Source organism: Ailuropoda melanoleuca, chromosome 12 (genome assembly GCF_002007445.2).
Source record: "Ailuropoda melanoleuca isolate Jingjing chromosome 12, ASM200744v2, whole genome shotgun sequence".
NCBI lineage: Eukaryota > Metazoa > Chordata > Mammalia > Carnivora > Ursidae > Ailuropoda > Ailuropoda melanoleuca.
This window is the reverse complement of record NC_048229.1, coordinates 1-122641: the sequence shown is the minus strand read 5'-3', so window position 1 is coordinate 122641 and position 122641 is coordinate 1. Positions and strand designations below refer to the sequence as shown.

Below are 122641 nucleotides of genomic sequence, written 5' to 3'. Positions count from 1 at the left end.
CCAGCCCTCACTTCCAGGGCCGGCACGTCTCTGTCCTTNTGGCACGTCTCTATCCTTTGTGTTTCTAACACCGCCAGCTGCCCCTGCGCGCTCCCGAGCTCCGTTTCAGTGTGGTTCTTGCACTCTGGAACTCCGGTTTTCAGTCTGGTCGCGTGCGTTCCCCGGCTCACGGTCTCAGTCTGCTCTCTCGTGGGTGCTGGTCTGTGAGTCCGCCTGCTCCCCAGTGCAGTTGGCTACTGCTTCCCGGCGCCTGAACGCGGTGGCTCCCTCCCCCTTCCGTTTATCTTCCGATATCTGTGCGTGGTTTCATGGTTCCCCGCTTTGTACCTCAATACTCGGTGCTGGAGATGTTCATTTGTAGAGTTCCAGATGTATCTTCGCGTCTCAGGCTGATTCCGTGGATGTTCAGGATGGTCTGGTACCTATCCAGCTCGACCCAGGGGACCAGCTGAAAAAGGGGACCCCTACTCCTCCACCATCTTAACTCCTCTCTCAGGATTCTCACACTTTTAGATACACACAATACGTTGCTTGTTTTTCACTTAAGGGGCGTCTGGGTGGCTCAATTGCCAAGCGTCTGCCTTCGGCTCAGGGCGTGATCCCAGCATTCTGGAATCAAGCCCCACATCAGGCTACCAGGCTGGAAGCCTGCCTCTTCCTCTCCCCAGGTTCTCTCTCTCTCTTTTTTTTTTTTTTAAAAAAGGATTTATCCATGCATTTGAGAGAGAGAGAGTGTGCAAGCAGGGGGGAGGGGCAGAGGGAGAAGGAGAGTCCCAAGCAGACTCTGCACAAAGTACTGAGCCTAATCCAGGGTTCGATCTCATGACCCAAGATCATGACTTGAGCTGAAATGAAGAGTTGGTCACTCAACCAGCTGAGCCACCCGGGTGTCCCTAGTTTCTCATTGTTTTAAAAATCTTTTGCCTTGACCAAGTCTCTCTTGCTACTATACTTTCTCTCATATTCAAACTTGTCTATATTCAGTCTTTACTTACTGGTCCTTTATTGATTACTAACCTCATGCCATCCTCAACATTATTATTTCCAACTAAGGTCAACAATACTCCTCACGTTGCTCTATGATACATTCACTTTTTAAGACTCCATCGAATTTGACCTCTAAGTAGTATTTAAAAGAACCAACTTTATCTTCCTTCTTGAGACACTAGATGTCTTGGTTTGGCAAGGCTTGTCTTTATGTTTCTCCTCTTATCTACTAAGATGCCTTTTTAAAGCCTACCTTTAAATACAGCAGGTCTTCATGGTCAGTGGTAGACATTGTCTTTTTCCACCATCCATTTTCCCTATGCAATCTCAGTCACCTTCATAAGACCTACTCTGGTCCATCTACTGATGTTGCTAAGGTTGCATCTCCATCCTAGACAGTTCCTCAGGTCCCGAACTGCAACGTCCCAGCCAGTTTGTATGGATGCTTCACAACTCCATAAAGGTATCACGACTAAAACTGCACCTACTGCCTCTGTCTTCTGTCATAGGTTCCTCTTTCTATGTTTTGTTTCTTGTTTTGATGACTGTTTCCTTTGCTGTGCAGAAACTTTTTATCTTGATGAAGTCCCACAAGTTCATTTTTTCTTTTGTTTCTCTTGCCTTTGGAGATGTGTCATGAAAGAAGATGCTGTGACCAATGTCGAAGAGGTTGCAGCCTATGTTCTCCTCTAGGATTTGGATGGATTCCTGTTTCACATCAAATAATAAATTAGAGCTAAGCTGCTCAGTATCTGTAAGACCAAGTAGCAAAATCTCCAGGGCTGCTTTCAGCAACTGAAACTGCTAACTTCCCCTCTCTGAAAACTCTCTGGATTTCTAATACTCAAATACTGGGATTTCCCTGCTTCTCTGATCACTTGGCTTTGGTGACCTTGGATCCATCGTTATTTCTAGCCTAAGGACAAAAGTTCTGTCAACATTCTTCTTTCATTCCTCCCTTTTCTGTATTCCTATCCAAATACATGCATCTAACCCTAAAATACTTAACTCTACATACCTCTTTGGTTTTTTTCTTTTTAAAAAAACAAGGTTACTGTGTAGACTATAAGCATGTGCTTTTTAACGTCAATAAGCTTACTTTTCTCACATAAAAATATCCAGATACAAGCAGTACAGTTCTGGTACAGCTATTTAAAGAGGTCCCTGAGGAGCCAGGATCTCCTTCTATACCACCCTTAGGCCATGGGTGTCATTCTTATGGCCACCGATGGCTCCTTCAGCTCTAGGAGTGAAAATCTCAAAGAGAAAAGAATGGGAAGGCAGAAAGGTAAAGTACAAAAAGGCAAAGAGAAAAAAACCAGATAGGTCTGTTTCCAAGTGAGACTATTTTTGATTAATCAGGAATGAGGATTATGGCTACACTTGGCTGCAAGGAGACTGAGAGGAGTTTTGTAACTGGACATATTGCTATTGTGAGCTAAGACAGGATTGTCAGTAGGGAAGGATGAGCTGTATGTCTGACTGCCTACTAACAATACCGGCCACAACAGGCCAGAAGGCAACTCCCAAGAAAATACCAGTAAAGTAATATCATATACCCCAGATACTCTAAACATAATGTAATTAATTTAGAAATCAATAATAGCAAGGGTGTCTGGGGGGCTCAGCCGGTCGGGCATCTGACTCTTGATTTTGGCTTGGGCTGTGATCTTGGGGTTGAGGGTCGAGACCTGCACTGGGCTCCACACTCAGCAGGGAGTCTGCTTGGGATTCTTTCTCTCCCTCTCCCCCTGCCCACCCCCACTTAAAATGAATGTCTTCTTAATTTTAATTTTTCTTTTTTTTTATTATGTTAGTCACCATACTAACCATCATTAGCTTTTGATGTAGTGTTCCATGATTCATTATTTGCATATAACATGCAGTGCTCCATGCAATACGTGCCCTCCTTAATACCCATCACTGGGCTAGCCCATCCCCCCCCGAAGCCCTCAGTTTGTTTCCCAGAGTCTATAATCTCTCGTGGTTCATTCCCCCCCTCTGTTTCCCCCCCTTCGTTTTCCCTTCCTTCTCCTAACGATCTCCCTGCTATTTCTTAATGTTCCACAAATGAGTGAAATCATAAGATAATTGTCTTTCTCTGCTTGACTTATTTCACTTAGCATAATCTCCTGCAGTCCCATCCATGTCGATGCAAATGCTGGGTAATCATTCTTTCTGATGGCTGAGTAATATTCCATTGTATATATGGACCACGCCTTTATCCATTCATCTGTTGAAGGGCATCTCGGCTCCTTCCATGTTTGGCTATTGTGGACAATGCTGCTATGAACATTGGGGTGCATATGTCCTTCTTTTCACTACATCTGTACCTTTGGGGTAAATACCCAGTAGTGCAGTGGCTGGGTCATAGGGTAGCTCTATTTTTAACTTTTTGAGGAACCACCATACTGTTTTCCAAAGTGTCTGTACCAACTTGTATTCCCACCAACAGTGTAAGAGGGTTCCCCTTTCTCCACATCCTTTCCAACATTTGTTGTTTCTTGCCTTGTCCATTTTTGCCATTCTAACTGGCGGAAGGTATCTCAGTGTGGTTTTGATTTGAATTTCCCAGATGACTAATGATTTTGAACATTTTTTCATGTGTCTCTTAGCCATTTGTATGTCTTCATTGGAAAAGTGTCTGTTCATATCTTCCTGCCCACTTTTTCATTTGATTATTTGTTTGTTTTTTTTTTAAAGATTTTATTTATTTATTCGACAGAGATAGAGACAGCCCGCGAGAGAGGGAACACAAGCAGGGGGAGTGGGAGAGGAAGCAGCAGGCTCATAGCGGAGGAGCCTGATGTGCGGCTCGATCCCATAACGCCGGGATCACGCCCTGAGCCAAAGGCAGACGCTTAACCGCTGTGCCACCCAGGCGCCGCTGATTATTTGTTTCTTGTGTATTGAGTTTGAGAAGTTCTTTATAGATCTTGAATACCAGCCTTTTATCTGTAGTTTCATTTGCAAATATCTTCTCCCATTCTGTGGGTTGCCTCTTTGTTTTGATGACTGTTTCCTTTGCTGTGCAGAAACTTTTTACCTTGATGAAGTCCCACAAGTTCATTTTTTCTTTTGTTTCTCTTGCCTTTGGAGATGTGTCATGAAAGAAGATGCTGTGACCAATGTCGAAGAAGTTGCGCCTATGTTCTCCTCTATGATTTGGATGGATTCCTGTTTCACATCGAGGTCTTTCATCCATTTGGAGTTTATCTTTGTGTATGGTGAGAGAATGGTCGAGTTTCATTCTCCTGTATATAGCTGTCCAATTTTCCCAGCACCATTTATTGAAGAGACTGTCTTTTCCATTGGATGTTTTTTCCTGCTTTGTCAAAGACTAGTTGCCCAAAGAGCCGACGGTCCATTTCTGGGGTCTCTATTCTGTTCCATTGGTCTATGTGTCTGTTTTTGTGCCAGTACCATGCTGTCTTGGTGATCACAGCTTTGTAGTATAGCTTGAAATCAGACAACGTGATGCCCCCAGATTTTTCTTTTTCAACATTTCCTTGGCGACTTGGGGTCTTTTCTGCTTCCACACAAATTTAAGGTTTGTTTGTTCCACCAAAAATGGCATTGGTATTTTGATTGGGATGGCGCTGAAGGTGTAGATTGCTCTGGGTAACATAGACATTTTAACTATGTTCATTCTTCCAATCCATGAGCATGGAATGTTTTTCCATCTTTTTGTGTCTTCTTCAATGTCTTTCATCAGTGTTCTGTACTTTCTAGAATATAGATCTTTACCTCTTTGGTTAGGTTTATTCCTAGATATCTTATGGTTTTTGGTGCTATTGTAAATGGAATTGATTCCCTGATTTCTCTTTCTTCAGTCTCATTGTTAGTGTATAGAAATGCAACTGATTTCTGCGCATTGATTTTGTATCTCGCCACATTACTGAATTGCTGTATGAGTTCTAATAATTTGGGGGTGGAGTCTTTTGGGTTTTCAACATAAAGTATCATGTCATCTCCGAAGAGAGAGAGAGTTTGACTTCTTCTTTGCCAATTTGAATACCTTTTATTCTTTTTTGTTGTCGGATTGCTGTTGCTAGGACTTCTAGTACTATGTTGAACAATAATGGCGAGAGTGGGCATCCTTGTCATGTTCCTGATCTTAAGGGAAAGGCTCTCAGCTTTTCCCCATTGAGAATGATATTCGCTGTGGGCTTTTCATAGATGGTTTTTATGAAATTGAGGAATGTACCTTCTATCCCTACACTCTGAAGGGTTTTAATCAGGAAAGGATGCTATATTTTGTCAAATGCTTTTTCAGCATCAAGTGACAGGACCATATGATTCTTGTCTCTTCTCTTATTAATGTGTTCTATCACACTGATTGATTTGCGAATGTTGAGCCACCTTGCATCCCAGGGATGAATCCCACGTGGTCATAATGGATAATCCTTTTAATGCACTGTTGGATCCTATTAGCTAGGATCTTGTTGAGAATTTTGACATCCATGTTCATCAGGGATATCGGTCTGTAATTCTCCTTTTTGGTGGGGTCTTTGCCTGGTTTGGGGATCAAGGTAATGCTGGACTCATAGAACGAGTTTGGTTGTTTTCCTTCTGCTTCTATTTTTTGAAACAGCTTCAGGAGAATAGGTAATATTTCTTCTTTGAATGTTTGGTAGAATTCCCCAGGGAATCCATCAGGCCCTGGAGTCTTGTTTTTCGGGAGATTTTTGATCACTGCTTCAATCTCGTTACTGCATATTGGCCTATTTAAGTTGTCAATCTCTTCGTTTCAGTCTCTGTAGTTTATAGGTTTCCAGGAAGGCGTCCATTTCTTCCAGGCTGCTTAATTTATTGGCATATAGTTGTTGATAACAGTTTCTAATGATTGTTTCTATTTCCTTGGTGTTAGTCAAGATCTCTCCCCTTTCATTCATCATTTTATTAATTTGGGTCCTTTCTCTTTTCTTTCAGATAAGTCTGGCCATTGGTTTATCGATCTTATGAATTCTTTCAAAGAACCAGCTTGTAGTTTTGTTGATCTGCTCTACTGTATTTTTGGTTTCTAATTCATTGATCTCTGCTCTAATCTTAATCAGTTGTCTTTTCGTGTGTGGCTTAGGCCTGTTCTTTTATTCCATCTCCAGCTGTTTAAGGTGTGAGTATAGGGACTGTATTTTAGATTTTTCTATTCTTTTGATTGAGGCTTCGATGGCTATGTATTTCCCCCTTAGGATCGACTTTGCAGTATCCCATAGGTTTTGGACTGACGTGTTTTCATTCTCATTGGTTTCCATGAGTTGCTTAAGTTCTTCTTTAATTTCCTGGTTTACCCAAGCATTCTTAAGCAGGATGGTCCTTAGCTTCCAAGTGTTTGAGTTTCTTCCAAATTTTTTCTTGTGATTGAGTTCCAGTTTCAAAGCATTGTGGTCTGAGAATATGCAGGGAATCATCTCAATCTTTTGGTATCAGTTGAGACCTGTTTTGTGATCCAGTATAGGGTCTATTCTGTAGAAAGTTCCATGTGCGTTTGAAAAGAATGAGTATTCTGTTGTTTTAGGGTGGAGTGTTCTGTATATATCTATGAGGTCCATCTGGTCCAGTGTGTCATTCAAAGCTCTTGTTTCTTTGTTGATTTTCTGCTTAGATGATCTGTCTATTGCTGAGAGTGGAGTGTTGAGGTCCCCTACTATTAACATATTATTATCTATATGTCTTTATTTTGGTTAACAGTTAGCTTATGTAGTTGGCTGCTCCCCTGTTGGGGGCATAGATATTTATAATTTTTAGATCCCCAGCTTTCTTTTGAGGTCCGTTGGCATGAAAAAGTGTTCATCCCTTCACATTCAGTCTGGATTCACTTTAGGTTCAAAGTGAGTCTCCTGTAGACAACATATGGGTGGGTTATATCTTTATCCAATCTGCAACCCTGTGGCATTTTATGGGAGCATTTAGGCCATTCACATTGAGAGTGATTTTTGAGAGATATTATTTCAATGTCATCATGCTGCCTGTGAAGTCCTTGTTTCTACAAATTGTTTCTGTAAATTTGTTCTGTATCACTCTTGGGGTCTTTCTACTTTTATAGAATCCCCCTTAATACTTCTTGTAGGGTTGGCTTGCTGGTCACATATTCTTTCAGTTTCTGCCGGTCTTGAAGCTCCTTGTTTCTCCATCCATTCTGAATGAGAGCCTTGCTGGATACAGTATCCTTGGCTGCATGTTCTTCTCATTTAGTACCCTGAAGATGTCTTTCCAGCCCTTTCTGGCTTGCCAGGTCTCACATTATTCTGATGTTCCTCCCTCTGTGGGTGAGGATTCTCTTCCCCCTCACCACTTTCAAGATTGTTTCCTTGGATCTAAGATTTGTGAATTGTACTATTATATGTTGTGGTGTTAGTCTGTTCTCATTGATCTTGGAAGGGGTCCTCTCTGCCTCTTGGACACGAATGCTTGTTTCCTTCCCTAGATTATGGAAGTTCTCAGCTACAATTTGCTCAGAAATCTCTTCTAGACCTCTCTCTTTCTCCACCCCCTGGGGGATCCTGATAATTCTGACATTGGAATGTTTCATTGAGTCAGTAATCTCCTGCAGTTCATTTTCTTGAAACTGGATTCTTTTTTCCCATGCTACCTCTTTTTCCTTCTTTTCTATCATCTTATCCTCTAACTCACTAATTTATTCTTCTGCCTCGTTTACCCTGGCCGTCAGAGCATCCAGTTTAGACTGCATTTCATTCATAGCATTTTTAAGTTCCACCAGATTTGTTCTCATTTCAGCCCTTAGAGTTTCTATACTTTCGTTAATATTTTTCTCAAGCCTACACATCATCTTGATACTTGTTACTCTGAAACCCATTTCTGACATCTTGGATATATCCATATCCATTAGTTCTGTGGCAGAGGCCACAGCCTCTGTTTCTTTCCTTTGTTGGGGGTTCCTCCTTGTCATTCTGATGAGGTGTGGTTGCGGGGATGTACAGAGCCCAAATTATTGACCAGGGCCCAAGCAAGGTGCACCTGTTTTACAGGGACCTTAGGGATATGGGCTTCTTGTTCTTTCAGCCTGCCTTCTGGGGGAGGGGCCTGCCACGCTGATATGCAGGCAACCCTGTTTGGGGGGAATTGATTGTCCTCTGTGGAGGGGGGGATGGGTTCAGTGAGAACCGGTTTTTGGGGGCTTTTGTTCTCTGGCAGATTTCCCTGGCAGCTTTCTGTGTCTCTTCTGAGAGTCATAGCAGCAGTGACTGTATCCAAACCTCTGTCTCAGAACAGAGAGATCACAGTCTGCTTTTCACTGAGCTCTCCAGGCCACACTGACTCCGTTTCTGTCAGTGCTGCTAAAAACCCACAGTATCCTAGGTTGTGCGCCCCACAGCTGCTCTTCCAGTCCTTGCTCCCAGGGCTGGGCACGTCTCTGCCCTTTGTGCTTCTAAAACCACCAGCCACTCCCGGTTCACACGCATGCTCCCGAGTTCCAGGTTTCAGTCTGGGGGATGGTGTCCTAAACATCTTTCTCTGCTGCTCCTGCTGGTCTGCAAGTCCAGCCCACTCCCCAGCATGGGAGGCTTCTGCCTTCCCAGCACGTGAGCACAGAGGCTCCCTCCCGGTTCCATTTATCTTCCTATAGCTGCCCGCAGACTCTCGGCTCCCACTTCATACCTCAAGAACAAGCACCAGAGATGTTCTGTTTGTAGAGATCCCGATGTATCTTCTTACATCTCAGGCTGATTTCGTGGGTGCTCAGGATGGTCTGGTAGATATCCAGCTGGATTCAGGGGAATGGTTGAAACAGGGTCCCCTACTCCTCTGCCATCTTTCCCTGCCCCTCAGCTGAATGGCTTTTTTAAAAAAGAAAATCAGTAAGAAAATAACTGCAAACTTTTAACTATAAAACATAGAATTCTAAACAGCTATAGACTCGTTAAGTCATAAATTTTGTACAACATTTAGAATGAAAATAAACAGACCAAAATGTGTTACATTGTTAAAGAGGTATTTAGAGGACTATAGTATTAAATGCTTATTTTGGATGATAAAGCCAGAAATAATGAGTTGGAGTCCACCTTAAGACAATGAATAAAGCAATTCCACATTCATAACATTTATGGAGTTTCTCTCCCAGTATAAGCTCTTTTGTGTTTAATAAGTGAAGAACTCCAACTGAAGGCTTTTTCACATTGAATACATTCATACGGTTTTTCTCGTGTGAGTTCTCACATATCTCCTAAGGGAAGAGGAAACACTGAAGGTTTTCCTACATTCCTTACATGGATAGGGTTTCTCTTCAGCATGAGTTCTCACATGCATTCTAAGGGATGAGAGACCACTAAAAACTTTCCCACAGTCATTACATTTGTAGAGATTCTCTCGAGTGTGTATTTTCTTGTGAACTTTAAGGTGTGAGCTTGTAGTAAAGGTTTTTCCACAGTCACTGCAGTCACAGAGTTTCTTCATAGTGTGTATTCTCTTGTGCACTATTAGGTAAGAACCAAAGGATTACACTCATAAGGTTTTTCTCCAGTGTGAGTTCTTACATGAATCTTCAGAGATTTATTTTTTTTTAAAGATTTTATTTATTTATTTGACAGAGACAGCCAACGAGAGAGGGAACACAAGCAGGGGGAGTGGGAGAGGATGAAGCAGGTTCCCAGCAGAGGAGCCTGATGTGGGGCTCGATCCCCTAACGCTGGGATCACGCCCTGAGCCAAAGGCAGATGCTTAACGACTGCACCACCCAGGTGCCCCCAGAGATGTTTTTTGAGTGAAAGCTTTTCCACATTGATTACATTTGTAGCGTTTCTCACCAGTGTGAGTTCTTACATGTCTCCTTTGGGTTGAGGAATTGTTGGAGACTTTCCCACATTCTTTGCATTAATATTGTTTTTTGCCCACATGACTTTTCTTGTGCCAAATAAGATTACAAAGTCTTTTGAAGGCTTTCCCACATTGATTACATTTATGATATCCTCTCCATTAGGAGTTTGCTCCTGTTGCCTGTGGGATGGATGAATGATGACAATGTCTTGGTTTTATTACCTTCATAATTCTCCACCATATGAAAATTGTTATATAAAGGAAGCATATTATTATGTTTGAAGTGTATAACATGTTTGAAGCATGCATATTTTTCTGCTGAATTTTTTCAAGATGCCACAGATCTCTATCATATTTATGACTTTCACAGAACTTCCCACTTACAGTTTCTCTTTTAATTGTTTACGACTGAATAATGTTTCAAACTCTCAATATTTATTTATTTATTTTTAAATTTTTATTTATTTGACAGAGACAGAGACAGCCAGCGAGAGAGGGAACACAAGCAGGGGGAGTGGGAGAGGAAGAAGCAGGCTCCCAGCAGAGGAGCCTGATGTGGGGCTCGATCCCATAACGCCAGGATCACGCCCTGAGCTGAAGGCAGACGCTTAACCGCCGTGCCACCCAGGCGCCCCTCAAACTCTCAATATTTAAGTAACATTTATGGCAATGTTTACTGGTTGAAACTCTCTTTGAAAAAAACGTGTTTTGATCCAAGTTCAGAGTTTTTCTCTAATTCATGATGGTCATAGAATCTCTCCCGAGAGGTTGTTTTCTTTCGGGTCACTTTCCTCAAATTTCTCTCTGGGATTTTGTGCTGTTTTCTGACCTTATGGCATTCCTGGTCTTCACTTAATGTGGAGGACCAATTGCCCATTATGAATCTTATCATTTTTACTCCATTGGATGATTTTTCCCTACAAATATCTGTTTAGGAGTTGATTCTTTGGTTTTAAGTTGAATCTCCCAGTCCGGATAGGTGCCTTGGAGAATTCTCCTTTTCATAGTTCTTATCTCTTCTTAAGCCAATGGGGAGATCACAGTAGGCTTCCATAATTGATACTCCACTGAGGTAAGACTCATATAGTTTTCCAATATCACATCTCTGCAAATTCTTCTCTGACCAGAATCAAGCATCATCCACTCCTCCTGGGTAAACTCCACAGCCACATCTTTAAAGGTCACTGGTACCTGTAACCAGGTTTGTGGAAATCCAGCCACCACCCTTTCTTCCTCATTATTTCTCATGTATAAACAGGCAGAATCCTGTGTTGGCAGAGCCCATATGAGGGATAGGTTAATGGCTGCCATCTTGAGAGTCTGAAAGTGATATCTGCCTGCACAATAAGGTACAGAGATCAGGATATTTCTTTTCTTGGCTCTCTGATCCTATCAGGGCATGCATGCATTTATTTCACTGGGTGTCCTCCCTGTAGCCAAAGAGGCAAGTTCAGGTAAATGAAGAAAGGTGGAAATAGGGCCCCACTGTTAACAAGGAAAAAGAAAAATTGTAGACTCTTCCCACTTCTCCCACCAAGGATTGGCCTGCTTAAAATCTTTACAGGGATTTGTAGTCACATACAATATTGTCATCCTTGGCCCCCTTTTAGAACTGTCATCTTGGTTATTTATACTAGCTTCTCCTGGAGACTAGTGTTTAGCACTGTGTGAAAGGAGCATGCATTATTAAAAGAAAAAGCTAAAGAGAACCAGTTCAAAGAGGCATGGTTGATTAAATTTTGTGTGTACTCTGAAACTTTTTAAGTTAACTTTTGGAATGGGATAATAATTTTCCTGTGAAACATAATTATTCTACATATGCTTACTTTCCTATACATAACTTCGTGTTTACCTGAATAACCTCATACATGATTAAGAGCACTGAGGATTCAGCTGGTACTCAGGAATTTTACTGGAGTTGTTAAAGGTAGATATGTGACTTTGAAACATTCATTTGATTACCTCCAATTCAATCTCTCTCCCCAGAGTCCATGTTTCCTCATGATAATTTATTCTGTCTAGAACTTGAATGGGATCAACAAAGATGCATGATCTATGATCCAAACTTTGAGAGTGAGGCCTTAATGTTAATAAGATGACATAGTACTTTCCTATACATTTTTAACAAAGGCTTTAAAATAAATATTAAAAAGATACAGTATGACTACAAAAATATGAATGCTTAGAGACTTTGGATCACAAGAAATCATGCAATAATTTGTTATGCTAATTTTTTTTACAGGTGTTACTTCTTGAAGATGAGATGATATCCTTCAAATGTGAGCCCTCTATCTCAATGCTACAATAGAGTTCAGTTTTAATGGACAAAATCACAGAATCGGAAATTTTATTTATACAAATATCTTTTGACAGGTAGAGTCTATGTTCTTTTTTTTTTTTTTTAAGTTTTTATTTATTAACAGAGAGACAGCCAGCAAGAGAGGGAACACAGGCAGGGGGAGTGGGAGACAAAGAAGGAGGCTCCCAGTGGAGGAGCCTGATGTGGGGTTCGAAACCAGGACTCTGGGATCATGCCCTGAGCCGAAGTCAGACGCTTAACGACTGAGCCACCCAGGCGTCCCAGATTCTATGTTCTTAAGCCACAAGTGTATATAAGTCTGTAGCTTTGGTGTAAACCGTACAGAAGTAGATTTCCATCTGATTTGTTCATTGCTGTATTCCAATTACCTAGAACATTCCTAGCACATGGTAGACACTCAACAAATATTTATCAAATAAGCTGAGTGAGTCCATGGCAATTAAGGTTTTGTGAAGGAGCCCCGCCCCCACCCATACCCTTCTTTCAGAAGGAAAAAAAATTAGAAAGTTATGCTTCCTCTTCAAAAAGGAACTTACTTTATCTTCTGGTTAAAGCTTCCTAAGCTAAGAATTGTATTCTGGACTTGTTCCTCAACTCCCCACGTTTTATTTCTTTCCTAGTTACAGAACTAATTAGAAAAACGAAACACTTTAGGGACAAACAGGAAAAAGTATCTGAATAAATGGAGGGATTCATCATGATCATGAATGGAAAGATTCAAAATTATAAAGATTTCAATTTTTCTCTACCTAGAATTGCATTGGATTTTCATTAATCTATTCAATAGGGATTTTGAAATGACAATTTGATTTTAAGGTTTTATAGGAAAATGAAAGTACATGAATAACAAGGCAATTATTAAAATAGTGTGTATTTACCCTACTATATTTAAAAATGCATTATAAATCTCTAGTAACTTGGGGTGCCTGGGTGGCTTAGTTGGTTAAGCATCTGCCTTTGGCTAATGTTGTGATCCCAGGGTCCTGGGATCGAGCCCTACATCAAGCTCCCTGCTCAGTGAAGAGCCTGCTTCTCCCTCTACCTGCCACTCCTCCTGCTTGTGCTGTCAAATGAATAAAACTCTTAAAAAAATCTCTAGTAACTCAAACAGATGATAATGGGGCAATAATAAAAAGTAAAAAAACTTCAGAAGCAGATTGATGTGTAGCTAGACATTTAATATATGATAAAGGCAGCACTATGAATCAGTGGGGGGAAAGGATGGAGTAGTTATTAAATGGTGTCAAGACAGCTGACGACTATCTGTTTGGGGCCAGAAGACCGCAGAATTTCTTCAAAGTGCTAAAGGAAAACAGATTCAACCTAGAATTCCAATGGTGTCCTAAAAAGTGAGAAAAACACTGGTATATTTCAAAGTGACAGCAGCATCCTCAAAGATGCTCATAAGAGAAATGCAAGTTGAAACAAGATTGGGATATAATTTCTCTAAGGCACACCTTAAATTAAAAGAAACCTAAAACTTCATGAAACTTATTTAGACCATGAGTCAAATAAAATTAAAAGAAAAACCACACACACACTTATGAAATAACAGGAAAAAAAATTGTTTTAAGATTTTATTTATTTATTTGACAGAGGGAGACAGCCAGCGAGAGAGGGAACACAGGCAGGGGGAGTGGGAGAGGGAGAAGCAGGCTCCCAGCGGAGGAGCCTGATGTGGGGCTTGATCCCAGAATGCCGGGATCATGCCCTGAGCCAAAGGCAAACGCTTGACAACTGAGCCACCCAGGCACCCCTGAAATTAGAGATAATTTTGAACACTGCCTATACATTTGATATTAGAGAAGTACTGCTAATTCTGTAGATGTAATAATAATATATTTTTTATGATTTTTAAAGGAGTTATAATTGGATACAGATTTTGAAATATTTACAATATATCGTGTAAAAGATCTGCTTCAAAACAGTGATATATAAGGGGTGTCTGTTATACTTTTTTGTGTTTTGGAATTTTCATAATATAAGTCTAAAAATCATCAGAGAGATATTTCATTCATAAAACATTAATAGGAATGTATGGCTGATTTTTTTTTACATATAAAATCACAAAATAAATGGTCTTAGGAAATTTAAAAGTATAATAACAAAAAATTAAAAAAGTTAAAAGATTTAAAGATAAAGCTGAAGAACTCTTCCAGAAAGCAGAACTCCCAAAAGAGATATGCAAAGAGAGGGAAAAGGTAAGAAAATTATATGATCAATTTCAAAGGTTCAACACCAGATTATTCAGAGTTCCAGAAAGAAAAAACAGAAGAGAGAATCAAACAAATACAGGAGAAATTCCTTAAAATAGTGAAATATGTAAGCACTGACCCATCAAAATGGGCAATTGTTTTTTTAAAAATTCTATTTATTTATTTGAGAGAGAGAGAGAGAGCATGGGGGGCGCATCGTGAGATGGAGAAGCAGGCAGCCCAGTGCACGGCTCCATCCCAGGACCCTGAGATCATGACCTGAGTGGAAGGCAGACGCTTAACTGACTGAGCCACCCAGGCATCCCAAAACGGGCAATTTCTTAAAAGACTGGAACTAAGCATATCAACATGAAAGTTTTGAATACCAAAAATAAACTGATGAATCTAAACGTGCCAAGAGATGATAAACAGGTTACATACAAAAGAACAGGAACAGGTGTAGGATAGGACTTTTCAATGGTAACACTGCTTCATTTCTATCTAGCTTTGCCCACTTTTAAAATTCTGAGGGAAGTTAAGTTCTTCCATGGACCGCCTAAGAGCAGCGCTGTAAGAAGCAACCACCTCTTCTCTTCCTCTCTGCCATCTGCTCAGCAGCCACAAGGCAGCAACCATGTGCAAATTCATTTCCATCCAGGCTGGTGTTCAGATTGGCAATGCCTGCTGGGAGCTCTACTGCCTGGAACAGGGCATCCAGCCCAATGGTCAGATGCCAATTAACAAGACTACTGGGGGAGGAGATAACTCCTTCAACACCTTCTGCAGTGAGACAGCTGCTGGCACACATGGGTGCACGGCAGTGTTTGTAGATGTGGAATCCACAGTCACTGATGAAGTTCACACTGGTACCTAACACCAGCTTTTCCACCCTGAGCAGCTCATCACTGGGAGGGAAGATGCTGCCAATTACTGTGCTGGAGGTTACCACACCATCACAGGGAGATCAATGACCTTGTCTCCGACTTAAGCTCAAAAAAGAAAAAATGGCTACAATTATAGCAATGATTTTAAAATATCACTAAAAAGCCGTGATTTTTTAAATCTCCAAAAAATCACTATAGAAGATTAGTATGAACAACTTTATGCCACGAAACTTGAAAATTCACAGGTGAACAATTTTCTATAAACTTTAAGTGTCGAAATTGACTCAGTAAGAACTACAAAACTTAAACCCATCAACAACCATTAAAAAAAAAAAGAAAGAAAAAGAAGAAAAAGAATCAGAAGGCAAATATCTACGCCTGGAGATTTTGAGCCCAAAACTTACAATGGAAAAACTACTTTACAGAATAGGAGGGAAAAAAATCCGAGGCTTCCCAAATTATTCACGAGACTTGTGAAATCTTTTTATGGTACAACAGACAGTATTGCAAAGATAGCATAGAGGCCGCTTTTAGGTGAAGAGGCTGGAATGATGGAATGTGGACAGGCCCTACAGCGATCCCCTTGGCTGAACACACACCTGCCTATCTGGAGACCCACCTCAAAATACGTACAACCCGGTAGTTACCAAAAAAGCAAAATGCCATACATCTCCATACGTTCTCACCTTCTCTCTTAAAAAAACAGCCCCATCCACTGCCTTGCTGCAGACGGCCTCTCCTCTGCTGTCCAGCCGCCTCCCCTCCCACCCCTGCGGTGGGTTCAATAAACGTCTATCGCCTTTGATCCGCCTGGGGAAATTCTTTTCACCGCCAGGGCCACCCGCTTCCACCCCGTCGTGGCCCCACATAGGCGGGCCCCCCAGACAGTACAAGGGAAGAAGATTAAAATGCAATTTTATTTCTGAACACCAAAAAAGCCCTAAGTAAAATATTAACAACTTGAATAGGACTGTGTACTAAAGTAATAAAATAGCATCACATTCAGAACATTTGCAAGAATTACTGACAAGCAAAAAAAGTGTTCCTATAATGTAACAGCTGATGAACTCTCTCGTACCCACTGTATTTTGAAGCAGATATGGGGATGCTCTATTATTTGTAAACATTTCATAATTTATCTCTGTAGTGTTTTTACCCATTTTTTTTATAGTAAGCTCTACGCCCAACGTGGGGCTTGAACTACCCCCCCCCCGCCCCCGCATCAAGAGTTGCGTGCTGTGTGGACTGAGCCAGCCAGGCGCCCCAGAATTTATCTCTGAAAAAAACCTCTTAAAAAATCAAAACCAGGATATAGTCACACCCACAAATTACCAGGAATTGCTTAATATCAGATATATACGGAGTGTTCAAACTTTTTTGTATCTCATTAGACTTTACAAGCAATTTCTTTGACTTACGGTCCAAATAAGGTTCACATAATTTCAAGCCCTATTAATTCCGGGCTTGCCTTAGAGAACGGAGATCTCGTTACTGTGGGGCAGCGCAGGCATGCACGAAGGGATTAACACGGATCCCGGGAAAGCCCCGCACGAAGGACCGGCCGCTGCGGGAAGCCCACCACCGACTGCCAGCAGCGCTCACCGAGGCGGCCCCTCCCCGTTCGGCCCCCGCCCCCTCCCGGCCGGCCGCAGGGCCAGGCCTGGCTGCCCGCGAGGCCCGGGTGGGCACTGAGCACCGGAGCGACCGCTCTCCACGCCCCCGCTCACGGGCCCCGTCTCCTCTACACGCTCCCGCGCGCTCACCTGTCCACGGGGTACCTGCCTCTCGGCGTCGCAACCACCGGGCCGCCGCGGGCGGGGAGAGGAGAGCGCGCGCTGGGCAGGCGGCGGTCGGCGGCATCCGGAGCCCCCCAATCGGAAGGAGGAAAGCAGCACCCACAATTCCCGCGCTCAGCCGCCCCAAGATCCGAGGGGCGGGGACTACATTTCCCAGGAGGCCCCGCGCCGTCCAGGCCCGCCCCGCGGAGGGATTCTGGGCTCGCGCCCCGGCTGCTCTTCTAGGCGGAGAGGCCGCGGCGCGTGCGTACGTAGACGGGGGTGGGGCGGGAGAAGCATGTGTGGGGCGGGCTCGGGCCGCGGCGTATGCGTGAAGGGACGTGGTGGGGGGCGGGCCGGGTCCGGGCCGCGGCGCGTGCGTGGAGGGACGTGAGTTGGGGGGCGTGTGGGGCGGGCCGGGGCCGCTGCGCGAACGTGAGGGGACGCGGGCTTGAGGGGACGCAGGGTGGGCGTGTGTGGGACGGGTCGGGGCCGCGGCGCGTGCGTGAGGGGACGCGGGCGGGCCGGCCGGGGGTGAGGAGGCCCGGGCCGAGAGCCGGGCCGCCGCCGGGACGGACTCTGCGCACGCCGGTGGCCGCGGCGCGCCTGCTCGCGGAGGCCCGGCTCGTCCTTGATTTGCCGTTGCTGCTGCCATTGTGACGGATCCCCTCCCCCTGCGCGCCTGCTGGGTGCTCGCTGCAGGTACACACGCGCGCCGGGGGGGTGTGTTCGCTGGGTCGTCCGTCCCGCGGCCCTGGGCTGGCTAGCCTGGTCGTTGCAGGCGGGCGCGAGCCCCTCGGTGAGAAGCGCTTTCTCCTGGTGTGGTGTGGTGTTCAGCCCGTGCGTGAACGACGGTCTCGCCGTGGCCTTCACGCACGCGGTCCTGTTGGGCCGGAGCCGTGGCGACACCGAGGGTTTGCGTGCGCTCCGTGGGGATGCGGTGCGGGCCGGTCTGAGCCAGACGCTCGGTGATTCAGGAGGAGGGTGCCCTCCTGCTGTCCTGCCTCCGCGGCGAGCGCTCGCTGCCCGTGGCTCCTGTAGCCTCTGCGGAGCGGGGTCGTGCTCCTTTGGTTGGAGTAGGACGTTTTCTAGCAGCGGCAGCCTTGCGTTCCCCGGCCGAGCCGGCGTGGCGCCCTGCGCGAGCGGGTCTGTCCGCCGACGGCCGGCGGCGGCGGGAGAAGGGGCCGAGCGGCTTCGCTTTCTCGGTGTCGTCTGAAACTACGAAGTAAAGAACCCTCTTTCCTTGTTGACGTTAGATGGACGCTTACTTTCCTCAGCGTCTCTGGTCCTATCAGTATTTTCAGTGTCTAAGGGCCGGCCAGTTGGTGTGGGTCTTTGCCAGAAACATTCTTACCCCCGTGTCTCAGCTCCCACCTCCGTGAGCCTCAGCATGTGTGTTTAAAGCGGATAGATGAGCGGGAGGTGGGAATGTGTCTAACCTAGTTTTATTTTTCAGAGACCCCTCAAGTGTAATGTGGTGTTGTTTTCCCTTGACACGAGCGTTGTCAGGCTAATCCCGTGATCCGTATCATCTGGTACCTGGTACGGTGTCACAGGTAAGGCTCCCGGCGACTCACGTGGAGCCCGCCCAAAGTCTGTGGAGAAGGTGAAGCGTTTCGGTTCTGTCCCTCAGGGGCAGAGTATCTTGTTCTTTACGAAGCAGGGAAAGGGAGGACATGTCCTCCAGAAGGCTCGCCGAGAAACGTGTCGGGGTGGCGATGTGGGCTGTACTGCACTGTCCAGAGAGCAAACAGCACAACGCCGCCGCCGCCCTTTTTGAGCCATCTCAGCGCTGCACTAACTTTTCTCTCTGACCCAAGTCCTGTGCGTCATCAGAGCTGTCTCCTTCTTGCAAAGCCTCCTGCACAGTGGCTTTCACACATTCCTGCCTGTTCTCGAAGATTGTTCCCTTGTTCTCTCATTTCTTCTCTCAACACACGTTTCCTGAGCTCTTAGCATGTGCCCGCCACAGGGCCGGGATTTGAGATTCAGATAAATCACAGAAGGAAGTCTTTTTTTCAGTATTTCATATTAACATTGTCTCCACATTCCCCTTAGGACAACACAGTATTGACATAGATACAAAGCAAACTTCTGGAAAAGAGACTGCAAAATTACTCTTATTAATTCATTAACTATACCCCCCCCCCACGTGGAAGAGATTCAGTTAACATCAATGAGTTTTTAGTGAAGTGACTGGAAAGGAAATAATGTAAGTGAACAGATTGTGTTACTGTCCTCAGTAACAATCTAACGCATCTCTTTTTTTTTTTTTTTTAAAGATTTTATTTATTTATGACAGAGATAGAGACAGCCAGCGAGAGGGGGAACTCAGGCAGGGGAGTGGGAGAGGAAGAAGCAGGCTCATAGCAGAGGAGCCTGATGTGGGGCTCCATCCCAGAATGCCGGGATCACGCCCTGAGCCGAAGGCAGATGTTTAACCGCTGTGCCACCCAGGCGCCCCATAACGCATCTCTTTGTAGAAGAAAGTCTACTGACCACAGTAATAGAATACCTAATATTAATTTTAACTAGAAATATGCCTGAACTATATGAGAGAACTTTAAAACCTTACTAGGGGATAGAAGAAGAACGGATGAAAAGGAATGAGAACACTTCTGTTTTTGATTAAATTCAGTTGTCAAGGAAATATAAATGGATTGTTTTTCAAGAAGCCCCATGCACTGTGTTCTTTATGTCTTCATCTTAAAAATGTTATGGAAGTGGTTTGTTGCTTTTCAGAATTTGGTGAGAAAATGTTTCTGTTAAAGAGAAATACTAGAAATGATGGGTTTCCTTGCTTTACAGGACATAAATTCAAACACTGAAGGCTTAGTAACATAGTTTAAAAAACCTTTTAGGTTTTAAGAAGTTTTATTTTAAGGAAAAGGAAGTTTCATATTATAATACATGTTTTGCTTCCAATACTCTTTGACCAGCAGTACTCCTTGCATATCTCCTATCAGAGTTGTTGTCTCCTATCACATCAGCCTGTCTTACATCTTCTGACTACAAAGCAGGGTCAGGACTGGGTGTGGCATAGGTTGTATATGTATCTCTGATACAGTACGAACACCCAGAGCATCATTTTTGCCTCTTTCACACAATACCTCTCTGCTGTCTCATTCTTACCTTTTCTCATATTTCATTATGAAAACTTTTGAGCATACAGCTAAATTAAAAGAATACTCGTAAACCCCTCGCCTAGGCTCTGCCATTAACATTTTACTCTACTTATTTTAACATAGATCTATTTCTTTATCAGACCATCTTTTTTTGTGTGTGTATCGAGTAAATTGCGTACATCAATATACTTCTCCTAAATACTTGAAAGCGCATTTGTGTTATTAACTAGAATTCAGTATTTGTTTAGCTTTTTCTTTTGATGTAAAATTTATATAAAATGAAATGCACAAAATGAAAGTATACATTTGCTGAGTTTTTGCAGATGCATGGTCTTTGCCTTTTGTATTGTCAGTTATGTCTTTGCCATCTCTCCTGACCCCAGAATTCTAACTCTGTGGCTGCTGGGCCCTTTTGCTAATCATTCCTTGCCCTTTGCACATGCTAAATACTAATGAACTTAACTCAAAATCTAAAGAGATCCTGTTCTCTTTTATTAAGAAGCATATACTCCAGGGGCGTCTGGATGGCTCAGTCAGTTGAGCACCCAACTCTTGATTTCAGCTCAGGTCATGACCTCAGGGTCCTGGAATATAGCCCCAAGTCAGGCTCTACACTCAGAGAGGAGTCTGCTTGAGACTCTCTCTCCCTCTTCCTGTGCCCCTCTCCCTGCTTCCTGGTTTTTTCTAAAATAAATAAACAAATCTTAAAAAAAAAAAAAAAAAAAGAAAAGAAGCATATTCTTCATACACCTGAATGAAATGCTGTCCCTGACAAGGTCTTGCCTGTCTCCGGGCACTGGTGCCTAAGTACTGGGTCTTTAAATGGAGACTGGAGGGCAAACACCTTGGGAAACAGATACGTTATCTTTTTGGGTGCTCATTAAGTATTGGACAGATGCTAGGGGAACAAATACGAAGTTCAAAGCACTATGCTAGTCTTTTTCTGAAATTTAGAGTGAGATTATCCCAATTCTCAAGTGGTTCCTTATCTTACAAGGGAGGTGGACGATAAGTAGTGTGTTGAAGTGCTAGAAGCACGTACAAAGTGCTCCATGATTACTGGCCAGGGAACAGTTATTCTCCCTGGGACAACAGGAAGGCTTGTTAGAAAAGGTGGCATTTAAATGAGGCCCAGAGAGCGTGGGGAGAGTACAGCAGGAATTAAGGTTGAGATGTTGTCAAGGCTATGAAAGTAGATGGTTCTGAAGCATGTATACTCAGTGACTTGGTCGGAGCCGTGCTGCAGAACCCCTTATGCCCTGGATAGTCTCTTTCATAACCTCCTGGTTCATACTGGAAGCTTCTTGCAGCCCATCTCTGCCCTGGTGTTAGGCAGAATAATCACTCCCCAAAGAACCAGAACCTGTGGATATATTACAATATTATATGGCAAAAGGGACCTTGCAGATGTGATTCAACTAAAGACCTTAAGATGGGAAATGACCCTGGATTGTTTAGGTGGGCCCAGTATAATCACAGAGGTCCATCAGAGTGTAATAGAGAGGCAGAAGGTGAGCATCAGGGAAGATGTGACTATAGAAGAAAGGCTTAGAGAAAGGTGGTGTTACCAGCTTCCTGCCTTACAAGCCTCCAACTGATGCCTCCATCTGAGCTTCTGACTCCATCCCTTGCCCTCTTCTCTCCTCTGGCTCCCACCTGCTTGTCTGTTACTTCCTTCCTCTCAGTCTAGAGACACTCTCCAGTCCCCAGCACCTCTTGCAGCTATGCCCTTTCTCTTCTTATTTCACCTCCAAACTTTTATTTCCTTTTGTGGAATTTGTCTGCTGTTCCCAGTGGTATATTGAGACCAGTCTCCCCTAATCACTAGTGAACCCTTATCTAACCAATCCTGTACATTATGCTCCTTAACTTACCTGAACTCTTAAGTCTCCCTTCCTTGAAGTTCTCTCTTCTGGCTTTCAATACACCTCTCTTCCAGATCTCATTCTCTACTGGGTCTTTCTTTGCCTCCTTCATGGGCTTTTCTTTCTCTTCTGTTTCCTTCCTAAATGTTGATTTTCTCCATAATCTAATCTTGGTCTTACAGTTCCTTGTACTCTTCACATTATCTTTGGTTGACTTTACTGTCATGGTGTCATCTGATAATACCCTTAGCTAGCTTTATCAAATCTTACTGTTTCTTAGTGGGCTTTATGGGAATTATGTCATAGGGTTGTTGATAGGAATGTATGATCTCACTTAGACTCTTGTCCATCTGCCTACTTCACCTTTATCTCATATTGGAAGAACATAGTCACTCTCAAATCTGTGACAAAAGACCATCCCCTACCCCCCAAGTCTTGGAGAATATAGCTGAGTAGTTTGGATAGATAAAGATAGAACAGAAATATGGAAGGCAGATGATACAGCTGGGTAATCCTCACATATACATATGTCTCCTAAATGTCATTTCTCTGGCCCACTTTCTGAGTTTAAAACCAACCCCGTCAGGATGTGAGGACGATCTGGCTGCGACATCTGTCACCCCATTTATCACCAGGGTTTGTTCAGCTGATCTGGCCAGCTAGGTGGGTGTCCCCTTCCTCCTTCACGGCTCCATGTGTATCCCTCCAGAAGCTGCAGGTTCAGTCAAAGAGGACAACCTTCCCCAATAGAGGAGGGCCATTCTTTGCTCAAGGGTATACAAGAAGCTGTGCTCCCTGCTAGAACCTCCAGACAAGCTCTCAAGGTCCATTTGTAGGAGAACGTAGGGTAGTAAAGTTTCCAAGACTCCAGACACATCCAAATGAGGTGCCGCATGTGGCAGTCTGCCTTTCTTTAAAACCAAACCAAACCAAAACAGCCCAGTCTCATCAGTCCTCTAGTGCCTACTCCTGATACATTGTTGTCCTATCAGTCACCCAGGAAACTGGGAGTCATCTTTAACCCCTAAGCCATCTTCACATTCATATCCATTTGATTTCCAGGATATACCAATCTTTTCAAAGTCTACCTGCTCTGCATTTCCACCATTAACAGTCCTAATTTGTGTTCCTATCCTCTGGATTATGGTATTAGCCTCCTCCCTTGTTCCTTTCCTGCTGCTATATCTTCCTCCAGTCCATCACACCACTGCCCCAAATGCAGAGGAAGCATTTTTAAGGTGCAAATCTAGTATCATTTCTGGGCTTATAACATGTAGGAGAGAGTCTGAAAATGGCATTTTTCTGAAAATGGCTCTTTTGTCCTTTTGTGACCTAGGTCTGGTCATGTGCGTCTTTGGGCTCCCTTCTGGCTGTCCCTGCCCTTCGCAGTATGCACCAGCTGCAGTGAGCTCCCTGCCCTATACATCATTGATTTAGGCTCTGCCTTTGTTTACACAGGTCCCTACCCTCCTTTGTCTGCCTGATTAGCTCTAGGACCCAACCTTGAAACCACCAGATGGTGCTGTGTGCTGTTTTCTGTGCTCCATGCTGTTTTCAGAGCAGTAATCATAGTGGACTCTAGGTGTCCATTTTCAGTGTCTTCAGCTGGACTCAGCTGCTTGATGTCAGAAATAAATACTTTTTTTTTTTTAAGATTTTATTTATTTATTCGACAGAGATAGAGACAGCCAGCGAGAGAGGGAACACAAGTAGGGGGAGTGAGAGGGAACACAAGTAGGGGGAGTGGGAGAGGAAGAAGCAGGCTCATAGCAGAGAAGCCTGATGTGGGGCTCGATCCCATAACGCCGGGATCACGCCCTGAGCGAAGGCAGACGCTTAACCGCTGTGCCACCCAGGCGCCCCAGAAATACATACTTTATTCATGTTTTTATCTCCTGGGCCTTGTACAGAGCCAGGTACATAGTAAGTGTCCACTAATTATTTGTTAAAATGACAGAAGAAGATCTAAATCTATAACATCAAGATAATAATCAACTTACCAGCTGTTTCCCTAAACACAAATAAAACTCATCCCAGTATCCCCCCCATGGCAGTGGCAGTTGTTACTTTAGAGAAATCCGTTTGACCAGTTGAACAGAAAGATTCTTTGTGTATCTGGTGACTGATAAAAGAATCTGATTATTACAGGGCGCCTGGGTGGCTCAGTCAGTTAAGCATCCAACTGTTGGTTTCAGCTTAGGTCACGATCTCAGGGTCTCGGGATTGAACTCCACATCGGGCTCTGCACTCCGTGTGGAGTCTGCTGGAGATTATCTCCCTCCTCTTCTCCCTCTGCTCCTCTCCTGCTTGTGCATGCATGCGTGCTTTCTCTCTAAAACAAATAAATAAAACCTTTAAAAAAAAAGAATTTGATTATCCCTAAGAAGTGGTAGGATTTAATTAACTGATTAGTTCAAATAGATTTGAATGGTTGCGTAGATTAGATAATGGCTTAGATCAGTGATTCTCAAACTTGGCTGCACATTTGAGTCACCCAGGCAACTATTTAAAAGAAACAAAAGCCTGGTGCATCCCCATAAAATTAAGTCAGAAACTCTCAAAGAAGGATGGTATGGGACCCAAGTGTCATAATTTATAAATATACCTGGCATTTCCAGTGTTCAGTTAGGGCTGAAAACCACTGGTTTAGATAAAGGTTTGAGTGAGTTATCACAAGTGGAGGTTAAGGGAAATTAGCATGACATGAAACTAATTGCAGGCTTTTTTTGTATTTTATATAATCCTAAAATGGGAGAGTTGTTGGACTGGACCTTAGATACCTATGTAAAGTAGAGGCTGTACTGTAGTTGTTTTTTTTAATAAGATCTGATTGAAAATTTATTGGTGGCCAGCATTTCCTGCTTTCTTAGGCAACCTGATGTATTTCCAGGTGTCATATGATTGTAATATTGATTTGTAATTGATTTCTTTGTGACTGCATACATTACTCCTAATTCTGCCCTCTAGAGCAAATCAAAATAAATATTCCTGTTCCACAGGACCTGTAAACATGTGAAAAACATTCTCTTTCTTCCATAAATTAATTTCTTTTATAGTTTATCATCCCTTATTTCAGCCTTTATTCATGTGACATTGAAAGTAAGTTCCAGGAAAGGTTAAGAAACCTCCTAAGTATTGGAGCGAGGCCTTGAACCTGGACGGTCTGGCTGCAGAATCCATGTTATTAGCCGCAGTTGGAAATATGCACTTGGGGTTGAGGAACAAGGTTGGGATAGAAGACAGAGTGGTCTATTCACCCTAGCTGAAACACAGTTCTGTTGTGTGCCTGGCAGGGGGATAGACAGTGGGGATAAAACAAGTAGGTACACTGTGTGTTCTGAAAGTGCCCAGGGGGGCGTTGAAAGTGGAGATCGAGAGAGGCAGCAAGGGGAAACCTACTTTAAAGTTTATCATTGTGTAAATTATTAGAGAAGTCTGAGAACCAAGATATACAGAGGGAAGCTAGGTGAGGAAAGAAACAAAGTAAGGAGTTTAAAGAACAAATCAAAAGGCCAACAAGTGTCCTCTGTAATAGATGTGAATGGTGAGAACCGTTTTAGTGGCGTGGCAGCGCAGAAGCCATACTGCTTTTATTCGTGTAAATTTGCATAGAACTGAGATGGAAATCCGTAAGATCTCCAGAAGACAAAGATTCAAAAGAACTGTAAATATAAACATGGGAAATATTCAAGCCCAGTATTCAACAGGTGGAAATTAAAAATACAATCTAAATTTAAAACAACTTAAAAATGAAATGTTTATAGACTTCTGTTTCTGGCCAACATGGAATAACAGGGACAACGGCAACAACAACAAGAGCAAACAGACAGACAAAATGCATGAGACAAAACAGATGAAACAGTCGTTCTAAGACCCCATATCACATGACAAAGGACAGTCATCCCTGGAATATGGAAAATCAACGAGGTAAGCCCCAGTTTATTGCCTTGAGAGGGTTTCCAGTTTACAGCAGAGGAAGGAAAAACTGAGGTGGAGCCCAGCAGACTTCCTGAGTCAAGGATGGAGCTGAGAATCTTGGGAGAGCAAAGCAGCTGGAGTTCATAGGACAGATCACCAGAGAGGAGAGGTCTGCAGAGGGTTTCCCACGAGTACTCAAGAGCACAGAGCAGCGCATGTGTGTGAGGAAACTCCACAGGGCCAGGGAAGGAATCCTCTAAAGGGTTGGAGGGAATAGTCCTGATATTGCATGGGGAATACGGCCTGTTACTACTAGCCAGACTGGAAAACTCTTGTAATTCCTGGAGCATTGGGAGTGTAACTATTTAAAGCACTGAAAGGAAAAATAACTCTACTTAGAATTCCTAAATGTAGCAAAAATATATTTCAATAACAAAGACAAGACAGTCAACAGAATGGGAGAAAATATTTGGAAATTATTTATCTGACAAGGGTTTAATATATATAGGAGATATATATATATATATATATATATATATATATATATATGAACTACAACTCAGTAACACAAACTATCCAATTTAAAAATGGGCAAAGGGGGCGCCTGGGTGGCACAGTGGTTAGGCGTCTGCCTTCGGCTCAGGGTGTGATCCCGGTGTTATGGGATCGAGCCCCACATCAGGCTCCTCCGCTATGAACCTGCTTCTTCCTCTCCCACTCCCCCTGTGTTCCCTCTCTCGCTGGCTGTCTCTCTCTCTGTTAAATAAATAAATAAAATCTTTAAAAAAATAAATAAATAAAAATAAATAAAAATGGGCAAAGGACTTGAACAGACATTTCTCCAAGGAGGATATGCAAATGGCCACTAAGTATATGAAAATAAAGCAAATCAAAACTACAATGAAATATCAGTTTACACCAACTAGGATGGCTATAATAATTTGAAAAAATGGAATAACAAGTTTTGGCAAGCATGTGGGGAAATTGAAACTCAGCATCACAACTCACAGTAACACTGCCACTGTGGAAAACAGTTTTGTGGGTCCTCAAAAAGCTAAACATGCAATTACCATGTGACCCAGCACTTCCACTTCTAGGTATAGACTGGAAGGAATTGAAAGCAGAGACTCGAGCAGATACTTGTATGCCAGTGTTCTACAGCAGCACTGTGCACAAGAGCCAATAGATGGAAACAACCCAGGGCTCCATCAACAGATGAAGGGACAAACACAATATGGTCTCTCCATACCATGGAATATTATTTGGCCATTAGAAGGAGTGAAGTTCTGATTCATGCTACAGCATGGGTGAACCTTGAAGACATGATGTGGAGTCACATAAGCTAGACATTGGCAAATTCAGAGAGGCAAAGTAGATGAGAGGTTATTGGAGTCTGAAGGGATGCAGGAATAGGGAGTTTGGTTAATGTTTCACAGTTTCTGTTGGGGTGATGAGAAAGTTTTGGAATTCCTAGTGATGGTTGTACAATATTGTGAATGTAATTAATGCCACTGAATTGTATACTTGATAATTAAGATAGCAAATTTTGTTAATTTTTTTTTACTACAATTTTAAAGATAATGTAATTGCCAAAGACCACTGGATTATATACTTTGGATGAATTGTATGGTATGTGAATTATATCTTAGTAAAGCTGTTTAGAAAAAGCAAAATGAAGACATTGTCAGACTTAAAAAGCTGAAAGAATTCATTACCAGCAGACCCACATTGCAGGAAATTTTAAGAGATGGCCTTCAGGGAGAAAGGAAATGAAACCAAGTGGAAATCTGGATCTACAGGAAAGAATGAAAAGCAGTGGCAATGGTAACTACGTAGGTAAATATATGATATTTTTCCTTATTATTAAAGTATCTTTAACAGATAATTGGTCATGTATTGGTTTCCTATTGCTGTGTAACAAACCATCACAAACTTAGTAGCTTCAGACAGCACCCACTTCCTAGCTCACTGTTCTGTAGGTGGAAGTCTGACCCACTCTGGCTGGGTTTTCTGCTCAGATATCCAACAACTTCTTTCAAGGTATTGGCTGGCCTGGGTTCTCATTTGGAGGCTCCGATTGTTGGCAGAATTCAGTTACTTGTGGCTATAGGAATATGATAGGACTGGCTGTCAGTTGGGTGTTGCTCTTAGCTCCCAGAGACTGCCCCCATTCCTTGCCGTGTGACACCGTCCACATCCGGTAATGGCATATCCCATGTTTCTTGTGCTTCCAATCTCTGACTGCCCTTCTCTGATCAGCTGGAGAAAATACTTTTTTTCTTGTCTGTAAAGTAAGGGTGTTAGATCAAGGCAGGTTTTGTGTCTTGTTTGTTTTCCTCAAAAAAGAGGATTTGTAGCAGCAGAACCATTAAATTGCAAATGAAATTTTGCATGGAACTGTAGAGACTAAGGGGAAAATGGCCATCTACGTAGTTCTTCCTACTTCTGGGAATTTCAGACATTGTAGATGTATTTTTGGACTATCTCTGATGTTCATCTTTGTATGGTAGGTGTTTGCATTATACCCATCCAGGTGTGAGGGAGTCTAGTTGATGATTTATGAAACCTCCCTCTCACAGAGACTTTCCTCATGTTTCTTTCTTTTTCTCCAGCTTCATCTTCTCAGGATCTCCATTACTCAAAAAAGTATCATCAAGAACAAGGAGGGCATGGAAGCCAAGTCGCTAACTGCCGGGTCCCATGTAAGTTGGGCTGCCTTCTTTGTTTTCCAGCTGAGAATCCCTTTTTGCTTAAGTTCTGGGTTTCCTTTGGCTAGGAACTTCAGAAATTACATCTTGGACACTTTCTTCCGGGAGACTAGCACCATTTTGTTTGCTTTATTTGTGGGTGTAGTTTCATTCATATACTCTACACTATTCATATACCTTTTATATAAAAGAAATGCAGGTGTAACAGTGATGTGGGCAGGAGTCAAGTGGGGTAATATTGAGCACTCTGATAAAATGCTTTGATCCACACTAGGGAATAAAGTCTACAACACACTTCCTCCGTCAAAACTGATGTGGGAACTGGGAATGTTGTGCCTTGAGGGTGTCTCTGGTCCCTGGTTGTCCTAGATGTGGAGCTGGCTATGTGCTTCCTCCATGGGGAGCTCCGGCACAAGTGATGTCTTATTTAGGGGTTGCTGCCGCCCAGGCATGAGGAGCTTGGAGGAGGGTGGAACCTCTGGGAGCATCCAGGGTGGGAGAGTGGGTCCCTTGTGGGCCCAACTTCCCCTGGAGCATCCTGCATGTATTACCTCTGGTATATTGAAAATCCCGCCAGAGAGTGTTGTGGTTTTTGCTTTCAGCTGTGCTACATATGTTGAAGGACTTAGGAAAACTCGTCTATTCTATTTACCCAGATATTTACTGTTTTTGTTGCTCATCTTTGATTACTGAGATTTAAAGTTTCTCTTTGGTAACATTTCCCTTTTGCTCGAATAACTACTTTTAGTATGTCTTTTAGAGCAGCTTTGCTGGTAACAAATTCTTTTACTTTATTCGAGAGTATATTTTGCATCATTCCTGAAATAGTTTTCACTGGATATAGAAATGGCTTGACAGTTCTTTTTTTCAGTATTAAAAAACCATTATTCCATTGTTATTTGACCTTCATGGTCTCTGAAGAAAAATCCTCATTCAAGTAAGTGTTTCTGTGTGTAATCAGCATTTCTTTTTGATGTAGTTAATGAAGGCCTTACTTCTGTATCTATTGTTTCTTTGTCAAATTACTTTGTTACTATTAAAATATAATCTCCATTTAAAAAAAATGCCACTCTAGAAAAAATGTCTTGGATAATCATTTTAGATCAGAAAACATGGTGAGGTTGGTCTCTGTCTTTTTTTAAAAGGATTTATTTATTTTAGAGAGTGTGAGTGCGAGTGGGGGGAGGGCAGAGGGAGGAGAGAAGCAGATGCCCCACTGAGTGTGGAGCCTGACATGGGGCTCGATCTCACGACCCTGAGATCATGACCTGAGCCAAAACCAAGGGTTGGTTGCTTGATCTACTGAGCCACCCAGGTGCCCTGAGGTTAGTCTCTTAAGCATTAAGTTGTACTTGAACTGAAGACTGTTTTGTCCCTCTTTTTTTCTGCCTTGAATTGGGTTCTTTATTTCACAGAAATGTAAGTGTACATTAACTTTGGTGTCTGATACTCCTTGCTATAGCTGTTTATAAAAAACTTCATTTAAATAAAAGTTTTTTTGGGGCGCCTGGGTGGCTCAGTCAGTTGGGTGTCCGACTCTTGGTTTCAGCTCAGGTCATGATCTCAGGGTCCTTGGTTTGAGCCCCACGTTGGGCTCTGCGCTCAGTGGGGAGTCTGCTTGAAGATTCTCTCTTTCTCCCTCTCCCTCTGCCCCTCCCCCCAATAAATAAATAAGCAAACAAATAAGTGTTCTTCTGACAGTTCCTAAACCTAGAGCATAACGTGGAGCTGGTTTTTGGACAGGTATCTAGTAGCCATTCCTTTTAGGACTTGACCAGAACCCAAAAAGGAACTACTCACTTTTGGAATAAATACTGGTCCATTCTCTTTCCCTACCCCAATGCTGTCTGCCTAATCTGTCTTTCGGTCAGTACTCAAGAAGGGGAGGGCAGAGTTATACATCTGGCTTATTACAGGTTTGTTCCACGTTGTAGACAATGGTGACCTTCAATGATATACTTGTGGACTTCACCAGGGAGGAGTGGAAGCTGCTGGACACTGCTCAGCAGATCATGTACAAGGATGTGATGCTGGAGAATTATAAGAACCTGGTTTCCTTGGGTAAGACTAGCTTGTGTTCTCGGAGATATCTCCCTGTGATGATTTTGGTTCTTCATTGATCACAAGGTATGGGGACTGAAGTACATATATCAGAGTGTGAGCTTGGGGTTAGGGACCTAATTTCTTTCTTTTCTTTCTTTTTTTTTTTTTTTAAGATTTTATTTATTTATTCGACAGAGATAGAGACAGCCAACGAGAGAGGGAACACAAGCAGGGGAGTGGGAGAGGAAGAAGCAGGCTCATAGCAGAAGAGCCTGATGTGGGGCTCCATCCCAGAACGCCAGGATCACGCCCTGAGCCGAAGGCAGACGCTTAACCGCTGTGCCACCCAGGCGCCCCAGGGACCTAATTTCTTTGGGGCACAGAAGAGGGTTTTGTACTCACTTCTAATTTTGTGGAAAAAAATTTGTTTTGATTTGTTGAATTTTAAAAAATGCATATTTTGCTGCCTCTGTAGCCTCCTCTTGTCTACTCTTCAAAGTCCCCCCCAGGACTAAGAAGGGGTTGGGGGTTGGGGCTGAATCTGGGATGCTCTTCGTGTTCAGCCCAGAGCTCCCCAACCCCTGCCCATTTCTTTATCTTTTGCTGTGCACAGGGCATCAGCTTCCCAAGCCAGATGTGATCCTCCAGTTGGAGAAAGGGGAAGAGCCATGGCTGGTGGAGAGAGGGATTCACCGGGAGACCCATGCAGGTGAGAACCAGTCAGGAGACGCTGTAGGCTGTAGCCCAGAAGAGCTGTTAGGGGCTGGAATCCCTGGACATATAGTGGTCGCTAGTTCTCATTTCTGCAGAGAAGACTGGGTTTATTTACGTCCTATTTTCCTATGATCAGTCTTTCTACAGTCTTGTCACACATCATTTGCATTCGGAGACAAAGTTGTGTTCCTCATGAAAATTATCTTTCTGTTGATGCGCTTGGTTTCAGCTTTGTTGGTCTTGCTTTCCTGATTCTTACACTAATTCTAGCGTCTCCATCCTCTCATTTGTTATACAGTCTTTTCTTTCCTTCTTGCCTGCCTTTTCCCTTTCCTGTGGCCCCTTCCCATGGCCTCATGCTGCTTCTCCGTGTAAGCCATGCAGTGGGGTTCAGTCACCGGCCGCTGTCCTGAGTTTGCAGAAGGCTTGCCAGTTCCTGCTGGCTGAGCTCCTTTCTCTCCAGAACTGCTGCTCTCAAAACACCTCTTCTTACTGTATTCTAATTCTTTATTCCATGTTTTCTCAATTTACTCATATTTTATTTTCGTGTTAATATCTAAAATGCAAATCATTATGTGGATTCCAAACATCACTCCTTTCCCAGCTTCCCTGTGCATTGAAAATCTGCTTTCCAGGTTAAGAAAAAGAAGGTTGAAGGGGCACCTGGGTGGCTCAGTTGGTAGAGCATCTGAGTTCAGCTCAGGTCATGATCTTGGGGTTCTGGGATCAAGCCCTGTATCGGGCCCCCTGCTTATCGGGGAGTCTGCTTCTCCCTCTCCCTCTGCCCTTCCCCCCGCCCCCGGTCTGTCTCCTCCTCAAATAAATAAATAAAATCTCGTAAAAAACAAAAGAAATAGAAAGTTGTTGTTCTTCTTCTTCCATTATTCTCTAGAAGCAATCTTTTCCCTGACCTGTGTTTGTAAGTGCAGTCCTCTGGGATCTTCCTCCCCAGGCATCTTGGGTGGTGCTGAGTCATACTGCAGATAGCCTCCTTGGCGTGTGATGAGGCATGTGACTCCAGTGTGGCCTAGTCATACTGTGAGGACCTGTGTTGCCTCCGTCTGATCCCCAGTGTCAAATATATCAGGTGCTTCCCTGCATCTTGAGCTTTGAGTGTGACGTGAATAAAGTCTGTCAGCCTTAGTTGTCCTCTCTGAAACCTCTTTAGACCCTCGTCAAGTATAGGTCCCTTCCTTTTCTGAGCTTCCACTTTGAGTGTATTTTAAATACCATAAACTATGTTTTACTTGTTTTACATTTGGTCTTGTAGGTGATTGAGCTTGATCAGCCAGCTGCTGTGGGGCCTTGGGAGGAAAGATTGTTCTCTGTTTTCTTTCATTTCTCCATAACTTCCTTTATTTTTTTCATTCCTGTGTTCATTCATTTAGGAAGCTTTCCTGGATGTCTCTTGACAGCTAACTAGATGAGCAGTTTAGATTTCTATTGGGAATTTGCTGTCAAAAGAAATACTGAAGCTCCGTGTGCTGAAACACATGGCTATGTGAGCTTCATGATCAAAGTGGAAAGTATGACGAGTGCTGGCTCTAAAAATGCAATCGGGGTCTCTTGCCTGTCTTGGTTGGTGGAATGTGTGACTCTTAATATTGGGGTTGTAGGTTCAAGCCTCACATTGAGTATAGAGGTTACTTAAATAAAATAAAATCTCTAAAAAAATGCAGGTAATGAGTTGATGAATGGATGTTATATGTTTTAAGTATAACTCACTTGAGTGTTGTGTTACATAATACGTGGACAAATTTTAGGATTTTGATGAAGAAGGCACCCTATTCATATGTTGAAACACACCACTCAGGGTTGTTCTCCTTGGTACCCAGCCCTCACTCTTCCTCACACATGTTCATTTTAGAATTTTCCATTTGGCATTTGTGGTTTGAAAAACTTTCCATGAGATTTTGATGCCTTGGGCAGAGGAGAGGGAAAGGATGGTGATTTCCTATCAGAGATCATGATGGCAGTACACACACACACACACACACACACACAGGGCTGGTGTTCAGCCTTAAAAAGGAAGGAAGTTCTGCCATCTGCTACAACATGGATCAACATTGAGGATACTGTTTAGTGAAATAAGCCAGACACAAAAGGACAAGTAATGTATGATTCCTGTACATGAAGTTACTTAAAGTTGTCAAAACCATAAAGACAAAGCATAATGGTACTTGGGAGGTACTGGCGGGAGGGGAGGATGGGGCCTTACTTTTTAAGAGGTACCAAGTTTCAGTTCTACAGATGAGAAGAAGTACACGGACAGCTGCACAACCATGTGAATGTTCAGAGTACCTGAGGTGTGCCCTTAAAAATGGTTAAGATGGTAAATTTTATGTTATGCCTATTCTACCACAATTTAAAACAGAGAAAAGGGGCGCCTGGGTGACTCGGTTGAGTGTCCAACTCTCAATTTCGGCTCAAGTTACGATCTCAGGATTGTGGCATTGACCCGTGTCCATCTCTGTGCTCAGCAGGGAGTCTGCTTGGGATTCTCTCTCTGCCTCTCCATCTGCCCACCTCCCCCAAATTAATAAATCTTTGAAAAGCACATTTAAAATTAAAACAGAAAAAGAGATCAGTAGTGAAAGAAGATTGGAAACAGTGGGGTTCCCACAATGAAGGTAGTAGTCAGGAGCCTGGCACGGGGATCACTGTCAGATGAATTACTTTCCTGGTGCTGCTGAGATAAGGTTCCACAAACTGAGTGACATAAGTGTGTCCCTCTTAAAGCTCCAGAGGTCACAAGTCTTAGATCAAGGTGTCAGCAGGGCCACATGCCCTCTGCAGCCCCTAGGAGAGGATCCTTCCTTGCCTCTCGTGGCTCTGGTAGTCCCATGTGTTCCGTGGCTTGTGAGCACATCATTCCAGTCAGCCCCACCTTCACGTGATATCTTCCTGGTGTGTCTTTGTGTCTCTTCTCCTCTTGTAAGGACAGCAGTCCTGTTGGATTGGGGGTCCAGTCTGCACCAGTACCACTTCATTTAACGACATCTACAATGATCCTGTTTCCAAGTAAGCTTGCAGTTTGAGGTTAGGACCTCAGTGTATCTTATTTGGGGCACACAATTCAACCCATACACCAGGTAAGAATGGGATATCACCCCACTTGTGTAGGGAGAGGTGGTACTTTGTAAATAGTGTTTTTGGGGGGTCCCTGGCTGGCTTAGTTTAGATAGAGCATGGGGCTCTTGATGTCAGGGTTATGAATTCAAGCCCCCACACTAGGCATAGAGATCACTTTTTAAAAAAATAGTGTGGGTTTTTTTGTTTTGTTTTGTTTTTCTAGGTTAAGAACCTAACATTTTGAGCACCTGGGTGGCTCAGTCAGTTAAGTGTCTGCCATCAGTCAGGTCATGATCCCAGGGTCCTGGGATTGAGTCCTGCATCAGGCTCCCTGCTCAGTAGAGATCCTACTTCTCCCTCCCTCTGCCTGCCGCTCCCCCTGCTTGTGGCTTGTGTGCATGCACTCTCTCTGACCTAACTTTTTTTTTTTTTAAAGATTTTATTTATTTGACAGAGATAGAGACAGCCAGCGAGAGAGGGGAACACAAGCAGGGGGAGTGGGAGAGGAAGAAAGCAGGCTCACAGCGGAGGAGCCTGATGTGGGGCTCGATCCCATAACTCCGGGATCACGCCCTGAGCCGAAGGCAGACGCTTAACCGCTGTGCCACCCAGGCGCCCCAAGAACCTAACATTTTACCTAAAAGGCATTGAGAGACAAACAGTCTTTTAACCAGGGGAAATAATGTGCAGTAATACACACAGATATAAGCAAAGGGGCAAAAAAAGTCCAGGAGAATATGAGTTAGGGTAGGTTGTGAGTTAGTGTCCTGTGGTATGAATCCTATTAGTGGTTAAGTCCTTTTTTTTTTTTTTTAAGATTTTATTTATTTGGGACAGAGAAAGAGAGAACATGAGTAGAGGGGAGGGGCAGAGGGAGAAACAGGCCCCCTGCTGAGCAGGGAGCCCAATGCAGCTCTTGGTCCCAGGACTCTGAGATCATGATCTGAGCTGAAGGCAGACGCTTAACTGACTGAGCCACCCAGGCGTCCCAGTTGTTAAGTCTTGATGTCTCAGAACAAAGGAATCAAAATACAAGACCAGGAGAATGTTAATAATGATTACTGTGCATTGCTTTGACTCTACATGTGTCAGAGTCTGTGACGAGCTCACACCTTACAATACTTAACAATAATTTTACACCACAAATGCTGTTGTCTTTTGGATTACAGATACACAAAGTGATATTTGAAAAGTTTAACAACTTGTCTAAATTCACCACTAGTAGCATTAAAGCTTCGATTTAGAACCTGTGTCTGGATAACTTGTGTCCAGTTGGCTTTTCCAGCCTGTCACATGGCCTTTCTGAGAGGTTGCTGCACCACGTACCTGGGCATTACTCTGTAGTCCTTTGGTTGTGTCAGGAACAGGCCCTGCCTCGGCATATGGTTGGACTCATGGTTTAGGAATGTGGAATTGGCTGTAGTGGGAAGAATGTATGTCAGGAGAAGGGCCTGGCAACAAGTAGACATGTTAGGTTCTTGTGTCATTAGTAGATTAGATCATGGGAGTGCAGACCTTTCTGTGGGATTTCCCTTACTGCCCCCCAGTACTGAATATCTGATCCCGTGTGTCCTACCAAGTCCTGTGTCTTCTTGCCCTCATTGCTTCTCTCACCTACTGCACAGCCCAGTGCCTTTCCTGTTTGCTGCTCTTCTCTGCCCTTTCTCATTGTCCACGAAGGCAGCCATACAAGCGGCTCTATACAGCCTACATACGTGTTTCTGCATCCCACCACTCAGACCTTAATATGTTTTTTTACTTACACAAAGGTTTCTTTTTTTTTTTTTCCAGATTTGGAGACTACAGTTGAAATTAAATCATCAATTTCCAGTAAGAACATTTCTAAAAATAAACAATCCTATGGCATTAAAATGGAAGGAATTGCAAAGAATGATCTCTGGTATTTGTCATTAGAAGAAGTCTGGAAATGTGAAGACCAGTTGGACAAGTATCAGGAAAACCAGGAGAGACATTTGAGGCAAGTGGCATTCACCCAAAAGAAAGTACTTACTCAGGAGAGAGTCTGTGAAAATGGTAAATATGGGGGAAACTGTCTTCTTCCTACTCAGCTGGTACTGAGAGAGTATTTCCATAAACATGACTCACATACTAAAAGTTTAAAACATAATTTAGTGTTTAGTGGTCATCAGCAAAGTTATGCAAGTAGCAGTGAATGTGGTCCAACCTTCTGTCAAAACATTCACCTTATTCAGTTTGCAAGAACCCAGCCAGGAGATAAGTCCTACAAATGCCCTGATCCTGTTAACTCTCTCACCGGTGGTGCATCCCTTGGTATGTCTAAGGGTTTACATAGGGAGAAACCCTATGAATGTAAGGAGTGTGGGAAATTCTTCAGCTGGCGCTCTAATCTTACCAGGCACCGGCTTATTCATACTGGAGAAAAACCCTATGAGTGTAAAGAATGTGGAAAATCTTTCAGCCGGAGTTCTCACCTCATTGGACATCAGAAGACTCATACTGGTGAAGAACCCTATGAATGTAAAGAGTGTGGAAAGTCCTTCAGCTGGTTCTCTCACCTTGTCACCCATCAGAGAACTCATACAGGAGACAAACTGTATACATGTAGCCAGTGTGGGAAATCTTTTGTTCACAGCTCCAGGCTTATTAGGCACCAGAGAACTCATACTGGAGAGAAACCCTATGAATGTCCTGAGTGTGGGAAGTCTTTCAGACAGAGCACACATCTCATTCTGCATCAGAGAACTCACGTGAGAGTGAGGCCCTATGAATGTAATGAGTGTGGGAAGTCTTATAGCCAGAGATCTCACCTTGTGGTGCACCACAGAACTCACACCGGACTGAAGCCCTTTGAGTGTAAAGACTGTGGAAAATGCTTCAGTCGAAGCTCTCACCTGTTCTCCCATCAGAGAACCCACACTGGAGAGAAACCTTATGAATGCCACGATTGCGGGAAATCCTTCAGCCAGAGTTCTGCCCTCATTGTGCATCAGAGAATTCATACTGGAGAGAAGCCATATGAATGTTGCCAGTGTGGAAAAGCCTTCATCCGGAAGAATGACCTTATTAAGCATCAGAGGGTTCATGTTGGGGAAGAGACCTATAAGTGTAGTCAGTGTGGGATTATCTTCAGCCAGAACTCTCCACTGATCGTACATCAAATAGCCCACACCGGAGAGCAGTTCTCAACATGTAACCAGTGTGGGACTGCACTCGTCAGTAGCCCTAACCTTATTCGATACCAGACTAATCATATTAGAGGAAATACTTATTAACATACGGAATGTGGAGAGTTCTGTACAAAGAGCAATAACTTTACTTTGCATTGGAAACTCCTCCTGGAGAGAAGCTCTGTAGATGTTATTTGTGCAGAAATGTGTTCAGTCTTGTTACTACCCTTTTGTGCAGTAGGGAACTGGTCCTAGAAGGGGAAATATCCCACAGAGTTCATTGTAGGATACAAATACATCAGCTTTTCTTTCCACAAATTTCTACAAAAGTAGTCGTCCTTGGCGCATTCTTGACTAACCCTTAAAATGCTAAAATCTGAGAAGGAAACATTGAGTAGGGGAGTTGTTGAGAGATTATCCAACTTTGTTACCTTCTTCAAAAAGATAAATCAATGAGAGTTGCAACTGCAAAGAATAAAGAATTGATACAGTTACTGTAAGAAAAGTGGAAAATAATATTCCAGTGAATTAATATGCCTTTTTTTTTAACTTAATTGTTCTCTTCTGGGACATTTAGTAGTTTTTACTGTTTTATGTGTCTGATTTAAACCACATTTTGGTTAGCAGCAGGGAAAATGCTTATAACGTAAAGCAGAAAAAGAACAAATTTACTAATAATGGTACTTATTTTAAATATATTTGCATGTGGGCAAGAATTGAAAAAGTATCTATGGATAAATGACCAGAAATGATTTGTTAGGTAATGGGATTGAGTGATTTTTATAGTTTATTCCATGTTACTCGGATATCCAGCCTCTCTATTCTATCATCAAGGTTGCTCAAGAACCATCTAGTAGCAGACTTTCCCATTCTGTGTTGTTTTGGGTCGTAGTTAGAGTTGCACTCTTTGAGACAGGGTGCTAGAGGCTCCTGGGAATTTAGAAACAGTGATTCTTGGACATTGGGATCCAGAGGAAGATTAGGTGTCTGAGCACACCAGGGGGGGGGTCCCCATTTGAGTGGGTGCAGGTACTTGGGCCATACTTAGAGCAACTATGCTCATGAAATGAACAGCGCTGCCCAAAGCCACCCTCCTTCCAAGGTAGTCCTTTATCTTTATAACGGGAATGTAGTGGTTAAATGCATAAGCTTGAGCTAGATTACCCGAGTTGAAATTCCACCTCTGTCCTTAACTTGCTGAGTGAACCTGGCCACGCTGCCTAACCTCTCAGTGCCTAACTTGCAGACATCCGCTTCTGTAAATTAGGGGTGTTACTTACCTTGTAGGACTGTGGTGGGTATTAAGTGAGTAAACACATAAACAGCTTAGAATAGTGCCTGGTGTATATTAAGTGCTTTATCATTGCTAGCTGTGGTGATTGGTGTTACTGTTGTTGCCCACCTTAAACCTGCCTGAGTGTGAGGAAGAGCTCATGGGGCTCTTGCTTCCCTCCCAGCCACGTTTCCCTCTTACCTCCATCAGCACTTAGCCTGAGGAAATCACTGCCCGTAGTGGGTGTATAGACTCATTTCTGAGGATCACTAAACAACTTTTAGTATTGTATGCAAAATCGTCTTGTTTGTACAGAGGTTTTCTCTTCTAGGGAGAGGAGCCTAATCTTCAGATTCTGTGGTGAGTTCATGCCCCCAAAAAGAGTTAGCAGGAGAACCTGTTATAATTCTCTCTTTCATTCTATAAATGGATCTCATGTGTGGGATATCTCCTGTGTGCTAGCCGTTATCTGCCATTTGCTAGCAAACAAGATACATGTTAGACACTTAATGATCGATGGTTGAATGATAAACATTTTGGAGACCAAGAGGACAAAGATCTTGATGTGTCTCTCACAGGACAAATCTAGAAATGATTGCTAGTGTCATGAGACTTGGGAGCCGCAGGGAACATAAGACCATCTAACTTGTACTTTTCATCATACAGTTGAGATAAGGTGAGTTGGCGCAGGTCTCACATTTTCAGTGAAGTCAGACCCAGAACTAGATCTCCTGTCCCTCGGTTACTGCTGCTCTCCTCGGTGCATATATACCAGTGACATGTATAACATACTCCTGTCAGAGGTAGTTTTCATGATAAGCAGCAGTTCTCTGTGGAGTGGAAGAGTAGCCCCTTACCTTGGCCTCTTAGAGTTTCTGATAACCTACGGCTCAAATTTTCCTCAGCTGTATAATGGAGGTACTCTAGGACCTACCTCAGAGGGTTGTTGTGTGGATTAAGTGAGATAATGTGTATAAAGTATTTAAAACAGTGCCTGGCACACTCTATGTGTTAGCTACTACTAATATTACTAATACTAACACACTAAGGAATGTAGGAAGAGAGAAATGTCTATGGATGATCACTAGAACATTACTTATAATGGTGCAGAATTTTCAGTGTAAAATGTATAATAGCAAAATGGTTATTTATAGCATATCCATGTCGTGGAATATTATGCAGACATTAAAATTATGCAAACAGTTTGTTAACAAGAAAAATGTTGATGCTGTCATGTGTTGAAGAAAGCATGATAAATAATTGTTAATATGGAGTAAACTCAGATATATAAAAATAAATGAATTATAAATAAATGAAATGAATCTTGCTCAAAACTCTTAAGGAAATTTGTCAAAAGATTAATAACAGTTAACCTGCTTTCTCTTCTTTCTCCTTCTTTCCTTTCTTTCTTTTTTGTACTTTTCTACTTTTTCCAAAGTCTCCTCAACAAATATATATTACTTTTAGGATCCGTCTCTTCAGTAAGGGAATATTTTCTCTCCCAGAGTTTTCATATACAAGTAAACTACTAGAATCTCAATGAGGGAATTTGACAGCAGGTAACTCAGCGGTTGCTGGTGGTTTGGGATGGGAGAGCAACTGACAGCAAAAGGGGCCGCAAGGGAACCATTGAGGGTGATCTGTGTCTAGATTGTTGGTGGTTCCATGACTGTACTTGTCTGCTAAACTCATTAGACTATACATGTGAAGTGGATCCATTTTGTTGTGTGTAAGTTTTACCTCAATAAAATTGATTTTTTAAAAATATTCAGAAAATCAAGAATTCCTGGGAAATCTGAGAAAATCTGCAGCTTCACATGAAAGCTAATAACAATAGTATTTGCTGATTTTATAATTCATCTTCATTTATAGACACCTTAATACAAGGTAGCCAATCTGCTAACCCCTTCAATACATTAGATTATTTCTACCTAAAGCCCTGTGAGGAACATATTCTCGCCCCTATGTTTAAGGGAACTAGAGTTTGGAAATTTTAGGTAATTTGCCCCAATTTACATAGCTAGTGAAGTAAAGTATGAAAAGTAACTAGCAAGTGTGTGGTACATGTCAAGCAAGGTAATATCTGGGGTTTTGTAGAGGATCTTATGGACCCTCTATATAAGAAAATACACCCTACCGTTGTTACTCAGATCTCCCTTGAATAATATCATCTGTCTCCCTCTATATTATCATGTATCCTATCTTAAAAGGATGTAGGTACTGGGGCGCCTGGGTGGCGCAGTCGTTGAGCGTCTGCCTTGGGCTCAGGGCGTGATCCCGGTGTTCCTGGATCGAGTCCCACATCAGGCTCCTCGGCTGGGAGCCTGCTTCTTCCTCTCCCACTCCCTTGCTGTGTTCCCTCTCTCGCTGGCTGTCTCTCTGTCACATAAATAAATAAAATCTTAAAAAAAAATGATGTAGGTACTAAGTGGAAATTAAGATCTGAAGGTAAGGAAGTAAATTACTGTGAAAAAGAGTAGTGGCATGTAAGTTATATGCACCGTCTTACTTAGTTTTCACATTAATGCTGTTCATGCGTATTCCTTACTTCTGAGTTCACAGTGACGTCCCTCCAGGTTGCAGTAAGGAGTCGAAGAGCCAGGGTTCAAACCCACATCACTTTGGCTCCAGCACATGCAGTGTTTCCACTACTACTTGCTGGCTCCACATCTGGCTAAGGATCTTGGCTCTATCCTGAGGGTCATGGGAAACCACAGGAATTTTAAAGGCCCCAGTATCCTCAATCACCACTGTTACAGGGTCAAAGGGGATTTGGAAAACATTTTCCCTCCCTCCCTCCCTCCCTCCCTCCCTCTCTCTCTCTCTCTTTCTTTCTTTCTTCCCTTTTCTTTTCTTTCTTAAGATTTTATTTATTGAGAGAGAGCACGTTGGGGGTGGCGGCAGAGGGGGAGGAAGAGAGAAAGGGAGAGAATCTCAAGCCGACTCCCTGACACAGGGTGACACAGGGTTTGATCCCATGACCCCGAGACTGTGATCTGAGCTGAAACCAAGAGTCAGACGCTTAACCAACTGAACCATCCAGGTGCCCCAGAAAGTATTTTCTTAACATTCATCCCTGAATTAAGCATACACTGATTGGTCTCTGGAATTACCTTTCCTGTTAGATGGCAAGAAAGTGAAAATTTTTTATTTCGTTAAGTTTGCTGTTAAATAAATTGCAAGCTGACCATGTGCACAGCATCATAGCAGCTGTACCGGGACTGGTTGGAATAAAGGGTGTGTGTATAGGTGTTGGTTGAGGATGGTAAGATATCCCAGCAATGAGATAAATTTAGGAGGTCGATGGCAAGGGTCCATAGATTTGCGGCTTCAGGGAATTGGAAAGGCCAACTGCTTTTTACTCTACACATTAGAAATTCAGCTATCTATCATCATCTATCTACATTAATGACAAAGTTTTCGTATCACACAGCCCTATGGAAAAAGATTAGATTTAGGGTGTATTACCTTACAAACAAGTTCTACCCTACTTGTTATGGATAGAATTTTGTGCTCCCAAATTTCATGTGTTGAAGCCATCCCCCATTACAAGGATGTGATCTTACTTGAAGAGAGTCTTCATAGAGGTAATAAAGTTAAGTCATTAGTGCAAGTTATAATCCAATATCAGTGGTGTACTTATATTTTAAAAAAGGGGGAACATTTGGATACAGAGATGCACATAGAGGGAAGATGGTGTAGGGAAACACAGGTAGAAGGTGGGTCTACAAGTTCAAGACAGAAGCCTGTAGCAGATCCTTCCCTCACAGCCCTCAGAAGGAACCAGTCCTACCAACAACTTGATTTTGGACCTCTAGCCTCCAGAACTGTAAAGACAAATTTCTGTTGCTGAAGCCCACACTCTGTTACTTTGTTACAGGTGGCCTAGGAAACTGAGACATTGCTTTATTTAAAATTGCAGCCACCCCACTGGTACTGCTAATCCCCTTTATCCTATTCTTTTCATTTTTTCAACAGTACTCATTACCTATCTATCAACCAATCAATCATCTGTCTTCCTTTGCCGAAATAAATGTTTCACAAAGGATCCTGGTGGGTTTTTTGGGAAAGATTTATTTATTTTAGAGTGAGCGGGGGGGGGGGGGAGGAGCCTTTTTTTTTTAATTTTTATTTTTTGATGTAAAGTTCGATTTCATTAGTTGTGTATAACACCCAGTGCACCATGCAATACGTGCCCTCCTTACTACCCATCACCAGCCTATCCCAGTCCCCCATGGGTGGGGGGAGAGTCTTAAGCCGACTCCTTGCAGAATGTGGAGCCTGACTCAGGGCTAGAGCTCACCACCCTGAGATGACCTGAGCTGAATTCAAGGGTTGGATACTTAGCCGATTGAGCCACCCAGGTGCCTCAAGGATCCTAGTTTGTTTGTTGTAAAGATTGATTTATTCATTTATTTTAGAGCATTAGCAGGAGAGGGAGAGAGAATCTCAAGCAGACTCTACGCTGGGCATGGAACCTGACCCAGGGCTCAATCTCACGACACTGAAATCATGAACTGAGCTGAAATCGTAAGTCGGACGCTCAACCGACTGCCACCCAGGCTCCCCCCGAGGATTTTAGTTTTAATGACTGATGTATCCTCTGTGCCTAATACAGTGGCCAGCTCATAGGCATTCAACAAATATTAGTTGAATGAATTGAAGAACTCAACATTCATTCACTGACTCTAGAAAGGGGAATGCCATAAACTTATGGCCAACCAATACCTAAACATACATAGTAGTTCCGGCAGAAAGGAAGGAGCGGGGATAGTTATTGGATAGTGGAGCAACCGTGTGTGCCACGTGGAGACAACACCCCAATAGATATATCATAATTTATTATAAAGGGTTTTACATGAAACTTGGTAATTGGAGCCTAAAATGTGCATGCAAGACCAAAGGAATGAAAATAGCTGAGACCATTTTAAAGGAAAACAATTAAAAAAGGCTTTGACCCACTACTTATCAAGGCTTACTATAATAACAAGACTGGTATCCTGGCATAGTATTGACCAGGAGTCAGCAAACAACAGACACAGGCCAAGTCTGGCCGCCTGTCTACTTTTGTAATGAAAGTTTTACTGGAACACAACCATGCTCATTCAGGTACGTATTACCTGTGGCTGCTTTTGTGCTACAGTGGCAAGGGTCAGTAACTGGTGTACTGTGGTCCTTTATCATGGCACCCCTAGCACACGAATACACTGGATTTCTACAGAAAGATTTGCAGACCTCACTGTAGGCACATATCAGTGGAACGAAATAAAAAGACTAGAGACAGACTCACATATACATGGTAGGCAAAATCATGGCTCCTGAAAGATGTCCGCATCCTAATCCTAGAATCTCTGAATATGTTACATGGCAAAGGAGAATGAGGTTTGCTAATCCTGCATTATCCAAGTGTGCCCACTGTAATCCATACATCCTTAAAAGTGGAAGAGGAAGATAGAGGAGGTGGCCAGAGGGATGTGAACAGAACCCTTTGCTGGTTTTGAATGCGGAGGAAATGGGCCATGATCCAAGAAATGCACGTGACCTCTAAAATCTGGAAAAGGCAAGGGAGAAAGATCATTTCCCAAGAGCCTCCAGAAATGAGCGGATCCCTGCCAACGCTTTGATTTAGCCCAGTAAGACTTGTGAGGAACTTTTGACCTATGGAACTATAAGATATATTTGTACTGTTTTATGACACCAAGTTTGTGGTAACTTGTTACACGAGCATAGAAAATTAATGGAATATGAGGAACTTAGTATATGATTGAAATGATTTAACAAATCAGTGCACAAAGAATGCTAACTCTACATTTCAGTGTAAAACTTTTAGAGCCTTCCTTTCTACATTAATATTTATCTAGGATTTATTTCACTTTATGATGTCCTTGATAGAGCAGTAAAAGTATTTATTAAATCAAGTCGAGTACATATCTTTTTAGTATCTGCGCAACAAATACCCTGTACTGCATACTGAAATTCCATAGTTACCTCTAGAAAAAACAGCTGTGATGATTTGATTTGAGAGCTTAACCTTGCTAAAAAAGGACTGAAGACAAGGTACTCATGGATGTGGCAGACATTTTTTTCAGAAATCAACCAAGTGAGCTTGTCACTTCAAGGGAAACAAATGACAGTATTTATTTATGTATTGCCAACATAAAATTCGAGTTTTCTAGGTGGGGAGTCCAGGGCAGGGCTTGAAATCACGACCCTGAGATGAAAACCTGAATTGAGATCAAAAGCCCACTGGACTGAGCCACCCAGGCGCCCCCCCAAAATTAGAGTTTTCAAATGAATAGTACAATTTTGGAAAACTTGTATCTGCCACTGTGAATTTCACAGCTTCCCAATACTTAAGATAGATGATGATATTATTAAATATGATTTTTCATATCGTAAAGTGAAATGTGTCAACACGTGGAAGATCTGTTTAAGTCAGGGAACCAATATCACACATGACTAATTCATGATGTTACAGAAGCACGCATAATAAAACTATCCACTCAAAGTGCAAGACAGATTTTAACGTAATGGAGAAGTCCGCCTAGCCGGTGTCAGATTGTGCACTGCAACTAAAGTGTCCCTTGTTCAACCTGTGCTATCCAAGGAGAGCCACAATCATCTGACAAGCGTATTAAAATACCCGGTTCCTTTCCAGAGCACACCTGCGTGAGGCCGGATGTTCTCCAAATACTTCCGCGGAGATATACGCGGTAGATTGAATGCAGAAGCAAACGTGAGAATCCAGCTGTTTTCTGTCAAGCCAGACATTAAAAAGATGTTTCGCCCAAGGAAAATGTCAAACAATGCCACTGTTCACTAATTTTTTAATTAATATTCATTAAAGTGTCATTTATGTTAACGTTATTATGAATTTCTGAGGTTTTACAGCGTAAACCTGGACATTCCCCATTTCGGAAAAGCGGAGAACCTGCAACATTTCCACCTCAGTTGATACCACTCCCACCTCTGCGCTATTGCTGTTGGCGTCCGTAACTCCGCGGTACTGGGACCCCCCGCGCGGGCGCGCACGGTCCGGACGCCAGAACTCGAGCTTCCCGGCGCAGCACGCCCCCCGCCGGTGGCCCTCGGAGGGCGCCCGCCCCGCCCTGCGCCGGAGGAACTCCCGCAGGGCCTTCTGGGACTTGTAGTTCTCTCCGCCCTGAGGTCGCACCGACGCGTTTCCTATGCGTCCCTGACAGCCGCCATTGGCTGGGCCCGGCCTAGAGAACCTTGGTTCGTTGTGTGTGTCAGTTTCCCGTCGCAGTGACTCGAGCTGAAGAGTGCGACCACGTCCGCCTCGAGAGCCGTGGCCGAAGCACCCGCGGCGGGCGCCGCAAACTCAAAAGGGAGGCCAAAGCCGATGTGACGGCAGATCCGGGAGTTAGAGGCCACCCGTCTCCCCCGAGTCCCCCGGCTGCCGGCTGAGGGCTTAGTGGAGCCTCACGCGCCCAGTCCCTTCAGCTTCAAGGCGGCGGGACTGTCGAGGCTCTTGTAACCTCACTCCTTCCGGCCCAGACTTGGAGCAGTGTCCTGACCGGATCGCGCGTGTTGGGAAGGCGGGGCGTGGGAGACGCGAGCCCGGGGCTCCGTGAGGGAAGGAGTCTCCGCGGGTGCTGCGGCCCCGGTCCCTCCCTCCGTGGGGGGCGGGAGGCTCTCCCCTGCGTGGCGGTGGGAGCGGCGGGGAGACCGCTTCCTTCACGTTCCTTTGCCGTCCGGCAGCCCTCGGGTCCTGCCTCCACCCGCGGGACGCACAGAACCGACCGTGGGGATGGCCACCAGGGTCCGGACGGCGGCCATCTGGGTGAGTAGCGGTTTTTCTCTCCTTTCCGAAAAGCTCTCCCTGAGCCCCGAGATGTCCACATTCCATCTTAGCAGGGTGGGAGTTGGTCGTGAGCTCCCTCTCCCCCCTCCTCCTCCGAGACACTCCTTTAGAGGGTGTTAGACCGTCCAGAAATACTTGTCATCAGACTTAATTTACAACTTTCAGTCTCTTTTCTGCCAATTTCGTACCCTAAACTTTGAGCTCAGCAAAGGTTTACCATTTCTCACCGTCTGTTTCTAAGCTCTTTGGAACTCATTTGGGAAATTAGGGCCTCGTTTATTCCTTTATTCAACAGTTTTTACTGTCTCATGTTTGCTGGACCCTGCGGCAGGCGCTAAGAGTGCAAAGAAAAGTTGTTCCTATCCCTGTTTTGTGAGAGCAGAGGTCTGGTGGGGCCGGTGGACAAGAAACCCTATAGGGACAATGACAACTTAATAGGTTCTCAGAATAGGCTGCGGAAGTGATGAGGTTGCGGAATACAGGTGAGGTTCGGTGGGATGGAGTCCGGGGCGAGGATCAAGAAGGAATTCTTGAGGCGTCTTTGGTGCAAAATGGTGGCTTATTAAAGCACGGGAACAGGACTCGTGGGCAGAAAGAGCTGCTGCCCCGGGTTGTGAGGGGTGGCTGATTATATACCATAGGGTTGGGGGAGGTAAGGAAAAAGGGAGGTTTCAAAGGGATTTTCATGTTAAAGAAGATTCGCAAGATACTGGAAGCCTTGGAGGCCTTGCCATTGTCCAGTTAAGTTGTTTTTTCTTTTTAGGTAGGCCTTAACATGAAGATAGTTGGGAACTTCCTGGATTCCTACAAGTATCTGTCTATGGGCTGCAGATTATAAGGACCTTTAATGGTATCTACATTCCCTTCTGGAAGCTAGGTTAGTGATGGAAATGCTTTGTTCCTGTAGACTGCTAAGACATTTGTAAACTGAGGGAGACTCAAGTCTTGCAGGATTGTGGTCCCTATAGGTTAACTGTTCCTTTGTCCTTTAGGCCAGCCAGGAGTGCCTGAGGAATGTCCGTGTACATCCCATGGAGGGGGGGGTTGCGGGGTGTCAGCGTCTGCTTTGTCCTCAGCTTGCCTTTCGTTCCCTCATCAGAAGTACATGGGGACACACAGAGCAGGGTCAGTTTTGGAGGTAAGGGTCCTCCAAGAAATGCTTAGGTGATTAATAAGACATTCTTCACCGAGGTTTGGAAAGTGAATGTGAATACGGGACTGAAGGTCAGCCTGGGGAAAGGAAGCAACACGCAAATTTGAGAGGCTTGACCTAGTCTGTTGGTGAACTTTGATCACTTTAGGGTTGCTGAAATGTAGCGTTTGAAGGTTTGCAGGTGGTGGTGGAATGTATATTAAGAAATAAGACCAGAGCCACGGGCAGAGACCAGATCATAGAGGGGTTTGAGGATTACCTTAAAAACTTGAATTTTATCCTCTAGGGAAGAGAGATTTATTGGAGTGATTTCCCAAAGGACTTTTGGTTGGAATAGTCCACAGTAGGCCAGAAAAGACAGGGGTTTAAAGAAACTGTAGTAGCTTTGAGGAAAGAGAGATGGTAAAAGAGGCAGAAGCAAGTCACTGGGATGAAAGGTACAGCATAGGGAATGTCTCAGTGGTATTTTAAGAATGTGGAGTGGTGACAGGTGGTAGCTAGGCTTGTGGTGAGCATAACATAGCATATAGACCACCACGTTGTACTCCTGAAACTAATGTAACATTGTGTATCAACTATACCTTAATAAGATAAGTTAGTTCAATATGTAGAAAACATTAATTTAAAAAAGGGTGGGGGGCAGAAGCAACTGGATTTGGTGACTAGTTGGGTGCTGGTTGTGAGGGAGACGGAAGAGCCAGGGATGACTGCTGGAATTCTGCTCTGTGGGCCTGGGTTGGGAGCGGTAGCATTCCCTGAGTCAGGGAAGACTGTCAGAGTTGTTTCTGAGGGGTGGGTGGAGATTTCTGTTTTATATGAATTGGACCCACAGCTTGTTGGTGAGCAGATGAGTAAGCATGTGTCCCAAGAGAAAGATCTGGACAGGTTGCACTGATGAGGTGTGGCCAGATTAGCTCAAGGAGAGTGTGTAGAATAAGAGGACTGGGGATAGTGCTGAGGGAATTGGCAAGGGAACAGAAAAGGGGCTGGAGACTGAGAGCCCAGTAGAGATGAGAGAAAAGAAGAGACTTGTGTTTCAGAGTTCAAGAAAAAGAAACCTCAAAACTGGTTGGCATGTGAGATGCCCCCCAGAGCTCAAGTAACATTAGGTCATAAAAGTTTAAATTGGATTTGTGATGACAGTAGTGGTGGGTGTTGCTGGTAATATTTCCAGAACAGAATGTGAGTGTGTATGTGTGTTAGCAGGGAAAGAAGATGAAGGAGTGGAGTGATGGAAACAGCAGTTGGCTGCAGAAATGGGAATGAGGCAGGACAGTGATGGAGAATTAAGGAAGTTGTTCTGTTGCAATGGGAAGAGTTTGATGAGAATCCAGTAAGGTACCTTGGTACAAAATCAATCTAAAAATCAATAGCTTTCCTACTTATAAATAGTTATGTTTAGGAAATTCAGGGAAAGAAATTATTCTATTTACTATGGCAATAAGATAGATACAACTGCTATAAACCTAAAAAAATGCAGAGGACTTATATAAAGAGAGCTTTCCAGGGGCACCTGGGCGGCTCGGTCTGGTAAGCGTCTGCCTTTGGCTCAGGTCATGATCTTGGGGTCCTGGGATCTAGCCCCACGTTGGGCTTCCTGCTCAGCGGCCAGTCTGCTTTTCCCTGTCCCTCCATAATGTCTCTCACTCTCACTGTCTAAAGAGAGCTTTCCAGCATCAGTAGTGTGCTGGTTGACATTTACATAGTATTTACTATGTTCTAGCCATGGGTGGTTGTGAGGGAGAACCAAAGTTCTAGCCACTTTACAAACCGGAATCCTCACAGCAGCCTCGTGAGGAAGGCACTAATGTTAGCGCCTTTTGAAAGAAGAGGAAAGTGTGACAAAGAGAGGGTACGGTGTTCTACCAAAATCACACAGCATATAAATAGAAGACAGAATTCAAACCCATGCAGGTCGGGCTCCTGGCTCTGAGTTCTTAACATGACAGTATTCACTCTCTCAAGATAAAGAACACCCCTAATAGATGTGTATGAAACCATACACTTCGGCTTTTGAAATGATTGCTCATTTTTTCATTTTCCAGATATTTATTGAGCACCCACTATGTACCAGGTCCCCTTCCAGGTCTTGGGCGTGTACTGTTGAACAAGACTGACAAACTCTTGGAGAGTTTGCATTCTGGTGAAGGGAGGCAGATGACAAATAATGATGAAGAAACTACTCAGGTCAAAAGGAAATGTCAGAGTTGAGTGACACTTAGAATTAAAACTGGAGGGGCGCCTGGGCGGCTCAGTCGTTGGGTGTCTGCCTTTGGCTCAGGGCGTGATCCCGGAGTCCTGGGATTGAGCCCCGCATCGGGCTCCTCCGCTGGGAGCCTGCTTCTTCCTCTCCCACTCCCCCTGCTTGTGTTCCCTCTCTCGCTGGCTGTCTCTCTCTCTCTGTCAAATAAATAAATAAATAAAACCTTTTAAAAAAAAGAATTAAAACCGGTAATGTCGAAGGTTGGGTGATTAGAGAAGGCCCCACTAAAGAGGGGATCTTAAGCCAAGGTGTGACTTACAGGAGCGGGCCAGCCTTAGGAAGAGCAGGTAGAAAAATAGCAGGGTGGGAACAGCCAGTGCCAAGGTCATGAGGTGGAAGAGGGTTGGGGCTTTTGTGACAGTGGAAGGAAGGCCAGTGTGGCTGGGGTTGTGGGGGAGGGGGAGGGGAGCAGATACAAGGTGGCCAGAGGCCCGATCAGGCTGAGAAGCTGTCAAGAAGGGGCAGCATGAAGTATGCACGTTTTCCAAAGACCCTTCTGGCTGTTGGGTAAAGAATGGGTTGTGATGGACGGTAGCAGACCCAGGGAGTGGTAGAGAAGGGCTGGTTGATCAGGTCACCACAGTGGTGCAGATGGGAGGTGGTGGAGGGTTTTTCTAGGGCAGTAGAAACGGAGAAACTGGGCAGAACCAGGGCTGTTTGAAAGTAGAGTCTTCTTTTCTGAGAACCACTGATCCTTTTCATTTAGCCAGTCGACGTTTTTCAGGGTGACTGAGGTTCTTTAAGTAGTCCTGTATTTGTTACCATGCCAAGCAAATGTTAATGAGCGTCTACCACGTGTGAGGTTTTGTGCTAAGTCTGATACAGATTTTAGTTAATGCCTTTAGTTAGGAGCCAGGTTACGCTACTGGTCAGGGAAGAGTCAGGATTGGAACCTGGGTGGCGTGGCCCTACACCCATTTCCCTGGTCCGTGTACCCTGCTGCCTCAGGATATAGTTTGGGAATTTCTCAGGACACAGATTCTAGCATCCTGGGCCCTAATGGTAGTTACTGTTGACCTGTGAAGGGTCACTTTTCAGCTCTTTGGACCCAGAAAATGAGAAAAGCAGGACCAGTTAAATATGTTGTGGTGCCGTGGGCAGAGTAAGTGGGTGGGTGTGGCCCACTCTCTGGGGTATGATAGAGAAGCTGGGCTTCTGTCTGAACACAGATGACCCCACTCAGGGACGGGCTGCGAGCTGAAAGGATATAATATACAATGTACACCAGAGGGGCCCCTGTCCCTTGACATACATACTGGGCCCGTATTCTGGCTGTCTCCTTATAGGTACCAAGGTGATACTTAGTAACTAGAAGACTATTGGATGAGTATGAATTCGGAGCAAAAGGAGGTGAGCATCAGAAAGGACATTTCACTGAGGCCTTGTGAGCCCCTAGTTCCCTGTTTCCTCTGCTTATCAGCAGGTTTTGTTTTCTCACTTTCTTTTGTTGTTTGGCTACTCCTGCCATTGACACCGCTCCCCCACCCCACTTATATATGTTACTATAAATTCACTTCCTGTGAATCTCCATTCCGAAGGGCTTGGAAAGACTTTCTATCTTCTCTCCTCCAATAGGAGTTGACCTGTTTGTATCAGCGGACTTCGTCTCCATTGTTCTCCAGTACATGGGCAGGGCCTCTGCTCCCATGGACCACTGTCAAACACTGTCACCATCAAGACCTGCTAATACTCATAGTTTGTAGTGCAGGGAGTTGGGGATTCAAAACTGATGTGAGCTGGAGCATGGGGGAGGGAAGGGAATTCTGCTAGAAAGAGGCCTTTCTGAGAAAGCTTGGCTGGTGTCCTGTGCATACCGTATTGTATGTCTGTAGCTTTTCCCAAACTGATCGTCTTGGAGAGTTAAAGGTTAAAATGTGGCAGTATTCATTCATTAATTACTTGTTCAAAATTAACATCCTGGGGCACCTGGGTGGCTCAGTCATTAAGTGTCTACCTTCGGCTCAGGTCATGGTCCTAGCGTTCTGGGATCGAGCCCCTCATCAGGCTCCCTGCTCAGCGGGAGGCCTGCTTCTCCCTCTCCCACTCCCCATCCTTGTGTTTCCTCTCTTGCTGCCTCTCTCTCTCTGTCAAATAAATAGATAAAATCTTTAAAAAAAAATTAACATCCCTCACTAAACACTTGTTCATATATTCCAGGTACTGATTTGGCACTGAGGATACACAGGTCAGAGACAGCCCTGGCCCCAGCCTCTCACATCTTCCAGGAGGTTCAGAGAAGGGAATAGAGTAGCAGTACAGACAGCCATGGGATTGGAGCTGAGGCAGAAGGAAGCCCAGGAAATGATGTTTAACACCTTATATTTTCAAAGGATCCGTAGAACTAGCTGTATGAAGGGAAGGGACAGTGAGGCTCTAGCCAGAAGGAGCTGCTTGTGCAGTGTCGGGGAGGGCCTGGAACCCAGGGAGAGGGAGACCCCATTGGCTCTGCCCTTAGCTGTCAGCAGCTTGGAGAGGAGAGGAAATGTCACTTGGTGGCTAGTTTGCATTTCAGCCACCCCTCTGTGGCTGACTCTGAGCAGGCTACTTGTCCTCTCCAAACAAGTTTAAAATTACATTTTCCTGATAAGCTGAGCTTTTAATGATTGTGTAGTCACCTTTAATTTCCAGGGATTCTTTTTTGCCTTAAAGTCTATTTCATGTTCATATAGCTGTTGGAGCTTGCTTTTGGTTAATTGCTTGTTTTATCTTTGTCTTTAGCTTTTGTATCTTTTCTGTCTTTATATTTTAACTTTTTTTTTTTTTTTTTAATTTGAGAGAGAGAGTGAGAGAGAGCATGAGAGGGGAGAGGGGAGAGGGTCCGAGGGAGAAGCAGACTCCCCACTGAGCGGGGAGCCCAATGTGGGATCTGATCCTGGGACTCCGGGATCATGACCTGAGCTGAAGGCAGTCTTAACCAACTGAGCCCCCCAGCCGCCCCGTCTGTCTTTATATTTTAGATGTGTCTTTTTTAAACAGCATAAGTTTGTTGGTTTTTTTTAAAGATTTTATTTATTTATTTGACAGAGATAGAGACAGCCAGCGAGAGAGGGAACACAAGCAGGGGGAGTGGGAGAGGAAGAAGCAGGCTCCCAGCAGAGGAGCCTGATGTGGGGCTCGATCCCATAACGCCGGGATCACGCCCTGAGCCGAAGGCATACGCTTAACCACTGTGCCACCCAGGCGCCCCAGCATAAGTTTGTTTTTAATCAGTCTGTCAATCCTTTTATTTTAAGTGGGACACTTTGTTTATGATTGATGTAATAATTACTGATACGTCTGGATTTATATCTGTCATCTTACTGTGTGCTTTCTGCTTACTTGATCTGGGGTTTTGTTTGTTTTTGTTTTTTCTTCTTCTCTATTCTTTTTTCTCTCTACAGAGGTTTGGGAATTATACACACTGTTTATTGCGTTAACATTTTTTTTTTAAGATTTTATTTATTTATTTGACGGAGAGAGAGACAGCCAGTGAGAGAGGGAACACAAGCAGGGGGAGTGGGAGAGGAAGAAGCAGGCTCCCATCAGAGCAGGGAGCCCGCTGTGGGGCTCGATCCCAGGACCCCGGGATCAGGCCCTGAGCCGAAGGCAGATGCTTAACGACTGAGCCACCCAGGCGCCCTGGTCCTGAGCTCTTTTGAAATGACTCTGTTAGTCTTCGCTGGCTTCCTGGCTTCCTTGCTTTTGGGCCCAACAAGGTATTCTAGGTTCATCTGAGTATTTCCCATCCCAAACCTGGAATCAACCTTTCCTCCTGGAAACCTGATACCTTTTAGTAGGTTAATGTGCTCAGAGACCACAATTGAGACTGGAATGTCATTGCTTCTAGGCTGGTTCACTAGGCAGACCTAGGAATCTTTGGAAAGGAAGAAAAGTATAGTTCATATTGGTATTTCCAATTCAAATTACAGAGTTTTCACTTTTCTAAAATTCCTAATTACTCTCCTTTTGGTGGAAGTAACCCAAGTGTTCACCGAAAGATGAATGGATAAACAAAATGTCTGTGTGTCTGTGCGCTGACGCAGAGATGCACGAAATGTGATTCAGCCTTAAAAAGAAATTCCAACACGTGCCGCAGCATGGATGAACCTTGAGGACGTTATCTGTAGTGCAGTGAGCTAGTCACAAAACTCTACTGATACGAGTTTCTCAGACTTTTCAGAGTCCTAGACCGTAGAGTGACGGTTGTTAGAGATGGGGAGGGGAGGGGAGAGTGGGGGTTGCTGTTCAGAGGGTGCAGTTTCCATTTTACAGATGAAAAGGCTTCCAAGATAGACGGTGGTTATGATGCTATAATGCTGTGAATGTACTTAATTCCACTGAACTGTATATTTAAAAATGCTTAAGATAAGTTTTGTGTAATGTGTATTTTACCAAAATTAAAATTTTTTAAAAAGATGAACTTTGACTCTTACCTCACACAGTATAAGAAAATGAACTCAAAGTGAAAGATAGACTTAAACGTAAGAGCTAAAGCTATAACACTTCTGGAAGAAAACACACAGGAAAATATTCGTGACCTTGGCTTAGGCCAAAGGTCTTAGATATACCTCCAATACCACAGTCTCCAAAAAAGGAGAAAGCTTATATGTAGATTCTGCTTTTGAAGTTATAAATTGGACTATTACATCAAAATAAAACCTTTTTCACTTTGAAGTCATTTCATTCAGAAAATGAAAAGACAAGTCATAGACTTTGAGGTAATATTTTCATTTTTTTTAAGTTTGTCTGTTTATTTTTTTAATAATTTTTTTATTATATTATGTTAGTCACCAGACAGTACATCCCTAGTTTTTGATGTAAAGTTCCATGATTCATTAGTTGTGTATAACACCCAGTGCTCCATGCAATACATGCCCTCCTTACTACCCATCACCAGTCTATCCCATTCCCCCACCCCCTCCCCTCTGAAGCCCTCAGTTTGTTTCTCAGAGTCCATATTTTCAAATCCTGCATCTAATACAGGAATGTAGTCAGAACATATAAAGAACACTTATAACTCGGTTTGAAGACAACCCAGTTTAAAAATGGGCAAAGGACTGAAACAGACACTTCACCAGAGAAGACCTATAGATGGCAAATAAGCACATGAAAGATGCTTACCATCCTTAGTCATTAGGGAAATACAGATTTCATCATAACGAGGCACCACTCTGTACCCAATGGAATGGCTTTAAGCAGAAAGGCAGACAGTGAAAGTAGAGAAATGGGGCCCTTTAGAGACTGATGGTGGGACTATAAAGTGGTATAGTCATTTGAAAAGATTTTGGTAATTTCTTTAAAAAATGATATATAAATGTACCATACAGTGCAGCCATTTGACCTCTAGAAATTTATCCAAGACAGAGGAAAAGATGGCTTGTATGTGTGTGTCCATGGCAAGATTATTCTTAGTAGCTCAGAGCTGTAAGTGCTGATTAACTGGTGAATGTATAGCCAAAACGCAGTACTGCTCAGCAGCACAGGGGACTGGAGTGGTCTGTGCTGTAACTAGAGTGACCCTCAAAGGCATTCTGCTAAGCGAAACAAGCCAGACACAGTATATGGTATGATCCCAAGCATAGGAGCCGTGCAGGAAGGGCAGTGGGTGCCTGGGAGTTGGAGGTGGCCTCCAAGGATCACACGGAATATCTGAAGCAGCATAAATGTCAGCCCGGACGGAGGTGATTCCCGCAAGCAAGCTTCCATTCAGTGTCTCCAGGAGGTGACGGAACGTGTAGAAGCTGAAAGCAGGTTGAGGCCATGGCTTGTTCTTTGTGTTGGGCGCTCAATTTTGGCTTAATGCAATTACTGAGTGAATGCCCCTTCTTTTTAGTCCTGTCAGTTCCCTTAGTGGTATGAATAACCATAAAATGTATATGAAGAAAGCAACCTAAGTATTTGGGGTGTGAAAGATATCTGCTGGTACTTATTTTTAGTTCAAGTCTGTTGTGGTGATGGAATGTACTTTGTATTCAATTGTTTTGTTTTTTTAAAGATTTTTTATTTACTTATTTGGCAGAGATAGACAGCCAGCGAGAGAGGGAACACAAGCAGGGGGAGTGGGAGAGGAAGAAGCAGGCTCATAGTGGAGGAGCCCGATGTGGGGCTCGATCGCATAACGCCGGGATCACGCCCTGAGCCGAAGGCAGACGCTTAACGACTGCGCCACCCAGGCGCCCCCACTTCAATTGTTTTAATTCATTTAGACTTTTTAAGGTTCAGAAAAAAAAATGATTCCCACAAAGCCATCAGTTTAATAAAAGTCATTGAAGTTAAATACTCTCTTTTTATAAAAGTTTCATTGTGGCATAATTTATGTACCGTAAAATTCACTCTTAAAATGTACAATTCAGTCGTCTTTAGTATTTAGAGTTGTACACATATCATCACTAATTCTAGAACATTATCATCACTCCACTGAGAAACTCTGTCCCTATGTGCAGTCCCTCCCTATGCCCTCTTTCCCCTTTTCCTTGGCAACCATTAATCTACTTTGTGTTTTTATGGATTTACCAATTTCATAGAGTTATACCGTATGTGGTCTTTTAACTCTGGCGTCTTTCGGCGTGATATTTTGAAGGGTTGCTCTGCGTTGGTTTCTGCCTGTCAGTAGTGATGCTAGCGACTAGGAAGTCCTGGGCACTCACCTGGGCCCATGTGGTGAGCATCCCGACATTTCCCTGACGGCGGTCAGAGTTGTGGCTGGACTGGTGTTTGAGGTTCTTCCTAGGATTGCAAGACACACTTGGGCAACAACCGTCAGGTAACGTTGGAAAAACAAGGTCCATAACTCACAAGTCCTGGAGGCTACGTGGTCAGCCACACAGCAAGGTCATGGAGAGGGAAAGTGTGCACTCAGCCCTGGGTTCTGCCTGTATTGGGGTTGAGGGTGGAGTGCCTTGTGTTTTGCAGGTTTGCTGTTTATTGGTGAATTTAAAATATAAGGGCGGGAATTAGAGCACAGAAAGGGAAAACCAGGGTCACTCAAGCGAGCAGTTATCTCGGTCACCCAGGGCTTTCCAAAAGGGGGGCTTCATTGGCAGGGGCAGCCTGGTTCTTTGCCTGTTCCTGGAGCTGGCAATGTGTTGGTCCAAGGTGAATGTCTTCAAAATGGATGCTTTGACAATGAAAAGCTTGCTGTCAGGCACTTAAATTACAGTCAAAAGAAGCTAATTGTTGGGCACTTCTACTAGGAAAGTTCATCCATGTGGCAGCATTTATCAGTACTTAGTTCCTTTATACGGTTGAAGAGCCTTTCGTGGATATCCGTTCATCCATTGATGGACGTTTAGGTTGTTTCCAATGATGAAATACTGTTACGCACGTTTGTGTACAAGTGCTTAACTTACTGTTCCATCTTTTTTGTCATGTGCTAGGTATCTTGTCTCTATCTTATGAAGTTGTTTATTTTAATTCCAGTGTAGTTAACATGCAGTGTTGTGTTAGTTTCGGGTGTGCAGTGTAGCGAGTCAACACTTGCACACATCACTCCGTGCTCCTCGGGGTAAGTGTAGGCCTAATCCCCTGCCCCAGGTTCACTCCTCCCCTCTGTTAACCATGTGTTTGTTCTCTGTAGTTAAGAGTCGCTTTCTTGGCTTGTCTCTTTTTTTTTCTTCCTTTGTTTTGTTTCTTAAATTCCACATATGTGAGAAATCGTGGTATTTTTCTTTCTCTGACTGACTTATTTCACTTAGCGTAATACTCTTGAGCTCTGTCCATGTTTTTGCAAATGGCAAGATTTCATTCTTTTTAATGGCTCAGTAATATTCCTCTGTGTGTGTGTGTGTGTGTGTGTGTGTGTGTGTGTACATACAACACATCTTTTTTTTTTTTTTAAGATTTTATTTATTTGAGAGAGAGAGAGTGAGAGAGAGCATGAGCAGAGGAGAGAGGCAGATGGAGAGGGAGAGGCAGACTTCCTCACTGAGCATGGAGCCTGATGCGGGCTTGATCCCAGGACTCTGGAACCATGACCTAAGCTGAAGGCAGACGCTCAACCGACTGAGCCACCCAGGTGCCCATACACCACATCTTCTTTATCCCTTCATCAATCAATGGACACTTGGGCTGTTTCCATATTTTGACCATTGTAGATAATGCTGCTATAAACTTAGCGATGCATGTATCCTTTCAAATTAGTGTTTTTGTATTCTTTGGGTAGATACCTAGTAGTGTAATTACTGGATCATAGGGTAATTCTATTTTCAGTTTTTGAGGACCCTCCACACTGTTTTCCAGAGCAGCTGCACCGGTTTGCACTCCCAGCAACAGTGCACAAGGGCTCCCCTTTCTCCACATCCTCACCAACACCTGCTGTTTCTTGTCTTGTTGATGTGAGCTGTTCTGACTGGCGAGAGGTGCTGTCTCATTGTGGTTTTGATCTCCGTTTCCCTGATGCTGAGTGGTGTTGAGCGTCTTTTCATGTGTCTGTTCGCCATCCGGATGTTGTCTTTGGAAAAATGTCTGTTCATGTCTTCTGCCACCCTCCTCCCCCGTTTGTTGTTGTTGTTGTTGTTGTTGTTTTTTGATTATTTGGTTTTTGGGTGTTGAGTTTTATCAGTTCTTTATATATTTTGGGTACTAACCCTTTACTGGCTATGTCATTTGCAAATATCTTGTCCCATTCCATAGGTTGTCTTTTAGTTTTGGTGATTGTTTCCTTCACTGGGCAGAAGCTTTTTATTTTGATGAAGTCCCAGTATTTTATTTTTGCTTTTGTTTTCCTTGCTTCGAGAGACATATTAGAAAAAAGTTGCTATGGCTGATGTTAGAGAAATTACTGCCTGTGTTCTCTTCTAGGATTTTTATGGTTTCAGGTCTCACATTTAGGTCTTTCATCCATTTTGAGTTTATTTTTGGGTATGGTGTAAGGAAGTGCTCCAGTTTGATTCTTTTGCATGTTGCTGTCCAGTTTTCCCAACACCATTTATTGAAGAGTGTCTTTTTCCCCATGGCATATTCTTGCCTCTTTTGTTGGAGATTAATTGACCATATAATCTTGGGTTTGTTTTTGGGCTTTCTATCCTTTTCTGTTGATCTCTGTGTCTGTTTTTTGTGCCAGTGCCACACATTTTGATTACTAAAGCTTTGTAGTAGAACTTGAAATCTGGAATTGTGGTACTCGCAGCTTTGTTTTTCTTTTTCAAGACTGGCTATTTGGAGTCTTTTGTGTTTCTGTACAAATTGTAGGATTATTTGTTCTAGGTCTGTGAAAAATGCTGTTGGTATGTTGATTGAGATTGCATTAGATCTGTAGAGTGTTTTGGGTAGTATGGACATGTCAGCAGTATTTGTTCTTCCAATACATGAGCATGGAATACTTTTTCAGTTGTGTCATCTTCATTTCTTTCATCGGTGTTTTATGGTTTACAGAGTACAAGGTTTTCACCTCCTTTGTTAAGTTTATTCCTAGGTATTTTTTAAATTATTTTTGGTGCAATTGTAAATGGTTTGTTTTCTTAATTTCTCTTTCTGCTGCTTTATTATTAGTGTGTAGAAACGCAACGGATTTCTGTACATTGATTTTGTATGCTGCAACCTTGCTGAATTCATTTATCAGTTCTAGCAGTTTTCTGGTGGCATCTTTAGAGTTTTCTGTATATTGTATCATGTCATCTGCAAATAGTGAAAGTTTTACTTTTTCCTTACCAATCTGGATGCCTTTTATTCCTTTTTCTTGCCTGTCTGCTGTGGGTAAGGCTTTGGTACTGTGTTGAATAAAAGCGGTGAGGGCGGGCACGCTTGTTCCCGATCTTAGGGGAAAGCTCTCTGTTTTTCCCCATTGAGGATGATGTTAGCTGTGGGTTTTTCATGTATGGCTTTATTATGTTGAGGTATGTTCCCTCTAAGCCTACTTTGTGGATGGATTTTTATCATGAATGGATGTTTTACTCTGTGGAGTACTTTGTCCACATCTATGGAAATGATCATATGGTTTTTATTCTTTCTGTTGTTGATGTGATCTATCATGCTGATTGAGGATTGGTTTGTGAATATTGAACCACCCTTGCAACCCCGGAATAAATCCCACTTGATCATAGTGAATGATTTTTTTAAGGTATTGTTGGATTTGGTTTGCTGATATTTTGGTGAGGATTTTTGCATCTGTGTTCATCAGAGATACTGGCCTGTAGTTCCTGTTATTTGTAGTGTCTTTATTTGGTTTTGGGATCAGGGTAATGCAGGCCTCATAGAATGAATTTGGAAGTTTTCCTTCTTCATTTTTTGAAATAGTTTGAGAAGAGTAGATATTAACTCTTCTTTAAATGTTGGTTGGACTGACCTGTGAAGCTGTCTGGTCCTGGACTTTCGTTTGTTGGGAGTTTTTTGACTACTGATTCAATGTCATCACTGATAATCAGTCTGTTCAAATTCTCTGTTTCTTCCTGATTCGGTTTTGGGAGGTTATATGTCTCTAGGAATTTATCCATTTCTTCTAGGTTGTCCAATTTGTTGACGTATAATCTTTCATAATATTCTCTTATAATCCTTTGTATTTCTGTGGTATTAGTTACTTCTCCTTTCTTTTCTAATTTTGTTTATTTGAGTCCTCTCTCTCTCTCTCGATGAGTCTGCTAAAAGTTTATCAATTTTGTTGATCTTTTCAAAGAACCAACTCCTGGATTCATTGATCTGTTCTGTTGTTTGTTTGTTTTAGTCTCTAGTTCATTTATTTCAGTTCTAGTCTTTATTATTTCATTCCTTCTACTGGTTTTGGGTTTTGCTTGTTCTTTTTCTAGTTCTTTTAGGTGTATGGTTGGTTGTTTGAGACTTTTCTTGTTTCTTGAAGTGGCCTGTATTGCTATGATCGTCCCAGAGATTTTTTGGACTGTTGTGTTTTCATTTTCATTTTTCTCCATGTATTTTCTTGATTTTCTTTCTTGTTTCTTGGATGACATGTTCATTGTTTGGTAGTATGTTATTTAACCTCCATGTATTTGTGTTTTTTTCCAGATCTTTTTCTTGTGGTTGATTTTTCATAGCATTGTGGTCAGAAAAGATGCATGGAATGACTTCAGTCTTTTTGAATTTATTGAAATTTGTTTTGTGGCCTAATATGTGTTCTCTTCTGGAGAATGTTCCATGTATATTTGAAAAGAATGTGTATTCTGTTGTTTTATGATGGAATGCTATGGATATATCTGTTAAATCCAGATATCTTGGTTCTTAATAGTAGTAATATAACTGTCCTATCCCATGGTGTACAGAAAATGGTTTTAAAATTATAATTTGTTTTCACTAACAAGGATACTGAATGAAGTTCAGTATGTCTTTGTAGCTCATTTTATCCAAAGATCAGTTAAAAAAATTATTCTCTTGTAGTTTTGTTTCCAATTTGTTAAATGTATATATTTGCTGACATTTATTTGCAACTTGAGGGATTGCCCTTCCTCTTTTTGATCATGTAAGATATTTATACATGATTCAAACGTAGAAACTGACTTGCTTCCATCCCTTCTGCCCTGTTCTTTCCCTCCTGCAGAAGTCACCATTTATACTGTTCCTAGTTCATCATCTCAGTGATTCTTTTGGAGATAGAAGCAAACTCACAGCTAAGTGCTAAGCCTTGTCAGGAAGCCCTTGTTTCTGCCTGTAGCCCTGTGCTTCCTAGATAGAGTTCAACATGCCTTGTCTTCTAATGTATTTCTCTCACTGGAATAAGATGTGAATGCTTCCCTCTTACTGTCTAGTAGCCTTTCTCCCTTTTCTGTCCTTTCCCTCTAGTTGTCTGGATCTCTCCTCTCTTCTCCCCTCCTCCTCCCTTTTCTCTTTTTCTCTCCCCTCCCCTCTCCTATCTCTTTCTCTCTATCTCTCTCTCATTCCTCTCAGTACCTTAATCTTCTGTGCTGAGCGATTGGGGCATTATTTTTAGCACTTTTCCCTCAGAGCAAAGATCTTTGTGTCTGGAAAGGACTGTTTGTGAGTTATTTTCTGATTCCCTGTTCTTAGGTGGCCACAGTGCTGTCAGGTCACTTAGTGACTTTGGGATTGTTCTCCCGTTGGGGGCACACATTATTGGTGACTTTGGGGATCTGCAGTGTGTGGCCCGTCAGAATCTTCCCTCATTGCTCACCTCACTCTTCTCTCCTGCGATCTTTCGCCTGCTCTGGGGTCACCTCTGCATATATCTTGATGTTTGTAAGGAGACCGTGTCACCTAGACTGTGTTGGTTTGGTGTAGATATCTATGGGCTTTTTTCTTGTACCGTTGTGGTTGGTCTGGTTTGCATTCATTGCAAGTTCTTGGAAGATTAAAAAACTGCACTGCTACCTGATGCCACCCTACTCCCAATGTTTTCACCGCAGCAAAAAGTAAGACTCCGTGAAACTGAGTAAGTGAATTGTTGCTGGACATCTAAATAGTGAGGGAAGAAATTCTAACTCAGTCTGGCTCATTATAAATCTAGTGGAATTCTGGTCATTAAAGCGAATTTGCTCTTGTGTCCACAGGTTCCACCTCTCCAGGAACAAGAGAGTTCATGCAACAGAGCCAGAGAGCTGCAAGGTCAGGAATCCATCCTGGGTCAAGGGACCCCTAACCACAGGCCTCTTCCTGGAGGACCCTGGCAAAGACACAAGAATCACAGGACAGAGCAGGTTCTAGAGTGGCTGTTTATTTCCCAGGAGCAGCCAAAAATGACCCAGTCTCGGGTGAGTTGTTTGCTTGTTTATTCCTGCTTCTTTTCTTCAGTACTTTCTCTCTCTCTCTCTCTCTCTCTCTCTCTCTCTCTCTCTGTCTTTTGGTGGGGAGAGGGATGGGGATCCTTAGGTCAAAGGGTTAAGTTAATCACTTTTCAGTTCATAGTCTGTTTATCATCACTGGTCTGTGTTAGGTCCCTATCTATCTTTATTTACATATTTTCTGATTTCCCTGTAGTCAATTTCAATATCCTTCCCCACCCCCCGAAAATTACTTTGTTCTTTATGGATTTCTTTTGTTTATATGTGTTCACAAAATATGTATTGTTATTGCTGTGTATGTATTTTTAATTTATGTTAATGGTGTGGCACATGTATCTTTTTTATTTTTTTTAAGATTTTCTTTATTTATTTGTCAGAGAGACAGAGAGAGAGCACAAGCAGGGGGAGCAGGAGAGGGAAAAGCAGGCTCCCCACTGAGCAGGGAGCCCAGTCTGGGGCTCCATCGCAGGACCCTGGGATCATGACCTGAGCCAAAGGCAGACACTTAACCAATTGAGCCCCCAGGTGTGGCACATGTATCTTGCTATATTGTTTATATTTTTCAGTAAGCACTTGTTTCGTTAAATACCCATGCTCTTATATTTATCAGCTCATGCTAGGAGAGCAGTGTTTGAGTGTTCCACTTGCTTCACATTCTTGGCCAACAATTTCTGTTGTTAGTCTTTTGAATTTGAGTCATTCTGGTGGTGGTATGGTGATGTCTCTTTATGGGTTTAATTTGCATTTCCTGCTAGCTAAAGAGGATGAGTACTGATGAGGTTGTGGAATACAGGTGAGGTTCAGTGAGGGTGGAGTCCGGAGCCGACAACCAAGAAAGAATTCTTGAGGCATCTTTGGTGCAAAGCACGGGGACAGGACCCGTGGGCAGAAAGAGCTGCTGCCCCAGGGTTGTGAGGGGGGCTGATTATATACCATGGGGTTGGGGGAGGTGAGGAAAAGGGGAGGTTGAGAAAGCACTTTCATATGTGAAAGAAGACTCACAGGATACTGGATATCTGGTTATGGTCAAGCCAAGGCTGTCCTCCCTCTAATGAGGCACCAATGTGAAGACCGTTGGGAGTCTCCCGGAGGAATGATCACGTGTCCTTGTCAGTGGGCTGCAGGTTTAAAAGAAATTCCATTTTATTTACATTTCCTTCTGCCTCAGCCTCCCTCAATTTTATGGAGGGGATGGTAATGTTAGGGCTCCAGGAAACTGAATTATGGGTCTCTGGAAGTTAGGCTATTGATAAGAAAGCTTCTTCCTTATAAATCACTAGGACACGTGTAAACTGAGGGAGACTCAGGTCTTGCAGGACTGTCATCTGTTAGTTAACCATCTGTTTTTCTTTTCCTTAGCTTTTGGGCGGCCGGGGTGCCTGAGGAATGTCACATACATCCCATGGCGGGGTGGGGGGGGTTGCAGGGTGTCAGTTTCTGCTTTGTCCTTGGCTTGCCTTCTGTTCCCTCATCAAGTATCTTTTGTCATGTTTATTTGACATTTTGTTTCCTTTGGTTTTTCTGTGTTTTTCTTATTGGTTTAAATGAATTTTTTTATGTTCTGGAAGCTTGTTAGAATGCAGAATATCATGTCCCACCTTAATCCTGTTATAATCAACTCTTCATTTTAACAAGATTCAGTGATTCATGCACATGAAAGTTTAAAACTAACTTGATACCAAACCCATATTCAGATTTTACTTGGGGTTCTTCTATTTCTAATACTGTGTTACAAAAATTTTCAAACAGAGGGCAAAGTTGAAAGGATTTTAGCGAACCTCTGTGTACCCATCACCCAGATTTTACCATTAACATTTTACTATACTTGCTTTATCACATCATCTGTCTTTGTCTCTCTGTCTATGCATCCATTAACCCATCTTATTTTTGGTGTATTTCTTAATACATTTCAAATATCATCACACCTTCTCTAAATATTTCAGTATGAATAGCGTTAACTAATTTTTTTTGCTTCCCTTTTCATTCTGTTAATGCTGTCTTTTGAACAGATATTTCTAATTTTAACTTTCTCTAATTCATAAATTTTTTTATCGCATGTGCTTTTTGTGTCCAATTTAAGTACTTTTTTCTTACCTGAAGCTCATGAAGACATTTTTTTTTTGTTGTTATTTATCTTTCACATTTAGATTTATAATATATCTAGAATGAATTTTTATGTTTGGTGTGGGTAAGAGCCAAGATTTATTTTTTTCACAGAGCTGTCCAGTTGTCCCGGTCCCAGTGAAGTGCTTGATTTCTACCTCTGGCTCTGCGGTGCCATGTTTGCCTTGGGTCAGGTGCCCATAAGTGTGGTTTGGTTTTCCTAACTCTTCATTCCGTTCCATTGCTGTCATGAGCATACGATGAAGGTGTCAGGTTTATTCAGTTATAAAACACGCTTAACATAATTGTGAAGCAGGTTGAGCTTCACATTTCAGACTCAATGACATTTCATTTAATGTGGCTTCAGACACATCACACAGAGCAAAGCATAGTACAAAGTCGCACAACAAACAGGATACAGCAAGGGGTAAGAAGCGAACAAACCAAATGCAGGTCCGTCTGTGAGTGCATGGTTGAGATGAGGACCCAGTCCGGTCCCGGTCACTTTTATTTATTTATTTATTTATAAGTAATTTTTTATTATGTTATGTTAGTCACCATACAGTATACCCTTAGTTTTTGATGTAGTGTTCCATGATTCATTTTTTGCGTGTAACATTCAGGGCCCCATGCAATACATGCCCTCCTTAATACCCATCACTGGCCTATTCCAATCCCCCACCCCCTCCTCTCTGAAGCCCTCAGTTTGTTTCCCAGAGTCCATAGTCTCTCATGATTCATTCCCCCTTCTGTTTACCCCCACTTCATTCTTCCCTTCCTTCTCCTACCAATCTTCCTATTTCTTATGTTCCATAAATGAGTGAAACCATATGATAATTGTCTTTCTCTGCTTGACTTATTTCACTTAGCATAGTCTCCTCCAGTCCCATCCATGTTGCTGCGAATGTTGGGTAATTGTTCTTTCTGAGGATTGAGTAATATTCCATTGTATATATGGACCACATCTTCTTAATCCAGTCATCTGTTGAAGGGCATCTCGGCTCCTTCCACGATTTAGCTATTGTGGACAGTGCTGCTATGAACATTGGGGAGCATATCCCTTCTCTTCACTACGTCTGTATCTTTGGGGTAAATACCCAGTAGTGCAATTGCTGGGTCATGGGGTAGCTCAGTTTTTAACTTTTTAAGGGACCTCCACACTGTTTTCCAGAGTGGCTGTACCAACTTGCATTCCCACCAACAAATGTAAGAGGGATCCCCTTTCTCCACATCCTCTCCAACAATTGTTGTTTCCTGCCTTGTCCATTTTTGCCCTTCTAACTGGCATAAGGTGGTGTCTCAGTGTGGTTTTGATTTGAATTTCCCTGATGGCTAATGATTTTGAACATTTTTTCATGTGTCTGTTAGCCATTTGTATGTCTTCATTGGAAAAGTGTCTGTTCATATCTTCTGCCCATTTTATGATTTGTTTATTTGTTTCTCGTGTATTGAGTTTGAGCAGTTCTTTGTAGATCTTGGATACCAGTCTTTTATCTTTAGTGTTATTCGCAAATATCTTCTCCCATTCCGTGGACTGCCTCTTATTTTTTTGACTGTTTCCTTGGCTGTGCAGAAGCTTTTTATCTTGATGAAGTCCCACAAGTTCATTTTTCTTTTGTTTCTCTTGCCTTTGGAGATGTGTCATGAAAAAAGTTGCTGTGGCTGATGTCATAGAAGTTGCTGCCTGTGTTCTCCTCTAGGATTTTGATGGATTTCTGTCTCCAATAGAGGTCTTTCATCCATTTGGAGTTTATCTTTGTGTATGGTGTGAGAGAGTGGTCAAATTTCATTCTTTTGCATGTAGCTGTCCAATTTTCCCAGCACTATTTATTGAAGAGGCTGTCTTTTTTCCACTGGATGTTTTCTCCTGCTTTGTCAAAGATTAGTTGCCCAAAGAGCCAAGGGTCTATTTCTGGGTTCTTTATTCTGTTCCATTGGTCTATGTGTCTGTTTTTGTGCCAGTACCATGCTGTCTTTGTGATCACAGCTTTGTAGTATAGCTTGAAATCTGGCAACGTGATGCCCCCAGCTTTGTTTTTCCTTTTCAACAATTCCTTGGCAATTCAGGGCCCTTTCTGGTTCCACACAAATTTAAGGGCTGTTTGTTCCAGTTCTTTGAAAAATGTCATTGGTATTTTGATCGGGATGGCATTGAAAGTGTAGATTGCTCTGGGTAGCATGGACATTTTAACTATGTTAATTCTTCCGATCCACGAGCATGGGATATTTTTCCATCTTTTTGTGTCTTCTTCAATGTCTTTCAAGAGTGATTTGTAGTTTCTAGAATATAGATCCTTTACGTCTCTGGGTAAGTTAATTCCAAGATAACGCATGATTTTTGGTGCTCTTGTAAATGGAATGGATTCCCTATTTTCTCTTTCTTCAGTCTCATTGTTTATGTGTAGAAATGCAACTGATTTCTGAGTATTGATTTTGTAATCTGCCACATTACTGAATTGCTCTATAACTTCTAGTAGTTTGGGGGTGGATTCTTTTGGGTTTTCCATACAGAGTATCATGTCATCAATCTGCAGGTGTCTTTAGGTCAAAAATGAGTCTCCTATAGGCAGCATATAGATGGGTCTTGCTTTTTTATCCATTCCGTCACCCTATATCTTTTGATGCAAACATTTAGTCTGTTTATATTGAAAGTAATTATTGATAGGTTTGTACTTATCATTTTGGTACTTGTTTTATGGTTGTTTTGTAGTTCTTTTCTGTTCTTTTCCTCTCTTGCTCTCTTCTCTCATGCTTTATTCATTTTCTTTAATGATATACTTGGATTCCTTTCTCTTTATTTTTCTTTTCGTATTAGTGGTTTTTGATTTGTGGTTACCATTAGGTTTCAATATAACATCTTATGCATATGGCAGTCTGTATTAAGTTGATGGTCGCTTAAGTTTGAACCCATTCTTCCCTCCCTGCTGCCCCTGTCCCCACATTTTAGGTTATGATGTCATACTTCACATCCTTGTATTTTGTGAGTCTCTTGACTGATTTTGTTTTTAATTTTTTTTTTTTTATTTATTGGACAGAGAAAGATACAGCAAGAGAGGGAACACCAGCAGGGGGAGTGGGAGAGGGAGAAGCAGGCTTCCCACTGAGCAGGGAGCCCGATGCGGGGCTCGATCCCAGGACCCTAGGATCATGACCTGAGTGGAAGGCAGATGCTTAATGACTGAGCCACCCAGGCGCCCCATCACTTGACTGATTTTTACGGAGATACTTATTTTTACTGCTTTTGTGCTTCCTCCTTTCCAAAGTGTCCCCTTTAAATATTTCTTGTAGGGTTGGTTTAGTGGTCATGAATTCCTTTAACTTTTGTTTGGAAAACTCTTTATCTTTCCTTCTCTGAATGGTAACCTTGCTGGATAGAGTATTCTTAGCTGCAGGTTTTTTTCTTTCAACATTTTGAATATATCATGGCACTCTCTTCTTGTCTGCAAAGTTTCTGCTGAAAAATAAACTCATAGTCTTATGGGTTTCCCTTGTATGTAACTGCTTTCTTTTCTCTTGCTGCTTTAAAATTCTTTATCACTACTTTTTTTTTTTTTTTTTTTTTGCCATTTTAAGTACTCTGTGTCTTGGTGTGGAGCTCCTTGGGTTGATTTTGTTGGGGCTCTCTGTGCCTCCTGGGTCTGGATTTCTGTTCCTTTCTCCAGATTCAGGAAGTTTTCAGCTATTATTTCATCAAATAAATTTTCTGCCCTTTTCTCTCTGTTCTCCTTCTAGGGTCCTTGTAATGCAAATGTTACTACTGTTGATGGTGTTCCTGAATTCCCTAAGTCTTTTTTCTTTTTTCATTAATCTTTTTTCTCTCTTCTGTTCAGCTTGATTGATTTCCATTACTCTGTCCTCCAGATCATTAATCTGTTCTTTTGCTTCCTTTAGTGTACTGTTTATTCCATCTAGTAAATTTTCCCCTCAACACTGCTTTTGTTGCATCCTATGAATTTTGGTATGTTGTGTTTTGTTTTCATTCATCTCTGAGTATTTACTAATTTATCTTTTTTTTTTTTTAAAGATTTTATTTATTTATTTGACAGAGATAGAGACAGCTAGCGAGAGAGGGAACACAAGCAGGGGGAGTAGGAGAGGAAGAAGCAGGCTCATAGCAGAGGAGCCTGATGTGGGGCTCGATCCCATAACTCTGGGATCACGCCCTGAGCCGAAGGCAGACGCTTAACCGCTGTGCCACCCAGGCGCCCCACTAATTTATCTTTTGACTTCTTTTTTGATCCATTGGTTAAGGTGTGTTGATTAATTTCCCCAAATTTGTGAATTTTCAATTTTTTTCCTTCTGTTATTGATTTCTAACTTTATTCTGTGTGGTCAGAGAAAATACTTTGTATGATCTTTATCTTTTTTTAGAGAGAGAGTGAACGCATATGAGTGGTGGGGGAGGGGCAGAGGGAGAGGGAGAGAGAATCTTAAGCAGGCTCTGTGCCTAGCACAGACCCAACACAGGCTCAGTCTCACAACCCTGAGATCATGACCTAAACCAAAATCAAGAGTCAGATGCTTAACTGACTGAGCCATGTAGGAGCCCTGATCTTTATTTTTTAAGATCTATTGGGACTTAATTTGCGGGGTAACACATAGTCTATCCTGTACAATGTCCCCTGTGCACTTGAAAAGTATTTGTATGCTTTTGTCGGGTAGAATATATTGCATATGTCTGTTAGATCTAGTTGCTTTGTTTAAGTATTTTGTTTTGTCTTCTGTCTAGTTGTTCTATCCATTATTACAGTGAGATATTGACATTTCCAATTATCATTATAAAACTTTCTCCCTTCAATTATGTCTTCTTTGCTTCATATAATTTGATGATCTGTTATTACATGTATAACTTTATAATATATTGTTATATCTTCTTGTGGTATTGAACCTTTAATAATATATAATGTTCCTTTTAGTCTCTTATAACCTTTTTTTTTCTTAAAGATTTTATTTATTTATTTGGGAGAGTGAGGGCATGAGAGAGAGAACACGAGTGGGGTGAGGGGAAGAGGGAGAAGCAGACTCCCCACTGAGCAGGGATCCTGATTCAAGGCTCGACCCTGGGACTCCGGGATCATGACCTGTCCTGAAAGCCGATGCTTAACAAGCTGAGCCACCCAGGCGCCCCCTCTTATAACCTTTTTTCATTTGAATTCTGTTGTGTCTGATACTGGTATTACCCTCCCTGCTGTCTTTTGGTTACTATTTGCATGGAATATCTTTATCCATTCTTTTGCTTTCAGTCTTTGTTTTTATCTTTGGGTCTAAAGTGAGCCTCTTTCATACAGCTTATAGTTGGGTTATGGTTTTTGAGACATTCTGCCAATCTCTGTATTTGATTGGAGAGTTTTTTTTTTTTTTTTTTTTTAAAGATTTTATTCATTTATGTGACAGAGAGACAGCCAGCGAGAGAGGGAACACAGCAGGGGAGAGGGAGAGGAAGAAGCAGGCTCCCAGCTGAGGAGCCCGATGTGGGACTTGATCCCGGAACCCCGGGATCACGCCCTGAGCCGAAGGCAGTCGCTTTAACGACTGCGCTACCCAGGCGCCCCTGATTGGAGAGTTTAATCAATTTACACTTAAAGTAATTACTGATAAGGAGATACTTACTTCTTTCATTCTATCTGGTTTCCACATATATTTTATAGCTTTTTTTGTCCCTCGATCCCTACATTACTGTCTTCTTTTGTGTTTAATTTTTTTTATAGTTAAATATCTAAATTCCTTTCTCATTTACTTTTGTGTAAATTATATAGCTATTTTCTTTGTGGTTATCATAGGGATTATGTTTAACTTCTTAAAGTTATAGTATTCTTATTTGAAATTATACCAGCTTAATATTGTTACTATACAAAAGATTCTGCTCCTTTACAGCTCTGTCCCCACCCCTTTTGGTTATTGATGCACAAAATCACATCTTTGTACATTTCGTGCCCCTAAACACAAACTAATAATAATTTTTCTATTAAAGATTTTACTTATTTATGAGAGAAAGAGAGTACAAGCCAGGTGGAGGGACAGAGGGAGAAGCAGACTCCCCGCTGAGCAGGGAGCTGATGCAGGGCTCGATCCCAGGACCATGGGATCATGACCTGAGCCGAAGACAGATGCCTAATGGACTAAGCCACCCAGGCACCCCGAAACTAATAATTATTTTAAATGCATGAGTCTCTTATAATTATGTAGAAGACAAAATGTAGAGTTTGAAACCAAAGTTAAAGTAATATTACCTTTTGTAGTTGTCCATATATCTACCTTTATTAAGATCTTTATTTCTTCATACAGCTTTGAATTATTTGATAGTGTCCTTTTATTTAAGCTGCAAGACTCCCTTGAGCATTTCTTTCAGGCAAGTCTAGTGGTAATAAACTCCCATTTGTTTTTCTGGGAATGTCTTTAATTCCCCCCTCCCAACTTTTTGAAGGACAGTTTTGACAGATACAGGAGTTTGGGTTGACAATTTTGTTTCTTTTAGCTCTTTGAGTATATGGGTCCATTGCCTTCAGGCCTCCAAAGATTCTGATGAGAAGTCTGCTTAATATCTTACTGAGGATTCCTTGTGTGTGACAAATTGTTTCTCTTGGATGCTTTCAAGATTCTTTCTTTGTCTTTGTGGAAAATTTGATTATAATAGGCCTTGGTGTGGATTTCTTTGAGTTCGTCTTTGTTGGATTCTGTTGAGCTTCTTGGATGTTTATTTTCACATCTTTCGTGAAATTTGTGTTGTTATTACTATTTCTATATTAGCCATTCTAGTAAGTGTGTAATGGTATGTTATTATTAATTTGCAATTCTTTAATGATACATGATGTTGAGAACCTTTCATATGCTTATTTGCCATCTGTGTATCTTCTTATTCAGATCATTTGCTCGACAAATTGGCCACTACTTAGAGCTTTTGTGCTTTCCTTCCACTTAAGTTTTAACATGTCTTCTCTCACAGTGGCCGCTCCCTCAGTACCCTTTTACAGATTCAACCTGACACTTCAAAGTAGTACGGCTAGCTTCCTTTTTGCCCCTGTTGTACTCTGTTTATTCATCTTATCTTCTTTAATCTCCTATTGCATTTGCATGTTTTATTTAAACTTTGCTTTCTTCTGCAATGCTAAATGGTTCTCTCGGGCATGAGTGTCTCTCATCCTTGTTTATATCACCGGCACTTTTTGAATACCTGTCACCTGGAGGTAAGGAAGTGTTGCAGAAGTAAGATGAACAACCATTCCTGTTTGGCTGTAGCTGTCCTGCCTTTAGCACTGAAGGTCCCATGTCTAGGGAAATCCCTTAGTCCTGGGTACACTGGGACAGTTGGTTACCCTGCGCTGATGGTTCCTAGGATAGTTTAAACAATCAAAGATGTATCTGTAATGAGTAGCATTGCTGCTTCCGTCTTTGTGCCCTTGTTGTACTCTGTATGTTCTTTTGTTTTAGCTTCTTTGACTGCCAGTTGCATTTGCAGATGTTTAACTTTGCTTTCCTGTGCAGCAGTGAACACTTCTTGCGGACAGAATTGTGTTTCATTCAAGTTTTTTTTTTTTTAAGATTTTATTTATTTGAGAGAGAGAGAGTGAGAAAGAGAGAGTGCACATGCACACGAGTGGGGAGAGGGGCAGAGGGAGAAGCAGACTTCGGCTGAGCAGAGAGCCCGATGTGGGACTCGATCCTAGAACCCTGGGATCATGACCTGAGCCGAAGGCAGATGGTTAAATGACTAAGCTACCCAGGCACCCCTCATTCAAGCTTTTTTTTTTTTATGGATTTATTTTATTTATTAGAGAGAAAGCATGAGCAGGGGGAGAGGCAGAGGGAGAGGGAGAGAGAATCCTCAAGCAGACTCCCCACTGAGCGTGGAGCCCAGCATGGGGCTTGATCCCAGAACTCCTGAGATCATGACCTGAGCTGAAATCAAGAGATGGACACTTACCTGACTGAACCACCCAGATGTCCCTTCATTCAAGTTTATATCACCTGCATCTCGCTGAATATCTGGCACCTGGTGTCCTCACATGTTGAGTGTGAAAGGCTGGCTGATTTACTGTACACTGATGGAGTGTTTTCAGTAAAGTTTTGCTTCTCTCACAAAGTAGAATGTAAACAGTGGACATCTAGGCAGCTTGTTTCCCAGAAGCTCAGTAAAGAATTTGAGACTAAGAGTATGCTCTTTCAGGGACCGTTGTCGTTTGTGGATGTGTGTGTGGACTTCACCTGGGAGGAGTGGCGGCTGCTGGAGCCTGCGCAGAAGCACCTGTACAGGAGCGTGATGCTGGAGAACTACAGCCACCTGGTGTCCCTTGGTAGGAGCCCCTCCCCGACAGGAGTGCGTGGTCTCCAGGCTTCCCCCGCTTGGTTGCTGAAAGCTGGCTGGCTTTTGTAAAGTTCCTCGTGATTTTGGACTTATATTTAAGGGCCAGATTTTTTTTTTTTTTTTAAAGATTTTATTTATTTATTCGACAGAGATAGAGACAGCCAGCGAGAGAGGGAACACAAGCAGGGGGAGTGGGAGAGGAAGAAGCAGGCTCACAGCGGANCCGGGACCACGCCCTGAGCCGAAGGCAGACGCTTAACCGCTGTGCCACCCAGGCGCCCCTAAGGGCCAGATTTTCTTAATCTCCCTGTGGCATCAGAACGTGCTGGTCTCCGCTTTGCCATGGGACCATGGGGCTGTGGGCAGCTTCATCGCGCTGCCTCTATGCCGACCTTCCCCCTTCTTCAGGGCTCGAGGTGGTTTATGATTTTCCGTTCACAGGGTATCAAGACAGCAAACCTGACATCATCTTCAGGTTGGAACAAGGAGAAGAGCTGTGGATGATGCAGGCCCAGATCCCACGCCAAGCCCCTCCAGGTGAGCGATGAGCATAGTTAGATCTTCTCCTCCGTATTCAGACTGATGTGAATTCTGACGTGACGTACACCTCATGTTTGTACTTTTTGTCTCATTCATAACCATTCTGTCTTAGTTCATCTCTTTCTGTCTGGCATTCTCCGTTTCCTGCGTACTTTCCCAGGAGAGTAGACTCATTCTGTTACACAGTTAAACAGGATTTTTCTCTGTGTCTCTCTTGATGTGACTTTCATTCTTCCTTCTACTCTCCTTTTTTTTTTTTAACTGTATTTTTAAATCTCTTACATTTATAGTCAACAACCATAGTCCCAACCTCCTTCCTTCTCCTTTAAATGTACCAGAAGTCATCACTGTCCCTTCTAAGCTCATTCCCATACCCCTGGATATTAGTCATCCTCTCTTGAGCCCTTCCCTTCCCCTCCCCCTTCCTCATGGGACACACCATGGAACTCACTCACACACTACATGACAGAGTGCTTATTCTTTTCATGCTTTACTGGCTTCTCTTGTTCTTCCCTCTGAGTCCAAAAGGAGTTTTCATAATCACTACTTTTCTTATATATTGTAACCTTGAAACACATCCATTGTGAAGATTTAAGCTGATTTTCTCTTTTGGTAGTTGACAGCCCGTCCCTCTTTCATCTGCCTTTGCTACCAAGTTCAGTTGTCCATCAGCATTTTCCCTGCATGTGCTACTCCTTTGTCTTATCTTCAGAAACTGGAATTGTTTGTCGCATTGCCCCATAGCTACGTCGTGCTTTCTTCTCACCTTTCTGATTGTTTATTCATTCTGCTCTGCTTCTAGCTCTTTCTCTTGGCACTGGAGAGTCAGCGTAAATTTCCCTTATATGCAGTTTCCTTCACTAGTGTTGCTGAAATCTGTTAATATTCTGGCTCCCTAAAAAGAAGTCTTTTAAGGCCTCCATATTCCCAGTTCCTACCCAAAACAAGGCCAATATCTCATTTCTTGATCATTCTATTTGTTAACCAAATGTACACATCTTATTCCTTTTGTTCAACTTGATGTCAGATAAGTTTCTCTAACGTGCCAGGCATGGCAGAATGAATCCAGTTAGTCTTTGTATCATTAGGATCATTTCAGCTGTAATTTCTGATTAACCCTAAATCAACCTATCGAACAGAAGTTATTTAATTACCACACATCACAAAAAGTCCTGAAGTGGGGCAGCTGTAGGGTTGACTAAGTGATTGATTCAGTAAATCACCAAAGGTCCATCTCTACCCTGCCAGTCTATGTCTGTCAGCATTTCCTCAGGTTCACTGCCCTTGTGGCCATCAGATGGCTATTACAGTCCCATCTGACACCTGCAGATACACTAGTGGCCAGTAGAACTAGAAAAGCTGCTTTTCCCACATGGCTCTTTCTATCAGGTGGTAAAGCCTGTTCCAGTAAGGAACTCAGCAAACTTGTCTTGCTTGATGGGCTAGGTGTTTATCACATACCACTGTCTGAATAAAACTCTGGCCAGGGAAGTGGGCCCACCACTGTTGGCTCAGATGAATGATGCTTCACCTTCTGGGGGTGGGGGTAGAGGTAGCAATGGAGATGGGTCCCCATTTCCCTGAGTGAAGCACATGGCCTTAAGGATGGGTTTGGGGAATAAATCAGTTTTCTGCAGTCAGGAAAAGGGAGGAAGGATTGTTGGGTAGGCAGCGCTGTCTGCCTTTATCCACCTCTTTGGCTGGGCAGCTTCTAGTCCTACTCTTCTAATCCATCCATCTTCAAAAATATTCCACCACCCCTGTTCTCCTTGTACTGTATTGATGGAAGTCTTGGATCCTCATTCCCAGTGGTAGTTCTTTACAGTCTGGTAAGCTACAGTTACTCACTACAACCAACCAGGCAAGTACAGAGTGGTAGAGACGCGTGCAGCATTGGTATGACAGGAGTCCCCATTCTGGGAGGGCAGCCACAGTGAATGTCACATAGAGGCCTGCCCTGCAGTGCACTGACACCCTGGTTGGGCAGGCTGTGCCAGGTCTCCCTGCTGTGGCAGTGGCCTAGTGAGCCCTTGGTTCTGCTCTCTGAGCATAATTCCCTTTTCCATTGTCTTCTGTGGCTGCACTTACGGTGGTTGTTCAGGAGAACGCTATTCTGTAGCCTCAGAATCTGAATTCTGTCGCTGCATGTGGAATTTCCAGGGATTACTTTTGAACCACAGCCAGTAATCATCTTCAGTCTTGTTTAAATTACATTTAAGCTTAGGAAATTCTGCCTTCTATTCATTGGCTTTGGTATTGTTTCCTGATTTCTGGAATGCTTTGAAACTTCCCTTGAGATACCAACCATAACATCCTTTTTTTGCCATTATTTTTGCAAAGAGAATGCTCAACAGAAAATGTTTTAGGGTTCCTAGGAAATCAAATGGAGGAAGTCAGAGCTGTGGCTAACTAGAGGAAGTAAGGATGGGTTATAGTTCCAGCTACAGAAGGGTTATGGGGTAGAGTATTAGGACAGGTTTAGTGTCCATGAACTCTGAAAGTCTACAGGGATAAGACCATTGGCCAAACACATGAGCAAATCTGATTCCCAGGCAAAGATTAATTACTCTCTGGATGGAAACATTTCTGAGTTTAGAACCATGGAGTAGCCAGTGACACTCCCTCCCAAGCCATTACGATAGTCAAAAGTTCCCAGAGTTCATTTCTCAGTGCATCCAGGAGGAGGTAACTCCTTCACTTGAGAATTGATGCTTGGGAAAATAAAATTTGGAGTCTCTTTACAAAATGAAGAGGGATCAGATTTGAGAGGTAGGGAAACCTGGAATGAGGTATTAAGGTCCTCTGATCTGCCATCTCCAACCCTGACTTGCTGCCATATTCTCTTGAGGCTCTTTCCAGTTTGTCGCCTTGGTCAGCGTATTACTTGAGGACATCTAGATCAGGTCTACCCATTCTCTCCTGGTCAGCCTCCAAATACTTGTCATTGTGCCTGAAGACGGAGTCCTGTGTCTTGTTCCCCTCTCTGCTTTCTATTTTTGGCTTTTGGGTTTTGTTGTCAGCAGCATTCTGTTCGCCCTGCCCCATCTCAGCGTTCTATTCCCCCCAGGTAAAACCACTTTCATCCCTTTTAGCTCTTTTTTATGGCATTTGCTTCCATGTTTCTAAATAACCAGCTTATTCTACTGCACCCTGATTTTCCTCCAGTGATGATTATTCAGCATATCAGTGTGATGATTTCTCTTTCACCCCACCTTCTTCCATACTCCCCATGATATACACACTGTCTCTTCTTATACCCCAGCCATTCTACTAAGTTATTTTCATTTGGGTTTGATCAGTCTTCAGTTTTTACATCTTTATGACTATGTAATTTCTATTCACAGGTAAATCATGCAAATATGCAATGGCTAATTTTTGTTCATACATCATTTTTTCCTTTTGAGTTGTTTTATTTGCCTGCCTAGTTTTCTCTGTTCTTATCATTAGTGTATTTATCATTAACCCCAGACTTTTTTTCATGTGTCTAAATATTCCTGTGCTACATTCAGCCATATTAGTGATTCTGTCTGTCTGTTCCTGATGATGTCACTCCCTTTTCCTTTGACGTGCTCCAGTGTGACCCTAGTTTACCACATACCCTGGCTGTACTACAGTGTTTTATCCTGGAGTCTCCTTTCAGATTTTATTTTCCATATTTATTCTGTGTCATCTTTTTTCTTGGTTTGTTTTGTTGGAGCACCTCTTTGAGTAGCTTCCTGTGAAAGAGTGCATGTAACCTAAAATTTGAGACCTGTGCCTCTGAAAATGTTTATACTTTACTCCTGAATGCTCTGTGTTTTGTCCTCTAATGGTGCTAATGTCATTAAAGTCAGATGCCATTCTCACTTTGATCCTTTATACAAAACAGTTTTTTTGGCTTCTCTGGAAACTTTACTACCTTCTTCTTGTCCTCCGTGTTCTGAAACATCACACTGATTTTTCTTGTGCGTTTGTTTTCATGTATTTTGGTATGCAGTAGAACTGCATTCCCAAGAGGACTGTAAACTGATTTGCAATGTTTTCCATGAACTCTGAAAGTCTACAGGGATAAGACTATTGGCCAAACACATGAGCAAATCTGATTCCCAGGCAAAGATTAATTACTCTCTGGATGTAAACATTTCTGAGTTTAGAACCATGGAATAGCCAGTGACATTCTCCTGAATTCTCCTGAATTCGTCAGTGTTTGGCACATAATAGGTATTCACCGATTATTTGTTGAAAGAATGTAATACTGAGATCCCTTCCAACTGCTTTATATTTTTCTTATTTTTACTTTTGTCTATTTTGCTTTCTTTATCCCTTATGCAACATTTTAAAACCTAAGACCATCTCCATTCATTGTTAATTTTCTTTGCCTATCTTCATTTTTAGTTTTGTTTGTTCTCCCCAGCCAGGAGTTTCAGTACATCTATACTTGAGATTTTATTTATATTCAGATCTGATACATGAAACTAAAAGTATACTCTCTTGACATGATATTTTTAAGTTAATTTTATGCTGTGCCAGATTTATGTCATTATTTTTAACATATAACTATTTTCATTGCTAGAAGAAGTCTGGGAAATTGATGATCATATGAAATGGCATCAGGAAAATCAAGACAAGCTGGAAAGTATGGCAAAAGGCTATGAATGTACTACATTTGGAAAACTATGTCTTCTAAGTACAAATTATGTTTCTTCAGGACAAAATCTTCATAAATACGTCACACGTGGAATGAGTTTTAAATATGATATAGATTTCAATAGTAATTATGCTGGAAAGAATCCTAATGAGTTTCATGCATATGAGGAATCATTCTACCATTCTAAACATGAGCAAACTGTTATTGGAATAAAATACGGTGAAAGTAATGAATCTGGAAAAACTGTCAACAAGAAGTCACAACTCATATGCCAACAAATGTATATAGGAGGAAAGCCTTTTGAATGCAGTGTTTGTGGAAAGACCTTCAGCAGCAAGTCATACCTTGCAGTGCATCAACGAACTCACGTAGAAGAGAAACCCTACAAATGTAAGGGATGTGGGAAAGACTTCAGCAGCAAGTCCTACCTCACTGTCCATCAGAGAACTCACACAGGAGAGAAACTCCATGAATGCAGTGAATGTGGGAAGTCCTTCAGTTTCAATTCTCAACTTGTTATACATCAGAGAATCCACACAGGTGAGAGTCCCTATGAATGCTGCGAGTGTGGAAGAGTGTTCAGTAGGAAAGACCAGCTTGTTTCACACCAGAGAACTCATTCAGGACAGAAACCGTATGGTTGTAATGAATGTGGTAAGGCTTTTGGTTTGAAGTCACAACTCATTATACATCAAAGAATTCATACAGGAGAGAAACCCTTTGAATGTACTGAATGTCAGAAAGCTTTTAATACAAAGTCAAACCTTATGGTACATCAGAGAACCCATACAGGGGAGAAGCCGTATGGTTGTAGTGAATGCGGAAAAGCCTTTACTTTCAAGTCGCAGCTCATTGTACATCAGGGCGTTCACACAGGAGTAAAGCCGTATGGATGCATTCAGTGTGGGAAAGCCTTCAGTTTGAAGTCACAGCTCATTGTGCATCAGAGAAGTCACACAGGAATGAAACCTTATGTATGCACTGAATGTGGCAAAGCCTTCAGGAGCAAGTCCTACCTCATTATACATATGAGAACTCACACAGGAGAGAGACTCCATGAATGCAGTGACTGTGGGAAAGCCTTCAGTTTCAATTCTCAACTCATTATACATCAGAGAATCCACACAGGAGAGAGTCCATATGAATGCCATGAATGTGGGAAAGCCTTCAGTCGGAAATACCAGCTCATTTCACACCAGAGAACCCATGCTGGGGAGAAGCCCTATGAGTGCACTGACTGTGGGAAAACTTTTGGTTTGAAGTCACAGCTCATCATACATCAGAGAACTCATACAGGAGAGAAACCCTTTGAATGCAGTGACTGTAGCAAAGCCTTTAATACAAAGTCAAACCTTATTGTACATCAGAGAACTCATACAGGGGAGAAACCGTATGGTTGTAGTGAATGCGGAAAAGCCTTTACTTTCAAGTCGCAGCTCATTGTACATCAGGGAGCACACACTGGGGTAAAACCCTATGGATGTAATCAATGTGGAAAAGCCTTTAGTTTGAAGTCACAGCTCATTGTACATCAGAGAAGTCACACTGGAGTGAAACCCTATGGATGCAGTGAATGTGGAAAAGCCTTCAGGAGCAAGTCCTACCTCATTATACACATGAGAACTCACACAGGAGAGAAACCACATGAATGCAATGAATGTGGGAAATCCTTCAGTTTCAATTCACAACTCATTGTACATCAGAGAATTCACACAGGAGAAAATCCCTATGAATGTAGCGAATGTGGAAAAGCTTTTAATAGGAAAGATCAGCTCATTTCTCATCAGAGAACTCACGCAGGGGAAAAACCTTATGGATGCAGTGACTGTGGGAAAGCCTTTAGTAGCAAGTCCTATCTCATTATCCACATGAGAACTCATTCAGGAGAGAAACCATATGAATGTAACAATTGTGGGAAGGCCTTCATTTGGAAGTCACTACTCATTGTACATGAGCGAACTCATGCAGGGGAAAGCCCTTACAAATGTGGTCAATGTGAGAAATCCTTCAGTGGAAAATTACGGCTCATTGTACATCAGAGAATGCACACGAGAGAGAAACCCTATGAATGCAGTGAATGTGAGAAAGCTTTCGTTAGGAAATCTCAGCTTATTGTACATCAGAGAACTCATTCGGGGGAGAAACCCTATGGATGCAGTGAATGTGGAAAAACCTTCTCTCAGAAATCAATCCTCAGTGCACATCAGAGGACTCATACAGGAGAGAAGCCTTGCAAATGCACTGAATGTGGGAAAGCCTTTTGTTGGAAGTCACAGCTCATTATGCACCAGAGAACTCATGGAGATGAAAAACACATTGATGAATTAAATGTAAGAAACTTTCTTCCAAAAGTCAATTCATAGGAAATGCTAACAAATTCATATAGAAGAGAAACCCTATAAATGAAATCATCTCGTTGTACACCAGAAAACTAACACTGAATAGAAACCTGTGAATGCACAGCATATGCGGGGGCGCCCACAGAAAGATGCTTTTTACACACACACAAAAACCCAGTAAATGCACACAGGAATGTGATGAACTCAGTGAACCCTGTGAAAGTTTTCAGCAGCAAGTCATACCCTTTTCAAAGTTTGTACAGGTGAGGAACCATATCAATGAAGTGAATGTTGGGAAGTTATTTTTTTACTGTCATAAAATTTGCAAAGAGGAAGTTTCATAAAGCAAGTGAATATAGAACACATTCCTTTGAAATTCACATTAAACGATAGAAGTTTTTTAACGGTAGGATTTTTTTTAACAGGATTTTAATGGGAGAAAATGGAAGCCAATGAATGGTAGAATTACTACAATTACACATACTTTAGATATCAGAAGCTCATACCTTGGAGAAACTATACTATAAATTAGGGAAATTCTTGACTAGGAAAGACAGACTTCTATTAAAAATTAATAATGTATAAATGAAGATTAATGAATGTCAGATGGGGTAACAAAACCTTCAGTAGAAAGATTCCCCTCACTGTTATTTTCATTAATTTGGAAAATAATTTCCTTTACAAAATATTGTGAGGGAAATTGTGTTCCATATGTTCCAAATTGTTAGGAAAGGATGGGAGAAAACATTCAACTATAAATGATAGGCATGTCTGAAATGGAATGTAAAGATTTTTTTTTAATTGTGTAAATAAATGCAGTCAGGATAGCCAGAAATACTTTGTAAGCCTACAGGGATGTTTAGATGTTATCTTCCTTTGTATTATAACATCGTAGCTTCGTGTAGTTTGGCATCTTGTGAATGTCACATATGAGAGGTGAGTTAGATACGTGCCATCGTCCAGGGACTTGTACTTTGCATAGCAACATTGTTTTTAACAAATACAACTTGTTACTAGAATAATATGATTCATTAAAAATACATTTCAATACTACAGACCTTTTGTACTATTTTGAACCCTTTGTAAGTGGGCCTGGCAACTACCTCTAGTTATTTACCTTGGTATAGTGTACAGTTCATGGGCTTGTGTAGCTGGAATGTGTTCTGCCTTCACCAGTTAGAACATCTTGATCTTCTTTAAGGTAGTCTCTTGGTGGGTGAGGTCATGATGGGATCATCACTCATGGCGCCCTGCCAAGGGGTCGGCATGATCATCCAAGTAGGCTGACATATTTATTCCAGATTTCAGATTTCTAAGTGGACTCTTTAAGTACCAAAAAGCAAACTGAGCTTTTGTTTTCTGGTAACATTTTCCAGCAATTGTTAATTAGTTCCTTCTATACAGACTACCCAGGATAGCTTTAGTTATTGTCACTTTACAATTCTAGTGTGCTTGTCTTTTCATTTGAGTTACCTGGTATGTGTTTAAGGGATACATGAAGTGATGCTGCTGAAATGTGTACAGGCGCACCTCATTTTCTGGTGCTTTGCAGGTAATGCTTTTTTCCCCCCAAATGGAAGGCTTGTGGCAACCCTGCATTGAGCCAGTGTGTTGGCTCCATTTTTCCAACAGCTTTGTTACTTCATATCTCTATGTCACATCTTAGTAATTTTGGCAATATTTCACACTTTTCATTACTTATGTTGATCTGCGATCACTGATGATGATTTGCTGAAAGCTCAGCATGTTTTAGCAATATTCTTAATTAAGGTGTGTGCATTGCTTTTCTTTAGACATGATGCTTGTGCACACTTAATAGACTACAGTGTAGTGTAAACATAATTTTTATATAACTTTTATATGCATTGAGAAACAAAAAAAATTCATCTGACTTGGTTTATTGCTACATCTGCTTCATTTTGGTGATCTGGAACGGAGCTGCCATATCTCCAGGGTGATGCCTGTATGTGTAGCTGTAGAGTCAGGGTGGTAAAGAGTCACTCTGCCACTTGCCTTCGTACAAAGTCTGTTTTCCTCACCAGTTTCCTTACATGAAAGAATATTTACCTGAAAAGAGTTAGGACTGTGGCATTTAGGACTATGTCGGAGGACCACACTGCAAATATTTCGGAAACACCCTCCACTTTACTCTCTACTTCAGGAGGGTGGGGATCCCATCTTTGACCCAAAGAAACTGTTTCTTCTTGGAAGGAGGTGTTGAATGATTTCTGAATGCCTGGTCCTTACTTGTGTTCAGCTCATTGTGTACAATTGTAAGATCCAATCTAAAGATACGTGGGGTGAAGAAGGATGGTTCACAGAAGGGAAGAGAAAGCTTGCATAAAGAAGGAATGCCAGATATTTGTAAAGTGTGTCCCCTAAATTGGGAAAATACAAATATTTGTTTTGTCATACATGTTCTGAGGAAGGTTCACACGTAGTAAAGAATGAACACCTAAGAGAAGGTCTACATTCGGCGTACTACTATGCCATGTCAGTTAGATTTTAAGGGTTTCTGTATTGTGTGAGGCAAATCCACATGAAACCTTGCCCGATAGAAGCCAGAAATGTTGACATAATGTTGAAGATAGAAATCACATATTGTGGGAAAGGCTAATGTACCATTAAGGTCTTAATCTTAAATGAAAAAGAAAATTTAGGGCACCTGGCTGGCTCAGTCAGTGAAGTGTGCAACTCTTGATCACAGGGTTGTGAGTACGAGCGCCATGGTGGGTGTAGAGATTTCTTCAGAATAAAATCTTTAAAAAAAAAAAGAAAAAAGAAAAGAAAGTTTACCAGATAAATGAAATTTAACAGAATGAATAAATCTACAACTAGTAAACAAAAAGGAAAAGTAAAAATTTGAATCTCTGGCTTGAAAAATCTACCTAGTCCTTCTAATCCTGCCCCAGAACGGAAAGAAGTTCCAGAGACTTTTAGTAATAGTTGATAATTCTCAGGAAAATTCAAGGAACGATAACCCAGCGTTTTACAAATTTTCCCAAAAATCGACATGTGGGGGATAAATGACTTGCAAAATATGTTTATGAATATAGTTGAAAATAAACAATGTTATTATAGCAGAATGAATCTAACAATGTGGAGGTTTTTTTTTAAGTCATGACAGTATTAAGTGTAGCAGACTTCTAGTCGTGAGCCCAGTGTCCTTTCATTACCAACAGAATTACTGTACTTTCCATAATGACAAGTGCACCCAGCTGAAAAGCCACATTTCTCCACTGTCTTTGTAGCAAAGTACGAGCTTGCTGCTAAGTTATGAGTAATGAGATAGAGGTTGCTGACAGTGTCTAATGTGAAGGTTGTCAAGAAAACAGCTGAGGAAAACTCCTCAGTGTCCTGTGATCATTCCTCGCTTTAATACACAGCACACATGGTGCTTGGAGATGGAGCAGCCACTGCAGAGCCTGGATGTATCTGGAAGACAGAAGCCATCTGCTGCAGGGCTATCTGGTATACCAGCCCCACACCACCACCAGAGTATCTTCTACATAAGGGGAAACGGACTGCCTTGTTTAAGCCACTTTTTCTTTTTTGGGTAGGAAGAGAGTTGGTTCTGTGACCCTATAAAAATACATTATGATGTTTGTGAAATTTAATAATAGAAAATCTTTTCATAAAATTAACTACACTACCAGATAAAAGAATGGCCATATGATTATCTCAGTGTGTGTAGATAACACATTTGATGGAATTTAATACCCATAGATTATTTTTAAATATTATTAAATTAGGAATGGAAATTAAGTCCTTTACTTTTGCAAGGAGTATGTTCCAAAAACTGACAAATGTTGCACTTAGTGGTAGACGTGTACCTTTATATTAAGAGAATTACACAGATGCTTATCACTCTTACAGTGTATGACAGTTCTAGCCAATGTGTGAAAACAAAGTAAGGGATTGGGGGAGAGGGCAGAAAAAAAGGTCCATTGTTTGGAGATGTGGTTGTCTCTTTAGGAAAGCCAAAATAAGTTTCAGGCAAATATTTAGACTTGCAAATAGAGTAGGACTTGTACTGGATATATAACCAATTTTCAACAATCAGTTTTTCTGCTGGTTAAACTGGATAACCTACAGCATCTTGGAAAACTGAGAACCCAAGCCCAAATGAACGTAGCAGTGGAAAGTAGAGAGCACTTTATATAAGAAAAGAGAGTTGCTGCTCTCATCTTTGGTGAAATACAGCAGAGGAGAGGGTGGGCATGGTATATGGGGCTGAGACAAGCAGGTGTTTGCCTGTGGGCTGGGGTGACACGTTAGAATCCCAAAGCCCCCGCCGTGAAGGAGTGTGCAGCCAACTCTTTGCCATGGGTCTTCACGGAACCCTTGGTAAGGGAAGCTTTAAAAAATCCTGTCAAGATGCCAGGTCCTCCTTTAAGTGCAAGGCAGATACTCTCTGAAGGCAGAAAGGTGGACAGGGCAACAATTGAGGGAAATCCTTTAGAAGCGCTCCGGACTTTTGGGCTGAGGGAAGGGTAGAGAACTGAGAACACACTATCCCCTCCCGGCCTCCTCCCCGCCCATATAAGAGAACCATCCCCAGGCATTTAAATCTTTCTGTTAAAAAAAGATGGGAGCCGGGTCAGGAGAGCTGAGAGACTCCAAGGCATTGTAGGTCTTCCCAGAGGGCTGGGGTACTGTCCTCGGAGGAGCCAGAGACGACAAGCCACGCTGAAACATCTCTGGCAGCTTGGAAATCATAAGAATTGGAAAGCAGAGAGTCTTCAGTAACCCAAGGCTCAGTCAAGCTCTAAGGCAAGGAGGTATTGACACGGTTGTGAAAGCTGGCAGCTTCATGAGCTGCACATATGACTAGAACTCTGCGTTTCCTCTCCTCGCTGTTTACCCAAGAGCAGCGAACGCATGTGCTCACTCCAAAATGTCACAAGAATATTCATGGCATTTTCACTGATGATAGATGAACTGCCAACAGTTCAAAGTTCCAGCCGTTGAATGGATAAAGAAGTTGTCATGTAATGAAACCTCAGAATTCGACACCACAGTGAAATACCCTCCTCACAGACTCCTGAGGAAGGTGCCATCTGCTCAGGAACTAGGAATGGCACTCTCAGTCTCTGCCCCCGCCCCCCGCCCCACGGCCTGGAAGGTCTGTCGCCTCGCAGGTGAAGGGGTCTCGTTGGAGCAGAGACCACTGCCTAACCACCCCTGAGCCTGAGGCACGAGGAAAACTGATTAATGCTCATCTCGTCTTTTTGAACAATTTTGTTGTTTGTTCATTGTGGATTCTCTGGTGGTAATTTGTATTTTTGAACATCTTGCACTACAATACTGTTTATCTTGATTACGGTGTTTGTATACGCTTCCTTGCCTCACCCCAGTCCTAGCCTTATTGGGAGGACGAAGTACCTGTCACACAGCCTGCACCTTCATAGCTCTAGACTGCAGGGGGTGTGGGTCCCCAGCTGCCGAGTCAACGTGCGGAAGCTGGAAACACGAGGAAGCGAGCTCGGAGGCATGCCCTGGTGTTGGCGCTGCCGGACCGTGCCCCGGAAGAGGACCTGCAGCGCTCTGACCCACTGGAAGGTGTTCAGCTGGAAGTGCAGCTCGTCAGACGCGTTGAGCTTGTAGAAGAAAAGGGTTCAGCCCTCTAGTGCAGCTGTTAGTCTGAGCTGCTGCTGTCACAGCAAAAACGGGAGCCACTTCTCACGGCCTCTGGGAGAGTGCTTTAAATGGAAGGTGCTGTTTTCCTGTTCGCTGCCCCCATCCACACCTGCCTCCTTCCAGGAGAGAAAGGCTGGCTGAACCACCTCAGGCTCTTGTTTGTGTTCCTTAGTCCTTCACAGAACTTTACCCGGGACGTTAGATCCCGCCTGGCTTTCTCTGTCAGCGGTCTCTTTGCCAGGCTCCCGACAGTCCTGTGATCGAGCTAACCGGTCAGCACCAGTCAGCACTCCAAAAGTGCTGTCTTCCTCATCGTCATCGTTTTGTTTCTTATGTACACTACTTTTTTTAATAGCACTGACAAAATGTTCTCAAATTTATTGTCACATTTACTCTTCAGACCAGTCCTGTGAGGTTGACATCTACGTTTCACAGCAGAGGACCCTGAAGCTTAGAATGCAACGAATGAAGCATTGAACGCTACATCAAAAACTGATTTGTGCACTATTTTTAACACATTTAAAATCTGGTAAGGTAGCCTTCATATTATGTTTACTTTTTAGAAAAACCTGGTGGGGGCACCTCACCAGCTCAGTTGGAGGAACATATGACTGTTGATCTTGGGGTCATGGTTTTGATCCCCACATTGGATATAGGGATTACTAAAAATAAACAAACTTGGGGGGAGGGAGTTTCTGATGATTCTTATACTTTCCCCCAATTAGGTGAATACATTTTTAAAATCCCTGATCCACAGAAGGCTGGGAGGCAATCTAGATCAGCCTCTTAAGAACCACTGTTTTACCCTGAACCCCTCTTCCTTCCAGGGAATTACCTTCATCACCATGGGTTCCTCTGAGGGAATTCATGTCCATTCTCACTGCCCCCATGAACCGTCCTTGATGGCCCCAGGGTAAGAGCCTCTTGGGAGATTTGTCAGATTTGTGGCGTGTCTGTTTGCGTAGTATGGCATTTTGTAGCTGTGGGAGGCCAGTCCTTTGGATCCCTTTTAAGTATTGACTAATTATCTCAATCCCATGAAAGGTTCTGTTATTATACCCTTATTACGAAAAATGAAAGAAGGTACAGAGAGAATAACTTGGCCAAAGTCATATAGTAGTCAAGGAATCGAACTGGGAGTCCACCCCAGGTAGTCTGGGTCCTGGAGAGAACAGAAAATCTGGAAACAGCAGGTAAGTGTGCTTTAGAATGTATTATGTACTGATGATTGTATCTATATTCGAGAGCATGGGAGAACAGGAAAGAGGAGCCTTTATTTACAACGAGCACGGGTCAGTTACCTTTTGTTGCAAGATCAAGCCTCTACTCAGAGTGAGGCTTATGAAGTTTGTCCCAATTTAGAAAATTTAGAAATAGTTATGTGCTGAAGTTAAGAATGTAGCCTTCCTTGTTTGACAGGTAAAAGGCCAGAGGACCTCTGGAAAGTGTTTTAAAACTCACCGGTAACAAGGAAACATAATCTAAGCTCAGGTGTGGGGGTAGGAGGTTCAAATAACATCTTACTTGGGACATACTGAGTGTTCAGTAAATGGCAACCGAAAAAATCAACTGATATATTAGTGAATTAGGATCATATAATTTGTTGAATTACGCTTGGATTTAATAATGTAGATACTTTTACATTTTATATTCTTATTTTTTATAATAATTTTTTATTATGTTAGTCACCATACAGTACACCCCTAGTTTTTGATGTAAAGTTCCATGATTCATGACTTGCATATAACACCCAGGGCACCACACAATACGTGCCCTCCTTACTACCCATCACCAGTACTTTACATTTTAGGTTCCACTGAGTTTTTCAGTTCACCGGAGAGCAATCAGGAATATTTTGATTGAGCATCTCGTGTGTCCTAGAGAAAGCCTACGACTGCATTAACAGATTTCGCTGTGAAGCATTCTCACTTCCTCCGTGTTCACCCACGTTTGGGCTGCTGAGCCTCACTCTACAGTTGACTCTTGAACACGCAGAAGTTAGGGATGCCAACCCCGTGCAGTTCAAAAGCCATGTATAATTTTTTGATTCCCCAAAATCTTAACTACTGATAGGCTACTGTTGACCAGAAGCCTCACTGATAACATAGTTAACATATTTTATATGTTACATGTATTTTATATTGTATTCTTACAATAAACTAAGCTAGAGGGGAAAATGTTATTAAAATCGTAAGGAAGAGAAAATATATTTAAGGTACTGTATTTATTTTTAAAAATCCAGGTATAAGGGGACCCATGCAGTTCTTTTTTTTTAGATTTTTATTTATCCATTTGACAGAGAGAGAATGAGAAAGAGCAGGAGCAGGGGAATGGGGCAGGCAGAGGGAGAGGGAGAAGAGGGCTGCCTGCTCAGCTCCCTGCTCACGACCTGCGCGAAGGCAAACGCTTCAGGGACTGAGCCACCCAGGCACCTTGGACCCCATGCAGTTCTAAGCCACCTTGTTCAAGGGTCATCTGTACTTGGTCCTTCAGGACTGCCCCTCCTACAACCCTGTTGTCTTCCCTTTCCACTCCTTGAAAAGAACCCTAAAAACAGAATCCTCTGTTTAGAAAAGGTAGAAAACATGCATAGGCAAAAAGAAGAAAATTAAAATGCCCAATAAAAGTAATGAAGTAAAACAATTCTATCACCTAGGTTCAACCAGGGTTTAACAATGTGGCATATATCATTTTACGTTTGTACTTTTCAAACAGGCTCAAATCAAACTGTCTTGTTATGCGGCATTTTTATTGTACAATGTGTCACGATCATGGGCAGGTCAGCATTCCTCCGAAGCATAATTACAAATAACCTTCCAGGAGCCTGTCCTCTTTGTGAAGTGTGATTTTTTTGTTTTAGCAAATCTTTCACCAGACACTTGGATTGTTTCCAGATTTGCACATGGACAAACGATGAAATGTTGATCTTTCTGCGCATGTCTTTTGCATAAGCTTAAATAGATAAGGTTTGGCGTCAGAGAATCTTTCCAATAAGACCTTGACCACCTGTAAAAACCAGCTCGAAGTCATCCTGGACCTCATTGTGGAGCTTGTGTGAAAGAACCCACAGCTTAAACACCCCTGGGCAGAGGCTAGACCGCGTCCAAGCCGGGACCTGGGCAGTGTAGTGATTTCCACCCATCTTTTGACCCAGGTCTGGGAGAGCCTGGGACCTGCCCAGGGGCCATCATAGCTCAGCAGATCTCTGGGTTGGACACGCGCTCAGGATCGCGTGGAGGTCGGCCCGAGCTGTCCCGGGTGGCCTCGCTGGGGTGTGTGTGTGTGTGTGCGCGTGCAGGTGCGCGCACCTCTGTTCCGACCCCGTCTGGGGGGGGCGGTTCTGGATTTGAAAGGCGCCCTCCTCTCGCCTGGGCCAGGGTGGGGGTGTGCATCTCAGCGCGGGAGGGGGACGTCTGGCCCAGGAACTGCGACCTCGGCTGGGCTCTGGCTCCCCTGTGCACCCTGGCGTATGGCGTCGGGTCAGTCAAAGGTCACAGCTTTCTCCTGCCCCCGCGGGCACGAGGGTCGTGGCGCTTTCTCCTCCAGACTCTCTCCGCAGCCTACGACCCCCCAGACCCTGGCCCCACTCCTTCCTGGGCTTGAGGACACGCAGAGCCAGGCTCGACTACGCCTCCGAACCCCTCGAAACTCCCGGTTACTCCGGGACCCCCAAGAACTTCTCCGCCTCCCCAGAACCCGCGCAAACCCAGGCGGACCTTCTCTGCACGGGGTACTCCCGGGCGCAGGCCCAGAGGCCCGGGGCGTCGGGCGGAACTGTCGCCCGATTGGCCGCGGCCTCGATACTTTGTAGCGACTGCGCCTTCCGCGCCGCCGGGCGCCTCCTCCCCGGAGGTGCAGGCAGAGCACGTGCGGCCAGCGCGGAAGCGGGGCGCGGCGAGCCAGTGGGCGGGGGCCGCTGGGCAGGAATTTCGGCCTTTGGCGGGGAGCAGCGCGCCCCGAGAGGTACTGGAGGGCAGGCGGGCCAAGCCAGGCAGGGGGTGCCCAGGGCAGGGCGCCCGGCACAGCCACCCTCTCCCAGGTCTCCTCCATCCGTGCCAGGGTCCTGGGCCCCTCCGTGTCCTGGGTACCCCCCCCCCCAGAGGCCACTTCGTTCTTGAACTCCGAGGTCCGGCCTGTAGGAGCCTGGCTCGTAGCCTGCGACAGGCCTCTCGTCCTAGAGCCAGCGCTGGGGGCGGGGAGGGGTTTGCGCTGGAAGAACCCGGGGTCCCACGAGAAGCCCTCCCCCTCCCGCCCCCGCCGAAGCCCTGCAGCCTTGGCTCCCTCGAGGGACGCGGGGTCTGGGGCCTCCTGACCACGTGATGGGGAGAAATTCTGGGCACGGAGTTAGGATCTAGCGAAGTGCGCTAAAGGTCGGAAGCAGCGGCGTAGACGGGAGCGCTTCCCCCTGGTGGACGGCCCCAGGCGCTGAGGAGGACCCGAGAGGCGGTGCAGGGCGGAAAGAACTGGCAACTGAGGCCAGACGGTCCTCCGGGGAGCGCGCACAGGCCTCCGCCCTGCAGCTCTGGGCACGCGGATTCTTACCGCCTTTGTGGAAAGCAGTTGGTAGCATCTACGAAGCACAGTGCCGTGCGGCGCCGCCCTCCAAGCTCGCTTCCGCGGGTGCGCTCTCTAGAAGTAAGAGTAATCGTGACCGAGAGGCGTTCGGGTTCTCGTGCTCCCGAGTGGGGGCGGGGGGACGGCTGTTGCAGCTAGTCTGGCGCCTCCTGTCTGGGGCTCGCTGCAGGACCATTGCTCTGGGCTGGGGAATGCGCCTGAGTAGTGGCCAGATTGAGGAATGGCATAAGCAACCTCTCTTTTGGTAAAAACTGATGTAGATTTTTATTTAAAAAAAAAAGAAAAATTCATAAAGCCTTCAATTCCAATTGCCATAGCTTACCTCCGTGTGTGTGCGAGTGTTGCGGGGGGGCAGTGCCGAGTAGAGGGCCCAGGCACAGGGAGGCCCCGCAAATGTTCATCCCTTTGTATATACTTTTTAAAAGCGTGGGATCAGGGCAATCCTTCCAATTTTGTGTTTTTTAAATGTTTGGCCCTTTTTTCCTTCAAAATCACAGTAGTCAGAAGCAGGTGGTGCTAGTCCCCGGGCTCCTGTCTGTAGGAACGTAAGCAGTGTCGGCCAAGCCCCTGCTGCTCTCAGAGGCCTTGGCATCCATGGGGCGGATGCCGGGGAAGTCTGATGACCCCGGCGCACAGGGTCCCTGCCCTGCCCGAGCCCTGAGGAGGAGTGAAGCACGACGAAGTTGCCTTGTGTGTGTACGACTGGGGGGGGGGAACGGAGAGAGGAGACATGGAGGACCCGGGTGGGGCCTGTGGATGGGGCGCAGACGAAAGGGTGGCAGGACTGAGAAGAAGCCGTGCCGTGAGAGCACCCACCACACAAACGAGGACTGAAAGGGGAAGTCGTAGCAGGCGTCGGTGTCTGCCGAGCGCCTACCAGCATGTGACAAACGCCTGTGGCGCGAGGGGCCTTGCAGAGCTGTGGCCTGACGTGCAGTCAGCCGGTGGGCAGCGCGGGCCGTCGCCGTGACTGTTGTCCTGCTTGCAGGGGCCGAGCCTGACACGGGATGCAGAGCTTCCTGAGGCTGCTGAGGGAGACTGGGGGCCGCGGACCACCCTCGGGAGAGCTGGTGACTCTCGCAGGCAGGCTGTGCCGGGACCTCCAGGATGACCCAGCCCGGGCGCGGCCCTTGGTCAGCGCCGTGTTGGACAGCCCGCTCCGCCTGCACCTCCTGGACAACGCGGACGTGGCCCTCGTGTGTGCCCGAGTGCTGGCCCAGCAGGAGCAGCACCAGGCCGCCTGCCGGCTGCTGGAGGTAGGACCAGTCTGTGAGGACTGCAGAGAGCTACAGCCCCCACCGTCGCAGACACACCAGAAACTCCCAGAAGTCGGCAAGACCCGGGGGAGACGTTCTGTAAACCCACCAGGGTAGTCCACTCTCCACGGAGTTCTAACTGCCTTCGTCGTCCGAGGCCAAACTACCCATGTAGGAGATCCGTACTGACTGGTGGTCCTGGCTTGGAGAGTTGGGATCCCAGTCAGTAAGACAGGCGGGCAGACGCAGGACCTCAGTCCCTTAGCTGCATGCCTGTAATTGAGAATGCAAACCAAAATTATCTTTGTCCCTCATCTGGTAGTACTTGGATGCACAACTCATTTGGCACTGACGTGACCTGACCTGTGTGACGTGAAGCCATTATGGTCGTTAGTCACCTCCTGTGACCGTTGTGCATTCTGCTACTTAAATACTGCTGTGTTCGATTACAGCATGCTGCCTGCCCCAGATGACACGGGGGCAGTGCACACTACATAGGACATGCCTGCATCACATCCTAAAATCGGAGAAATTCTGAATTCCAAAATACGTCTGGCTCAAAGGATTTCAAATCAGGGATTTGAGGGCCTGTTTTTTCCTCTTTCACCCCATCATACAGTTCATGCATAATTCATTTTGAGTTTACCTTCGAGATACTTAGTTCTTTTTTTTTTAAAGATTTATTTAAAAGATTTTTATTTATTTATTTGAGAGAGAGCATGAGCGGGGGGAGGAGCAGAGGGAGAGGGAGAAGCAGACACCCTAGTGAGCAGGGAGCCTGACGTGGGACTCGATCCCAGGACTCCAGGATCATGACCTGAGCCCTAGGTAGACACTTCACCAACTGAGCCACCAAGGCGCCCCGAGATACTCAGTTCTTTCAGTTTCCACTCCCTTCCCCACAGGCTGTGTAGTCCCGTCCTGTCCCCTTGATTTGTTCTTCACGGGGCAGCCAGAGTTGGCAAACAACAGGTGGGCCATGGTGTGCCCCTGAGCCCGTCATCTGAGCTTGCGTGCTCTCTAGTCTCTCCGTCAGACTCTCCCTGCTCTCCTCACAGTCGCCATGCTGCTTCCTTGCTGTTACTCCCAAGATGTTTCCCCGTCTTAGGACCTCAGCACGTGCTGCTCCCTCTGCCAGAGGCCGGAGCCCGGCTCTCTCTGCGGCTGGTGCCTTTCTTTCTTCTCAGCTTCTGCTGTAAATGTCACCCTGTCTGGGCAGTGCCCCCTTTATTCTCCAGTGTAAAGTCTTGTTCACCCTGTGGCTCCTTCCTCCGTTCTTTTGCTGCACTGCAGGCCCTTGAGGGAGGGGCCACCTCTGTTGTGCTTAGGACAGGATCCACGACACCTAACATAACACCTGTGAGTCAGACGGGCTCAGCTTTTCAAATCTGTCAAAGTAAACACACAAGGGAAGACACGGAGTTGTAATCTCTGTTGAGGCACTCAGGGATGAAGTGCTCCCAGGAGAGGGATTATAAAGTCAGTCTGGACAGTCCGTAAGCATCTCTGAGGAGCTGACGTGTAGGGGAGACCTGAGAGAGATGATAGGACACCACACCAAGAATAGGCACTGCCTGCCCAGGGCCACGCCCTGCAGCTGGCAAGGCTCCCTGTGGGTTCCCTGACGACTGTGCCTTAGGCTGATGCCAGCATTCTGGCAGCAGACTGCAAGTCCCAGCCTCGCAAAATGGGGGTCTTCTGTTACTGTGGAGAGAAGGCTGAATGATTGTCGGCACCTTGCTTACCAAGTGATCCTGAGAACGTTGGAGCTGAATGTGGGACCCACACGCTGACCGCAGGGGCTGTGTTGGGGAGGCCAGCACCAGGCATCCTTGGCCATCTCCGGACTCCGGTTGTGTGGACAGGCTGCACTGGACTGGTGAATGTGGTGGGCACAGACCAGAACCCCTTCATCCCTCTTGGCTCAAAATGCACTCACTGAGCCCTGAAGGCGGCAGCCCTGCTGGGTGGGGGAGAAAGGTCTTTCATGCAAGATGTGGGTCAGAACTTGAACCCTCAAATCCGTGGCTCTGTGGCTCTGCCTCTTGCGTGTTGTACGGCCCCAGGCTTGTCATTTACCTTCCCCTTGCCTCCTGCCCCTCTCCTGGAAGGAGTGACTGAGAGCTGCTTTGTGGGAGGGGTGAAGGGCTGACGGGACTGGGGTGCTGGCCCTGCGGCTCATGCCCTCACTGCCCGGCACCCCAGCCAGCAGCTCCTCCCGAGGGTCAGGTCGGGTTGGAGGGCAGCGCTGCAGGATGGGCAAGGGTGGCCGGGTCTCATCAGGGTTTTCTCGGCAGGGTTGCCAGGTGCCCGGAGGCAGCCAGGAGCTGGTGCAGCTCTGGAACGACATTCACTACCGTCTGGTCATGAAGCGGCTGGGCGTGGCCGTGCTAACCCCAGTCCAGAAGTTCCGCTGCAGAAAGAGGTACACCGCTCGCCTTTATTTGTGTGTGCTCCCTAGGACTCCCGAGGGATGTGCTGTCTCAATCCACAGAGGGGCTGCGGGGAAGCAGAGACGGGGGATGAATGTAGGGAAAGTCAGAAGAACCAGTAACAGTGAAAAGGTAACAGGCTGTGTATCAGCCAGGGTGTCAGGCACTGAGCCGCAGCCTCCACCCACCCAGCCGGACGGGGTGCATGCCTACCTAGCCTGCAGTGCGAGGAAGAGGGGCCGCGGCCTTCCAGTGAGGGCTGTACAGCGAAGGGGGCAGCAGGTGGACATCCTGACCTCCCTCTCTTCCTCTTGTTTTCTCCTCCCTTGGGAGATGCCCAGCACACGTGCCTTTGGTCCTCTGACTCCCATGGGCCTGGGTCTGCAGCACCAGCCCAGGGGCCTTTTACAGAGAGGGCAAGATGAGAGTGATGTCAGCATCAGACGAGATGTATGTGGTGCTCAGAAGACTGCCTGGCACAGGAGAGAGGCTGGGTCCACATTAATAGTACTTACCACATGGCCATTATCAGCACGAAGCAAACAGTACAACTGCTAATTATTGTTGTTCCTTCATCACCACTTATGGATGAGGAAACTGAGGCACAGAAATGTCAGGACTTGCCCAGGGTTACACAGGAGAGAGAGGTACAAAGCCGGGACTCCAGGCTAGACACGGGGACTGTTGGGCCTTTGTGCTCCACCTTGGCTGTTGCCCACTGACTGGAAAGGGCTGTAGATCTCGCTCTGGGCTCCCGGCAGCCCGAGGGGTGGGATTCTGGAGCCATGGGGCGTGGTTACTGGAAGAAGAGGTGGTTCCTTCCGGATCAGAGGGAATGTCTTTTCCTGGTGCCTGCCAAAGAATGAGATGTCTCAGAGCCCAGCAGCTCATCAGCCTTGGGGTCTTTGGGAGTGGAGTCACGTCCCTCCATCTAGTTGCTAATGGCCTGTAAGTGCGTGACTCGCGGACACGCAGCGTTTGTGAGCAGGCCCCTGACCGCTGGGTGCTGTGGGAGTTGCTGGGCATAGTCGCCTGGGCCCTGTTCCCCTGGCGCTGACACGGGGTGTGGACAAGGGACAGGAGAGAGGACACAGAGTAGATGCCTAGTTCAGGGCGGGGGAGCTGGACCGAGGATGTGCTCAGTAGAGGACGTGCCACCTTTGTTCTCTGTTTGCGTGGGGTGCCCCGAGCTCTTCGGAGCCGTGGCGGAGAGGCCTGCATGCGGGCAGGTGGAAGGGGTGCTGCCGGAGTTAGAGCCACGGCTGGTCCGACACCCGAGGCGGCGGTGTCCCCTGGGGGGGCTGGTACGGGAGCAGAGGCAGGACGCTCTCGGGAGTCAGCTTGTGTCAGGGCGGGTGTGCGCGGTCAGCCGACGGGCCAGACGTGTCGGAGGAGGTAATAAGCTCAGCGAGAGGTTTCTCCGCGAGATGCACAGAAGCGGGGCCTGCGGGGAGACTGGGGAGTGCAGCGTGGAGCTCCAGGTGGGATGCTGTGTGACCCCCACGGCCATCTGTTCGGTTGGCGTCCCTGCGGGGACCGATTTTCCCTGTACCGCCGTTTCCTGTCGGGAACAGCCCTGCGCGTGCCCGGGAACGTGAGCTGCGTCACCGCCTCCAGCAGCTGGGGCAGCGGTCCGCTCTGGCGCCGCCCTAGGGGCGTGCGGGTGAGAACGCGCTTCAGGGGGTGGCGCCCGGGCGGCATCTGCGACCGCGTCCTCGCTGCGCTTCCGCAGGAACCCGCCGCCGCGCTCGCTCTGCCCCGACGGCCTCAAGAGCCGGAACTTCCCCAGAGACGTCCGCCGGAAGCTGCACGACTTCGCCTCCGGCGTGAGCGCCAACCCCAGCAAGGCCGACCGGGTAAGAGCTGGGCACGCGGAGGCCGGGCCGCCCCCCCCCGAGCCGCCCCCGACCGCAGGCGACCCCACCCGGCCCTCCCCTCCCCTCCCCTCCGCCAGGGCGCGGGCGGCTGCCGCCTGCCTGAGCGTCCCTGCGGGCAGCAGCCCCTGATCCTGCGCACGCGGCGGGCCATCTGTCCCCACGCGGCCAGGCACGGGGTACCAGGGCGGGGGATTTGCAGAGCTCAGAACCTGCTGAGGCCGGGGGACGCCCTCCAGCGCAGCCCCGAGCGGGGTGAGGCTGCGCGGGAACCCGCGAGACGCGAACCGAGGGGGGTGGTTTTCTCCCGTTCCTAAGTCGGGGCCCGTTCTCTGCGCCCGCTTCTCTGCTCTGTCCAATCGGCAGAGCGCTCCCGTGTTAGCTCCGCCCACGTATTGCCCTCATCCAGTCAGCAGGACTTTCCCGGGTGGAGGCTTGTCCAACCCAGAGGGCGCTCCTCGCGTCGGCTCCATCCGGCACGTTCCCTGTCCAATCGGCAGAGCGCTCCCGTGTTAGCTCCTCCCACGTGTCGCCCTCATCCAGTCAGCAGGACTTTCCCGGGTGGTGGCTGGTCCAACCCAGAGGGCGCCCCTGGCGTCAGCTCCCTCCGCCACGTTCGCTGCCGAATCGGCAGCGCTTTGCCGGCGATCCCGGGCGGCTCTGCTCGCTGGGTTCAGCCGCTCGCGGGCCCGCGGCCCTCGGACGGCCGCCGCGCCGTGTCCCGTACGTCGGTCGCAGGCCGTTGCGCTTCCGGGCCCTCCCGTGCGCGGGGTGCGTCGGCGGGGCCGCGGCGCCCGGGCGGCGCTCGAGGCTGTGCTGTTTTGGGGCAGGAGAACCTGGCCTTGGAGACGAGCCTGAGCGCAGAGCAAGTGTACAACTGGTTCGCCAATTACCGGCGGCGCCAGAGGGCCCTTGAACGCCGTCCGCCGGCCCCGGACGACACGGCGGAGGACCCCGGCGCGAGGGAGAGGGCCCCGGGCCCCCCGCAGCCCGCCGGCCACCCCCGCCCCGGCCCTGGGGGCGTGCACAGGCCTCCGCGGCCAGGTGAGTGGCTGCGAGGGCCCCACCCTGCGTGCGACTGGGGATTCTTCCCGACGCCCGGCCCCTCGGGCGAGGCCGAGGCCGAGGCCGAGCTGGAGGCCCTGCGTTGTAGGGACGGCCCCTGCCCTCCCAGTCTGCACGCGCAGGACGTCCTCTTGGGAGCGAGATCCCTGCAGCGCACGGCCGGTGGTGGGGGCTCGGGATGGGCCCAAGAGAGGCTGCAGCGGCTGTCTCGCGTTTAGAGGTTACTGTGTGTCCCGGGCAGGAGGCCATGAGCAGACAGGGAGCGAGCCAGCCGCCAGGACTTAGGGGTTCCGACAAGACATTTAAGGGACAAAGGATCTTGTAGTAGTAACTACAAGCACTACTAGTTACAAGTAGTAGCTACAAGTAACTACAACTAGTAACACCCTCTTCCAGCCAGCAGGGCTGCTGCTAACCTGCAGGGAAGGAGGCTGGGGCTCAGAGCGCCAGCAAGCCTCCCCGCTGTCTGTTCGGCTTTCAGCAGGACGGGAGGAAGATGGGCCTGCACAGTCCAGGGAGACCACTCAGGGACCGTGGGAGTCGCTGGCCCTGGCCCCAGACTTTTCTGGAGATGAGACTCTGCCGAAGCCACTGCCTGCCAGGTACTGCCGTCCCCGCAGCCTGTGAGACCATCACCCTATTCGGTTTCCCCATCCTGGGTGGGTGATGAGGCCACATGTGAATGTTGGAGCTGACAGTGGGACCAGGTCAGTGATTGCTGAGAACAGAGACCTCTGTGACTCTGGGGTGGGGAAGCCCCTGGTAAGGAGTCCCCGTCAGGGACCCCGCACTTGCTGCCCGGAGCCCGGCTCACAGCCTGACTTCATGGATATATTGGAGAATGGGGAAAACAGAGTTGGAAAGAAACACATGCAAGCTTACTTTCTATAGCCAAACCCCAGCTATTCTGTCTTTTTTGTTTCTGGTGTTTTGTATTGTTTCTATGTGATTGAGTCGGTAACAGCTAACATTTCTTGAGTTCCTGAGTATCCACTAGGCACTGTCCAAGGACATTCCCTCACCTGGAATGAGGCATGAACCTGATGTAAGGATAAGGAAAGTGCCGACCATCAGCAGGACTAGGTCTGAGGGAGGGGCCAGGTTCCCCCCTTGTGTAACCATCAAGATGTGGACGCTTTTTCCATTTACCACTGTGACCTCAGCATCTCTCATGATACTCCCTGTGCCTGGCCCTTCCCATGCAGGCCGGCACTGCCCAGGTGTGTGAATGTAGGCAGGTTGTCGTGAGCTCCAAGTGCTGTGCTTTTCTCATCTTCGAGATGGGGAGGGCATACAAGGCAGGTTGTTGCAGAAATGACAGGGGTGGGGGGGTCACAGAAGCCCAGGAGCACCATCTGAGACACAGCGAGGGTGCAGTAACGAGTCTTTAAATTATTATCAGTTGTTGCCTAATATTCCTGTAAGATCAGCCATCATCATTCACACCACTGTTAAGGTCTTCCTAATCATTTTCTGCTTTTAGTGTTGGGGAACAATGCTTCATTGAAGGTCCTCTTAAATGAACTGCCCAAGTGTCTTAGGTTTCCAGTAATAGTATTATTATTATTTTTTTTAGTGTTCTGGAACCCTGGGAGCCGCGGGTGAAAGCGATGTGATTAGGGATGTGGTGGGCCCCACAGCCGTCAGTGGCTGAGTTGAGTCAGGAACCTGGATTCCCAAATGGGGCTGGAGTGTCCTCCCAGGCCCCTCTGCCCTGGCCTGAGGGAGTCTCTGCCCTCCAGGGGATGGTGTTTGCTGTCTTTCCCAGGTCTCTGCAGGGTGGTGAGATGTACCAGGAGGGGCCTGGCCATAGTCCTGCCACTCTCCCCCACATCTGCCCAGGCCCTGGCCTCTGTCCTCTGACTGCTGGCAATGACATGCTGGACCCTTCTATGGCTGCCCCTGAGTCGTGGCTGATGTCCCTTGCACTGGCATCCTCCAAGGAAGTTTCCTTCCAGACTGGGCAGCTGGTCCGTGGCCACGGGCTGGACCTCATGATGCGCCCTGCAGATGCCGCTGTGGCCGTGTCCATCACTGCCCTCAGTGAGCCCAGCTCCACAGGTGGGTCCATTCCAGACAGACCATGCTCTTCTGCACAAGGTACCACAGCTACTTGGGTCTCATTTGAAGGAGCGTGGGAAGGGTCAGCAGTCTCCACTTTCTAGTTTGCAAAGTAAAACGTGCGTATGACTAAAAGTAAGACAGTGAGGAAGGAGTTGAAACGAGACCACTGCCGCCCCTGCACTCACACTCCTGTCACCACTTGCTGCAACAGAGGACAGCTAAGCGCATCTCATGACTGAAGTATCATTTCCTCAGTTTCAGCTTCGTTATTGTGGGGGCTGTAACTTCCTCTGAAGAATATGTATTTAGGTATATATTTGTCTACCAAATACAAAAGCATCTTGTGACATGTTCCCTTGTAAGGACACTGGCAGCATCGATTCGCCCGTCACCTAAATTTCTTAGTTTTCTGCAGTTATATCTTTACTTTCTTGGGATTTCCAGTTGTCTTCCTTCTTTCTTATATTACCTGATTTTATCACATCGGTAACTTCTTCCAGTTTTCCAGGTGTCTCCTCTAAAGACTGGTGGCTGGGAGCCCTCCTTCCCATTTCCACCCAGGTGATGTTTCCCTAGACCAGGTGCGGAGTCAGCACCCCAAGATCGCTCCCGTCATTGCCTCTCTGGTTTGGGTCAGTGTTTCCTGAATTGCGGGTCTTCTGCTGTCTTCATTGACTTTGTTATGTTTGAGAACATCTTCACTTAACAGTGCAAGAAAGGGGGCTTGTGAGATAAATTTTTTGAGTCCTTATGTGCTGTGAAATTGTCCTTAACCTGCCGTCACATTTGATGAACAATTTGGCAGGGACAGAATTTTGAGTTTAAATATTCTTCCTTAGATATTTGCAGATAAATTCGTATCACTGTAGCATCTGATGTTGATGGCATCCTGTTGGCTTCTTTGCAGATCGCATATTGTTCCTTTCTTGGAGTATTTTTTTGTTTTGTTTGTCTGCTTTGAGTCTGGGTGTTCTGAAATTTCACAATAATGGTCCTAGGTGTGAGTCTCTTTAATTCACTTTTCTGTTAACCCTTTCAATTTGAAGAAGATAACAATGTCTCCCCTAAGGTCTGGGTAGTTTTTGGATAACGGTCCTTGATAATTTCCCTCTCCATGTTCTTCGTTCTCTTTAGAGCACAAATCTTATGATGATTTTGGAAATCCTGGGCTGGTCTCCCCAGATGCTTACCTTTTTCTTATGTTTGTCTTCTTTTTCATTGTATGTGCTTTGGGGGTGTTAAAGTTTGTCTTTCAAAATTCCACTTTGACAGTTATGCTTTAAGAGAATTCCAGGCTGTTTTTTTAATTTGAATTTTCCTTTTGTTACAGATTGTGTTACTTTTTATAGATGCCGTATCTTTTTTTTTTTTTGAGTATTCTCAGTAGGAGTTTCAAAAAGTATGCTTTGTTGTCTGAAGGCGGGAATATTGGGGCTGTGGATTCTGGCCCTTCCTTGAACAGAGAAGGATGAGGGGTCAGAAAGAGGGAGAGCCTGCGAGACTCACTGCTCTGCAGACAGCTTTTCAGTTTGATCATATTGGTCTTTCATTTGTCCATGTTTTTTTTCCACTGTCAGAGACCTACGTTTGCCTGTCCATATTTCCAACAAGGCTGGAGTGGGGCGGTCCCTGGCCAACTTCACACGGGGACAAGGGGAGCTGGTCTTCACACCAGGTCCAGCACATGTGAGGGGTGACATTCTGTAGGAATTGGTGAGCCTCCCTGCCGACTGACTGCCTGAGCACCAGGATGTCACCCTCTGTCCCTTACTGCTCCCTCCCTCCCAGCCTCCCGCCTTAAGATTCTCAGGACCTGACCTATACCCCACCTTCCGTTCATATGCCCTACCAACATAGGACTGTACTTGTGTCCTGGGTCTGCAGACCTAGGGACATTTCTCTCCCACTAATCACCCCTCCCCTAACTCTCCCTTTGTTCTGGGCTTTTGGCTTCTTGTCTTTCTCTTGAAGGAAGAAGATGTAACCCAGTGATCTTTTAAATTTTAACCAGAAATGCTCAAATTAGCACTAAAATTGTATTTAACGTATCTCAGAGTATTTATAGAGTTCTGCAGAAAAGAGGAAACAGCAGAAAGTGGAGGTGGAATCACGTACCGAATGGTCAGGAGAGTTCCTTTGGTCTAAGATTAGGCCGCTGGCTGGCGGACAGCAGGGAGGACAATGTGCGCCCGGCCCAGCTGGCCTTTTGCTTTGTCCGAGGTCAGGGATTCTGACGCCTGGTGGACGTCTTTCCTTCCTTCACTCTGAAATGTTTTCGACCCAGAACTGATCAGATCTACCATGGCTTATCTCTAAGAGTGAAAGGTATACAGGGATCTCCTCTGTAACGTCTTCTGTAGAGAGAGGGGCAAGGGAAGGTAGCGATACCTTGGATCTCTGTGAAATCCTGGTGAAGCCTGAGGTGAAAGGTGAGAAGGGACATGGCCAAGCCTTTGATGAACTGGCAGCATGAGACAGACGGAGAACTTCTCACACTGCCGTGCTGCGTGGGGGGCTGGTCTGGGTGCTGAGTCTTTGGCACTGGGGGCTGGCATAAAGTCTGGGTGGATGAAGCAAAATTTGAAGTCCTTAAAATTTGACTTAAAAAGGCCGTTGAGATGAACAGTTGTGACTCTTCCTTCCTGAGCAAGGGAGGCTGAGGCTTGGGGCTGGCCAGGCTGGATGCTGCTTCTCTCCGTGGAGGTCTCAGTTGTGCTCTGTGTGGGCCATGTTCTGTCCTCCCAGCACCAGGTTGTGGAATTTGTTTTTGTGTAGGATTCGCTGACCCACCTGTTGGCAACCCCCCGAGCATGTACCTGGAGGAAGGTCCAGGCACCAGCGGTGGCCAGGCAGCACAACAGGCGGGCGGCTTCCTGGCGACACAGCCTCCCGAATTCCTCCTAAGCCAGAGGTGAGCCACGCAGAGCCATGGGCAGGGTATTGCTGGGTTTATAGACTTGCTGCCTCACATGTGCAGATCGAGTCCTTTTCTTACGGGTTTCTGGAAAACACATGATCAACCCCACCCTGCGTCCAGCAGAAGAGGTCGGTTTTCCTGGAGACAGAAGAACACCCAGCGGTGTCAGAGCAGATGGGGTGTCTGTGTTGTTGGCAGTGCTCACACTTTGCCTGTTCCCCAAGATCACCCTGGATCCCAAAGCCACTTTTTGGCATTTTGTTTTCCCCAGACAGAGGTGGTCTGAGTTTTTAAGCCGCATCACGATCCTGATTGTATATTTCAAACTGTAGCTTGAAAGGTGCTTGAGAGGACTGTGAATAGCCCAGGTGCTGCCGACTCCAGCTGTGGGGGCCAGGACAATAGGCCAGGAGAGTCTGGAGGAGTGTGAGAAGGCGGGGGTCCTCTGGTGGACAGGGAATCTACGATAGGGGCCGCCAGGACTAGGTCCACAGCATTCATAGTCTCCCCGGTCTGGGAGCTGAAGGCCAGGTGCCCATCGAGGGCAGAATTACAGGGCAACGTGTGAGAGAGAAGGGGAGCGGTTCCTCAAGTCACACGTTCCGCTTGCTGAAACAGCCAGAGGGGGAGAAAATGTGGACTTTGCAGGTGGACTCTCTTTTCCATTCATGACCAGGAACCTGGATGGAGCAAAGGCTACCTCCAGGTCCCCTCATGGCCACCTCACCCTTACATTCCAATGGCCCAGATCATCCTTGCTCTGATGTGATGACCTCGAGTCCTCCTCTAACAGTGATTCATTGGGCATTGTTGGCATTCAGTGAAGCACCGTGTTTAGACGGTACAAATGGTAGTTTCCTGGGTGCACCTTCCATACCCTCCATGTGCTGAGTCACGTAGATCAGTGCCACCCCCGCCACCCCCAGGACTATGGATCTACTTTCTTTGGCTGCATTTTCTAGAATTCCGTGTGAATGAAATCCAAAAGTTTTGAATTTTGTGGAGAGGGGTGGGTCTAGTTTCTTTGGCCCTTTCTGAGTCCTTTGGGATTTTCCCCTGTTGCTGCGTGTTCCAGCAGTGCGTTCCTCTTTATTTGTGAGTTCTGTGCCTTGATGTGGTTGGACCATGGGGTTCTGATCCGTCACCTGTTGGTAGGCATTCCTGAGCTCCCAGGTTGGGGTCGCTCATGTGAGCATTCCTGGATGCGTGTGGGTTCGTGTCTCTGGGGTGCGAAAGCACCTAGGAGTGGAATGGCTGTAGGTGTGTGTTTGCCTTTTTAGGGAACTGCCAGTCTGTTGTCCTGAGTGGCTACAGCTTTCACCTTCCCTGCTGTTCCTGCTGGTGCCCCAGTTTGATCGTAATGGCCTCTTGTCTCCTCACACCCCAGGCCTGTCCCTTCTTGACCTCTTCAGGTTTCCGTCTGTTGGCCCCTTTCTGTGAGCCTCTCAGGTGCTGTCTGCCTCACCCAAGCCAGCTGCCTGAGGTGTCACACAGGTCCCTCCAGAACCTGCACACCGGAGGGGCCCCGTGGGAGGACACTCTCCTTGAAGAGCCTCTCGCACCTGGAAGGGCTGCCTGTGTGCAGAAAGCGGTCAGGTCATGTTGCTCACAGGGTGGACAGTGACCTGGTGCCCCCTTGATGTGGAGCTTGTCCTGACGTCTCTTTTCCAGCCCCCTGGAGTTGGCACCGGGCCCCTCCTTCCCCAGCCCTGTTTCTGCTGTGGACCTGAGCCAGCCCTTGCCTTCCACCCAGGTGAGACCCTACCACCAGGTACTGTGAGTGTCCCTCATAACTCCCGGGTCCTCAGGTCATACCTTTGGACTGAATAAACCAGGCAAAGGTAACAAGGGACGGGGATGCCTCAAGGCTGGACGTCAGTTGAACGGGACCTGGGAGGTGGGTGCCGTGGGCTTGTGTTTCTTGCTGAGTCCAGAGAGGGTGGGTCCCGGGGTTAGGGGTGCCGGGGTGGGAAGGTGGAGTCAGGCAGAAGGTACTTCTGTGTGTAATGCTGTGTTGGCTTTCCAGGTGCAGTGGCCCGATGGCCAGGCCTCCAGCGATGCCTTCTGGGGAGCCAGGATGCTGCTTGAGCTTTCTGGGGGCAGCCTGGGTTGAGATGTCCCTTTGGGGTGTCCAGCCAGTGCCCCTAGGGGAGCAGGTGTGGACGTCTAGCCTTTCAACACATGTTACATAGAGCTTTATTCTGACTGAAGAGAGGACCCCAGAGTTCCTTGGGGGTTCCGGAGAGAAGCATTGAGGCTGCGTAGCCCCCTGCCGTGTATGAATAGTTTGGTTGGCAGCTCAGTTTATCAGAGGAAGCATTTGAGAAGCGCTCTTGAGCTCAGAAGCCCAAGGGGTCTGTTTCACTCAGGCAACGGGAGATTGTGGAGTCAAGCTCCTGGGCAGGTTCTGGGCCGGGAAGGCCTTTCTGGAGATAGCACTGCTGTCTACCCTCCCTGCCCTGTGACAAGGCCAGACTTCACCTAGTTAGGCTGATGAGTGCAGCATGGGCAGTGTTCTGACATTTCTGTGTCTTGGGGGTGGGGGGCTCCTACAGAGGCCGGTGTGGGTGGCATGGCTCAGGCAGGGTGGGACAGGGTGCATTTTCCCCTAAGGTTGTAATTCATTGTGTTTGTAAAAGTTCTATTCAATTAAATTACAGTTCAAGGTTCAGAACTTTCCACTTTTACTCACTTAACCACATCTTGGACACCTGTCCCTGTCGGTCTTTTGCCTTTGTGTCTCTGGCTGGCCGTTGATGGTGTGAGTGTGACTGGTCGATGCATCAGCACCGTGTCGATGGGATCGTTTCTAATGAGTCTGTTTTATAGGCAGCATCGCAGTGGGCCTCTCTGCCCTTTGCCCTTTACTGACTGCGTTGTTGTGGGAAAAGAGTATTGCCCTGGTGCCAAGCTCACAGGGCCCCAGGGGCCGTGTGCAGTGTGACTTCTGATGTGTATGGCCCTCTCTGGCAGGGGTGATTTTGACGCTCAGGACGGTCGTGTCCAGGGGTAGGCCCCTGGTGCTTGCCTTTCCCGCTGTATCAGTTGACAGTCGTGTGCTGAGTGGTGCGTGGGGTAGACAGGAATGAGCAGGCCGGCATAGTAGTTGCCGAGGGGATGGAGTGAAGTGAGAATCTAGGGTGTGGTGCTTGAATGGCAAGACGCTGGGAGCTGCCTGAACGGGGTGCGTTTGAGCTGAGACAGTGGCTCCCCCTCCCCTTGCTCTGTAGACCTGGACCACCAAATCCCTTCCTCATCGCCGCGGTGGCGTTGCAGAAGCCCCGGCTGTGAAAGGTGCTTCCTCGCAGGGGCGCTCACTCGCGTCCCATTCCCTGGAATCAGGAATCTTTTAGTTGTCAAATATTTCTTTATTGTGAAACAGTCACAAACTTAAAAACGTTGGAAACAGAACACGTGTTTTCCTTTCATGCTTTTGAGAGCGAGTTCCTGAGCTGATGCCTGTACTCCGCGGATGTGTTTCCTTCAGAGAAGCAATTCTGCGTTTCCCGGCTGCGGTCGTCAGTCAGGAAGTGGGGCTGGTGCTTCACCGCCTTCCCCCAGACCCTGTGAAAGTCTCATCAGTTGTCCCAGCAACACCCTAAATGACATGAATCCCATCACATAGTGTGTGCTGGGTCCCTGGACCGTCTTGTTGCCACTCAGCCCACAACAGGCCCCGTCTTCTCCTGGGCTTTAACGACTCTGACACTTTGGAAGGGTTCAGGCCAGTTATTCTGTAGAATGTCCCCCAGAATGGCCATGTTGGAGTCTCCTTGTCATTCAGGAAATGCCTTTTTGAAGCAGGAATATCCCGGAGCGAAGCGAGGCTCTTACCCTGTCCCCAGACAGCACGTGACTGTGCTCGTCCTGGTCACTTTGTCAGGGTGTTTGGTGCCAACCTTCTGCACTGCAGAGTTACTGTGTTGGTGTACTTTGAGCGGTAGTGCAAGCTGTTCCTCATCAAGCTTTCTATTGACTCGTGCATTTCTCTGCTGTGCTTGCGTCTTCGTAACTCACGAACACGTTACTACCCTAGTTCTGGCGTCAGAATGGCACCAGCAGTCACCAGGTGCACGGCCATGAAGAGTCGCTCCTCAGCCTTGTGTACCAGTCAGCCGAGTGGTGATTTGTCACTCGGCGTGCTTTACCTGTCGCCGTGGGAAGCACGTCCTGCCCTCAGTCACTCACAGTTTGCGTAAAATATCCCCACAGTTGGTAAACACCGTAGGGAGGGTTAGGGATTAACACTGGGCCGTGATGGAAGATGCCGCCCTCTGGCCTTCCCTGGAGACGTGCAGAGCTCCAGACCCATCCCAGTCTTGGCCTTTCCTGAGCCGCAGGGAGGTCCCTATGTGTGAGGTGGTCACGGCCTGAGACAAGAGCCTCCTGGCCGGCTGTGCAGCCACCTCCTGGGTAGCTTCCTTCCCCTTCCCTTTACAGACACCAGGCTCGATCCTGAAAGTTCCAGAGCATGGACTCAGCCAGCTGGATCGTGTCCGTTTTGTGGCAAATGGACTGAAGTCTCTGGAGCTGACTGTCAACTGAGACTCAGGCTCCTATGGAGGGCCACCTGTGCGGTGGTCAGACGTCCTGTGTGGCTGAAGCCTGGGAGAGTGGCCTCACCTCTGTGTGCTGCCACCCGGCTCCCACCCTGAGGCCCACTTCCCTCTCTGCTGACTTGATCCCAGGCCCCTCTGAGAAGAGGCGTGTTGGCCCTACAAACGGTTCTGCCCTCACCTCCTTAATGGGCCAGCCTGGGTCCAGTGGACATAGGTGAGGTGCTGCTACCAGGCCGAGGGTCCTCTTCCTGGGTTGAGACACTTCCCGTCCTGAGATGGAAAGGGATCTGGTGGCTGCTTCAAATGACTGACGGGTGACAGAGGACCCACACGAGGTGTCCAAGGCTTCCTAGGCTCCAGGAATGCAGAATGTTCACTGACCAGCTCTGGGGAGGCCGACTTCTCTGCCTCTGCTTGTCTTCATGGTTGTGTGGGCCCCGGGAGGTTGAGAGCTGTGGCCGGACCTCCCAGACAGGGCCAGAAGTGACCACAGCAATGCCCTTGGTCTGTGAAGGGCCCTGCCTTCACCCCCACCGTCGGTGATCTGGAGACTGCTGGACAGGGCTGAAGGTGCCTGTAGTGGTCTCTAAGGTCTGTAACAGAGTCCCGCAAGCTACGTGGCCTAGAATAACAGATGTGCTGTGTCACAGGCCTAGAGGCCAGAAGTGTGAAATGTAGGTGATGTCATGGCCATGAAGGCTCAAGGGGAGCTTTCTCCAGGTTCCGGTACTTCCTTGGTTTGGGACCGCGAGCTCCAGTCTTCACGCAGCACTTTTCCTGTGTGTGTGTGTCTCTGCCCAGTTTTGTGTATACCAACAAAATCTACCAACATAATCATAGTGGAGACTTGATCGCAGACCATATTTCTGTATCAGTCTCATTCTGGGATGTTGGGGATTAGGACTTTGACATAGGAACTTTTGTAGAACACAGTTCAACCCATAACAGTGTCCCTGCCTCTGCCAGTGATCACCTCCCAAGGGGCCCAAGGCACTGTGGTGTCTCCGGTGTACCCCCCGGGTGCCTCAGGCAGAAGACCGTATCCCGTCTGGCTGCTGGCTGGTGCGGTTGTGGTGGTACTGGGATCGCCCACCCAGTGAGGGCTGGGATGAAATTGTTCGGGGCTTGAAGGTGCTGAAAGTTTGAAGGTAGGAGGAACTGGAGGCCTGTCTCTGGGTGCGGAGCCAGAGGGGGCACCTCTCCGAGGGGTATCGTGCCCCCTGTGACCTGGGCACACGAAAACACTTGCAGCTCCAAGTTCCCAGATGCAAAAGCCCTTTTGGCTCAGGCAGACATCCTCCTCCCTCCAAGGTTTTGTGGGCCGCCAGATGCTGGTCAGTGGTCGAGGCAGGACCCAGAAGGTACCTTTAGCATCAAGAGCAGGAGAGCTCGGACAGAAGTGCGGTGCAGGTGCCCCCTGCTGCAACCAAGTATGAAAATTCAGAAGTCCAAATACCCTCGATGGAATGTACTTCCCGGAGTCTCATGCCCGGAAGCCCCCGGCGGTGCGGAACAGCCTTGGTGTGGAGCAGCATGGGCTGCTTTGCTTTTTTTCTTTTCTTTTTTTTTTTTTTAAAGATTTTATTTATTTATTTGACAGAGATAGAGACAGCTAGCGAGAGAGGGAACACAAGCAGGGGGAGTGGGAGAGGAAGAAGCAGGCTCCCAGCAGAGGAGTGATGTGGGGCTCGATCCTGCAACGCCGGGATCACGCCCTGAGCCGAAGGCAGACGCTTAACCGCTGTGCCACCCAGGCGCCCCTGCTTTTTTTCTTTTCTAATAAAGATTTATTTATTTGACAGGGACAGCGAGAGAGGGAACACAAGCAGGGGGAGTGGGAGAGAAAGAAGCAGCCTTCCCGCCAAGCAGGGAGCCCGATGCGGGCTCGATCCCAGGACCCTGGGATCATGACCTGAGCCGGAGGCAGACGCTTAACGCCTGAGCCACCCAGGCGCCCCTTCTTTGTTTTTAAATGAGGTGAAATGCACATAAAATGAACTTGTTTAAAGACTACAGTTCTTGACATTTAGTATGTGCACAATACCGTGCAACCATCATCTTTGTTTCCAAACACGCTCACCACTCCGAAAGGAAATTCCGCGACTCACGAGTTGCTGGCTTCCCACTGCCCTCTGACCTCTGGCAACCACTAGTTTCTGTGTCTGTGTGTTTACCTCTTCTGGATATTTTATATAAATGGCATCGCATAATCTATGACTTTTTGTGTTCAGCTTTTTTCTCGTAAAATATGCTTAAGATTTATAAACGTTGAACCTCAGTCCTCATCGCTGACTCTTACTCTGCTGTGTGGAGATGCCACAGTTTGTCCATGAGCTGCTGGCGGACACGTGGTTGGTTTTTCCTTTTTCGCCGCTGTGAATACTGCTTCTGTGAACATCCGTGTACAAGTTTTGGGTTGAGCACCTGTGTTCATTTGTGTGTGTGTATTCCTAGGAGTGATATTGTGCAATCATATGCTAATTCTGTGTTTAGCTTTTTGAGAAACTGCCAAACTTTCCCATGTTGACTGCAATAGTTTATGTTATCATCATTAGTGTACGAGGGTTCTAATTTATCCACGTCCTCACCAACTCATGTCAGTGCCTTTTTTTTTTAAACATATTTCCATGTCTCTATTGGCATTGGATTTGCCAATCATTTCTTGGCTATGATTATCAAAAGCACAGGTAATAACAGAAAAAAGACAAATTGGACTTCAACAAAATTGTAAACTTACAAATATCAAAGGACACTATCAATAAACTAAAAAGATAACCTACAGAATGGGAGAAAATATTTGCAAATCATACATGTGATATGGGTTCAGTCTGCAGAGTATATGAAGAACTCGTACTGCTCAGCAGCAGTGCACAGGAGGGAGATTGGCTGTGGCTTCCCCAGAGACAGTTTGTCTCTGAGAGTGAGCATAATCCGCTTCTGACTTTCAGTGGTTTATCTGCGCTTTGTCATGTAGGGTACTGCACAATGTCTCCTACAAAATAGTTCCTTCCATCAGAGCTTTGGCAGCTCATGGCACGGCACACCAGAGTAGTTCTCACAGATGAGCGTTGTCTCTGGGCGGAGGCCCCAGCAGAGAAAGGAGAAACACCGAGACCATCTTGGCTGCCAGTGCTCGGAGGGATGGGCCACTCCCTTGGCTGGCCCAAGGCCAGCTGTCCCTGTGTTCTTGCCCTCATGAGTATTGTGAAGGACTTTTTGTTGTTTCAGTTAACACAGCTGGAAAAATATATTGACAATTTGAAAATGTGTATGAAAATGTGAGTTTAAATTTATGAGTACCCAAAACAAAATTTATTAAAAATTTAATTTTCGGGCTCTAAGGGAAGTAAGCTCATCAGTCATGGAGTTCTTTCGTTGAGAAGTCTGGTTTATGGGGCAGCGTATTTATTGTGGTACATAACATGATGTTTGCTTTGTAAACATTGACGTCCTACATTGGATGAAATATGTCAATATATACCAAGCTTTGATATTAAAATCAGAATTTGAGGAGAGGGAAAAGATGGCGGAGGGGTAGGGGACCCCTTTTTCAGCTGGTCCCCTGAGTCGAGCTGGATAGGTACCAGGCCATCCTGAACACTCACGGAATCAGCCTGAGACGCAGGAAGATACATCTGGATCTCTACAAACGAACATCTCCAGCACCGAGTATTGAGGTACGAAGCGGGGAGCCATGAAACCGCGCACAGATATCGGAAGATAAACGGAAGGGGGAGGGAGCCACCGTGTTCGGGCGCTGGGAAGCAGTAGCCACCTGCACGGGGGAGCGGGCGGACTCGCGGACCGGCATCCATGAGAGAGCGGACTGAGACTGTGAGCCCGGGAATGCGCGCGACCAGGCTGAAAACTGGCGCTCCGGAGTGCGCGAACCACACTGAGGGAGCGCTGGGAGCGCGCGCGGGAACTGGGGGTGGCTGGTGGTGGTAGAAACACAAAGGACAGAGACGTGCTGGCTCTGGAGTGAGGGCTGGGACGCTGGCTGTGGGGCGCACAACCCGGGACACTGCGGGGTTTTTGGCAGCACCGACAGAAACAGAGTTAAAGAGGCCAAGAGAGCTCAGTGGAGAGTGGACTGCGATCTCTGTGTTCTGAGACAGAGGCTGGGATTCGGCCACTGCTGCTCTGACTCTCAGAAGAAAACCGCCAGGGAAAGCCGCCAGAGTACAAAAGCCCGGAAATACTAGCTCACATTTTGCCCATCCCCATCCCCCCTCACGAGACAGGGCAACTCTACCCAAACAGGGTTGCCTGAGTATCAGTGCGGGAGGCCCCTCCCCCAGGAGGCAGGCTGAAAAATCAAGAAGCCCACATCCCTGAGGTCCCTATAAAACAAATGCACACTGCCTGGGTCCTGGTCAAGAATTTGGGCTCTGTGCATCCCTGCAACCTCTCATCAGAATGACAAGAAGGAGAACCCCCCCCCAGCAAAGAAAAGATAATGAGTCTGTGGCCTCTGCCACAGAACCAATGAATATGGATATAACCAAATTGTCAGAAATGGAGTTCAGAGTAACAATGGTCAGATGATATGTAGACTTGAAAAAAATATCAATGAAAATATTAGCGAGAATATAGAATCTCTAAGGGCGGAAATGAGAGTGAATCTGGCAGAAATTTAAAATACTATGAATCAAAGGCAGTCAAAACTAGATGCTCTGACGGCCAGGGTCACCGAGGCAGAGAATGAATTAGTGAATTGGAGGATGGGATGGTAGAAGAGAAAGTTAAGACAGAAACTTGGTTCAAAAAAATCCAATCACAAGAATGTAGATTACGGAAGGTTACTGACTCAATGAAACGTTCCAATGCCAGAATCATCAGCATCCCCGAGGGGGTGGAGAAAGAGAGAGGTCTAGAAGAGATATTTGAACAAATTGTAGCTGAGAACTTCCCTAATCTGGCAAAGGAAAAAAGCATTCGTGTCCAAGTGGCAGAGAGGACCCCTCCCAAGGTCAACCACGGCAAACCTACGTCACATCACGTCATAGTGCAATTTGCAAATATTAGATCCAAGGATAGTATTGAAAGCGACAGGGTGAAGAAATTTCTCACGTACAGAGGCAAAAATATCAGAATAATGTCAGACCTGTCTACACAGACCTGGAATGAGAGGAAGGGTTGGCAGGGTATTTTTAAAGCTCTATCTGAGAAAAACATGCAGCCAAGGATCCTTTATCCAGCAAGGCTTCATTCAGAATTGATAGAGAGATAAGGACCTTCCAGGATCGCCAGACACTGGCCAAACTTGTAAAAACAAAACCAGCCCTACAGGGGATATTAAGGGGGGTTCTATAAAAGTAAAAAGACCCCAAGAGTGATATAGAACAGAAATTTACAATCTATAGGAACAAAGACTTTACAGGCAACATGATATAATTAAAATCATATCTCTTAATAATCTTGTGGGACTTCATCAAGATAAAAAGCTTCTGCACAGCCCAGGAAACAGTAAAAAAACAAAACAAAAAAACCTAAGAGGCAGCCCACGGAATGGGAGAATATATTTGCAAATGACACTACAGATAAAAGACTGATATCCACGATCTACAAAGAACTTCTCAATCTCAATACACAAGAAACAAATAAACAAATCATAAAATGGGCAGAAGATATGAACAGACACTTCTCCAATGAAGATATACAAATGGCTAACAAGACACATGAAAAAATGTGCAAAATCATTAGCCATCAGGGAAGTTCAAATCAAAACCACACTGAGATACCACCTTACTCCAGTTAGAATGCCAAAAATTGACAAGGCAAGAAACAACAATTGTTGGAGAAGATGTGGAGAAAGGGGATCCCTCCTACATTGTTGGTGGGAATGCAAGTTGGTACAGCCTCTTTGGAAAACAGTGTGGAGGTCCCTTAAAAAGTTAAAAACTGAGCTACCCTATGACCCAGCCATTGCACTACTGGGTATTTACCCCAAAGATACAGACGTAGTGAAGAGAAGGGCCGTATGCACCCCAAAGTTAATAGCAGCATTGTCCACAATAGCTAAATAGTGGAAGGAGCTGAGATGCCCTTCAACAGATGACTGGATTAAGAAGATGTGGTCCATGTATACAGTGGAATATTACTCAGCCATCAAAAAGAATGATTTCTCAACATTTGCTGCAACATGGACGGGACTGGGAGATAATGCTAAGTGAAATAAGTCAAGCAGAGAAAGACAGTTATCCTATGGTTTCACTCATTTATGCAACATAAGAAGTAGGAAGATTGGTAGGAGAAGAAAGGGAAGAATGAAGTGGGGGTAAACAGAAGGGGGAATGAAGCATGAGAGACTGTGGACTCTGGGAAACAAGCTGAGGGCTTCCGGGGAGGGGGGGAATGGGCTAGGCTGGTGATGGGTATTAAGGAGGGCACGTATTGCGTGGTGCACTGGGTGTTATATGCAAGTAATGAATCATGGAACTTTACATCAAAAACTAAGGATGTACTGTATGGTGACTAACATAATATAATAAAAAATTATTATTATTGTGACAGACAATTACTACAGGTTCCATGAAGCCCAACGCTTGGCAGTTGTTTCCTCCTCAAAAATCTCGGATCTCCAGGGGAGGGTGGTCAACTGCAGCACAACCACCTCAGGGAGGGGGTTCTAGGAGAGTGAAGGTGGGGACAGTGTGACGCAGAGGGCCTCTCCTCGGGAGGGCTCTGGGGAGAGGGGAAGCATGTAGACTGGCTTCATTCGCTCCATTGGCCCTCACAGTGCAGCTCCTCCATCATGTCATCCTCCGGGGTGGCCTTCTGGACCCGCAGCTGGGCCTCGTAGCGGGAACCGGGGTCCAGTTTGAAAGCTTCGAGGGTGAGCCAGGTCCCCCCAACAATGTGATCCCCGTGCCAAGCCTGCTGTGGGGTGCCAAGTGTGGGACAGGGTCTGTCAACCCTCCAGACCACACACACACACACACACAACCACACCCATGCACGTGGGCACAAGTACCCATGCACGCCACAGGCCCGAGAGCGCACACTTACACTCCTCTACCCCTGCACACTGACGCAGGTGCACACACAAACATGCTCGCTACACTCACACACTCCTCTACGCGGGCATACCTGCGCACACGCACATATACAAGCACACGTACTCATGCACCACCGGCACACTCGTGTACAAGCACACATGGGCACAGTCACGCTCCTGGCTCTGAGCACGCCCCTCCTCGTTAGTCCAAGCTGACACCTTCCCCTGTGGGAGGACGGGTGGCCCTGAGCTGCTGCTCCCAGGAGAGAGAGGCCCCTGGAGGAGTCAGCCCAGCATTCCCCCCCAGGCCTCTTCCTGCTTCTTGAAGGCAGCTGAGGACGGAGGTCAGGGGCTCCAAGGCAGGACTGACACTCCAGGTCAGGACACAATAGTCAGAGCTGACATTGCTCTGTAAGCCAGAGGGAGGGTCCAACTTCAGGGAAACAAACTGAGGCTACATATGGCATGTGGTCAGCATGCCCAGGACTGGGGGGGGTCTGAAAGATGCCGGGAGGCAGGAGGGCATGGTCTAGGCCCTCCCAGGAGGTCTCTGTCTCCCCCCTGCAGACACAACCCCTGTGGCCTATGAGAAAATTTCCACTGTGGCCCAGGGCACTCCTGCGGGGCTTCGCCATGTGGATTTGGAAGAACAACCTGGTGCCAGGGAGGCTCACAACCCTGGGCCCTTCCTGCCCACAAGCTCCCTGTTCTCACCTCGGGGGCAGCCCGACAGCAGCACCCTTGTGGCTGTGCCCGTCTTTCCGCTGCTGACCAGCCTGACCTACCTCATGTTCAAGCTTTCACCCAGGTCGGTAGCCAAGGGGTGCGTGTGCCTGTCTGTGATTGTGTTAGTGTGTGCGTGTGGGGGTGTGTGGTAGGTGGGGTATCCTGGGCCAAACCTACCGTCCCTCCCCACCATCTGGTCCTGGATGGGGTGGGGGGTTTGAAGCCTCTGCCCTGGACCTGTGGAGAGTTCCCCGGTTGTCAGGTGTGTTGGGGACGGTAGGGCCCCAAAGAGGCTCAGAGGGATCCAGATTCTCCGGGACGAGCCACCCAGGATCTTCTTCTCCTGCCTCTGGAGGTGCTCTGTGCTTTGCTGATTTTTAAACAACTTCTGTGAAAATATAGTTTGGGGTCTCTGCTGTGCTCAGGACCCCAGTGAGCACCACAGAGAACAATACAGACTCAGGGCCCATTTGGAGTAAATCGTCACCCATGTCAGGTTGTAGGAGGGGGCCCAGAGGAGACTGACCAGGTGTGGACTGGCAGCAGAAAGGATGAGAGGAAGTTGGACCAAGAGAGCAGGGTGGGGCGTGGGTGTGGATTTTGGAGGGGTGGGGAGGTGAGGGAGGAAATGCTGGGCACACTTGACACAGAGCATGTGAATCAGGGTGCGACAAGGTCTGGTTTGTATTTGGAGGATAGATTTTGGTGGTACGAGGGGACGGGGAGGACCCGCTGGGAGGCCAGTGGTGGTGTCCAGAGGGTGGCGATTTGGTTGGAGTGGGTGCGAGAAGCAGAGAGGGAGCCAAGTGGAGGGAGCTGCCAGGCTTTAGGAAGAGAAGCCAAGGGGGCAGATGAGACAGGACCTGGGGAACTGGAGGGGCCACTTCCTCCCCGTGAGAAGCTGGTGAGGCTGATTGGGACCCATTGTGTTGGAGCGCTAGGCCACATCCTCGTGGGAGGGCCTGTGGGTCTGTTGCTCAGGGAGGAGTCGGGTATGGCGGGGAGCTGCCTCCCGTCCGCCAGTGACCCAAGTGTTGTTCCTGGAGGTGCCAGCTCCCTCTGTGGGACGAGGACACAACGGCCACCCTGTAGTCTTAAACCCACCATTGCAGCTCACCCCGTAAAGGATGCCTGTCTGGGTGGAAGTGAGATCTATGGGATCATTAGCCCAGGAGGGCCAGGTGCTGGGTTTTGCCCCAAGAACAGGTTTGGATCCAACAAGAGGCGAGAAGGAAGGCAGCATAGATGAGGCAGGGCGGCCTCTGGCTGGAAGGGAGTGAAATTCCCACAGGGACCTCATGCTTCCTGGAGCTGGGCCTCTGAGGACCCTTCTTAGGTGTGCAGAGGCCCCAGCTGTCCTCTCCTGGCCTCAGGGTGAACAGAAGCTTCTCCCAGAACGTGCCTTCTCCAAGTGGCATTCTTCCCATCCCTCTATAGCGTGCACAATGGGGACTTCCAGGTGTGTGCACAGCCCACGGCAGGGCTTGGCGGCGGGGCTGGGGTCACCCACCTGTCTGGCCTGCCCAGGCTGTGGGCTTCGGGTGAGAGTTGGGGGCTAGTTTGGGGGCCTTCATCAGTGCTTTGAGCTTTCTTGGTGTACGTAGTGGGTTTAATTGGACACGCTGTGTCTCAAATGTGTCCGAACAAGTAGCTTTATTCTCTGGCGGGTTTCTTTTTGTTTTGGGGTAGCAGCCCCTGTGAGGTCAACGGTCATGTTATAGTGCAAACTACGGTGCTGTCTGCCTGTGGTCTGTGGGCTACTGCTCTGGTGGCCACTGTGGAGTGCCTGGCCCCTCCTGGTTCCCATGGGTGGCATGCTGGCACCTATGGCCATGGGCTACTGCTCTGGTGGCCACTGTGGAGTGCCTGGCCCCTCCTGGTTCCCATGGGTGGCATGCTGGCACCTATGGCCACTGAGCCCAGTCCACATTTCCCCTTTGTGGTGCCCTGGTGAGCCCCACCCAGAGGGTCTTTGCATCAGAGCCCCCCCCTTCCCACTGGCCTGATGGCTTCTGCCCCCTGGGTGGGGAGAAGCTCCAGTGGGCGGTTTCGGGTTGTCCACTGCCAGCGGAGGATGGGACGGTATTCTTCCTGGGATGCTTCCCGGATTCCCCTTCCATTGCTGGGCTTTCCTCCACCTCCCCCGGGTGTCTCTCAAAAGGGAGCCTGGAAAAAACATTGAAAAAGGGAGCCCAGGTTTCAAGATTGTTGTCCAAAAGTATAACTCAAAGCTTAAAGCTGAGCATTTTGTCCTTGGTGGAGGCCACCTCCTTCTCCCAGGCAGTCACTGTCAGAACCCCTAGGTGATCGTCCTGGAGTGTGTCATCGGGGCTGCAGGCACCCAGCGCTCCTCTGTAGACCCACATCACCACCCGGGTTATTTAGAGCCCCCTGGTGGTGGTCTGTTAGCCATGGGTCGGCTCTCCAGGGATCAGGGCAGACATGGAGGGTGAGGTACGCGTGGTCCACTGGGTGGTGGTTCCTGGTCCCACCTAGGAAATCCTTTCCTTTGGGAGGTGGGGACCTCCTGTGGCTCCACAGAGAGGTCCAGGTCTGCCGCCCTCAACCCTAAGGTGCTGTTCCCAGCAGCGTCTCCCAGGGTGCGTGCGCACGCATGTGTGTGTGTGTGTGTGTGTGTGTGTGTGTGTGTGTGTGTGTGTTTGCCCAGTCTCTGTAGCTGTTGGGAGTGCGTGAAGCAGCAACAAGGGATTTTCTCTGTCCTCGGCACCTGTCAGCACCTGTACCCTGTTTGAGGCTGCTGTGAGCACCGGGCAGGGAGGTGGGGGATTGCTGAGGGTCCTGAAGTGACTCGGGGTCCTGGGCTGAGGGTGGGCTGGCCCATGGGGGGAAAGATAGAAGGTTGCAAGCACAGTTGTTGCTTGGACTCTGGGTGAGGACGTCAGGAGACCTCCCTGGAGGAGGAAGGGAGGCTGCTTCCAGGGAGAGTCCTGAACAAGCTGCCTGAGCCCTTCCCACCCCCTCCTGCCATGCTCTCTGTTCTAGACCTGGATAGGGGCCCACAGAACGGGTCTGCTGCCAAGCCAGGACTGCGCCGGTTCCCCACAAGGAGCTCGGAGTCTAGTGTTCGGGAGGCCATTGCGTGGCTGACCTAGGACCCAGTGGATCCCTGGCAGTCAGTGGTCCTGGAGGGAGAGCAGGAGGGCCCTGGTGCCAGCCTCCCAGAGGCTGTGCTGCTAGGGGGGCATGTGGTCCAGGGAGGGCAGCCACCTGCCTACCTGCCACAGGAGGTCTGGGTCCCTGCGAGCCCCATCCTGCCAGCTCCCCCACGCTCAGATTGCAGCAGTGATGACTACTGGGCCCTGGGCTGCCCCAGGGGGTGGCACCTCTCCACCTTCCCAGGAAGCACACGGAGCTCTGGGCCCAGCTCAGCTTTGGCCTGTGACCTTTCTTGGGACCAGCAGAGCCTGGATGCCTGGCAAGGAAGTGGTCCTGTGGGAGTCGGTCACAGTGAAAGGCAGGATCCCGCTGCACGGATCCCAGGAGGACCTCAGGGCCTTCTCTTTGCTCCTACCCTTTGCAGTCACTGAGTTAGATCTAGAATCCTGACTTGGCCAGCTGCAGGTTCTCTGAGAATGGAGACCCTGCACAGACACCCCGACTGGATGGAGGCAGGCAGGCAGGTGACCCCTCCTGCCTCCCCTCCCCTCCCCTCAGCAATTCACTGCCCAGCCCCCACTCCCTGGCCCACCACTTCCCTCCGTGCTCTCTGGCTCCATCCAGGCCCCTCAGAGAAGGGGGGTGTTAGCCCCACAGCCCGTTCTGCCCTCACCCCCTTAAAGGGCCAGCTTGCTCCCGGCAGACACAGATGAGGGGGTGCTGTGACTTCTTTCCTTGCCTTCCTGGGGTTACCTCTCCTACTGAGGTGACAAGAACTGGCTGCTCGCTGGGAGAGGGGCCCAGAGCAGGTGCAGGGGGCTGGGGTCTGTCTATTCTTGGGCTTTCGGAGTGGGAGGTGCGGATGTTGGGTTTGAGCAGAGGCCAGATTTCCTCGCACGGCTCCGAGCTGCTGGTGACCCACCCTGCTCTCTCGGAAGCACAGAGGCAAAAGGCACATTTATTTATCTGTTGTTTGATTTCTCTCCTCTGTGTTTTCAGGTTTTGTGAATATTTTATGTGTCTTGTTAGATTTCTACTGAAGAACCTTCATTTTTGTACTGTGATTTTTATTTTCATTTCACATCCCAATTGTCCTGTACATCATTGCTGATCACCTCAGTCCATCGAGGCTGCTGTCAAAATATCACAGACCAGGTGGCTTATAAACAGTAGAAATCTGTTTCTCACGGTTCTGGAGGGTGCATGTCTGAGATGAGGGTGTCTCTGGTGGCAGACTGCTTGTTTTATCCTCACTTGGAGGGAAGGCACTGGGGTCTCGTTTACAAGGAGACCTCACCCTCACCACCCAATCACCTGTTCTAACACCATCCCACTTCTCATGAGGATTCCGACACATGAATTTGGGGGGAGCACAAACACTCACACCATCGTCCTGATATCCACTGACTTGTGTACATTTACCTTCTAGTTTGCTTTTTGACATCTTTCCCTTTTCCTGCCAAGGGACAGGAGTGGTGGGCTGCATTTCAGTTGGTATTGCCAAATGATGACACTAGATACGCAGAACTCTAAATGTCAGAGATTCCCCAGACCTTTCCTGAGCAGGTGAACTGGCCACAGCTAAACTGTGAGTGGGTGGTGGGGATGCCCACGGCTTCCAGACCATTTGGGGTTGTGCGAACAAAGTAGAGAGACGGTCCTCAGGCTGCAGGAGGGAGATCCATGGCAGGTTCCCCAGAGATGTGTCATCCAAGGCGAGCACAGAACCCTAGGTGTCCAACTTTCTCACAGGTTTATTTTTGCTTTCTCTTGTAGCATTTCAGCAGGACGAACCTTACACAAGTGTCCCTTCATCGGGGCTTTGGCCCTTCACAGCCATGGCACGCCATAGTGCTTTTCACAGATTATTCTTCTCGGAGAGGAGAAGCACCAAGAACATCTGACTGTAAGTGTGCGTGGGGCTGGAGCAGGTGCGTGTGGGGCCAGTGGCCTGGCCACCCTGGGCCCAATGCAAGGTCCTCTCCGTTCCGTGTTGACAGTTGAATGCACGTGGAGAAGTAGGTGTGTTAAAAACGGCAACGTTATTTATGTTTCATTAGATCATTTACACCAAACCTGAATTGTTTAAAAATTAACTTTTCTTTTTTGAATGGAAGGAAACTCATCAACCGTTTTTTTTTTTTTTCTTTTGTTCAGAAAGTCACGGTTGAATTGGCAGCACGTTTCCCTGGAATCCTCCATTCGATGAACTCTATAAACACATCAAGCTTTGATAGGATCATCAGAACACTCAGGTGTTTCCTATGAACCCATCCGTTTCTGGGGAGTTTTCCAATGGGACATTTCTAAGCCTTACCATGACCTTTTCATGCTCCTTGGTCTGTTTTTATCTTCCTTCTATCAGGGTCCATTTTATTTATGTGCATTTTTATTCAGAAATTACCCATTTCCTCTAGGCTTCCAGTGTTCTCTTATTTGATTTTTAGAATTTTTAAAAATGTTATTTGAAGTAAAATTGGCATCGCAGGGCTTAAACTCAGGACCCTCAGATCAAGACCTTAGCTGAGATCAAGAGTCCGATGCTTAACCTGTTGAGCCACCCAGGTGCCCCGCTCTTATTGGACTTTGAATCTCTATTCTGTTTCTGTTTTTTCCAGAATCATCACAGTTAATGAACCAAGATTGATAACTTATTACTAACTGAAGTTCAGATTGTGTCCAGTTTCCCTCTGTTCTGCCTTTGCTGCTCCAGGGTCCCATGTGGGGCAGCACACGACAGGTGGTCATCACGTTTCTTCAGGCTATTCTTGGCTCTCCAGTTTCTGAGATGTGCCTTGTTTCAGTGACCTTGACAGTGTCAAGGAGCAGAGGTCAGATGTTTTGTGGATTTAGCTCCACCTCCGTGGTGGGTGGCTGAGTGTCTACATCAAGCATTTGGAATTCTTGTGCATTGTTTTCTACTCATTACAAAAAAAAAAAAAGTCTATGTAATCAGTTATTTTTATCACCATGAGCGCTGGGTGGTTATTACAGGCTTTGGTTTTATTCCAGCAGTAGGCTGTGAGTGGATCAGTGTAGTCCGGCTGTGGCTCTTCGTGTCATCTCCTGTTTCCCTGACATAATTCCAAGTTGGTGGATTTCCATGACTGGTACTTACTCATTTTCTGTTATTTCAGGATTATCCTGGCTCCTGCAGTCACTGTTTTGGCTCCTAGAGCCAGCCATCCCTTCCAAGGGCCCTTTTTATAGAGAATGGCATAAAAAAACTGATATACCATGGGAACTAAATCTGCTCAGATTGAAGAGGAAAATGGACCAGAGCAGGCCCAGGCCAGAGACCCCCGAAGACAAAGGTTACTAACAATAAGCTAGAGATAACCAGAAACCCTACTGGGAGCAAGTGATCAGCTGCCCTTTCTGCCTCTGTAAAAGGGCTTCCAGCCACAGGCTCCCTGTGCTATGGTTCCCGCCTGAAGCAGGCCCCCCCGCCAGGAGCAGGGTGGCAAGAGGGGGGATCTCAGGAAGGGGCTTCCCGATTCCTGTGCCCCAGAGGAAGCTGTGACAGTAGCTACAGGGCATTGTATCATGAGGACTGGGACCAAGGATCCCATCCATCTCCTTGGGCATTAGTGTTGGTGCATAGCCTACTCTCTCCACCACTGCTGTGATGAACATTCCTGAAAATGCATCTGTGAAAAACTGAGCGAGAGTTTCCAGGGGTGAGTCTGAGGATGAGCGTGCTAGGTGATGGGTGCACCTGTGGACTGGGATGGGTGCGGCTCACTGTTCTCCCAGGCAGGGGTGCCCATCACCCTTCTCTCTAGGGGACCTGCAGGGAACTCCACATTCTTACATTCTTCCCAGGGCTGCTGGTCCCCAGACCAGACTCTTGCCGGTCTGAGGGTGACCTGCGCTGCCTCCATAGGGTTTCTTTTGCCGAGTCCTTTCCAGGAGCTCCCACAGTTCTGACACATACTCCCCATGTGCCTATCCTTCTCCTTGGACTTGCATGTGTTTGGTCTCTGTCCGTGTGGAACCCAGTGACTTGGAGCATGGTCTGGACCAAAGGCAGGGGACACCTTTCTCTGGCCTTGGGTTGTGAGCAATGCTTTTGCCCTTTGTGGTGTCTTCCAGCTTTCTGCATTTCCCTGGTGTCTGTGTGGGTGACAGGTGGAACCAGCCATGTCCTGTCTGGGGTCAAGCTGTGGTGTCCCAGCAGGAACAGGGGTCTTGGCCCCGAGATTGTGCCCATATTTACTAAAGGGGTCTCTATGATTACATCTGATCTGTAATCCACCGGGGATTTCAATATCGAATAAGGGAAATTCTATGTCAAATAAACACAGAAAGAAATGAGTCCTTTTTGAAAATAGGTGGGCATTTCGTGATTACACTCACAGAAACATCCAGAACAGATTAAGGAACACAGAGAGAAAGCTGCTGAGGGGTTGCGAGGGTCTGGGCTGGGGGAGAAAGGGGCAGGGAGGGCTCCCGGTTCAGGGTGTCCTTTGGGGAAGGAATGTTCTGCTGCCGTGTTCTGTGCCGCGGTGGCACAGCGTCGGGAATGTACTTCTTGCTCATGACGTGTTCAACTGAAAAGGATTTATTTTATTTAAAATAAATAATAAAGAGCATACAGAACATGGAAAGATAATATAACAGTTAAAATATACCAGAGACAAAGACTATACGGGGAGGGGATGAAACATTGTGGGGGGGCATCGGGTTTGGGTGAAGGAACTAAGGGTGATTGAACAAGGAGCTGTCCCCGCAGGGCTGTGGGCTCTGGATGCAGCTCTGGGAGCCCTGCAAGAGCAGGAGTAGGGGCAGGGGTTGGGATA

At 45.9% G+C, this 122641-nt stretch overlaps 4 protein-coding genes and 2 long non-coding RNA genes across 32 annotated transcripts; 4 read left to right on the top strand and 2 right to left on the bottom strand.

Moving 5' to 3' along the window:
* The first annotated feature begins 3996 nt into the window (after nt 1-3996).
* LOC117804560 lies at nt 3997-15043 on the top strand. Its single transcript, XR_004629039.1, has 3 exons — nt 3997-4214; nt 12005-12135; nt 14783-15043. It is a non-coding gene; the product is annotated as an uncharacterized LOC117804560 (long non-coding RNA).
* ZNF891 (zinc finger protein 891) lies at nt 8921-17107 on the bottom strand. The gene is given in 11 exon segments (XM_019803718.2): nt 8921-9150; nt 9152-9443; nt 9446-9488; nt 9691-9967; nt 9969-10080; nt 10083-10147; nt 10149-10189; nt 10393-10461; nt 10463-10681; nt 10684-11099; nt 16925-17107. Coding segments are annotated over 11 exon segments (1731 nt in total). The 5' UTR covers nt 17022-17107; the 3' UTR covers nt 8921-9050.
* A 200-nt stretch (nt 17108-17307) lies between these two features.
* On the top strand, nt 17308-40537 carry ZNF10 (zinc finger protein 10). Of its 17 annotated transcripts, XM_034637842.1 has the most exons (8): nt 17339-18492; nt 25722-25853; nt 27494-28546; nt 30487-30613; nt 31209-31304; nt 36173-36211; nt 36296-36359; nt 36759-40537. In XM_034637842.1, exons 3-8 carry the CDS (start codon nt 28397-28399, stop codon nt 37633-37635), a joined length of 1353 nt encoding a protein of 450 aa, XP_034493733.1. In that variant the 5' UTR covers nt 17339-18492; nt 25722-25853; nt 27494-28396; the 3' UTR covers nt 37636-40537. The 17 variants fall into 17 exon arrangements, with proteins under 17 accessions (XP_034493731.1, XP_034493733.1, XP_034493724.1 ...); XM_034637833.1 differs by having other exon boundaries at nt 17339-17638; nt 18393-18492; nt 36173-40537; XM_034637837.1 differs by having other exon boundaries at nt 27579-27680; nt 28457-28546; nt 36173-40537.
* Nucleotides 40538-45978: 5441 nt separating this feature from the next.
* Nucleotides 45979-81669, top strand: ZNF268 (zinc finger protein 268). 3 transcript variants are annotated; one of them, XM_011229812.3, is made up of 5 exons: nt 45979-47505; nt 62473-62673; nt 72971-73097; nt 73550-73645; nt 78201-81669. In XM_011229812.3, exons 2-5 carry the CDS (start codon nt 62659-62661, stop codon nt 80636-80638), a joined length of 2676 nt encoding a protein of 891 aa, XP_011228114.2. In that variant the 5' UTR covers nt 45979-47505; nt 62473-62658; the 3' UTR covers nt 80639-81669. The 3 variants fall into 3 exon arrangements, with proteins under 3 accessions (XP_011228114.2, XP_011228116.1, XP_034493836.1); XM_011229814.3 differs by having other exon boundaries at nt 45980-46607; XM_034637945.1 differs by lacking the exon at nt 45979-47505 and adding an exon at nt 56195-56786.
* A 10152-nt stretch (nt 81670-91821) lies between these two features.
* On the top strand, nt 91822-105108 carry ANHX (anomalous homeobox). 5 transcript variants are annotated; one of them, XM_034637859.1, is made up of 9 exons: nt 91822-92085; nt 94383-94510; nt 96250-96373; nt 97222-97435; nt 97941-98058; nt 99225-99517; nt 102296-102431; nt 104109-104190; nt 104464-105108. In XM_034637859.1, exons 1-9 carry the CDS (start codon nt 91837-91839, stop codon nt 104548-104550), a joined length of 1431 nt encoding a protein of 476 aa, XP_034493750.1. In that variant the 5' UTR covers nt 91822-91836; the 3' UTR covers nt 104551-105108. The 5 variants fall into 5 exon arrangements, with proteins under 5 accessions (XP_034493750.1, XP_034493749.1, XP_034493753.1 ...); XM_034637858.1 differs by having other exon boundaries at nt 97938-98058; XM_034637862.1 differs by lacking the exon at nt 102296-102431 and having other exon boundaries at nt 97938-98058.
* On the bottom strand, nt 92831-96731 carry LOC117795103. Of its 5 annotated transcripts, none has more exons than XR_004618921.1 (4): nt 96604-96731; nt 94731-96166; nt 93831-94584; nt 92831-93473 (listed from the first exon to the last, which is right to left on the bottom strand). It is a non-coding gene; the product is annotated as an uncharacterized LOC117795103 (long non-coding RNA). The 5 variants fall into 5 exon arrangements; XR_004618920.1 differs by lacking the exon at nt 96604-96731 and having other exon boundaries at nt 94731-94919; nt 95033-96254; XR_004618922.1 differs by lacking the exon at nt 96604-96731 and having other exon boundaries at nt 94731-94990; nt 95221-96254.
* Nucleotides 105109-122641: the final 17533 nt, after the last annotated feature.

Excerpts from the sequence above, each read along its gene's own strand:
- ZNF10 (XM_034637834.1), top strand. The coding sequence starts at position 28,397 with ATGATTTATGAAACCTCCCTCTCACAGAGACTTTCCTCATGTTTCTTT. Across the intron at positions 30,614-31,208 it reads TAAGAACCTGGTTTCCTTGG|GGCATCAGCTTCCCAAGCCA; the intron begins GTAAGACTAGCT and ends TGCTGTGCACAG. Across the intron at positions 31,305-36,172 it reads TCACCGGGAGACCCATGCAG|ATTTGGAGACTACAGTTGAA; the intron begins GTGAGAACCAGT and ends TTTTTTTTCCAG.
- ZNF268 (XM_011229814.3), top strand. The coding sequence starts at position 46,575 with ATGGCCACCAGGGTCCGGACGGCGGCCATCTGG. Across the intron at positions 62,674-72,970 it reads CAAAAATGACCCAGTCTCGG|GGACCGTTGTCGTTTGTGGA; the intron begins GTGAGTTGTTTG and ends ATGCTCTTTCAG. Across the intron at positions 73,646-78,200 it reads CCCACGCCAAGCCCCTCCAG|AAGAAGTCTGGGAAATTGAT; the intron begins GTGAGCGATGAG and ends TTTCATTGCTAG.
- ANHX (XM_034637858.1), top strand. The coding sequence starts at position 91,837 with ATGCAGAGCTTCCTGAGGCTGCTGAGGGAGACTGGGGGCCGCGGACCA. Across the intron at positions 94,511-96,249 it reads AAGTTCCGCTGCAGAAAGAG|GAACCCGCCGCCGCGCTCGC; the intron begins GTACACCGCTCG and ends GCGCTTCCGCAG. Across the intron at positions 104,191-104,463 it reads AGCCCTTGCCTTCCACCCAG|GTGCAGTGGCCCGATGGCCA; the intron begins GTGAGACCCTAC and ends TTGGCTTTCCAG.